The 117,363-nt window shown below is 50.4% G+C and overlaps 1 protein-coding gene across 3 annotated transcripts; it reads left to right on the top strand.

The window, feature by feature from the left end:
* The first annotated feature begins 22,907 nt into the window (after window positions 1-22,907).
* Window positions 22,908-111,162, top strand: Ltbp2 (latent transforming growth factor beta binding protein 2). Of its 3 annotated transcripts, none has more exons than XM_036206008.1 (36): window positions 22,908-23,719; window positions 29,825-29,895; window positions 42,073-42,325; window positions 63,894-64,084; window positions 65,037-65,207; window positions 65,663-65,869; window positions 66,574-66,860; window positions 67,463-67,565; window positions 79,880-79,954; window positions 82,357-82,479; window positions 85,517-85,681; window positions 85,896-86,111; window positions 86,818-86,837; window positions 88,015-88,054; window positions 88,817-88,930; window positions 90,702-90,830; window positions 91,500-91,628; window positions 95,712-95,831; window positions 99,042-99,161; window positions 100,151-100,273; window positions 100,492-100,617; window positions 101,160-101,285; window positions 102,407-102,529; window positions 102,633-102,761; window positions 103,192-103,314; window positions 103,935-104,066; window positions 104,378-104,503; window positions 105,226-105,369; window positions 106,184-106,375; window positions 106,633-106,716; window positions 107,518-107,646; window positions 107,893-108,030; window positions 108,108-108,275; window positions 108,512-108,793; window positions 109,398-109,526; window positions 109,878-111,162. In XM_036206008.1, exons 1-36 carry the CDS (start codon window positions 23,232-23,234, stop codon window positions 110,021-110,023), a joined length of 5,442 nt encoding a protein of 1,813 aa, XP_036061901.1. In that variant the 5' UTR covers window positions 22,908-23,231; the 3' UTR covers window positions 110,024-111,162. The 3 variants fall into 3 exon arrangements, with proteins under 3 accessions (XP_036061901.1, XP_036061899.1, XP_036061902.1); XM_036206006.1 differs by having other exon boundaries at window positions 109,377-109,526; XM_036206009.1 differs by lacking the exon at window positions 91,500-91,628 and having other exon boundaries at window positions 109,377-109,526.
* Window positions 111,163-117,363: the final 6,201 nt, after the last annotated feature.

The raw sequence follows: 117,363 nt of genomic DNA, 5'->3' as shown, positions 1-117,363 counted from the left end.
CGTTGAGAGAGATCAGCCACCCCACAACCAACACACACACACACACACCACACAGCACACACACATAACACACACACACACACCACACACACCACCACACATACACACACAGCACACACCATACCACCCACCACACAAAAACACAGCAACACACAACCACACAGCACACACACACACACACGCACCAAGCACAACACATCATAACACACCAACCAACACCACACACACACACCACACATAAACCTAACCACACACACACACAACCACACACCCACACCAGCACACAGCACACACACCACACAAGCACACACATAACACACCATACAACCACACAAACAACACACACACACCACACACATCAACACCACACACACACACACCACCACACACACCACACAGAGCACACACACACACATACACATACCACACACAGCACACACACACCACACACCCACACACACACACCACACAGAGCACACACACACACATACCACACACCGTACACCACACACATATACCCCCCCCACACACCACACACACACACCACACAGCACACACACATACCACACACACACACCACACAGCACACACACATACCACACACACACACACACACACACACACACACACTATAGTTCACAGCCCACCTTTGACTTCTCTCTGGCTTGCCTTGCACTTTCCCAAGCTGCTCTGCTCAAGCTACTTCCTCCCAGGCTAGTCAGAATGAATTCCCAGCCCCCAGTTTGGCCTCGGGTGGCCTTGCCTTCTTCAGAGACCATGCCTGCTCTCAATCAGCCAGCAGGAGAATGCTGCCCCCAACCACAGAAGGCTCCCATTCTAGAAGGTTCCTCTGTACTGTTACCTCATTTCCTGCCTCTGTAACCAGGCCTGAGCAGATTCAAGGATGTCTGAGCCCACCCCTAGGCCCAGTTAGAAAGCTATGTCCTAAGGGCAGGCCGGGGAACCCAAACTCCCTCATCCTTTGGGAATATTCCCACCTCCCTCTCCCGGGGCTAAAACATTTAGTGTCCAAATCACTTCCTCATACACTGGTTGTTGACATTTCTTGTGAAGTTTTCCAACTTCTTTTCTTGTAAGACTTGCCTCTTTGGACATGGTACCCAGTAAACAATGAGGAAATGATGGTTGAATACTGAATGGTTGGGTAAACAGTGAAGTGAGCAGATAAAGGAGCAGGATAAAGACGAAGGTAGTAACAGGACTCAGGTGGAACAGCCCAGGGGAGGAGCAGAGAAAGGAGATTGGAGGCAGGTTGGGGCAGCGATCCTGTCAGAATGCCAGGAGGACACAAGTATCCCAGGTCTCTCAACTTTGCGTTTCCATTAAAAACCAAAACAAGGGGCTGGGGATTTAGCTCAGTGGTAGAGCACTCGCCTAGCAAGCACAAGGCCCTGGGTTCGATCCTCAGCTCCACATACAAAACAAACAAAAAACCAAAAACAAACAAACAAACAAACAAACAACAACAACAAAAATCCACCGAGGCTAGCTCTGTACTCATTCCCTGTTTATAACACAAGTGTCATTTCACAGTGTCAACACTGTGCATCATGCTTTGACTAGTCATGGCAGATGAGGGTTCTGCTCTCTCTCATATCACACTCCCTAGATGGAGGACGGACAAGGCGGCTGAGTCACCAACATACTACATATAGCCTCTCAGGCAGGATCTGGGAGGTCCAGTGAACCTGAGGTGCCTCCCAGCAGGGGCTCCAAGGTCCCCACGGGCCAGGGCCACAGGGACACTGTCCCCCCACAAAGATTTTCCTTCCCTCTGTGCCACCGATTCCCATGCCTGGTTCTTCTACACTGGCACTGCCTGGAGCCGATGAGGTCTCAGACAACCCAAGAGAGCTTCGGGTGACTGCGTGGATTTGCAGCTACAAATGAAAAGCCACGTTTTGTTTTGAATGGATTATGCTCTGGCAGGAAGGCCTGGGATACAAATCCACCGAGAGAGGATGCAGATGGGAAGCAGATGTGGGGATGTTGCAAGGGCTGCTCCAGCGCCTTAGGCCCACCTTTTGGGATGCAGGCCTTCTGCTGTAGAATGCTGATGGGCATGACTGAGCCTAGACACTGTGGGAGCCCCAGCTGTCACCCTTGCCTTCTCACCCTCCCACTCAGGACGAGACATTCCTTTCCTTGTATCCTTAAAAGACGTGTCTGCTCTTCCTGCCCTCCCCTCTGCCCCCGCCCCCTTACCCTGTCTCTTTATGTCACTTGCCTCTTTTACTGTCTCTCTCTCAGACATTCTGTCTGTCCCCCAAGTCTTTGCCTCCCCCTCCTTGGTCCTGGCTGCTTCCCAAGGCTTCTTTCTGCCCCTACCCTCCATGCTTGGATAAATCTGCCAATCAGCTTGAATCCCTGGGGTGAGGAACAGGAAGAACCTGCCAAGGGCAGACAGCAACCCCAGTTCCCTGAAGGAAGGCTGTTCCAAGCCAGCTAGGCCTGGGCGGGCTGCGGCCAAGAATTTCTCACTTACCCTCAGGGCTGGATATTTAGTCTGAGTTGGGGAGGGCAGGTGGCAACCAGCCTGGAGCTCCTGAGCCTGCAGGAGGCCCTGTAGTGTCCCAGCTCTCCATTCTTAGGTTCCTGCTCCATGGGACACTGCTCTCCCGATCCTGGCTTAGGCCCAATCCTTTCCAGCATTCCTGAGAGGTAGTACAGCTGGGAATTGTGGTCACTATTTCCCAAGGACCCAGGTCCAGGTGAAGGGCAGGCAGGACAGGAAGAAGCATATTTTGTATATCCCACTGCACTGCTAAGCAATCCTTCCCTGCAAGGCCCCAGCCAGCCTCCAAAGGCCCGCGTGCTTGTTCCTTGGCGTGTATACAGCATACAAACTTTCTCCGATTGATACTGGGCTCCACATTCAGTTGTCTTGTTTTTCTTTATGTTCTGCAAGCCCTCTTGGGTTCTCAGACAAGACCTCAGGACCATTTCTAGCACATTCCAGGGGCCACCCGTCATCTCAAAATTTGAACTCTTGAGTGCTACTCAACTTTTGAGAAGAACTTGAGAGACATATTGAAAATCATCTAAAAATAGGATGCTGCCATTCCCAGAAGACTGAAACCATGTAGAGGGACATTTCACAGAGGCTTCTGTGGGTGTGAGTGAGGAGGCTGTCAGAACACAGCTGGGGCCTCTCCCTTGCACTCCCCAAGACTCTGCTCAAGAGTGTTCTTTTCTCCAGCAAGCATCTGCTCCAGGACCCATGGGCACTTCATGGTCCCCGGGGCTGGGCTATACTATATCATAAAAAGTAGTCTAAGGAGCTTGATCTCAGTGTGGCACCTAAGCCCGGCTCTGGAACCCTTCCTGCACTGAGCCTCCATTACACAGGTATCTCACACTATGCTAGGCCATGGTTTTGAGTGGCAAGTAAACTGGCAAGCACATTTCTCGGCTCATGAAGAAGATGGGCAGGTGCCGACACCTGGATCACAGTCAGGGGAGGTCTGGGAAGGCCCCTGCCGCTAAGGGGACCTCAGACAGGTCACAGCAGCCACCTCTGAGATTCAGTTTCTTCACCCAGGAGAGTGGGAGGTAGTCATAGGACTGTGATGGGGACCCACACAACTAAAACTATTAGTTCCTGCGACGGCAGATGGCAGGGGCCAAGTTCTTTGCTAACCTGTCCCCAGATCCCCGTGGTATTGCAGGATATGCAGTTCACTCCCAAGAGCCGGCATTGCGTCTTTGTCAGCCTTTGGCTGTTTCATTCTGTGACCTGCATAGAAGGCAGGCAGGTACCTGGGAGGTTTCTTCCCTGAGCCCCAACAGGTGGCCCCCAGGGACTCTGGGAGTAAGGGATCAATGCCTAGTCTCCACAACTCCCTGCAGACAGAGCCGTGTCCCCTCCACAGCTTGTTGGCTGACACTGTACCCTTGCTTGACCTTCTTCTCCTCCCACCCCACCCCTGGGAAGAGTCCTAAGAAACTATCACTTTCACTCAAACCCTTGTTGCTAATTCCTCCCCTGGGGAACACAATTCGGGACACTGGGAAATCCTAGGTAAACCTTAGGATGTGTTTCCTAAGCTAAGCGACCCCTTCTGTCTGTAGTGCTGTCCTGTGGCCGAGGCCAGTGTCTCCCAAGGCTGAATGGAATCAGTCACAATACACTGGCCATGTCACTTCATGGACATCTCTGCTTCCTGTGCAGGCGAAGGCCAGAGACAGTGACAGCATGGCCCTGGCAGATACCTCTCCGCCCTCAATTCAGGACACTGCCTGAGCTATTGGCCTCTGGGTTCTGTGTCCTCCCTCCAGGGACCGTCACAGGACACCAAAGGGTAGTATAACATTCATACTTGACAACTGCCACCTCCTTCTGGTGCCAGACACCTCAAGACCATGCTGAACTTAGTTCTCCTTTTCCACATGGGGCAGAAGCAGATGACAAGGGCCAGACCCAGAGGCTGGTCTAGATATTTTTTTTTTTTCTGGTCTTTGTGATGTTTATGGCATTTCCCAGCCTTTAAACTGTGACTTGTTGACGTTTTTCCTTGTTCCAAATTTTCTCTTTCTTACCTAATTTTTCTGATTCTCTCACCATAAAGATGACTTTCAAAATTATAGAAGCTTGAGGCAACCTAAAATCTTACTAAGTTTTGATCATCTGATGTTTGGAAGACTTTGTCAGACTTGATTCTACTTCCTTACATTTCAATCCTTGTTTCTCTTCTTGTTATTCCAGTGTTTGATATAACCAGATGGATACATTAGAGCGGGCCCATTTAAAAACATGCCTAATTCAGATTCCTTCAGTCTCCAAATGTCAGAGCCACCCATCACCACCTGACACAGAGGAAGGCATGACAGAGTAGAAATCAAAGTGGAATCTGAGAACTTCAATTCTTTTCCCAAATATTAGCAAACAATGTAAAATATATAACCTTGCTGAGCAGTGGTGGTGCATGCCTTTAATCCCAGCACCCGGGAGGCAGAGACAGGTGGATATGTGTGAGTTTGAGGCCAATCTGGTCTATACAGTGAGTTCTAGGACAGCCTGGAGCCACACAGAGAAACCTTCTTTCAAGAAAACCAAATTATATATGTATATAATGTATATATGACCTTGAAATTTTTCTGACTTTGGGAGCAGCTTACATGAGCACGGACGGAGTCCTGAACATAAGCCTCAAAAGCTTCCTAGGAAACTGGTCTCTGGTTGCCGGAGTTATTGTGCATTTTGGACACACAGTGTTTGAAGGTCTGAGGGTTTTAGGCCCATCCCAAATGTAAAGAAGAAGTATGGCTGTTCTGTTCAGGGATCCTCTTTCCTTGGTACTCTTCAGTTGTGGCAGGAGGACCCTACAGCTTATCCAGGTGAGGCTGAAGAGAACTGGAAATGGTCACCATGGTTACGGCTAACAGCGAACTGGGCTTCTGACACTGGTCTTAATGGCAGGAGGATATATAGGAAATGGCCACTCGCTTAAAGAACTAGAAAACAGGGGGGGGGCAGTTTGCTGAAGGAAAAGGAATATGGTTGTCTGAGAACAGAAGAGGGGTAGTGGAGAGACAGAGACAGCACAGCCCAAGGTGGTGTAGGCTAAGAGTCGCACCCCAGCCTGCTGACTACTTTAGTGCCTGGATGGGGCCATTCTCATAGCAACCACAGGCTGAACCAAGGGCTGTAAACACTGAAATCTGTGACTGCCAGAGGGCTAAGTCCCCTCATGTTACCGCTGGGTGGACTGAGGCCAGGCCTTTGTGTCTCTGGTCACAGCCTCTATTCTAACCTGCATCTGGCCTGAACGCTTCAGTATCCTGGTGCTGGACAGATGGTCAGATTGGATCTATGGGCTCTGCTTCCGGTAGAAATTTTCCATACCTACAAGAAAGTAGTGTGTGTGGGGGGGGTGAAAGTCCACATGGAAGCCATTGGGAGGGTCACCCCACGTGTGAGACCATAATGGGCATGCGCCGTAAATATTCATCGAACTGCCCTAGCTGCACCCTGGTGCTGGGAGGTAAAGCTGTCTCCCTTATATGTTTAAAGCACCCTGTCCAGGGTCCAACCAGAAGTGCTAGTCTGAGGCTTTGGACTTTGAGCTCCAAAGGGAGAGAACACCTGTAGGTGACCTGCTCCTACACAAACACATGCTCGTCCCAGGTCTTTATTTGGGGTGGCGTCCAGCTCTTGGCTCTGTGAGGTTTGCTGGATTGTCCCTGGGTCTCCCAAAGTTTCTCCCATGGTCTGGGGCAGTCATCACAGAGAATGCCAGGTTCTGGCTTCCTCCCCACCCTGGGCTCTTTTCCATCAGTCCTAGCCAGAGCCCTGTAGATCCAGACAAGCCCTGTCCTTCTTGGTGTTTACAGTCTGCAAATACTTGTAGCCATTTGTGCTGCCCTGGTGGGGCGGGGAGAACCCATCCCTTCTGCCTGTCATTAAGCCCAGCTTTGGCCTCTGTTCAGCATCTCTCCTCCTGGCCTGCCTGGGGCTGCAGCTGACAGCTTCCCGGGGGCTTCTCCTCTCCCTAAGGATACCCAGGACCACTACAACTCCTGGGCCCTTCTGGCTGTAACAGAGTCCCTTGACTTCTAATTCCTCCTTCAGGAGGTCTATCTCAGATTCCTCTGAGCAACCCTCGCCTCTTACATCCCAGCTTCTGCTGAGGATGCCGGGTCTGGGAGGCGATGGACCCTATTGCCAATCTATTGGTGAAATTATGAAGGTCACTCCATGTAGTTAAAAGGGAGTAGCTTTATTTTGTGGGGTAGCTTACAAATGAAGGGGTAGGTTGCAGGGTCTGGCAAAGGTATGGCGCAGTCCGGCGGTGTTCTCTGGAGAACTCTGCTCCGTCTACCTCCAGCATCCAGGGTCCCAGAACCAAGAGAGACCTCTCCTCTCCATCCTGCGTCTTCAGCTTCCTCCCTCAGCCCCGCCTTGTGGGCGTGACCATTACCGAAGCCTCAATGGGGGTTGGAACTTCCAGGCCAATGCTGGGATGGCTACCCACTACACCAATCTGCTTGCTTTCCCCGTCCCGCTGGTGCTGGGAAGAGCTTTCCTTTGCTGCCCTTCACATGCTGGGCAATTTCCACCTGCTTTCAGCACATTACTGCTGGTGTGACATGGGCTAGGCCTGCCTCCTTCCTGACTCTAAGTTCATGACTCTGCTCTCCTTGGGTTGGTCATTTACTGTGGCTTACCCAGCTTGGCACACAGATGTGGCCTCCTGACCTCCCTGACATCTCTCTCTCTCTCTCTCTCTCTCTCTCTCTCTCTCTCTCTCTCTCAGCCTTGCATACTCTGGCTCTCTGTCTGGGGTCTTTCTGCTTGGGCATTTTTAGCTTACGGGAGCCAGGCTGAAGGCAGACTTTGGACAGGGTGAACCCCGTCAAGCCATCATGCCTGCCCTTTGTCTTTTGAGGAAATATTAAAATCATCCTAGATTAATAAGAGTTCAACCAGGATTTTTAAATATATCTGCCTTCACCTCGCTTTGAACAAGGGGAAATATCACGAACCTTTTATTTATTTATTTTTATTTTTACCATGAACATCTCTTACTGCCCTCACGCCCTCACACGCTCAGCTGCTAATCCTCTATGAGCTGGAATCTTTCCTGCTCAGTTCCAGTCAACATGCCTCAGCACTAGCCTCAGTTACCACAAGAAGACCACATAGAGATGATGTCTTGGTAAGCATGGAAACCTGATAAAGTGCTCTATGCCTCCTTTTTCTCTGGGTTGAGGGGCTTCCAGGCCTTTTTTCTTGGGATCTATACATTGCCCATCCTGGCTACTGCTTCACACCTTGCCTTTGGGGTTGTCCCAAGTTTCCCAACTCCTGTCTGGAACTCCAGGGCTGAGCCGAGCATTGCAATCCCTCCGTGGGCTGCGGAATCACTGAAGCGAGTCACGACCAGCATTAAAATGCAGAACAGAAGAGAGGTAATAGAAAGCATGAGAATATGCCTCCCAGTGAACAAGGATGCCTCATTTCAGTTATTATGTGTCCCTGTGTATCCAGCCATGCCATAAGATGGGCTTCCTGCTGTGAGTTGTGGTTAGAAGTTTGACAAACACTGCTTCCAGCTGGCCTGTACTGCTGGTGCTGTTTGTGTATAGGATGGTGAGTGTTCACTATCAACCTGACGAGGTCTGGAATCAACCTTGGAGGGAAGCCTGCAGGCGCACCTCTTCTGGATTATTTGGATTAGTTTTGGTTTGGAGAACTCCTGCCATGGATTATCTTGATTAGGTTATTGGAGGTGGGAGGACCTGCCTTGAAGAAGGCCTGCATCATCCCCTGGGCTTGGTTCCCAGACTGCACAGAACCGGTGATAAGCAGAAGCACTCATCATGCCTTGCTTCCTGACTTCAGATGCAAAGTGACCAGCTGCCGCAAGCTCCTGCCTCCGTGACTCACCGGCCTTCAAACGAGGAGCCCAAACAGACCCTTTCTCCTGTAAGTTGCCTTTGCCTAAACATGTGGTCCCAGCAAAGGAAGAGTAGCTAGCCCATGTGGCAGTGGTGATGCCGCCATCTCCGACTCCTTGGGCCCTGGCACTCCTTTAGGACACAGCAGAGAAGGCAAAATGGAACAGCCCGTCCACTGGGAGCACTGTGAGGTGGCTGGTGGGGAAGGCTGCTGGTTCCACGGCTCCTGAAGTCTTTCTTCATTGTAAGGTTCTGCTGAGGCTCCACCTTTCCACTTACAGAGGAAGGACCTGTAAAATACTGGAACTCTGTAGATGGGAGGACTCAGCTTCCAGAAGCTCATAAGAACAAGAGCAAGAACAAACCTGTAAGGCTGGGGATTGAACCCTGGCCTCAAGCATGCTAGACAAGGGTTCCGCCGCTAAGCTGCACACCTAGCCCTGGTTTGTTTTTTGTTGTGTTTTATTTTATTTTGTTGTTTGTTTTTAGACAGGTCTCACTATAACCCTGGCTGGCTTGGAATTCACTATGTAGATTAGGCTAGCCTCAAACTCTCAAAGGTGCACCTTCCCCCACCTCTTGAGTGCTGGAAATAAAGGCATGCCACCACATTTGACCTTAGCTGTCAACCTGTTCTGACTAATGTAAACCCAGACAGAACAAGGGAGTTCCCCTCTTGCCCAACAGTCTACAAACACTTGCCTATAGTCAGAATCTGCTCACAAACAGTTTTCTTCTCTGGCCTCTCAGTCCTTCTTCTGGGTTGTATTTATCTCCATTTGGCCACCTCCCCTTAGACATGTCTCTTATAATATGCCATTATTGTAGTACAGTAGTATAAAACTTCCATTGCAAGCCGGGCGGTGGTGGCGCACCCCTGTAATCCCAGCACTTGGGAGGCAGAGGCAGGTGGATCTCTGTGAATTCAAGGCCAGCCTGGGCTAACAAGTGAGTTCCAGGAAAGGCGCAAAGCTCTACAGAGAAACCCTGTCTCAGAAAACAACAACAACAACAACAAAAACCCCACTTCCATTGCATCTGAATAGTTTGGAGAACACTGTCACGCTCTGTGTTCTGAGGCCTGAAGGCAATAAAAGAAGTACTAGATCCATTAGAAAGTGTCCTTGTTTTGTTTGTTTGTTTGTTTATTGGTTTTTCAAGACAAGAGTTTCTCTGTGTAACTCTGCCTGTCCTTGAACTCGCTCTGTAAACCAGGCTGGCCTTGAACTCAGAGATCCGCCTGCCTCTGCCTCTGGACTCCTGGGATTAAAGACCTGTGGCACCATACCCGGCTGCTAGTTTATTTTTAAACCGCTGGTTAACTAGGTTTTCTCTTCTCAACAGTTTCTGTAACCCCCACCATGACCCCCTCTCCCCTCCACCCATTTCAGGTCATTTCACATGACTGGCTAGCAAAGCCAACGTCTCCCACTCTTCACTTAATTACTGACCTCCTTGGACCAAGATGCAAGGCTTTTCACTCATCTCTATCGACTCTCAATTTATCTAGTTCAGATCAGATCTTATTTCTAGCATCCAATTTTATTATTTATTCCCATGCCATGTGAAAAGCCAAGAAAAATGCTTTTCCTGCTCCTCAACCGTGAGAAGTCTTATGCTGGCCCCCACCCCATCTCAAGCATGAGCACAGATCTCGGTGACCTCCATCCATCCCTTGCTGTGGGGGATAGGTAGCTGACAGCTATGCATCCTCTAACTGCCTTACTAAGGGCCTCACATCCCTTCAGACCATCCATGTCAAGTGCCATCTGAGTATCAGTAAACTGGCAACAATTTGCTGACCAGGAACCCTACTGAAAAAGGAAGTGATGGATCTGGGCAGATGACACAGTGGGTAAAATGCTTGCTTCACAGCCCAAGTTCCCAAGTTTGATCCCCAGCACCCATGTTAGAAAGCTAGGTGTGGTGGTACGTGCTGGCGATCCCAGTGTGGGAGAGGAGACAGGAGGACCCTCAGGCTTGCTGCTAGCCCATCTAGCCAAATGAAAATAAAAGAAACAGGGTAGGGTATGGTGTTGATTTTCACCAGCCTGGCTCTGGTGGTCACTGGATGCTTCCTCCTCATCCTTCCTCTCTTCCTTCTCCTGGCCAAGACCTCCCAGCCCAGCTTAGAGACTTCTCCAGAGTCTCCCCTGGCCAGTCATCCAATATTCTCAGCCACGGGTGAGCGCTCTGTCCTTGAACTCATGTACTAAGCAATTGTTGCCTTTCTTCTACCTTGTAAGCACATGGGGGAAGGGGGATGAAGGGAAGGATGTAGGGGAGTAGGGCTTATCCTCAAGAAACAATGTGCACATCGCCAAAGGCGTGACACAGTGTCAACAGGAGCAGGTGAGATTGTAGGGACCTGCAGCCAAGCAAGAGTGAGACTTGCTGGGCACAGGAGCCTGAGATTGAGTCCCCAGAAGGTCCAAGTGCAGAAGTGCTCAGGATGTGTGTCCATGGATGCAGGGTGTGGGCCCAAAGATGCAGAATCAGTGTCCAGGATGCTGGATAGGGGTGCAGTGTGCAGGATGTGGATTTAGACTGGGTTTACAAGGGAGAGGTATCTGGGAACAGGCTGAAGATGAAAGGGACACACACAGTCTGGGTGTTGGGTCACCACTGCAAGAACCAGAGGCCAGGCCACCTCACATCACTGGTAGCTCTCCCTGCTTCTGTAAAACTGGGGAGTCCTCTGTGGGGCAGGCTGGTTGGGAGCAGGATCAGGGTTGCTTGGAGTAGGGCAAGTTCCCTGGCTTTGTGTCCACTGATGTTTGTAAGGATGACTCTGAGTATGTTGCTGCAGATTAAGGACACCCAACTTCTTCCCCACTAGCACTGACTCCTTACTATTTTTTTTTTCTGGAGCTGAGGATCGAACCCAGGGCCTTGCTTGTGCTTGCTAGGCAAGCACTCCACCACTGAGCTAAATCCCCCCGCTCCGACTCCTTACTATTTACTGGAGACATCAAGAGACCGTAAGAGCCCAGATTAACGGTCTGTACACTTCATGGATGGCTTGTGACTGGGATGTGGAACAGGTCCCTTTTTCTGAAAGGAGATTATAGCAGGCTTTCTTTTGGGCCACCAACTAGCTCCCAAATCATGACACAGACTTAATATCAGTTACAAATGCTCAGCCTTATCTTATGCTCTTATAACTTCACCTGTTTCTCTTCATCTTCGTTTGCCTGGGGCTTCTTACCTTTCTTTCCTTCCGTATATCTGACTTGTACTGCTCCTCCCATCTGGCTGGTGACGTTTGGCTTCTGGCCAGGGTGTGTCCCTCTCTTTCCCCCTTGTTCTCTCCTCCTTCTTCTTTCTCCTTCTCCCGAACCTACATTCCTTCTACTTATTCTCTCTGCCTGCCAGCCCCACCTATCCCTCTTCTGCCTAGCTATTGGCCGTTCAGCTTTTTATTAGACCAATCAGGCAGGCAAGGTAAAACAAATGCAACACATCTTTACATCATTAACAAAGGCATCAGAAACAAATGCAACACACTTTTACACAGTTAAAGTAATAGTCCATACCATAAACAAATATAACGCATCTTTTCATAGTTAAATATTCCACAACAGGAGATTGCTAGAGTTAAGACCTCTATTTATTGACCTGAGCTTACCAGAAACACTCCCTCATCAACCCTAACCTTGGATGATTAGCAGTTTTCAGGAAACCTGGAAGAGTGTGTTAATTCCCCAGTTGGCATGCTCACCGTATGTCACTGTGACTAAAGCACCCAAGGGAAAAACTGCAAGGAGCGAAGGTTTATTTTGGTTCACAGTTTCAGATGGTTCTGTCAGGGCCACTTGGTCCCATGCACTTAAGTAGATCACTGTGGCAGCTGGAACATTGGACAGAAGAGGTTCATCACCTCATGGTAGGTGGGAAGCCAAGAGAAAGGAGTGGGATGAGAAGGGATGGGGGCAATAGATATAATCTTCAAAGGCATGCTTCTAGGAACCTCCTTCCAACTAACCACCTCCTTAAGTTTCCACAACCTTCCCAAATAGTACCACCGGCTGGGGACCAGGTGTCCAGCACATGAGCCTATGGGGAGAATCCATATTCAGATTAACACCATTCTACAGAGGGTGAAGGTGCCCTAGCTGTCTGTCCCCAGTGCCTGGCATGGTGCCTGGTCCTCAAAAACTCTGTGGAGTGACAGGGAGAGCATGTGAGCCTAGTCAAAAGGGTGGCGCGTCAGACAGAAGCAGGTATGTAGGGACATCTCAGCATGCCTAAGGGAACTACCACATTTTAGGAGATGTGGCCGTAGGCAGACATTTTCAGCAGCAAGACAGGAGTGGGCAGTGTCAGTGGGCGAGCTCTCCACCAAGAACCAGAAATGGGGCTGTTTCTCCTCTGTCATCACAGACCCTTCCCTGTCTCTTGAAGAGTGGGATGCTGACAGCTTATCTCCATGGTGTCCTCTCTGGCCCGTCACCCCTCTTCTCCTCCAGCAGCTCTGGCACATGTACTTCCTAGCAGAGAGATTCCCAGGCCCTGAGGCCCCTCTCTGACGTGCTCGGCGACTCCTGGCTTCCAGTGCCCAGACGGTCAAATTGCTCCCAGCTTTCCCTGGGAGTTGAAAGAGAAAGACCTGAAAGGTTTGGGAGTCAGGAGACCCTAATTCAAGGGCTGGGTGCTGCCAGAACCAGTCATGGGACCTTGGACAAGCTTGTCTCCGGCTTTTGGGCCTCAGTTTCCTGAACTGTAAGTTAACAGCCTTGGCTGCTTGGTTCCCTAAGGAGGTTCGCTCCCGCAGGCACGTTCTCTGAATCCTACAGTTCTTGGCTCCATAGTCCTTGTCTGTCTACTCCTGAACTATAAATTTTAGTGTTGACAGAGATTTGAATTTGTTTATATAGAGAAAAAGCTGAGTTCCAGGGAGTGGGGGAGGGGCAGGTCAGGGAGGCAGATGCAGGATCAGACCAAGGATGTTTGTTTCCTGGAACCATCTGACTTTGGCCTGAACTACCTGGAACCGAAGAGCCCTTTGCTCCCAAGCCGCCCAAGTGTTCTGCACGGTTGGGATGTGGTGGTCTTTAGAGCATCTCCAGAGCATCAGCTCAGGGCTGTGTACCTGTAGAGCCTACAGCAGGAGCCAACTAATCTAGACCAAGCCCAAGCCCAAGCCTGGAGACCCAGGCTCCAGCCTTTCTCTGTGTTAGTGACTAGCCAGTCATTATACTTCTCTGGTTTTATCGTTCTCTGGCTATATGACCATTGCTGGAATGTAACCTCTAGAGAACAGAGAGAGACTTGCCTGCTGTATTTCAGAGCCCTGACTCCTAAGTCAAATTCTCAGAGAGAATATATGATCCATCCATCCCACGATGTCTGTATTTGAGTCAGACTGAGCAGTCTTAGGTCGCCAGTCAATCAATGAAGACACTGCTTTCAGGGTGGTAGCTGGTCCAGTCACTGTGGTCTGGGCTGTTGTGTCACTGGCAATACAGAGTTGCCTTTTCTAGGAGCTGTGTATAGAAAGACATCCATTTAGTCTCTGGTTTATTGGGGAGGAAGCTGGTTCAAAGAGTCGCTTAGCTCATGCTGTGAGGCTGGTAAATGATTATGTTGAGGTTAGCTCGGTGTTCTTCCTCTCCTCCAGTGCCAGCAGCCATGGACTGGAATGCACAGGGCTTAGTGAAGAACTCTGAGAGCCATAGAGGCTTGTTGGAGGCAGCAAGCTTTCTGGATGGAAGGAGCAATCTAGGAAACGTTTGGAAGAGGTGGCCTTTGAGATAAAGAGCAGGGATGGTGAAGAACATTCCAGGTGAAGGAAATTGCGTGTGCTAAGGTATTTGGATGGTGGGGGGATGTGGAGGAGATTTTGAGCAAGTGGGGGCGCTGAGTTTCAGCATACATAGAAGAGAAGGGTCTGATATGAGACAAGCTTATGGGCCAGTCCCAGTAAAAGGTTTGGGCTTGATTAATGAAGTAGTGGGGAGCCCCTGAGGGTTGTTGAGCAAGGGGTGGGGTGACATAATCCGAACTATGCGTCCAGAAATGTATGGAGAGTTAATTACAAGTCTGTTTCTCTTGGAAGACACAGAGTATTGTCTTCAGGCAGAGGTGGGGAGGGTTGGGAAGGGGGAGCCTGAGGAAATACTGCTTGGCACTGCCACCTTCAGATTGAGACCCTAAGGGGACTGAGAAGGGAATGAGCAGCCCTCGGGGCTTCAGGGTTGGACTTGGGGGAGGAGGTGCAGAAGAGGGGGTGGAGCCAAAGGCTTTTCCCTCTTCCTTGGCAACCCACATTAGCTGGCCTGAAGTCTGGTCTCTGAGGCAGCACACTGAGCATGCCTCTGCTGTCTGTGTGAGTTCCTGAGGGGTGAGATCTTTAATTTTTGTCTGCTGAGCCCAGATGGGCAAGAGGCCAGCCTGTGTTACAACCTCCTCAAGGCCCCTTGGCCAAGGCGCTCAGACCAGAGTGGACAGAAACAGGGGATGAGTCATAGATGGGGACTGGCTGGGCCAGTGGACCCTGGCTGCACCTCTCCCCTCCCCCCAACAGCCCGGTGTCTGTGGTCTTTCCTGGGGACTTTCAGGATCCAGGTCTGTCCCTAAGGCCTTGAGGCCCTAGAGACAGAGCAAACATCATGCATGTCCCCACTCTTGACCTGTGTCTCACCTTGAGGGAGCAGGCAGCATTCTCTTCCTTGTACTAGAGAATAGATCGGTTGGCAAGGCCCCTGGCAGCCTCCACAGAGAAAGAGCCATCTCAGTCCCTTTTCTGTACTGACTAGCCTCACTCCTCAGGGTGTCACTGTCCCAGCAGGAGGCCAAGATGGGAATAGGCTGGGAGACCTTCATGACGGCCAAGGACAGCTGCTCCCAGTCAGTCTTGTCCTCAGATTCCTCCACAGCCACCTCAGAAGCCTGCATAGATCCGTCCCCCTCTGCCAGTTCTTATTTTCTCCCTAGAGTTTTCGACTCGTGTGTTCTGCCTCTCACCTCACCCTAGGGGAGCACAGAAACCCCCATGGCCTCATGGGACGGATGAAAGGAGGTCTCCAGATGCCCCTGTGATTCAGGGCTGTGGAGCCTCTGCCGAAGAAATAGTACTTCAGCAGGGTATGGTGGTGAGCCAGTTTAATCCCAGCACTCAAGAGGCAGAGGCAGGCAGAGCTCTGTGAATTCGAGGCCAGCCTGGTTTATACAGTGAGTTCTAGGCCAGCCAGGGGTACACAGTGAGACACTGTCTCAAACAAACAAACAACAATAACAAACAAAAACAAAAGCACTAAGAAAGAGGAGGAGGACATTGTTATGCTCCAGATCCCAGGAGTTCTAGAAGATTCTGCTCTAGTTCGAGACTGAAGGAAAATGGGCAAGTAAGTAGGAAATGACATCTTGGCTTTGGTACTAAACGCAGAGACTTCAGACCAGTTCGCCCTCATGCCAGAGCCTGGGGATGAAGGGAACAGAGTGGAGTCAGTTATTTTGAAGAGTGGCCCGTTTCACATCTTTGCAGGATACCCTGGATAGAGCACCGTGTGCTACAGTGGAAAAATTATGGACTTTGGAGCCATTCAGACTTCGTAGATGAATCCTGCCTGGACTCCTAGCATGTGAGACCTTGAACAAGATACTTCACCCCTCTGGGTTTGTGAGCTGGAGATTCCAATGCCTGCCTGGTAGCTGCACAGGCATTCCATTTGTAACTCTCCTGTCCCCTCCCCAAAGAGAAAAGCTAGAGGGTAAGATGAGCCTCGGCCATCGATGGCAAGCTCCTCCAAGGAAGCTGAACATGACCTCCTTCTTTCTCCTTGGTGGGTGGAATCAGGGTCTCTAAAACTCACCATGATGGCTTTGGTCTGCTTGGATACAAAGTGTCCTAGCTGATCAACAGGCCTGACAGGGGACCTTGCTTGGGACTGCCAGAGGTTCTGGGGCCGTCTGTATCCTTACTGTACCCCAGATGCAGAGGGCTGCTATCTCCCAGAGAATCGTGGCTGGAGGCGGTCTCCCTGCCCTTGGAAGCTGGTGTGGATTTCGTGTCTGTGGCCAGATAAGCCAGGAGGGAGTCACTATGTAGCTGCTTAGAGCTGTGACTGTGGATACGTTATTCTACCTCCCTGTGTCTCCACCTCACTTAGCACACGGTGAAGCATAACACTTCCTTCACAAAATGATTGTGAACGTCGAGTAAGAAAGTGAATGTGAGGCCTTTAGCACAGAGCCAGGTACTTTAGCACAGAGCAAGTGCATTTATGATATTACACGTGCTGGGGCAGAGCAGTTGTCAGTCCCCTCCCAGTGACAGAGCATAATTTGCCCTGAAGGAGGGACTAGCAGGCAAGGGCATCATTATCTCCCTTTTCAATTGAGAAAATAAGAGGCAAGGGAAGCCCTGCACTGAGCTCCATTCACAGAAGGCACCCATTCCAGAACATTCTACAGTGTAAGGCCAGATTGCATGGCCTCTGCATGGGCTCTCTGGCAGACACCACTAACTCGGCATACCATACTCACTGGGAGGGACAGGCATCGGCAGATCAGACCCAGTGGTTGTTAGTTTGTGGGGATGCCAGGCTGTGATCTATGAGTCATAGTGGCCCTGACAACCTACCTCTATGGGCAGAAAAGGCATCAATAAGAAGAGACACCAGGGCCGGGTGGTGGTGGCACACGCCTATAATCCCAGCACTCGGGAGGCAGAGGCAGGTGGATCTTTGTGAATTCGAGGCCAGCCTGGTCTATGGAGTGAGCTCCAGGAAAGGCACAAAGCTACACAGAGAAACCATCTCGAAAAACCAAAAAAGGGAGGAGGAGGAGGAGGAGGAGGAGGAGGAGGAGGAGGAGGAGGAGGAGGAGAAGAAGAAGAAGAAGAAGAAGAAGAAGAAGAAGAAGAAGAAGAAGAAGAAGAAGAAGAAGAAAAAGAAGAAGAAGAAGGGATGCCAGGTTATCCTGTGCCACCTCTGTCTTCAAAACTTGAGGTGGAGGCTGTGCCATGCAGGAGTCCCAGCTGCCTGGTGTCTGTAGAAGGACACTGAGCCCATGAGCTGACCTCTCTAGAAGGCTGGGGGTCCAATCACCCTTCTTCAAGCCCTCCTGACTTCCAATTAACCAGGAAATATGTTATTTGTTCTGAGCAGGGGAACAGGCTCTCCTGGGGAGAGGAATTCAGGGCTGGAGGTCCAGTGACTTCCAAGGAAGAAAAATCTTTGGAATTCTGTGGCGAGTCTGGGTCTCAAGCAAAGAAGCAGAAATGCGGTCCTTGGTTTTGGTCCTTATTTACCAAATTAGTTCGGGTTCTGGTAGCTCTCTGGCTGCCAGCACCAATCCAGCAAGACACAGGAAAGCAATTAGGTTGCCCTATATGTCCAGCATACCACCATCCCCTCAGTGGGGCAGGGTCCTGGTCAATGTCGACCCTTTAGAAGTAACTCTTCAGGGCTCTCCAGAGATGCTTTCCTGCCATAGATTCCACAGATGTGTGAGAAGCCTTAGCAGCATTCTCCTGCCTCATCAGTGACAGGGAAGTGACATTTGGTGAGTCAGGGGCCATGCTGGGAACAGTTAACCCCTTCTCTAACTGGGCAGACAGGGTTCAGGGGAGCAGAATGTCTGGTCACCCCAATTCTTTAGGGAATTAAATTGTAGTTGGCAGGCATGGGGGAGGCACATGAAACCATGCATTGAAGATCCTTTAGTGGTCACAACAGTGTGTGTGTGTGGGGGGGGTAGTTAGGAGGGTCCTGCTTAGTTGTGATGGGAGCTCTGGATGGAGGCAGGATGATATGGCCTGAAAAGCTTGAGCTTAGGTGAGCCAGGTTTGAATCTTGGATCTGCTGCTTATCAACAAGTTGCGTGGTCTTGTGGTCTTGGGCAGCCAGTAGCTGTCCCCAGCCTCAATGCTCTTCTTTGCATTTGTGGAAATCACAGTCACGATGCCCTATAGGTTGGCTGCGTGAGTCATCCACACAGCATGATTAACCCAGGGCCTGAGCCATACTACGGGTCACAGATGTTGACAGCTTGAAACAGCAAAATGAACTAAAACTCCAGTACTCAAGTGCTAACAGGAGAAGGGATCAGGTCTCAACAGTTACGGGGGGGGGGGGGGGGGGTTGAGGGTGGGAGTGGGGGTGTGGAGTGGGGGCGTAGGGGAAGAGGCACATGGAAGGCAATGGAGGTGGGACAGGAGGGTGGAGCTCAGATGGGCAGCAGATGCCAAGCTTTGGAGTAGATTATTGGGGCTGTGGGCCCCAGGAGAACAGGGTGGGGATGTCCAAGGACCACTTGTACTCACTGAGGAGTGGGAGGGGTGCCGGGCAGTGAGGGAAGCGTGTCTGCCGAGGCTTTTGGCTGAGGCGAGCAGTGAGAGGCTGAATGGGCGGCAGACTTCCAGAAATTCAGGCTGGGGAGACGGAGCAGTAATAATGACTTGGACACACAGGAGGAAAATATAGCTCAGGGACAAGATGACGCCAAGGTTTCTGGCCTTGAGAGGACTTGGGGATATGAGGTGAGCACCGGGGGATGCAGAGGAGGGCCCCTGAAGGCGCTGGACAGGTAGAAGGCATAGGACTGCAGAGATGGGCACCCATTCTAGCCAGGAAGAGTCAGCACGGGCCAAGGCTTGCATCACGGTGAAAGGATAGAATGAACATCCTGGAGATGGATCCATGGCACTCATCTCCATGGACAGCAAGCATGAGAGTGTGGACCAGGAGCCATCACCCAGAGCTCAAGTTTTTCCTCTCTTCAAATAGGCTTAGCGATATCAGTCCTCTTTGGTTGGTGGGGCATTCTGTCAATCATCCCGAGCCACCATCGAGGTGTATTTCTTGACTGCCCACCAGATTCTAACCCTGTTCTACAATCTGGGAAGACAGTGGACAACAGATCAGCTCATTTAGGGATGCAGTAGCTGGGGAAATGAGATGACAATTTTATATAGGCCAACGCAGCTTTATTTATCAACCAATCAGAGCAACACATATTCACGGCATTCAGAAAGACATCCCACAGCAGTAGCATGTGCTTGTTAATCCCAGTACTGGGAAGGCCAAGACAGACAGATCTCTGGGACTTGCTGGACAACCAGCCTAGCCAATCAGTAAGGAAACCTAGGCCAGTGAGAGGTTTTGTCTAAAAAAAAAAAAAAAAAACCAAAAAACCCAATAGGGATGGCTCCTGAGGAATGATACCCAAGGGTGACCTCTGGCCATTGTACATATGTGCATCCCCGCATGGACAGGTACACACACACACACACACACACACACACACACACACAGAGAGAGAGAATGTCCACTGAAATGGCATAGCCTAGAACAACAGGACATTCTGAAGAGACGTGCAGGATACATGTAAGTAGAACAGGTTTCTACAAACTGCCTTGGTTCTTATCTACAGTGAAAAGGATTCAGTTAGTCACTGGGGAGAGAACACACTGGCTACCTTAGTAGACAGGGCTGAGGTCTCCCTGAGGACACCCCAACGCAAGGTGAGTGAAGGGGGGATCACCTGCCAGAAGAGGAGACTGCTATGACTCCTCCCAGCTTTACCTGGACAATCACTGGTCGTTACAGATACCCCCATGTGCCATGGCACAGCCAAAAGGTTCTTGGGGGGTGGGAGTGGTGGGGGTCCCAACATCTTTAGGAACTGAGCAAGCACATATATAACGAGACTCTCGTGTAGTTCCTGATGGATAACTGTGACTGTGAGGCTAGGGTGGTCCACATGGTAGGGAAGTAAGTGGCCTGGCAAGCACTGGAATGTCTGTTGGGGCAAGGGATGCAGGGTCTTCAGGAGATTGGTTAGAGACTACTTTGCTATAACAGTTCAGGGTGGAAGCCCCCTCCCCCCAGCCCACAAATGCATATAAAAGAGATGACCGATGCTTGGCCACCTGCTACTCTCTCTGACACTCCCTGTGGCACCTTGGCCCAGCGGAGCCATAGTGTAGAAGGAGAATCTGAAGAACAGACCCCAGCCCCTCTCCCCACTATAGACCTGCAGCTATAGGTGAGGAAGCAGAGGGGAGAGGAAGAGGATTAAATTGGGTGGGCCTTTGACCTGAACAAGAGCAGGCTCTTTAGTGTCTAAAGGTTGATCTTAGTTCTTGTATCTGGTAGGAATAGGCAAGCCAAGGACCGTGCCTGAGGTGTATTAAGAGCAGAGAAGAACGGGGCTGGAGAGATGGCTCAGCGGTGAAGAGCACTTGCTGCTCTTCCAGAGGTCCTGAGTTCAGCCCCTAGAACCACATCAGGTGGCTCACAAACCACCAGTGACTCTGGCTCCAGGGAATCCTATACTGCTGGCCCCTAAGGGACGCCCCCCTGCACTCATGTGCACATGCCTGTATGTAGGCACACACACCTATACATAATTGAAAGTACTTTTTAAAATCTTTTCAAAAGAAGTAGGGAAGCCGGGCTGTGGTGGCGCACGCCTTTAATCCTAGCACTCGGGAGGCAGAGGCAGGCGGATCTCTGTGAGTTCCAGGACAGCCTGGGCTACAGAGTGAGTTCCAGGAAAGGCGCAAAGCTACACAGAGAAACCCTGTCTTGAAAAAACAAAAAGTAGGGGAGGAAGGCTCACTATTATGTTGTGGGAGACAGGAATACAGCTGACTGTCCCTCCTTCAGGTTCTGTCTCTCCACCCAACTGCACAGTCAAATGGTAAGATAATTTCAGCTCGGTAAAGCCATGAGGATAAAGCAGGGTGGTGTCGGGTTCTGTCTCTTGAGCCAACTGCACAGTCAACAAATGGTAAGATAATTTCAACTCGGTAAAGCCACGAGGATAAAGCAGGGTGGTGTGTGAGACTGTGTTGACTTGGAGGTACGAGGGCTGTTCTAGGCCAGTGGTTCAGGGCTGGTGTTATAGTTTGGTGCTGAAATCTCTCCCCAAAGGACACGTGTCAAAGGCTTGATGACTAGTTCGTAACACTCCTTAAGGAGGTGGAGATTAGGAGAAGCAAGTTAGATCACTGCGGATATGCTCTCCAAGGGACAGTTGGGACCGTGGCCCCTTATTTTCTCTTTGCCTCCAAGCTGCCATGAGGTTTCCAGCTTCCTCTGCCTTCCTTCAGCACAGGCCCCAAAGCAACAGAGCTAACCAGTGAGGGTGGAAACCGTAGAGCCAAAAGAACTGATTTCTCCTTGTAAGTGGGTAACCTCAGGTATTTCTTCACAGGCCTGGGAAGCTGAGTAGCCCTCGCGGCCACTCTAGGGGGTGATATTTGAAATGAAGAGCCCATCCTGAAGACCCCCTGGAGCTGAACACTCCCTCTAGGTGGTGGGAAATGGACACCACAGTGGACTGTTTGCAGAGTGGAAAGGGCCAGTGCAGATGCTGTCTAATGAATACTGAGCAAGAATAAGCTCAGATAGGCCAGAGAGCCAGCCGGGCATGGAGGATTTTGTAGGCCAATGTCAAGTATTCAGGCTTTCTTCTCCAATTAGATATTACTTAGGCTTCTGGGAGGGGAGAGGCTGGTATGGGAAGTTGTAAGTGGCACCCTCTACCCTCTCTTTCTTTCTGCCTCCCTAGGAGATAGTAGGCTCTGAAAACATTCCCGGGAAAGCCATATTTGCACCTGCCAAGGCTTTAGGCTTTGGGGCAGGGGACATGGGTGAGAAAGACTGGCAGATCTGAGAAGGTGCTTGCATGGGAGGTAACTGACATCGCTGTCCCCCTCAATACACGATGGTAAGAACCCAGCCCATCAGGGACCACTCAGAGGCTCATCCAGTCTCACTAGGAGAAATCCTCCAAGGAATGTAGGACTGTGACAAGAGTCCAGGGAGTAAGAGCCAAAGGTCACCGGCCTGTTTTTCATTTCCCTCATCGGCCATGCGCTTCTTTAGTCACCGTATTCAAGAGGCTCCATGTCTACCTTCGTGAAAAGAGACTACCTCTTCCAGTGGCAGCCATCACCACCACAAGCCAGGCCAAGCCTGGACGCCACAGGAAGCTGATTAAGATCAAGGAGCTGAGATGGCTGGCAGAGCTTGTCTCTCTACAAGGCAGGGTTGCCAAGGGTGCGGCCAGCTCCACTAGGGGGCGCGCGCCCCCCAGTTGATCTTCCCCATAGGCGTCCGGCTTCTGCCCCAGGGACACCTGTACTCTCGCCTAGCGCCCCCAGAGGCCAGGGGAGGAAGCGACGGGACCAGGCGCGTATGCCTCCGGCTCTGTCCCCATTGCTCTGGTCTGGGTACCTTCCCCAGCCTCCTTCAGGCCGGAGAAGCAGCCTTGTTCCAAATCTTGGTCCATGAGATCAGAAGCAGGAAATACATCCAGGACAAGTGGACAGTTTGAGCTTGCTCAGGACAGGAGAGCGGCGGCTCAGGTGCGCTTGCCCAGGCAAACGCCCATCTGTCCTTCCAGTCCCCGGGTCTGCCCTGCATCGCCCGCAGCTCCTCACGGGTTAATCCCCTCGCCGCCCGCTCGCTTCTCGGTGCCAAAGTGGGTGTTGCTGGAATTCCTGTCTCCCGTAATAAGGGGGCCGAGCTGTCCCTCCGAGGAGGGGGCATGGCGTGGATAAAAGGGACGAAAAAGCAGGGGGTGGTTTCCAAAAATAAAACCCTCCGGTTCCCCTTCAGACGGCTGCAGTGCGGGGAGCGGGCGCGAAGGTGCAGTGGACACGGGCTCGGTGCGCAGCCCAGGCGGCTCACGCCATACAGTCCTTGCCCAGGAACCCCCCGGGCCCCTAGACGGCTGCTTCAGAGCACCCCATAGACGGGTAGGGGCAAGCCTCCAGGCGGGTCCGTGGAGCCAACTGTGGAGAGCATCTCCCGCGAGGTCTCGGGTGCCCACAGCTCTGCAGCCACTCTGGCGCCATGAGAGCTCCGACCACCCCCACCGCCCGCTGCTCCGGACGCGTCCTGCGGATGTGTTGGAGGGGCTTTCTGCCACTTGCCCTGGCTCTTTTGATGGGGACGGGTCATGCCCAAAGGGACCCCGTGGGGAGATATGAACCAGCTAGCAGGGATGCGAATCGGTTGTGGCGCCCCGTGGGCAGTCACCCCGCAGCGGCTGCAGCCAAGGTGTACAGTCTATTCAGGGAGCCTGATGCGCCCGTCTCCGGTTTGTCGCCCTCGGAGTGGAACCAGCCGGGCCAGCGGAGCCCCAGGAGGCCCGCCGAGGCTGAGGCCGAGGCCAGGAGGCCATCCCGTGCCCAACAGCTGCGTCGAGTCCAGCCACCTGTCCAGACCCGAAGAAGCAGTCCCCGGGGCCAGCCGCATCCAGCAGCCCGGGCCGCGCCTTCTGTTGCGCGCCGGATGACCCCGCAGCGACCCGCGGCTGCACGGCAGGGGCGGCTCACCGGGTGAGCACTGGAAGGGGAATGGAGGGGAGGGCGGTCATGCCGTCACTGGCATGTGGGACAGAGGAGACTTGTGTACTGGAGAGAAACCGCTCCGAGGTTCCGAAGCCGGGGCTCGGAACCAGCTTTCAAAAAGTTTTGGGGGAAAGAATAAATCTACTATCCTTTCCCATGGACACCAGCTCACCCGGAACCCCGACGTTAAGTTCTCCGTGCGTTTCTAGCTCATTCTATGTTGGGCTAACTAGCTCAGCGACTGGCAGCTCTGCCAGGATCTGAGAGGCCGTGGGGAGCAGGCAGCTGGGTGGGTGCTCTGGGTTCTTGAGGCCCAGAGAAGGTTAAGCTGGCTCGGGGAGCCAGTAGGTGGAGGATCTGGGCGGGGTTGGGAGGACACCCCGGGCGCGAAGACAGATGCATCTCCAGGAAGGGGCTGGCAGCGAAGCCGGCGCGCCGAGACAAGTGTATGGTCCGGGCTCAGGGCTGCTGGAACAGGCAGAGGGCTTAGGCAAGGACTTAGGAGCTCTTTGGAGGGGAAGGCTGCCCCGACGCTGTGTGAGGGACTGGGTCTGTGTGTGCCAGTGAGTCTCTGTGTCAGCACTATTTGTACATTTTGTAAGGCCAACCCTCCTTCCAACTCAACTAATTATTTTACACCTCTCGCTGTGGCCCCTGGACTCTATTCTATTATCACAGAAGGAAGGCCCCCCTCCCCCGCCCAACAACACCCCACCTAGAATTACAATGGTTGGGAATCTTGCCTGAGTATCCAGGTGTCTCTGGAATGAGGGCACAGTAACCTGGCAGTGCCGGACTGGGCAGGGTAAGCCTAGGAGGGGCTTTGGCAGCCGTTGGCTTGAGCCTGATTTACCTGTTGGTTTTAGTCCCAGGTAGAGTCCCGATGCTTGTACCCTTAGTTCCACTACGGAGGATCTTCTGCTTCCCGGACCCTGTATACACTGTTCTTGGCTGCAGCGCTCTCCTGTATTTCAGCAGAATTCACGGTGTCTCATCCCTTCTTTGCCCCCGCCCCATTTTATGCTTCCTTATAGCACTCATTTAGATATTTCTATTTCTGCTTGTGTGCTCAGACTTATACGAGGTCTCCGAAAGCAGGGTTTTGTTCACTTCCGTGTTCCCATCAGATCAGCGCCTGCACATAGCTGGCCTTCCTGATTGTGAATGGACTCCCTGCTGCCCTTCAAAGGCCTAGCCCAAAGTCTGCAGGGCACAGATCCGCGTGCTGCTAAGTGGCTCCTACATGGGACCATTCAAGGAGAGTTAATGGGACACCTGCCTTGTTTCAGCTTTCCCCGGTTGCCTGACTTGTACGGGCAACTGCATGCTTACATATTGCTGAGCATGGTAAAGGAGGCGGGGAACCCACAGAACACAGTGTGGTTCCTGCTTGGAAGGGCAACTCAATTACTTAAAATCAAATTGGAGGCATGAGCAGTGCGTGCTGGTGAATGTGTTTCTAAAAGTATTGGAAGTGTCTGCTCAGTGCAATGGAGCAGTACAATGTAGTGGAGAGGCTCAGGGATGAGACACTGTGTGACCTGGGACTCCCGGGGCTCAGTAGAAAACAGATGAGGAAGGAGATGAGAAGGACCAGAGTGGCACCTGGAAATGACCATGTCAGGCTGGCTTAACACTGTCTCAAAACAAGGGCTTTTCACCGTTGGGCTTTGCCCAGGGGCAGGAATGAAACCCTGTTTATAGGGGAGCCAGGGGCTTAGGCTAGAGATGAAGTTTGGGCTGTCATAGGGGAGTTTATACTGCAGGCATTTAGGGGTGTGTGTGTGTGTGTGTGTGTGTGTGTGTGTGTGTGTGTGTGTGTGTGTGTGTGTGTGTTGGAAGGTGCTGTTAGGAGTCGTAAAGTGAAGCAAAGCAGACTGTCACCAAGACAAAGCTGGCGGATATGCACAGGTGTGTAAGCGGCTGGGTGCCACCCACAGGCACCTGCTGTATACACAGATACACACCTGTGCTGGTTGACTCCTCACTTTTGTCTCCTGCACAGTTGGTAGATAATGAGTTCTTTTGGCATACTATTCATCCCCTGGGGAGGGGCTGAATGGAAAATAATTTCTGAACTTCCTCCATCCATGTCCATTCTGGCCAGTGTGGAAGTCAGAGCTAGGGGCCAAGTGCCATCTGCTGGTAGGATGTATAACTGCACACCATTGCTAGTTGAAACCTTTTTTTCTTCTTAATTTTTTAACTTTTGAATTCCTTCAGTATGCACTATGCTGGACCCTGGGGGTATAGCAGTGGACAAGACAGATAAGTCCTGTACTTATGGAATTTTTGATGTAGTATTTTAAAAAAAAATACGTGCCAGGCACTGTGCTAAATGTCTGAGGTACAGAGGTGAGCAGTGTAGCTATATAACAGTCTACAGCGGACTCATTAAACCATTGTTTCCCAGCGCTCAGTGTCTTTTGAACCAGCCTGATAGCAGAGCATCTTTGTATTTTCTTCGTATTCTCTTATTTTCTCTCTTTCCACCAAGTGGGTTCCAGGGATTGAATTTAGGCTGTAAGGATTGGCGGCAAGTGCTTTTATCCAATGAGTCACCTTGCCAGCTTTCTTTTTCCTTCCTCAATACATTATTAAAGTAGCAGAAGTCCATGTCATATACTTTGAAGTAAATTATGAAACTTTAGATGGATACTAAAAGGTATTTGTAAGTAACAGAACTCACAAGTTATTTTATTTTCAGGTTTTTTCTGAGTTGAAATTTCTTCTATAAATTTGCCTCCCTCTTTCTGCAGTTAACCACTCTTTGGATTTAAATATTTCCATGGTGTGTTTTATACTATTACAACAGATGTGAATACCCGTAAAACACATAATATCGTACTCTGAAATTTTTGCATATTTTGGACTTAGATATTTGCACATTTTAAACATAGATATTTGTCTATTTTAAACATAGATATTTGCATATTTTAAACTCAGGTATTTGCATATTTTAAACTTAGACAAATGATAGCATATTGTATCCCCTACAATGTTCTTCCCTCCTCATTAGGCATTTGAGATTTAACTATGATAATATACAGCTCAAGTTTATTTGTTTTAACTGTCCTATATTGTTCCCCTGTCTAAATATACCACAGTTTATTTATCCATCCTCCTGTTTCTGGATGTTTAGATGAATTACATTTTTTTACCATTACAAACAGAGCCTGACTCATTTTTCTGCATAAATAAATCCACAACTAAAAGGAAACGTTGCATCATTATTGCAAGTTAAAAGTAGTCCTGTTTGTCAAAAAGAGAAAAGAAATGTAGGAGAATTTGAAATAAAATAAGAAGCTTTTCCGTTTTGGTCAGGCACCACCCATGGTTCTTGAAGCTGAATCCTGGGGCTTGTTCTTTCTATGGAGAAGTGGACTGGTTGTGTCCAGGGTCAAGATCCAGCATGAGGACATAGCCTCCGATAGAGACCTGCTCACCTGCCTAAGAAGGTTACAAAAATCATGGAACGGGAAATCACCTCTTTGCCATGAGTCGGTCTTGCTGAGTCTGCCTGTCATGTAAACCTACATCCCCTTTCCTACCCTTAGCATTGCTCAGCCTATCTCCGAGGGAGCCCTGGATTGGGTGGCTAAAAGGAACAGTTAATGGACACCATGTGTTAGGCACTGGGTCAGCCTACAGAGGCAGGGAGACAAAGGAACGAACCTTTGAGATACCCAAGACAGAAGTGGACCCCAGTGGCAGGAGCCACCACTACTAAATGAGGGTGGTGAGTGCAGGGGAAGCCAGACACTTGTCAGGGGAGCCTGACAGGAGGGAGCTAATGTCCAATTTGGAAGTCTGGCAAACATGAGACAGATGCAGTCACCTCCCAGCTGGTCTGGCTGGGCCTGCCGTATCCTCAGAGATGTCCACTGAGCATCCGAATCCAGCTCCACCCCGTCCCTTCTGCTGACAGCCTTTGATTCCGGCCAGTCTCTGCTCTGGCCCTGACATCCCTCTATAGGCAGGCAAGGCAGACCTGACCGAAGACCTCCTAACTCCTAGCTGTAAAGCCATCCTGAGGGCATCTGGGACCCTCTTTGGCAGGATTTCTGCTATGACTTCCAGGGCAAGTAGGCTCCTTGGTTTGTGCTGGGTTCCCACAGGCTCTGGTTTCCAGAAAACTCCCAGAGCGCACAGACTGTTTTCTCTCAAAGACCTTCCAGCTCACAGAGTGGCTTGTCCCTACCACAAGGGGTAGCGGCTTCCCCTTCTCCCCGGGTATATGCTTGAAAGCCCTGGGCCTGGGATGGGGGGGGGCAGCTCTCTCCTGGGGTCTGGTGACTCAGGCTTTGACTGGGAGAAGAACTTTATGGAACCAGGATGGTGCTTGAGGAGGTAGCCAGCAAGACAAAGCTCTTGGCCAGCGGGACATTCTGAAAGCTCCCTGGGAGGCCTTGCCCCACAACGTTGGGCCCAAGGGCCAGGAATGGGCCTCAGCCTTTGCAGGCTTTAGGAATTTATTCTGAATTCTTTTTATGACTCCCACAACCGCACAAGCTTTGGGGTCCACTCAAATGTCAAACAATTTCCTAAGCGGCACCAGATGCTCGTCATCTTGGCCCCAAGGATCCCAGGAACTGCCCCCCAACCTCTCTCTCCCACTTAACCCTGTTTCGTTTCTGTTTCCTATGACTGGGCACAGGGAGTCAGAGCCAGCCCCGCCTGTCTTATCTTCTCCGGAGTGCTCTTTCTTGGGGTGTTTCCCTTGTCTGGTTATCTGGGGTCTGCCGATGGAGAGCTTGGGCTAGAGAACCTTCGGGTGCTGGCGGTACTCTCTAGACTTTTTTGTTGTTGTTGTTGTTGTTTGTTATTTTGAGACAGGGTTTCCCTGTGTAGCTTTGCACCTTTCCTGGAACTCATTTGGTAGCCCAGGCTGGCCTTGAACTCACAGAGATCCACCTGGCTCTGCCTCCCAAGTGCTGGGATTAAAGGCGTGCGCCACTACCGCCCGGCTCTCTAGACTTCCGAGGATGACGTTTGGACAAGGGGAGTGAATGTTCCAACTTGAGCAAGAAAAGTCAAGGTCTCATGAAGGTGTCAGAGCCAGGAGCGCCCCGCCCCCATAACTCCATTCCATCGTCTTTCCCAAATGAAAAGTGTGCTTGCTGGACAGAGGTGACTTTGTTATGTCCCCTCTCCCTACCAGCTGCCACCCTGAGCCCTTGAACAGTGACCCAAGAGCCCTGTTTTTTAAGTCTCACACTTAGCACTCAGTCTGATCACATACGGACCTGGCCAAGTCTACTCCTCCTGGTTTGAATTCGTGGGACGGTGACTGGGATATATATCCTTAGGACTGTATTTATTTATACAGGACCTCCTTGCTGTCAGCATTTACTGGCAAGGAACACAGTGTGTGGCTTTTGGTGAGAGGCACTGTAGACTTGGAGCCTGGTGTAGAGTCCGACCAACTCAGAGGGGTTTTGGCGGGGTCCGGGGGGTGTGTGTGTGTGTTCTGGATAGCAACCAGGGCCTCCAATATGCTAGGCAGGCTCTCTCTCACTGAGCTACCCAGTCTAGCCTGCCAACCTAGATTTGAACTGGGCTCTGGTACTCGATGGTTATGTGGCTTTGACAAATGACTGAATCTCTCTGAACTTGCTTACCATCTTGTCCTTGTTACTTTTCGTGTGTGTGTGTGTGTGTGTGTGTGTGTGTGTGTGTGTGTGTGTGTGTGTAACTGTTTGAGATGAGGTCTTGCCCGGTTCTAGGCCGGCCTAGAACACTCCTCTCAGTAAGCCATCATGCTCTGCTCTGTATTGACTTCTGTGTACTGGGTGCAAGACACCTTATCCCACTCTTCACAGTCACTTGGTGAGGCAGGCATTATATCTCCCTTGTACAGATGGAGAGACTGAGGTCTCCCAGAGGTGTACAGGGAACAGCAGGGAGGGACAAGATTCAACTTTGGTCTTCATCACACCATAGTCCTCATTCTGGACCAAGCGGCCTCCCTGTGGGATGCGGGCAGTCTTCCCAGACTCTAAGTGTTCCCCCCAATCCCTGCCTAAAGGGGGCTGTATGAATAGTCCCAGTTCTGAGCATCCTTGTATTAACTTTGCTCTGGCGACTCCACAGGAGGAATGTCTGCGGAGGACAGTGCTGCCCAGGATGGACGACATCAAACAGCACCAGCCACTGTATCAAACGTGAGTGCCTCCTGTCCCATCCACCCCTCTTGCTCTTAGGGGAGACCTGGATGAGGATGCCAGGACCAGGAGCAGACGGGTCTTCCTTGGCCTGCTGAAGATGCAGCTGGTCTTCAGTGTAGAGGTGGTGTGTGGTAGAAGGGAGACTCCGAGATGCTTCCAAATGAAGACTGTTTCTCAAGGCAGATTCCTGCTTGTGTTTTAAACTTCTTACATTTCCTTCTCCTGGTTGGTACCCATGTTTGTGGTCTGCAGAACATACCTCTGGGGGCACCAGTCTTACTGTGGGCTGTGGGAATCCACCTCTGCACTGGCCCCTGGCTGATCAGGCAGACATGATCCTAGGATGATCAAATAAGGCTCTGAGTTGGTGTCTGGAACAGCCTTCTCTCAGACTACTCTGAAGGCTGCCTCACTGTCTTAAATGTTGGGAAAGAAAGAAATCCTCGTAGCTATGTGGAGACCAAGGATGGAGACAGGAAGAGCCGTGACCTGTAGGCTGAGAGCCATGACCCATGCCTCCATTAATGTCAGAGGCAGAGTCAAGAGCCAATACTTACATGGTATCCACTTTACACTAACTGTGCTGAACCTTCCCCCTTGGTGGATGAGAAAGTAAGTCAGGCAATGGCGGAAAGTAGAATGGAATCAGACAGCCTGACTCCGGGATGCTACTTACACCCTGCTGCCAGGTACCTGATCCTTTCTTCTGGGCCTCACTCTGCATCGGAACTCTGGGGAGGGTAGTGTAATTCCTGGGGCTGCTACTAGCTAAGAATTGGATGTTAGGATTGCCTGATACCTTGCCAGACTCTCCATAGATGTCACAGTTAAGCTCCTCCACCTACAAGGACACTAAGGCTTTGGTTAGGAGATATGCCCAAGGATAGAGTGTTGTACATGCTGGGGGTATTGATGCTGCAGGACCAGGGACCACACTTTGAGAGTCCATGGGGACTCTGGAGATGCCTGAAATTCAAGGTTGGGGAAGGAGATTGGTGTGTTCCAGAGAGCTCAGCCTTTGCAGGGAGCCTTTGGCTGGTAGAGTGTTGCTTGAGTTGATGGAACAGGCAGCCTCACAGGGGGTGGGCCTCCACCCAGATGCCTGAGGGGTCTGGGCCTGGCCACACTCAGCCCTGCAGGCCTGTAGCCTGTTTCCTAACTCGCTTGTGACTTTCCAGTATTCCTCTTTGCCAAACTGTAATTTTAACACTGGAAACTTGAGGCTGGGTAAGAACAGAGTGTCTCAGACCAAGCGTGGGTACACCCTCATGTCTCAAAAGGTGCTGCTGGAGGATGTGAGGTTGTGTACCCACAACCCCATTATTTCCCTGTCCAGCATTAACAGTTATGCTGCACCACCCCCAAACCTGTCCCCTTACCCTCGGACCAGGCTGTGGGCTGGCAGCTCTCTGGAGGACTGGCCTTCCCTACTTGAAGTGGGCTGCCCACTGAAGGACTGTGTGGTATTTAGTTGGTCCCTATGCTGTTTGCTTGTTGCTATTTTGCTGGTAATGAGCCTAATGAGAACCACGTGAGCAATGGGGTGTTGGCCCTGGATAACTGGGCCCAGGGCTGTGTAGAATGTGGTGCTCTTGGCTCCCTACCCTGACAGCTGGCTCTGTGCTTCTCCAGTGGCTTTTCATTACCCTCTCCTCTCTACACAGCTGCCCTGAGGGATGGGGAGATGCCACGCCAGAGAATGTTCAGGATTCTGTCCTAGCAATATCATACATATGGAGTGCCTTCCAGGCAGGTGGGAGATGAGAGCAGATAAGGAAGAGCGTATGACGTACCCCCATTTCAGTCTTGGCCCCCAAACCATGTGGAGACTTAGTTCCTCTTCTGTCTCCTCACGTATGGGGACTTGATAATTTATCCATGTGAAGAAGTGCTGGTCCTGGCTCAGATGCCCCTTATTCCTGGCCTCTCTCTTCTCTCATGGAAGCAAGCAATCCTAAGTCCTCACACTCTCCCACCTCCCCAGCTAGTCTGCTCTCTTCTCCCAAAGCCATTGGAACCTGGGGAACCGCTTCTGTGTCTCTGGCTGCCACATTGCTGTATCCCCATTTCCTCCCTCTACCTTGGTGGAGTCTGGAATCAGGCCACCCTTTTCTCCCTTGGTCTTGGTATCTGCCTTTTTTCATGATCTTGCCAGCTCATCTGCATGATTCATGTGTTTATGTATTTGTGGAGGCAGCTGACTGAGGGGAAGGGCCGTAGGAAGTGAGATGGCTGCCCTGTTTATAGCTGCTGCTTTGGGAGATTCTTCAGTTTCCTCACGTGAGCTCGCCCGTCTCCACACATCTAGGGGAAGGGGCTGTAGAACCTCCCCCAGACTTCTTATCTTGACTTGAGGACACAGGGTCTGGGGCTCTCTGGGGAGGACAGTTCCCTGCATGGCTGAGGAGGGGCTGTCTCAAGATCCCAACTCTTGCAGTAAGGTTTGAGGTTAAGAGTCTATGCTTTAGGGCTGGAGAGATGGCTCAGTGGTTAAGAGCACTGACTGCTCTTCCAGAGGTCCTGAACTCTAGAGTTCTCTTCTGGCATTCAGACAGAACACTGTATACATAATAAATAAATAAATCTTTTTTTTTTTTTTTTAAAGAGTCTATGCTTTAGATTCTGGTTTCAGTTCTAAGGAGATGGATGGTTAAACCCCAGGTTTAGATCCTTGGGCAAGTAACTTTTTCTCTTTTTAGCTCAGTCTTAGCCATACACTGTGTGACAACTTATACAGGCTTGTCTTTAGGATTAACAACAATACAATCTATACCTCTTACAGTGTGTCAGGTTATCATAAGCCCTTTATATTACTGATTTTATCTATCTATCATCTATCTATCTATCTATCTATCTATCTATCTATCTATCTATTTGTTTATTTATTTATTTTGGTTTTTCCAGACAGAGTTTCTCTGTGTAGCCTTAGCTGTTCTGGAACTCACTCTACAGACCAGGCTGGCCTCAAACTCATAGAAATTCATATATTACTGAATTTTAATACAATGACTCTTGAGGCTAGATTTGATCCCCCCCTCCACCATTTGCAGATGAACCTGGATAGTCATCCAAGCCAGGAAGTGGGGGTTCAGCAGTCTGTGTATGAAACCAGTCTCCAACTCCCGAGGGCCAGCCCTTACCCCCGTTCTCTCTGCTAAATGATACAGACAGCCTGGCACATGGTTAGGCATATGGTGTTTGGAGTACAGTCGCCAAAGCCTGTGCTGGAGACCCACTTGGTGGGTGTGTGGCCATGGACAAGCTGCTGGAGCTCTCTGTGTCTGCGTGTCCTCTTCTGTGCCCTGTGATTAATAATTGCTTCCTTCCAGAGTTACAAGGAACAGATGGGGTGATTTAGATCAAACGTTTCATTCCTGGTCTGCCGTGTTCTCCGGGTTCTTTAAACAGAGCCTGTACTGTTGGCTTTGATTTCTAAGGTCAGAGGTTATCTCACTGGCCCCAGCATGTAGCACCTCTGTGTGGCATAGTGCCTTCCCTGGGCTACAGACTCCTGTCAGCTTTTCCCTGCTGTTCAAGGGACCTGGTGATGGAGTCCTGGGTGTGCATTTGCTCTTGACTTCTTGGTCCAGAGCCTGTGCCTTGAGTGGTAGGCATTGGGACAATATTCCTTCTGGTTCTTGTCTCAGTCCTACAAGGACCCTGCTTCTCTTTTTTCTGGGCCCCACTTGGCTTCCCTCTGGGTGCTTGCCTGATCCCACCCATATTGTACCTGTAGAAGACTCCCACGTGGGAAGGACAGTTATGCTGAAGTTGTTAGGGGATGGTAGAGAGGGAGCTAGGGGGAGGCAAAAGAAATCATGTGAGCTCAACGGAGACCCAACTAACACAGCCCCCAGATGTAGGGTACCGTAGCTCTTCCTGGTGGGTATGTATTTCCCCGTGAGGCTTTTTGCATCATGAGATGTCCTGAGGCAGGAGCTTCCTGAAGCCAGGTGCTGGTCCCCTCTACACACACCTCTGCATACATGCCCCTGACTATCTTCTATCCCTGCTACTAACCAACAGTTTCCCAGGACGTTCCCAGCCCTCTTTTTCTGGCTGCACTTCCCCTGGAGCGGCCTGCTTTCTCATAGATGTAGACACTGTCTTGGGGCCACTAGCCCGTGTTTACAGACACCCCCAGCCAGACTTCTCCCTTGACCTCAGGCTCCTGAGTCTGCTGCCTACTCAGGATCTCTTGCGATGGCCTCCCTGACTGTCCGACCCCAGCTTGTGCAAATGAGTGCACGCTTTCTCCCCAGCAGGCAGTTTTTCTCCTAGTGTGAAATGGCATCCCCGGATAGTTTGGGGCACATGGGACACCTCCTTCTTCCTCATGCTTTGTCATCATTCCTTGCCAAGCCCTGCTTGTTTGCACTTCTCAAGTCCCGTGAGGACTGTCTGTGGCTCACGATGCCTCTCTGGTCTCGGGTGTCCATGGCGATCTACTCTGGATATCTGCAGGAGTCTACTGGCCGTTCTTTCTGTTACCCCTTAATGCACCAGCTTGCCTTTGGCTTGGGGGGTCCCCAAACCAGTGTCCCTTCCAGCCTGGCTCTTAGCCCTTACCCTGACTCACAAAATCTAGCCTGGCTGCTGGGAATGTGCCTCCTCTAGTCTAGTCCGGCTCTGCCTCCATTCACTGCCTGTGTGCCTGGCCTCTCTCGTTATCTTCCTAGTCTCCGCAGCGTGCTCTCCTCCTCAGAGAGGCAGCCTCCCACCACTCTGCTTATACTTGCTCCTCATCAGTCTTGTTTTCTCTGGATCTTGGTCCCCCTAACTGTTGCCTCCATATCTTCATGTCCCGACTTCTGGCCTTCTGTTCCATTGTTGTGTGTTTTCTGATACCCTTCTGGTTAATTTGGAAGTTCCATGAAGGAATGGACAGAGTTTATCTGCTTTACCATTCTAGGCAGCAGTAAATGGTGGATGCACATCCATGTTCTAGCCAGCGGTCATGGCTCCTGCATTCACATGGTTAGGATTCAGTCTATGATGGCAAGGTAACACTTTCCTCTGCTCTGCCGTGAGCTGGGGGTACCAGGAGCAGATGGCTACATGTCAACCATGGAACTGTCTTTTATACCCTTGCTGCTGCTTTCCAGAAAGAGGCTCATCACAGGCTCCTCTCTGATGGTGCTTGTCCTGTTCCTCATCCCCTGGGGCCCCTGCTGGGACCAAAACCACCAAGGCTTCTCACAGCTAAGTCAAGGTTGCAGGGTGGATATACCTTGGAATCTCCTTCCGTGTGCCTGCTGTGGCCGGTGGGAATTGGGGTTGCTTTCTGCCCCAGTCCCTGGCCCTCAGCCTCCAAGTGGCCCAGTATCTCAGCATTTGTTAAAGCAATTAACAGGGCAGTCCAGGCCTAGAGGCTGGGGCCAAAGTCTGACTCACACCTTCCCTTCCTCCCCTCAGACTGCCAAACAGTAGAGGCCCACTTGGCCTGCCAGACAGCGTCTGCAGAGCGTGTGCAAGGGGCCAAAAATGGCATCTTTCTCTCATTAGAGGCTTTTATGTGAATACAACTGCTATTTCGGAGCCCGGCACTTGGCGGGCCTCTGAGCCCCAGTACTGTTTGCAGAAGTCCCAAGAGCAGTGGCCCAGCACAGCTGTGGTGGGAGTAGAGGGAAGCCATGGGTCCTGGGGCCCTGACTTCTCCATAGCCTGGAGGCCCAAGCCCAAGGTTCTGGCAAGTAATGCTCTCCTCATGGGCTTTCAGTGGAAAGGATGATACCACAGAGGGTTCTGGGGTGTGTGAGCCAGAGATTCTAAGGGTCTCTGCCTTTAGGGCCAAGGTGCTGCCCCCCATAAACATATTCTAAAGGTGAGGTGCCCAGGGAGAGCCTGGGGCAAGTGTTGTGGATGGTTGGAAACTGTCAGTACTGTAAAGGCTTTGGGGTCAGAGAGAGATCCCTAGCACAGGGGACATGTTGTTTGGTCCCTGGAGGCAGAATATAGAAGAAGCAGAGCGTGTGTGCTGTGAGGGGTGTGTGTGTCTTAAAGCCAGGGTCTCAGCTCACAGGTCATAGAGAGACAGGAAGGTGTCTCTGGGACCCAGAAGAAAGAAGTGATGACAGATCTTATCTGGAGAGACAGAAGGGGCCGTCTGTCTGTCCTGTTGTACTTCTTTCTGTACATTAGCCTAGGCCTGGCTACGGGAAATCGGCCGTGGCTAAGACTTTCAAAAGCCTTCTTATCCCTACCCATTGCTGACTTTTAGCTTGGTGTGTTAACTACTAGAATGTTCGGTATGATGGAAATGTTCTATATTTTCCTGTCCAACGTGGTCACCACAAGCCACATGTGACTAGTAAACACTTGAGCTGTGGCTAATGAAAATGAGGAACTGTGTTTTAAAATTGTATGACATCTCAATCCAACCCATTTACACTTCAATAACCACATACAACTTTCGGCTACAGTGCTGAATCGTGTTGGATGGGCAGTTTCAGAACGCGCAGAAGGTGTCCTCTGCCAGGATCTGTGGAGAGGGGAATCAGCAGCCTGTTTCCTGAGCAAGACTAAGTGTGGAGTGAGGCATCTCAGAGAGGCGAGAAGCAGCAAGGTCACACACACGGTCAGGGGTGGCCGAGCTGGCTCAGACCATATCCTTCTGACCCCTCACCTCCTGACCTCTCTGCCAACAAGTAGTTGATCATCATGGATCTGAACAGGGAGGGTAGCATCCGTTTACACAGTGGGCGCTGTTTCTAGAACCTTCCCCCAGGCCTGAGTTTGGTCTCCTCCCAAAAGTAGGTGTTCTGTGTGGAAAGTCGGAGTATACCTTCGCTCAACTTTTGGAGCTGAGTGGAGGTAGTGGGGGCACAGCCAAAAAGGTGAGGGTGTCTGGGAACAGTGTTTCCACCCATTTCCTGCTTTCAAAGCAGTTTCGGGAGTTTGTGTTTCTTCCCCTCCTTTGGCATATCTTGCTAACTCTGTGGAGCCGAACTCTCCACATATCTAATTTTGGGTGAAGAAGAGTGCCAGGGGAGGGTGGAAAAGCCAGGGTTCCAGAAGAGTCCAAATTGTGAATGGCTGGAGAACAGCACAGCCTCTGGCTGCACAGGGTGCCGCCCGCCGAGAAGGAGAGGCTTGGTGTGCACCTTCTAGTGAATCAACCTGCTGAGGGCTGGCGAGACAGTGCTGAGAATTCTCCACCACTGACCGAAGACCCGTCAGAACCTTAGAACGCCCGAGGAGTTGATTTCTTCAATGCAGAGTGTGATCTCTCCTCAATAAGAAAAATAGCGTGTTTGAGGTGGGTATAAAAGTCCACCTGCCAGGCAGTGGTGGCACACGCCTGTAATCCCAGCACTCGGGAGGCAGAGGCAGAGGCAGAGGCAGAGGCAGGTGGATCTCTGTGAGTTTGAGGCCAGCCTGGGCTACTAAGAGAGTTCCAGGAAAGGCGCAAAGCTACACAGAGAAACCCTGTCTCGAAAAACCAAAAAAAAAAAAAAAAAAAAAAAAGGTCCACCGCTAGACAGTGGTGGTGCATGCACTTGAGAGGCAGAAGTAGACAGATCTCTGTGAGTTCGAGGCCAGCCTGGTCCACAGAGTGAGTTCCAGGACAGCCAGGGCTGTTACACAGAGAAACCTCTGAGGGGAAAACCAAAAGTTCACCAAGGTTGGAATTTTCTCTCTTTAGATGTCACAGCCCTGCCTGGAGCTGCTTCTCCTCAGGTGCACTATTTCGCTGCTTGTAGAAAGCCCCTGCCACCAGCAATTCTGAGACGGCCAGTTTGCTTTTGATCTGTTTTGAGATCTGGGCTCACTTGTTTCCATAAGTCTTCTTCAAGCACAATCGTTCTTGCCCCAGCTCTCACAGTGTCTCTAGATTTTATGCATCAGTAGGATACCAAAAAACCCCTGAGAGACGGCTCCGAGGCTGGTCAAGGCACTTGCCGCCCAAGCCTGATGACCTGTTGATCCCCAGAACCCAAGAAAACGTAGAAGGAACTCTGCAAAGCTGTCCTTTGACCTCCATGCTTGCATCCCATCCATACCACAGACATACACACTGAACATAAATCAAAATAAAAACTGCCAGAATTTTCCTTTTCTTAGACAGCCGATTGGAGCCACCAATGTGAGCCATTGAGGGGTGGTGCCTTTGTAGGGAAGAAAAGAGTTCATGATCCAGTCTCATAATACATGTGATTGGCTTCAGAACAAACCAGACACTGTAGCATGTCACGTGACGAAGGGAAACCAGACAAGACAAGCTGCTGGGAAGCTGGTGAGAGCTGGTTCAAAACCTCCGACCCTCCAAACATGGACGGTCTGCCTCAGCAAACTGGGAAAGGTCACCTTCCCAGGAGGGTGTTTATCTGTCAACACAGCTGGGCTGGAAGTCTCAAGACTTTTATTTATGATGAGATAATAGACAGAGAAAATGATAGATCCAGTTTCCCCCCTGACCACTCATTCCCTGTGAGCCAACCAAAGTCCTCCACAGAATGGGATTCCTGGTTGACTAAAGACCTTCCAGAAAAGTCAGGACCCCACCAGGTGGGGTTTCTTCTGGGTGTAGAGGCTCTCACCAATCTCTGGACCCTCAGTGCTGGTCAAGAGAGTGTTTACAGGAGTGGGCAGCCTCGTGGAAGAAGGCAGAACCAGAGGCAAGCGGTGGGAAAAGACGCAGGGGCTTAGCTTGCAGGGCTGGGAGTCTCAGGTTTCCAGAGAGTGAAAGATGTTATTGTTAACATCAAGGATGGGTCGTCCTTGAGGCTTCGGAGGGGAGGGGGAGAATCGAGGCCATCTTACATCAAAAGCCACCTTTGGGGGGCTGGAGAGATGGCTCAGCAGTCAAGAGCACTGACTGCTCTTCCAGAGAACCCAGGATCAATTTCCCAACACCCACATCGTGGCTCACAGCTGTCTGTAACTCCAGTTCCAAGGGATCTGATAACCTCACCCAGACATACATGAAGGCAAAACACCAATGCACATTTAAAAAAAAAAAAAAAAAGAACAACAATAAGAATCCAGCCCACCTTTGAGGCAAGTATCATTTGCTCAGCGATGGGAGCTGTATGACCCTCCTTTCATGCATGCTAGATTTGGGGGGGGGGGTCACCGCTGGATGAGAGGGGTGGCCCCACATGGCTTCTCCATTCCTAAAAGAAAACCAGGTTCAAGATATACCCAGGGCATATCTGCCTTCCTCAGCGTTTGCCTGCTAAGCTGTCCTTAGCATCCAGGGGCCTGGGCAAGTGGTCAGGTGGTAGCTAGTTATATTTAGGCAGATGGAATGATGTCTAGGCATTGGCTAAAATCTTGGTGTGGCAGTTTGTGTTTGGAGAAGGGTTTGACTTACAATTCTCTGGAATGGCCTGCTTACATGGGGACCAGGGACCTGTTAGAAAGCAGCACCAAGGCACCAAAGAAGATACCTTGAATCTAGTTCATGGTTAAAGTCCTTCAGCTGTCCTCCCGTTACTCCCCTACCTACCTGTTGATTGGGTACCTGGCCCTTGAATACCTTGGTGGGCAGGCTTTTCCAATCACCTCATCCTTTGAATGTTTGGTCAGCATCACTTACTCTAGGAAACTTTCCCTAACCATCACTATAACCAGCCCAAGTTAGAGGCTCTGGCCAACATAACACTTGCGCCGTGGACCCGTGTGTCCTTTCTGTATGAGTGTAGCTGACCTTGTGAGTACACTGAAAAGAATACTTATCAATGCAGACGCATGAGCTGGCACACATCTTCCCTCATAATTTGAAATTTATCGTGTGGCTTTCTTTAGAAGGGCAAACGGGCCTGGAGCTCCATTACCTACCAGGGCCAACCTGGGATGTGCATCTTCCCTGGGGCTGGGCTTCCTTCCACTGGCCTCCTTGGTGCATAATTTGAAGCCAATACATCCTTTTTGTCTCATCATGTTCCAAGCCAGGGCTCAGAGGTTGTAGGGAAAAGAGCCATGCAGGTCATACTGGGAGTTGGTGGGTAAGAGTAAGGATGGGCTATTTAGTCAAAGATTGAATGCTGGCTCCATTACCTAGCTCGGTGACCTTAGGCAAGTCTCTTAACCTCCTTGACTTTCAGAGCCATTATGGGTGAAATAGAAATTGTAATCATACCTGCTGCAGAAGATTATAGAGAGGATTAAATGAGATTCTATGCGCAGGGTATATGGTCTGCACCCACTGGAGAGTAACTGCCAGAGTGAAGAAGATGGTTGTGCTATCTTAGGCTAGGAGCTAAAGATCACTGCCTTCCCAAGGGCTAACTGTATAGATGGGGATACTGAGACACAACACGAGAAACCCATCTATGGATGAGCTCCATCAGTGGCACGCCCAGGAAGTGCTTTTGCTTTTTGTTCAAAAGAGGAGGGAGGCAGCCACTGAAAGACTTCCCATCAGGGATGGGGAGGTGACTTTGAGGGAATGGTAACTCTTAGGCAAGTGGTCAGGTTAGGAAGCCAGAAAGCAAGTTCAGCCAGAGTGCGTTGACTTCGAGTATTGTTCTAGAGGTCAGAGTTAGGAGGTCCTCAGTGGATGATAAAGAAGCTGAAGGTTCCCAAAGGGAGATGGCATGGACGAGAAATTTGGATTATATTAGTATATTAGCCAGGGATCTCAGGGAGAACAGAACCAATAGAATGAACATATATTAAAAGGATTTATTAAATTAGCTTGCATGATACTGTCAGGGTAGTCTAACAACTACTTCTCTCCTGCCCATCAAGGTATTCAAGGGCCAGGTACCCAATCAATAGGTAGGTAGGGGAGTAATGGGAGGACAGCTGAAGGACTTTAACCATGAACTAGATTCCAGTGAAGTGTTGGGTTGTTTCATCTGAATGGCCTGGAACACCACGTCACCCTTCTGTCTGCTACGTCCGTCCTGTTGTTCTCTTGCTTCCGGCTTCTCCCTCACTGGAGTGCAAACACCATGTGAAAGATGACTTAGTCTTCATGATGGAGCCCTCAGTGGGGTTTCACAGCTACTTACTGAGTGAATGGAAGGCAGGGGATGAGACATTGTTTTAGAGGGCCCAGAATGACCTAGACCACAGGCTCACACCTGCTCTCCAGGGAGGTCCTGGGAGAAAGTGGCTTGGCTTTACATCCCAATGGGGGCCTCTGTAGAGGATTCCAGGTGGCTGCTGTAAGGTGGGAAAGGTCAGTGAAGAGAAAAGTCATGCCCTAAAGGGCTTGCAGCGGCTCATAGTGAAGGCTTAGAGCAGGGTTCTCAACCTTCCTAACCTTTCAACCCTTTATGTTGTAGTGACCTCCAACCACAAACCATAAAATTATTTTCTTTGCTACTTCATAACTATAATCTCGCTACTGTTATGAATCATAATGTAAGTATCTGATATGCAGGACGGTGTTAGGTGACCCCTGTGAAAGGGTCATTTGACCCCCAGGTTGAGAACCAGCTTATAGGAAACCACCTAGTTTCAGCCTCCACCCTGTCTCTAGGCTGGATTAGGACCCACTGGGCAGAATCATCCCAATGCCCGAGCCAGAATTCTTTCTACCTTACTGAGTTGGAGATAAAGAGCGGGGGTTATCAGAGGATACAGACAGATTGGGGGTGACATCTTAGAGGCCCTTAGATTCTCCTAGCCTCCTCAGCCCACCCTGGTGATTCTCCAGGAAATAGGCTCAGTGAGGTCTAGGTTGTGTAGCTTGTAACAAACAGGCAAACAACAAACAATTGGCTTTTAGGCCAATGTCAAACCTTTCCCATAAAGACATTCATTCATTCATTCATTCATTCATTCATTCAATATTTATCGATAATTTACTCAGTAACAATCTTTATTTTTAAGTTCTGAAGCTACTAGGAGACAAGAAAAAAATATCTGTACTTGGTGTTTCTGTAGCCCAATAGAGGGGGTTATCTAATCATAAACAGGATGCCAGGTGGTCCTTCTCCCTTCAGAGGGCCCTTCTGGTGGTGTGCTGAGGGCCCACTCCACAACTAACTCTTGTTCAAAACTCAAAGCCATACTCATCCTGGAGACCTGTGGGTAGCAGGGAGAGAAATGGCCCCAGAAGCCTTCTAAGACTAGGTGTTGGTCTTCCCATGTCCGTGAGGGGCCAGGCCAGGTCCTCTCCCTGGGACAGAAGCCCCTAGGATGTAAGATTGGTGGGTGGCCCATGGCCCTGTGGTGCCTGGCCCTGCTGTCATCGGGGCTCTCTTCCTGTTTCCTCAGCTGTGTGCCAGCCGCCCTGTCAGAACCGGGGCTCCTGCAGCAGGCCCCAGCTCTGTGTCTGCCGTTCCGGCTTCCGTGGAGCACGCTGTGAAGAAGTCATCCCTGAGGAGGAATTTGACCCCCAGAATGCCAGGCCTGTGCCGAGACGCTCAGTGGAGGGGGCACCCAGCCCTCACAGGAACAGCGAAGCCAGAGGAAGTCTTGTGACCAGAATACAGCTGCCGGCGCCACCACCACCAGCAGCAGTAGCCAGGCAAGTCTCCTTCTGGGGGTGGGTGGGAGTGGGGGACTGTGGGACAGTCGCTCATCAGTAAGGAGGCAACAAACCTAACAATTATGTCACGGATTTGTGAGGATTAAATTAGGGACTGTATGTGCTCAGAACAGCACTGAGCTCATGTATCAGCTCTTTACAAATCCCCCCTTTATCCTTGCCCCATCCCGTCCTCCATCCCTCTCACTTCCCCCCATTCCAGGGTTCTCCATGGTGTTGATATGTTCCTTTCACCTAGAATAAAGAGACCCCATTCTGTTCACTCACCACCAAACTTCTCCTCTTAGGGGGAGGAGGACGCACATGTGGGGAAAGTGAATAGGCTAAAATAAGCAAGGGAGGTCGACGGGCAGCAACCCCTGCCCTGCTTACCCTCTCCCCCACCCCAAATCTGGCTAGACCTTTTTCTCGCTTAGGTCGGGAAATCTGAACTTTGTAAACTGGTCCCTTTCTAGGAGGCTGTTTGCGTTGAGCTGTCTAGGTTGGTTTTTCCATTCGCATCTACTTAGGGAGGAGTTCTTTCGGAAATGTTGCAGTCCAGACGGTCTTGCTGAACTAAGGGGAAAACAGATTTGCCCTCTCAGAGCCAAGAGAACCAGGAGGAGGGGAAGGCTGACCGCTGAGGTCAGGTCCTTAGCTGGAAAGGTCGAGAGAGACCTGCTGAGTAGCAGGAAGAGGAGGAAGGAGAGGCCACAGGCAGGCTACTCTGAGGTAGCAAGGCATGCTCAGGAGAGTTGGGGGGCTGAGCACCCAGATATGTGCTTTCCAAGGGCAGCCAGAAACAGGGAGAAAGGATAGGTGAGCTCAGGTTGAGGCTTAGGGAGCTCCAAGATCACAACCCAATAGTCATCTATGGCCAAGGCCTACAGATGTTAGGGCAGAGCCAAGGGTCTGGGTGCACAACCCAGAGGGCCTGGGATTGGCTGTGAGCTGGTGGGCGGGGCCTGGTCCTTGCACTGGTTGGTATAGGTTGTGAGCCCCAAGCAGATAGGCCTATGTGAGGGCACATGGCAGATGCCAGCTTGAGGACCATGTTTCCCTCAATATTACTTTCATACTTCCTCCAGTTCACTGTTCCTTGAAGCGGGACTACTCAGAGAGTACAGATACTTGTTCCTGCCTGTTCATGAATGTGTTGTCCCTGACATCTAACACCATGCCTGACACAGTATAGGTGCTCAATCGATTTGTAAATGAATGGCTGCAAGATGAGAAGTCTAGGTTGTGTGTGTTTTGTATCCTAGGGATGTTGTCCTTGGTGTAGGATCCATCAGAAGCTAAAGGCTGAATGAAGTCTTTGGCCCATGTGGGGCCATCCTCAACTTCCACAGGCTTTCAGGCCAGACGATACTGTAGTGTCCTTAATGCACTGCATCCTCTCGGCCAGCCCCATCCCTTTCTGCCCTGCGGCTTCCATGCATGAAATCTGGGCATGTCTAAGCACCCCACTGTCGGCTGCTGTCCACCCAGCTGTGTTTTGCTTTGAGAGGCCAAATCCCGCATGCCTGGTAGTGCTAAACATTTCCTGTGAGCCGGGCCAGGTTTCTCAAGCAGCTGCTGGCCTGTGTCCTGATAGCAGTTTGGACAGGCTATGCCTGTCCAGACAAAGAAGTGACATGACCCAAAGGGCATTCTAGGAGTGGGAGGGAGGGTGAGATGTCTGGGGAGGGACAACACTTCAGGAACTGTGACGGCCAAAGCCCGTTCAGAAGAGCACTAGGCAGAGGCTAGGACATGTGCACCATTTAGATGCACGCTTAAAGGTGGATAAGAGGGAGGGTCCTGCAAAGTCACAGCAGCACCAGGATGTCCATGGAGACCAAGGTGCCTTGCTGTCCCTGGCTGGGCAGAGGGCCCGCCCGCCTACGCACCAACGGAGCAAGGGCTTCAGGAGACACGTGGGCTATGGGAAACTGCTTTAGACAAGGATCTAACCTCAAAGCTGACCTCTGGGAACTTGTCAATACACAGCTTTTGATCCCACAATCTGCAGCGAGTGTCTCTTACGTGGTCCCAGGTGATGTTAGCTGATGTGCTGGTCTATAGACCACATTTCAGTATGATGGGTGCTAGCGCCTGGATTTTGGATTCAGATAAGTCTTGACTCTTGTTCTGAGTTTATACTTACCATCTGTGTGGCATTAGGTACATACACATCCTAATCTCTCGGAGCCATAGTCTCCATCTGATAGGATTGCCAGGAGGGTGAAATGAGACCAGCTGAGAAGGGAGCTTTGTGTGCTATCTGACTCTAGTGTTTAGTGTGGTAGCCATGAGCCACAAGGACTTGAGTAGAGAAGAGAAAAACGTTGGGAGAGAGAGACAGACAGACAGAGAGACAGAGACAAAGAGACAGAGAGAGACACACACACACACACACATGAGAGAAGTTAAGTCAGTAGAAAGAGTTTATTTTCCCAGGTACAATGACTTACTGCTCTGGAAAATCTCTCTCTCTCTCTCTCTCTCTCTCTCTCTCTCTCTCTCTCTCTTTCTCTCTCTCTTAAATCTCAGCTGAGAACTTCCCTTTACCTCCTACATTCTCATCCTTGCTGTTAGCAGAGGCAGTTAGCAAGTGTAGAAAGGCCACTGAAGGTTTACAGGGGGTCCTTTGACCCTCCACCCCGACCTTAGCACGTCTCTGGAGTGACCAGGCGGTTGGAAACACTGCTCTAGCCTGGCACAGTTGTACAGCCTATGGCCCAGTGCAACCGATGTGTGATTCTAGTTTCTGCTTCTTCCCAGGAGAGGTGAGAAAGGAAGCCACTGTCTCCCATTTTCCCCCACAAAGCATGCTGCTTCAATCTAGTCTTCTCCAGGTGGACTTGACCCCTGAGTTTCTGTCTAGGCTCCCTGAACGGTGGACGGATTTCTGGGCCTCTGTCATGTCAGCATCAACCGGCAAACAGAGATATCTGAGACATAGAGTCCAGCCCTGGGCAGGGCAGAGCTGGCCTGGGGTAAAATATAAACAGACGGGGCTTGTCAGGTGATACACACCTTCAATCCCAGCACTCGGGAGGCAGGGGCAGGTGGATCTCTGTGAGTTCCAGGCCAACTTGGTCTACATAGAGAGTTCCAGATCAGCCAGAATTACACAGTGAAACCCAGATGTAGCCCAGGGCATGTGATCCAGCTTTGACTGGGTTGGGGTTCAGGGGAGCAGTTTTGAGAACGATGGAAGGATCTCTTCCTGACATGCTTGACCCAGAGCAGACATGTCTAAGTTGCTGAGGCAAGCCTCAGCTTGCTCAGAAGAGCAGGGACCAGGAGTCTCCCAGAATCCATCTGCTACCCTGAGGGAGCAGACAGTCAAATTATACTTCCCATAATCCCCTCTTCCTTTTCCCACCCGTAAATCCAAATGAGGACATCTAGTCCAAGGAGACTCCCAAATCCCTGATGAAATCTGGGTGTTATTTCTCCTTCCTAAGACCTCTCAGAGCTGAGGACTACCAGGTCCTGCCACAGCTTTGGTTTTAGCTCTCCATCACTATAACAAAATACCCGAGGTGGTTAACATATAAGAAGAAATGGTTTATTTTTGACTCATAGTTTTGTAAGTTCTAGTCCAAGATGGAGCAGATCCATTGCTTCAGACCTCTGGCTGCCAAGCCAGAGAGAGTGTGGTGAAGCATGATGGTCATTTCATGGCTAGGAAGCAGAAGAAGAAGAGGAAGATACCGGGTCCAAATCCCCCTTGATGCTGTATCCCTTCCCACCCGTGACTGAAGGGCCCCCCACTAGTCCCTCACCACTACCCCTTCCTAAAAATCCTACCAACCCCAAATAGCACCACCCTGAGGATCAAGCCTCTAACACACGGACTGTAGAGGGACAGTCTAGTCGCAAACTACAGCAAGGATTCTGCAAGGCCCAGTTCCAGTCCTTTACAAATGCTGAGAGTCAAGCTATTGGCCTGCAAGTCAGTGGTGAAGGCTACAGATCACCATCACCACCACCATCACCATGCTGCTGCTGCCACCACTGCTGCCACCACCTCTGCCTCCACCTCCACCACCTCTGCCTCCACCTCCACCACCTCTGCCTCCACCTCCACCACCACCACCACCACCACCACCACCTCCTCCTCCTCCTCCTCCTCCACCACCACCACCACCACCACCACCACCACCTCCTCCTCCTCCTCCTCCTCCTCCTCCTCCTCCACCACCACCACCACCACCACCACCACCTCCACCACCACCACCACCACCTCCACCACCTCCTCCTCCACCACCACCACCACCACCTCCACCACCACCACCACCACCACCTCCACCACCTCCTCCTCCACCACCACCACCACCAAGACTCACCCCCATTGTTGATCCTCCTTGTGATTCCTGCATGAAAGTCTCCAGCTTAGTGTTAGGTAGGAAGTGGATGTTGTACAAATGTTGTTTAATCAATTGTGACCTTGAAGTAGAAATGAGAGCAAGGTAGGCAACTCCTGGGAGCAAAGAATAGAAGGGTCCCCAGAGTTCCTTGCACTTTAATAGAGGGTCTAGGTTTCCAGCTGAAGTGGGGGATGTTCAGGCTAAGATTAGGAGGACTAGGGTTGTGGTTAGGGTGATGTTATTTCAGTTTAACAGTAGTGTGCTGGTTACAGTGAGCTTGGCATTATGCCTTCAGTGTGGTATTATGATAAGGGTTGAACCTTAGGGTTGTGGTAATGCAGAATTTAGATTGTGGGTCTTTTGAGTGTAATATGGTTGTTGTTTTAATCTACCCTCCGTTGGAGTCTAAATGAGGAAGCTGGGGTGATTTACGGGTTCCACCTAACCCAAAACTGGGGACGAGAAGGCACAGGGGTTGAGAGTGCAGCTCCTAAGTCAGACAGCCCACAGTTTCATATGGTTCTGCTCGCCAGCTGTGGGATGTGGTAGGTATTTTTTCGCTTCTGGGAGGCTCATGCTCGACTGCACAGCGCTATGGATTGAATGATGACAGACCCAGGAGAAAGTGCTGTGTCACACAGTTCAGGGTGCAGTACTCCACAGTGAGGAGTGTTTCTTGTTTGGATGTGGAGCTCCAGCGGGGAGAGCCGAGGGAGCTCTGTGGGGACTGTTTAATAAAGGGTCTGTTTAACAAGGTGTGGGTGGGGGAGGGGAAACGGGAGGGCGTGGAACTGAGTAGCAACATCAGGTCTCCTTTTAAGGGACGAGAAGCCATTGCTAGGACCCAGAGTAGCACAGCTGCAGGACCAGGCTGTCTCAGAGGCCAGCCTACAGTGCTTGTCTAGAGGCTGTGAGAGGATGGGACCTCTGTACCCTTTTCTCCTCTGATCTCTTCCTGAAATTCCCCAGTGGGCAGCATACAGAGTGAGGAAGCCTCCCAGGGCCGTCGGGGGCCACCCAGGCAGGTAGAAGAACCACAAACCCATGAGGCCGCCTCACAGTGTCCTGTGAGCAGGCTGTTCAGCCACTGCCTCTCCACAGTGAGGAAACTGAGGGCAACCCGTGTTAATTGGAAACACACTTGTACTTGGTGGACTTAAGGCCTCGAGGATTTTCATTTGGAAGGAAGAGGCTAAGTAAGGATCAAAGAGGCAACAGGAGAGGAAACGTAGGCAAAGCTCTTGGGGAGCACACGGGCGCCCGTGTGTGTGTGTGTGTGTGTGTGTGTGTGTGTGTGTGTGTGTGTGTGTGTGAGAGAGAGAGAGAGAGAGAGAGAGAGAGAGAGAGAGAGAGAGAGACCAGGGCCTGGGTGGGGAGCCGCAGGGGGTTGTTGCCTCCATAGTCCTAGTGGTTTCCCAGGCTCCAAGACTTCTCCTTTGGAGCTCAAGGCTTTCACATCTATATCAGGTTTCACCCCTTGCCAGGCATGTGGAGGAAGTTTCTGATTTATGGGCCCAGTAGTTTTTCCAGCTACTCAATCTGTAAATCTGCCATCAGTTAGTTCACTGGGCACTGCCAGAAAAACCAGTGAGCGCTTCCCAGGTGAAAATCGCTTCAGCAAAGTCCAGTGGTGGTAGAATAACAGACAGAGGGGAAAAAAGATTCTAAAATATATACTTGTTTCTATGTGTGGTATTCATGGGGTCAGCTTTCCCATCTGATGTGTGTGTGTATACACACACACACACACACACACACACACACGTGAACTCCACTCAGGGAGTGCCTAAGGGAGAGACCTAAGCCGAACTGGGTAATTTCTTAGAAATAGATTAGAAAGAGAGAAGGGGAGGTACACAAACCCAGGACTCTTGCCTTCAAGACCTAGAGGGATGTCCGTGTGTGTGTGTGTGTGTGTGTGTGTGTGTGTGTGTGTGTGTCCACCTGTCTGTCTGCAGATGACACTGACCATTGCTAAATGATTCCCAGTAATGAACTGTGAAAATGCGTAGTTCCCCTGTGAGCCACAGAGCTGTGGTTTCGTGTTTCTGGTTCATGGTGGAAGTGAGTAGCTGCAGCAGGCATTTGGTGGCCTTTCTTCTTCTCGTTTCTCCTAGAAAAATATTTGTGAAAGGTCTAAAATTCAAGGAAGTTGAGTGCTTCTTGAAGGGAAAAAATCCCCGAGCCTTGCAAAACAAAGATTATAAATCAGAACCTCTGGAGCTCCCAGCCGATTGCCCACACAGAGCTTTCACCCTGGCGCCTCGGCTCTGACCACTGTCTCCCTTGTCCACCCATGTGTGCTGGGTTACATCAGAACTACTTGTAGGAATCTGGATCCGAGTCACCAGTGAGGCTGCACCCTTCCAGGGCCCCTTCCTTGGAGAAAGATGGCTATGCCTTTTGCAGTCTGAGATACAACAACAACAAAAAAAAAATAGTGCTAATATTTTTTCCCTCTTTGTAATCTCATGGATAGATGCCTTGTAGCAACTATTAAATCAAGAATGTTCACGTTTCACTCAGCAGCATCTATGGATTCTCCCTTCTGTATTGTGTGTGTGTGTGTGTGTGTGTGTGTGTGTGTGTGTGTGTGTGTACGTGTATACATATGTTCTTATATTTGTGGAGACCAGAGGACAACCTTGACTGTCACATCTCAGGAGCTATCCTCCTTGTTCTTTGAAACAGAGTCTCTCACTGGGACACAGGGCTCACCCATTTGACCAGGCTGGCTGCCCAGTAGGCCCCAGTGACCTTCCTGTCTGTCTCTGCACCCTCAGTATTGGGATTCCAAGTGCACAGAACTTGCCTGGCTTTTTTTTACATGGGATCTTATGGGGCAAGCATTTTACTGTCTGAGACTTCTCCCTGTCCTTATTACGGCTTCTCTGTGGCATATAGGTGTTGCCAGCACATACCCTTATACTCCATGGCCAGGATAACATAAAACAAGGGTCATTTAAACACAAACACTGTGACACCATGATGGGAAACCCAGCAACTGAAACAGCTACTAAATGGCTTACTGGAAGGTAGCATATAGAGTGTGTATACACTGCACAGAAGGACAGCTCACATTCTGGCAAAGTACAAAACAGGTGATGAAAGGTTCATGGGATTTAAAACTTAGGCGTTATCTCTGGAATTTACCACTTAATATTTCCAGACTATGGCTGATCTTTGTAGTTGCAGTTGACTGTCAATGAAACTGCAGCAATCAAAACCGAGTTAAAGGAGAACTGCTGTATGTGATCAAAATGGAGTCTGGAGGGAGAATTGTGGCTCTCACAGAGGACCATGGCTTACCTCAGCCACCCAGGCTGGGACAGCAGACAGCCAGAGAAGGAAATGCTCTCAGGCGGATCTCATTATAGTCTGACCTCAGCTCATCGGTTTCCTGTCCCGGGATCCGAGAGCAGTGACCTTCCTACTGCGTAAGCAGATGGCCTGTGCCAGCAGCCAAGGGGGGCCCAGGCCTTGAGCAGGTCTCCAGCAACATGTCTGCCCACACCTTTGATCCTTGAGTTGAGCATTCCCACTTGTCTGCTCTCTAACAGCCCATCTTAAGAAAGAGTTGCTGTGTAATTAGCTCCCACGGCCTCATCTCCCCAAAGATAGTCAAAACTAAATCAGCTCCAGTGTGAATCCACTCTCTGGTCACCCCCGTGCCATGCATTCTGTGTGTCCTGAGTGGATTTTTCCACTCTTGCAGTAACAAGAGTGCTGGGATGACTTGGCCTCATGCCTTGCTTCTAAGAGTTCCTGGCAATCTGGAAGAGCAGCCAGTGGGAAGGAGAAGAAGGGAGCATCCATGGGCAGTGTGGACAATAGGGGCAGCTAAGGGACCTATCTTCCTATTAGTTCCTGGGGTGTATGTGTGTGTGTGTGGGGGAGTTGGCACAACACCTCTTCAAGGCTTGTCTTTTATGCTGAGTTCTATAAGATGAGGTCCAGGCCAGGTCTTCTATACCTCAGATGCAAAATAGATTCACACAGCATTACATGTCAGTGTCTACGTGTCTCGGTTTCTCATTGGCTGTGTGACCTTAGACAACTTGCCTAGCTTCTCGTGCCGTATCTATAAACTAGGCAGAAGATCAATGTCCTGACTTTAATGTTGATTAAATGAATTAACATATGGGAAATGCTCAGCACAGCTTGGCAGAGCCCAGAAGAAGGCCATTTTTTTTTTTTCTTTCTAGTAGAGGATAGTCTTCCAGCTAGCTATGTGCATGATTCCTCCCGTTTCCCCTTGACCAGATAGTTCTTGTTCCCACTGATCATCACCACCTGCACATTCTGCATCTGTCCCTCGGTGTTCACTCTTTTCTCTGCCCTTCCCACTCCCTATTCCAGCTCACATTCCTGCAACTCTGCAAAGCTCCAGCCTCAGGACCACATCTGCTTAGGAGGCCTGGGGCACTTGGGTTGGACAGCGTACTTAGCCATGAGTTTCCTGACCCCCGTGACATCCTCCTTTCTTTCTCTTAGATTCTTCTGACAGCCTCACATGCAGGACCTTGTCACTGGGCTACTGTGCCTTGATGTTTGTGTGGTTCCCTGCATCAAAAGTAACAGGATGACCAGGGCTAAAGTCTAGCCTGTCTTCTGGTCATCATACCCTGGAACTGTGCTGCAGCCTCCGGAGGGAAGTGAGGCAGCTTCAGTTGTGGCAACAGGTTTACTAAGTCTCCTGCCTCCTGCCTCCCTGTCTCCTTAGGCAAGGTGCCCTTCCCATAGTGCCCAATGGGATTGTGCCCTTTCAAGGACATCATAAGCACACCTTGGCCGGGTTGAATTATGAATTCATGAAATCACGGTTCCCTATGAGCTGACAAGTCTTCTGGATGACACTGGCCCTGCCTAGGACACAAAGATGGCTCCAGGGGGGAGAGAGCTAGGGGGACCATGAAGAAATTTGAAGTTCAATGTGATCAATATTTGGGGGCAGCAGCTGGGTTCCCAGTTATGTGTTGAGTCTGCATAGGATATAGAGGGTAAGATTCAGTCCCTACTCTCCTGGAGAGTCTGTGTCCCTGGCTCAGCTCCAGGGTGGTCCTGCTGGGCCCAGAAGGAGGCTGAAAGCTCTTGGAGGAGATTGGAATGCCCACTGCCTGAAAAGTTTGCCACTTGGGCACTCTGGGTAGAAAGTGAAGGACATTTCCTGGGCACTGGACAGTCCCTCGGGCTGCTTTTTCCTTCCACCTCTGCCCTGAGGCACCCCAAGGGTAAGCCTGGTTTCCAGGCAGCAGAAGAGTAAAGATGGTCAGCATGCTGAGGGCTTGACCTACAAGATAGACTGCTTGCCTTAAAAATACTCTGCTGTGGCACACGCCTTTAATCCCAGCACTCGGGAGGCAGAGGCAGGCGGATCTCTGTGAGTTCGAGGCCAGCCTGGGCTACCAAGTGAGTTCCAGGAAAGGCGCAAAGCAACACAGGGAAACCCTGACTCAGAAAAAAAAAAAAAAAAAAAAAAAAAGCTCTGCTGTCAGCAGAGGAGAGGGATAAGGATCTTCAGCATTTGGAACCCCCCTGAAACTGAGGCAATACCTGCTTCAGGGCTGTCCTTGGGGTAGGGATGTGACCTCAGCCGGGGTTAGGTGTCCCCTTCCCCAACATCCCATAGGACACACAGAACTGCTCCCTCCCTTTGGTACTTATGTGCCTTTCTGGAAATGCTGTGTTCTCCCCCAGCTGCTGGGGAGGCAGGAGAGGCTCTGGACAGGAAGGACTCCTCCCCATGGGGCACCTCTAACTCAAATCTTGGCGGGGCATCCTCTGGGGTCTGAGAGCCAGACCTACAGTCCTCTCAGTCCTGGGCGTGGCCATGGAAACAACTAGAGGCCCAGAGCCTCAGGGCAGGGAGTGTGACTCGCAGGCAGCCAAGGTGGGCTGAGAGGGGCTGACCAGTGAGGCCGAAGGCTTGGATGAATGGATACATCGTGCAGCAACAGGTGTGACCTTGAGATACCTGGGGGACACCTGTGGAGGATGGGCTCTCAGCCTTTCAGGAGAGGCGACAGAAATGACAACCTCAGTGTACACCATGCAGCAGCAGGGGTTGGTTCCCACCTAGGAACTGCCCACTGAGAAAACCGCCCCGAGTGTCTATCATAGGTTCCTAGGCATGGCCGTCTGATCCTGGTGTGGGTGTGAGGCCTGCCTGGCCAGCCAGGAGGGTCAGGACAGTGATCTGCCAGACTTCCCCTTGGGGCCTTTCGTGGGCCCAGATCCTCCGGAAGCCAGAGTCACTGGGGAGGATCCAGGACATGTTAACCTGCAAGGAACTGGGTCTGCAGTCATGATGCAGAAGAATATTGCAACCACCTCCTTTCTGCTGCTTTCTCCTTGTCCCCTTCCTTCTCTGGATGTCACCTTCAGGTCACGTGCATAGCTCTTCCCCCTCATTTGCCTCAAAGCGAGGCCATGTTCCCTGCCTACCTTTGTTTTTTTTTTTGCTTTTTTTTTTTTTTTTGAGCCGAGGATCGAACCCCAGGCCTTGAGCTTGCTAGGCAAGTGCTCTACCACTGAGCTAATCCCCAACCCCCCCCCACTTCCTTTTTTTATTCTCTCCTCACTCTTACGTTTCTCAACCACGTGGACGTCTCAAGGAATACCATGAGCCATCGATACAGTTAATCTCATGGTTGGAATTAGCTGGAAACAGTTTTATTAGCAGAAACTAAGATGCTCGCCTGTGTGTCTGTGGAAAAAAAAAAAAAAAAAAAACAACTAAAAAGCCCAAACCCACCCAGCTATAGGCGCGTGCGCGCGCGCGCACACACACACACACACACACACACACACACACACACACACACACACGCCATGGAAAGAGTGAACTGAACTATTGAGTGAAGTGTGATGATCTGTTGCCACATTTTCCATGAATATTAGTTTCTTGCCTGTTCATTTGTTCAATCGTGTACTATCAAAAACAAGCAGTAACAGGCGCCGAAGGCTGGAGGATTTATGGAATGCAACTTAAAGCTGAGACCGTGCTGTTCATTAGCAGATGTTTCCCCTTACAGTGGGAGGTGTTAGCAGAGTTGGGCCTGAGCTCAGCAGGGGCCCCTGGTCGGCATTCTCTCCCCTGGCGTGATCAGCTTCCCCCGCCTGCACAGGACACCCTTCTGGCCTCTTGGGGTTCTGCCTTGAGATTCAGCTTGAGGCACTAAGCACATCACGTGGCAAGCGGAGCCCTGCTACCCGTTTCTCTTGGGTTGCCATCTGGGTTCCTAGTCTGAGAGCTGGAGCCTGGAGAGTCATAAGTTCAAGATCATCCTCAGCAGCACAACAAATCCAAGGGCAGCCTAGGACACGTGAGTGTCTGCTTCCAAAAACAGGTCAACAGAAGGAATCTGGGTCCCGACATTTCCATCCCAGACCCCCGTAGGTAGCCCAGACCACAGTTAAAGTCTATGTGGCCACCAGCCCTCCCCTCCCCTCTACTTCCAATAGAGCCTAGAGACTAATGTCGGCTCCTGCTGAGCCTCCTCACCTTTGCTGGGTGCTGGTCACTTTGCCCAGCTTCCAGTGGATCTGAGAGGGAAAGAATGTTTGCCATCCTAGGGACCCAGTGCCCAACCAGTAATCGCCGTGTATAAGTGCTTGTGTGTGTGTGTGTGTGTGTGTGTGTGTGTGTGTGTGTGTGTGCACATGTATCCAGGTGCCCAAAGAGGACAGAAGAGTGTGTGGGATTCCCTGGAGCTAGAGTTCCATGTGACCTTGAGTCACCTGGTATGGATGTTAGGACAGGGCTCGAGTCCTCTGGATAAGCAGCGTGCGTGACTTTTGACTACTGAACCATGTCTCCAGCCCCATAAGTGCTTCCTGGAGGCCTATAGGAGGGTGTAAGAGGGCCCAAGAATATAGATCCAAACCTGTTCTTTATCTCTCAAAGCTTCAGTGTCCTCATCTGTAAAGTGGTAATAATTAGCAAAGGAGAGGGGATTTAGGATGAAGTAACCTGGCTTCTGTGCATCATGAATCCTGCAACCTTCTGTTTGTTTGTTTTCAGTCACAAAGTAGGGAGCATGTGCATAAATTGGGGACCAGGTTATAGAGAGGCCTACATGAGAGGATGCACATGATGTGTATTACTGGTACAGAGCCCTGCACAGAGTGAAGTGTTCATGAAACCTTCATATGGAGGCTGGAGAGACGGCTCAGGGCTTAAGAGCACTGGCTCCTCTTCCAGAGGACCTAGGTTCAATTCCCAGAACCCACATGGCAGCTCACAACTGTCTGTAACTCCAGTTCCAGGGGATCTGACACTTTCACACCAATGCACATTAAAAAAAAAAAAAAGAAGAAGAAGAAGAAGAAGCAGCATTGCTACCAGGTAACCTGAGTTCCCACTTCCTGCCCCTCCCTCATAAGCAGCCACTATTATTAATTCCCCAGGGTTTCCTTCTAAGGTTGCTTTATAAATATGCACAACATGCATCTGTATTTTCAGTAATTTTTTAAAACAACTTTACATGCCCCCCCCCCCGCTCCCACACACACACCAGGAGTCAGCAAACTTCTTCCATAAAAGGCCACATGGTAAATATTTTCAGCTTCCTGTGACATATGGCTTCTGCAACCACTCAACCGGGCTGCTGAAGAGCAAAACCAGCCATAGACAGTGTGAGTGGCCATGCTCCAGGGAGGCTTTATTTATGGAAACTTACATTTGAATTTTATATCATTTTCTCATGTCAAGAAACAGTCTTTTAACTAATTTTCCAGCCGTTTAAAAATGTAAAGACCATTGTTAGGACACAGCCTGTATAAAAACAGCCAGGAGGTGGGATTTGGGCCGTTACGTTTCCACATTTCAATATGTCTTGGAGAGTGTTCCTTCCTGATATGAAAGAGCTGTAAAGACACCTGGCTCCATCCTGCGGCCATCTCTAGTTTAACCGCTCCTCTACTGGAGGTCACTCAATTACCTCTATTCCGTACAAACTATTTTGCTAATTCAGAACAGTGCTGCTCTGAAAAGCCTTGTATTTGCATCCTTTTGGACATGAACGCATGTTTTGGGACTGGTCCTTTAAAGGGGAAGAAGTGCTACAAGGCGAGAGGGAGCCCAGCAAGACAATAAAGACAGCCAATCAGGGACAGGAGTCCCCAGGAAACCAAGCTTTGGGTTGATCGAGGATGGAGCGTTCCAAATTGTTCTACCTTGAGAGAAGGGGGCTGTGGCCTCCCGTGGGGGGCAGCCATCAGCTGTGGAGTCATGGTGAGGAGACCCTCTCAGGTAGTTCCCATTAGCCAAAAATGGGACTCGGAAGTCACAGGTTTAAGGGATTGGCCACCACCCTTGCAGCTATGAAGCAGCAGGCTCCATAGGGTCAGGAGGGCAGTAGCATCACCAAAGCAGGTTTACCTGCAGACCAGTCTCAGAGGTGGACCGTCATCAATCAGGCCTAGAGCCTTTCCGCCCTGTGCCAAGAGTGGGCATGGTCAGGTGGCTCTCCGAGGTCTCTCTCCGCTCAGCTCCTTCCAGCAGCGACAGCTGAGAATGCTTGTTTTTGCAGTCTCAACACATGTCGTTAAACTTTGGGAGCTTGGCTAGTCTGGTGGATTAAAACATGCTGTCTCAGGGTAATTTTTCATTTGTACATCTCCTAAGCAGAGAGGCCGAGCACTTTGGAACTTCCTCCTCTGAGCTTTTTATTCCTCTCTTTTGTGGATTTTCTTTCAGAGCCTGCCCTCTCTTTAGATACTGTGATAATTTCTCTTTTGTCTGTGGCATGATTGTGCGCGGGCACACACACATACACACACACACACACACACACACACATGCTTGCTCATCTGTTGTTTCACTTTTTTTAAGGTGGTTTGGGCCAAGCAGAGGGTTTTTTTTTTTTATCACAGTTGTTTGAGTGAGTGAGTAATGAATGGTGTTAAACACTTAGCATGATGCGGCCACCTGCCAGGCACTAAATGGCCATCGCTTCCTTTTCCCCTGGTCCTCTGCGTTCTGCACTTTCAGAACTGTACTCACTAAAGGCGAGTCCCACCTCCATGCGTTTCTTACATTATTTTCCTAATCAGGAACTCAAGGCAGGAACCTGGGGGTGGGAACTGAAGCACAGCCCGTGGGGAACGCTGCTTACTGGCTTGCTCTCTATGGCTTCTCAGCCTGCCTTCTTATACAACCTGGGATCCCAAGGGTGGCACCATCTACTGTGAGCCAGGCCCTCCCACACCAACAATCATTAATCAAGAAAATACCCCACAGACTTGCCTACAGGCCAATCTGATGGAGGTTTCCTCTTCCCAGATGGCTCTAGCTTGTGTAGGCTGACAGAAAGCCAATCGGCAACATCCATCGTTATATTTTGTCCTTCTTGGCCCCGCCTTGCCCTTCCCACCACGGCTGCCCTTCAGTCTCTCCTGCTTCTTTGTATTACCGTGTGTTTCCCCTCCCCTTCCCTCGGCCCCTCTGCCTTTCCTCTCATACCCTTTCTATGTTCAGGACGCAGCTCTAGATCCCGCACCCCCATCCATCCTCTCCGCACAAGTTCGGATGTCGCTCTCCGACCCCTGAGGCTTCCTGGAGTCTCTCTACTAGATAAGGTCTTTTATGCATCTGAAGCCCTGAGACTCTGTCATCCTCATAGTCCATCTTGGGTTCTAGACATTTCCACACATTTACCACACCTTTGCTGAGCCTTGATTGCCTTATTTAGGAAATGGAGTTTCTGGAAAGAATAAGGATTTAGTTTTATTAAAAATAAATATACTGCCGGGCGGTGGTGGTGGCGGTGTACACCTTTAATCCCAGCACTTGGAAGGCAGAGGCAGGTGGGTCTCTGTGAGTTCGAGGCCCATCTGGGCTACAGCTTGACACAAAGCTACACAGAGAAACCCTGTCTCGAAAAACCAAACAAATAAATAAAAATAAAAATAAATAAATATACTGCCTGATGCATAATGCATTTTCTAAGAATTCAATATATATGTATCTATATATATTATTAAATTATATATCTATACATTAAAAATTTAAAAGCATAGTTACACATACACAGAACTCTCATGCCCACTGTTTACAGTTCCTTCCAGACCAGCAGGAAGAAGAAATTTTTTTGAGGCTTACTGTAAAGCCTTGGCTAGCTTAAAACTCACAGAGATCCACTGCCTCTGCCCCCCAAATTCTGGGATTCAAGGTGTGCACTATCATGCCCAACAAGAGCTTATTCTCAATGGAAGTATAGTACCCGAGTTATTCTTCAACTTACTGTCCTCATTCTAAAGTAACAAGGATAGGGTGTGGTACTTAAAGCACCTGGCTCAGTGCTGAGTACTTATCAACAGCACCAGAGCTATATTCTGTGTACCATGTGTTGATGTTTAAATGTTTTCTTTCAGCATCAAAGACCCCAGGAGCCTTAAGTATGTGTGTATACATACATACATACATACATACATACATACATACATACATACATACATATATATAAACTAGACAGAGTAGCGCTTCCAGAGGAAAGTGAATGTAGATGGAGTGGAATGTGGGGCCACTAGCATGTGTCTCCACATCATTGAAAGCCTTAGTGTGGGAAGCAGGGTGTAGAGATACCCTGCACATTTGATTGAATGGCCTCATTATAAGCCTGCAGGTCCCAACTATCTGATATGGGAATTTTTTTCTCACTAAACTTGTTGAAAGAGTTCCTGTTGTAGAATATTATTTTAAGATGTGTTACATTTGTTTATGCTGTGGGACATTCATTTAATGATGCAAAGGTATGTTGCATTCCTTTATGTTGCATTTGTATAACTCTGTGAAGCTATGTTACTGTGCCTGTGTAAACACCTGATGGTCTAATAAAGAGCTGAATGGCCAATAGCGAAGCATGAGAAAGGATAGGCAGGGCTGGCAGGCAGGGAGAATAAATAGAAGGAGAAAACTGGGAGGAGGAAAAAAGAGCAAGAGAAAAGGAGATGAGGATGCCAGGGGCTAGCCACACAGACACACAGCCACCCAGCCAGCCAACCACCCAGCCACCCAGCCACCCAGCCTCACAGCCACACAGCCACACAGCCACACAGCCACACAGCCACACAGCCACACAGCCACACAGCCAGCCATCCACCCAGCCACACAGCCACACAGCCACATAGCCACACAGCCACCCAGCCACCCAGCCACCCAGCCTCACAGCCACACAGCCAGCCAACCACCCAGCCACCCAGCCACCCAGCCACCCAGCCTCACAGCCACACAGCCACACAGCCACACAGCCTCACAGCCACACAGCCAGCCAACCACCCAGCCACCCAGCCACCCAGCCTCACAGCCACACAGCCACACAGCCACACAGCCACACAGCCACACAGCCACACAGCCACACAGCCACACAGCCAGCCACGGAGTAAGAGTGAAAGTAAGATTACAGAAGTAAGAAAAGGAGAAAGTCCAGAGGCAAAAGCTAGACGGGATAATTTAAAGTTAAGGAAAGCTGGCTAGAAACAAGCCAAGCTAAGGCTGGGCATTTATAATTAAGAATAAGCCTCCGTGTGCGATTTATTTTGGATCTGGGTGATGGGCACCCCAAAAGAGCAAAAACAACCAACAACAGTGTTAGAAGTTAGTAGTTTCTCTTAGCAGATCCAGTGGCTCCCCCGGTACTGGCTTGTGGCAGATTTTCCATTGTCTGTGAAATGATAAAGAAAATAAAGTATATGTGATGAGATTTTCAAAAAGTTAAGCCTATTCAAATATTTATTTTTGGCATTGCAAGTCTTTTCTCTTTGAAGCTATGGTGGTAATGATCAGTATGCATTTCTGTGTGTGTTAGCATCCTAGCTGCCCATGCTAGTTGATTTTGTTGTTGCTGCTGCTGTTCAAAATACATATAGGAGGAATTATTTATTTCGGCTCATGGTTTCAGAGAACTCATCCTCAGTTACTGGTCTTTTTGTTTCTGGGCTGATTGTTGGGCAGAATGTTACAGCAGCAGCTTCTTTATGGTGGACAGGAAGCAGAGAAAAGAGAGTCAAGGGAAAGAATCCATGACAAGACATAGCCCATGGAGATCTACTCCTACCGGCTTACTCCCCTAGCTAGCCCCTGCCCCCACCTTTCCCCACCTCCCAGAAAGCTATCACCTTAGGAGCCCATGATTAAGTCAGAGCACTCATGATCTAATTATCTCTGGAAACAACCCTCGTAGACACACCCAGAGGCATGTCTCATTGATTTTCTAGGTGTGTTTAATTTAATCAGTGGACAATAAGGATTAACCATCCCAGGGACTGGAGAGATGGCTCAGTGGTTAAGAGCACTGGCTGCTTTCCCAGAGGTCCTGAGTTCAATTACCAGCAACCATATGGTGGCTTACAACTATCTATAGTGGGATCTGATGCCCTCTTCTTGCATAAAGGTGTACATGCAGATAGAGCACCATATACATTAAATAAATAAATAAATCCTATAAAAAAAATTAACCCTCCCTGAGGCTAGAGAGATTGCCTAGAAGCTAAGAACACTTACTGCTCTGGGATCAATTCCCAGAACCCCCATTAGGTAGCTAATAGCCACCTATAACTCCAGTTCTAGATGATCCAACACCCTCTGGCCTTTGCAGGCAGGCACCTGCATACACACGGTTCACATAAACTCACACAAGCTTACATACATACACATAAATAAAATAAAAATTAAAAAATAAATTGGTCACTACACCACTTGAATAAAAAGTTGTAAACTTTATGAGGGTCTCCCAAATTCATTCAAACTATGGCCCATCCATGAAATCCTGAAGTCTAGAGAGAGCTGTTTTGGTTCATTGTGTCAGCATTGCAGAGACTTCCTTGGAACAACCCCAAGGAGATAGCAAATACCACCCTTGTGTCTAAGAAGTTTAGGAACTGCAGTTCTTGGTTGACACAGACCTGCCTCTTCCCAGGGGCTATTATCCGTGACAATCACCTTCTTGTAGAAGCTCTGCTTGCCTTTGTAGCCACCATTCAGTTATCCGTGAGGGTGACACTGGGTCAAACATGGTGCTAGGCCTTGTCTTAATGTCCCACATCCTGAGATCAAGGCAAGACACACAACCAGGACTCAAGTTGTGGTGTGTTTAAGGACAAACACACAGATGATACCAAGGTTGGGTGGCTGGGACAAACTCCCAGCTCCCAGCTCCCAGCTCCATCTCAACCCAGTTGCCTGTGGTCATGGCAGTCCCAGCCAGGAGGCCAGAGGTAAGTCTAGAGACTGCAGCCCTCCATGATGTCTTCTCTCTCTGTAACCTCTAAGGACTAGTTAAGAGGAGGGCGTAGCAGCTTATGCCTGCGCTCTCCCTGTTGGACTGGGGCTTCGTTGTTTACTTTGCTGTAAGCCTCAATCAGCCGACCTTTTGGATTTTTGTCATTTAACTCTCCCTGTCACATCAGTGGATGACAATGGATTGGGTTCAGAAGGGGTCCCTGATCATTTTAAAAAATGTGTTAGAACAGATCACAGATTAGACACTTAGCCCTTTATGTGAAAGGATGCTTGGACTTTTTTCTTCTTCCCTTTAAATGGAGAAGAATTTTAAATGTGCCTGGGTCACATTTCCTCACTGGGGTGGGGCTGAGGGTGGGGTGCTGTTCAGTCTGAATGGTAGCTAACTCTTCTGTCCCTTTGAAAATCCTGTCGTGCTTTTCCTCTTATGAACACTCACTTGTATTAGTAAGGTGATTGCATGGCCTCCCTAGTCTCTTGGTCCTCTCCACAGCCCCGTGAAGTAGGTATTCCTAACCTTGCTGCTGCTGCTGCTGCTGCTGCTGCTGCTGCTGCTGCTGCTGCTGCTGCTGCTGCTGCTGTGGACCATGGGTTCAGAGGAGCCAAGCAATGTGCCCAAGGCTACACTGCTGGAAGAGGCCATATTGGTCCTTCTGTCCCAAACCCTTCCTTTCTCTTCTAAGCATCCAGGTCCTCTCTACGACTAGGGAAGTCAGGCTTGCTTGCCCAGTGCTCTGTTCTGAGAAGCAATTCAGCTGGCCCTGAAGATCTTTGAAGCGTCTACTGATGCACCAGCTCTCTTGGGCAGTCTCTCGGAAACACTGGAAGGATTTTGCTTTTGATGTGTTGGATGGTGCTGACCTTCTCCTGAGGGGAGTGGGCCTGAGGTTTGGGTCTCAGTTCCAGGCCATTATCACTCTTAGAACTTCCGCATGGCTAACAGGACCTCTCCTACTCTAATCCCCAAACTCTGGAAGCAGGAAGAGAATTTGCTGCTGAAGGTTCTAGAAAGAGCAGCATTGAGGTTCCCAGGAGCCAAGGACTGTGTGTGCCACAGGGCCTGGGGCAGGGCCTGGGATAGATTAGGTAACTAGGCTCTGATAGTGACCAAGTCTAGCTTCTATCAGCAGAGTGCTCATGGCTTGAGCACATGGAACCAACTGCACTGGAGTAAAAGGGAGCAAGGGTCCCAGATTGTATCCTATTAGGACACAGGATCCAATGGGGAGAAATGGGGTAGGTCCTGACAAGTGCAGATCACCCCTCAGTCGGGCTGACTTCCACTGGGGTCTGGGCTGACACAGAACACAGGCTCTGGAGTCAGGGTGGTCTATCTGGAATCCCAGTGTGTTGGTTTAGCTGTTTTATAATGTTGAGTGAGTCTTTGGCCCCTCTCAGCTTCCATGTTCACATGTCCTCACACCCACCATGGTCCAGATGTTGTTCTGTATACAGTGGCTCTCATACCGCTGTCAGAATGCTAGGGTATTTACAGTAGAGGCCGTCCAATAACAAACATGTGGAAGATCTGTTCAAGTTTATGAACTAAACAATTCAAAGGGCTGTCAAAGAACAAGCAATAAATATATTCACAAACAAAATTTCAACCTCAGAAGTATCTATGAAGGGAGGGTTGGGGAAATGGCTCAGCTGTTAAGAGCACATGCTCTTCTTACAGAGAACCCAAGATCAGTTCCCAGTACCCGCAGGTAGCTCACAATCACCTATAACGGCAGCTCTAGGGGATATGATGGCCTCAGCAGAAAACTATCCTCACATGGATATACCCACACATAGCCACACACATATACACACAAAAATATAATTTTTTGCTCTGATTGTTTTTTTTTTCCTTTTGTTTTTCAAGACAGGGTTTCTCTGTATAGCCCTGGCCATCCTAGAAAGAGTTTTGTAGACTGGGCTGGCCTTGAACTCCTGCCTCTGCCTCCCGAGTGCTGGGATTACAGTTGTGCACCACCACCGCCCGGCTTAAAGAGGGCACAACTAGACTTTTTTTTTTTTTTTTTAAGCTGAGGATCGAACCCAGGGCCTTGCACTTGCTAGGCAAGCATTCTACCACTGAGCTAAATCCCCAACCCACAAGTAGGGTGTACTGTTAAGTAAAAAAATTTAAATTGTATCTACAGCTGATGATACTCTTATAAAAATCATATATGTGAGCAAAGGTTGAAAAATAGACAAAAGTGTCTGCTGTGTTGGGATGGGAGACGGTGGACTCTTTTTTTCTCTTTGAATATGGTCATTGCATTATTTTCCTATTAATTAACTGGGAGATAGGTCCTAGGCTCTGCCCCTGAATGATCTATGCATGTATATTTGCTGTTCACCCATTCCACATGATTTACATAGAGGCTCATATTGCGAAGTGGCAGGGCCAGGTCTGGTGAGGCACACCTGTAATCCCAGCACTGGGAAGGCAGAGGCAAGAGGACAGTGAATTTGAGGCCAGCCTGGACCAAGCTTCAAAATGAAAAAATTTAAATGGAATTGGGGATGTAGCGGTGATAGAGTGCTTGCCTAGCATGTGCACATTCCTGGGATTTATCCCCAGCACTGGGGATAAAAATAGCAGGGTTTGGGCACAGACCGTGGTTTCAGTCCTGGGCTCGCCCATGAGTGGGCTCTCCAAGACTCCCAGAATGCCAGAACTACACAGGAAAGTCTGATGCTTCATGTTGTAGTCAGAGGTCCTGAGGCCCAGAGAGGCTGGGTTTCCTAAATAGTCCAATAGGGGTAGGTCCTCTCCCTTAGAAGACTGGCCACCCTTGGTCCTTTTATCTGGGTTCTTATCCATCTAGAGTCAGCCATGTCTGGGTGGGGAGAAGGCATCTTAATGGAGAGCATTCTTCTAGTGCAAGTGCCGGGTTGAGGGCAGCCAGCTGATGGAGGGCCGTGAGATGCTGTTCCTGGGATGCAAACCGCCAGGTCATGGTCATCTCCACAGGACCCTGAATGGCCTCAGCCTGTCCAGCACCTTGCAGCAGTACACAGGACTGTCCAGGACTGTTCGTCGTTACCCAGTCGCTGGTGCCAATGGCCAGCTGACTTCCAACGCCTTGCCTTCAGGACCAGGACTTGAGCTGAGAGATGGCACCCAGCCAGCGTCACATGTGAACCACCTCTCACCCCCTTGGGGTAAGGTTGTATCTGGACCTAGGAGAGCAGAGGATCTAAATCCAACCCATCCTTGCCCTACCTCTGCTTCCCCCTCCACTCTCAGAGGACAGAGCCGTCACCTTGTCCTTCACTGTTTCAGCCAGCCAACAAACAGTATTGCACTTGCTTTGTGCCAAGTTCCAGAGCGTCAAACTAATCCATCTGGACCCTAGGACTTTGACGGCAGTCTGCGGTCTCCTGCTCTGTCATCTCTGCCTGCCTTTGCTTCCTCCATGTCCAGCTGGGGCCTCAATTCCCTGACTCATGCACTTCCACATTATCCTTTCTGCAAACTCCAATCCTGGACCAGTGCAGCCAGCTGCTGCTTCTAGGAAACCCCCAGCGTTTCCAGAACCTATCACCATACATACCGCCATTGCCTGCAGCCCTTGCTTCCTCCTTGGTGTTTTCCTGGCTTCACCACACCCTGCTAAATGAAGCTGGTAACCAGATCCCCCCACCTGCCCCCAAAACCTGATTCTCTCCATTCCTCAGGCCTTATCTTCCTCTATTTCCCCTGGGAATCCCCCCCTCCCCGCCTCTGCCAGCCAGAACTATGTTCCACTCTCTGCCCTTGTGCTCAAAGCCTAAGTCTGCACTCTTTGGCTGTGTAATGAAGGGCACCCTGGATATCGCTCTGCCTCAGTCCAGCTGTAAAATGAAATATTCTGTTAGACAGTTGAAAATGACCAGTGCAGTTTTGAATGGCTCCTTTCACAGCAGTACATATCAGTGTGCACAAAGCATGAGCTTAAGGAGACATATCTGGGCACTTCTTGAAAACATTGCCCTACCTTGACCATAGATCTGGTGTCCAGGTCTTAGCAGGTGCTGTAAGATGTACCTCGCATCCTAAGAGCCTTTTGCACCAGGCTCTGGAGATCAAGGTTATGCTTTGGCTCTGTCCAGGACCCAAGCCCTCTCTCTGCAGGGCTGAACCTCACCGAGAAAATCAAGAAGATCAAGGTCGTCTTCACTCCCACCATATGCAAGCAGACCTGTGCCCGTGGGCGCTGTACCAACAGCTGCGAAAAGGGTGACACCACCACCCTGTACAGCCAGGGTGGCCATGGGCATGACCCCAAGTCTGGCTTCCGTATCTGTGAGTCCCCTTCCCGCAGACGGTCTTGGCGTGGGTGGTGGTGGTGGTGTGCTGCCTCTCAGGGACTCCCTGGCGTGGAGCCTCCTGTCCTACACTTCTGTCAGTAATCATAAATCACAGCAGGGAGTGAATCTTATCCCAGCTCTGTCCCAGCCAGGCTGTGTGACTCCAGGCAAGTCACACAACCTCTCTGAGTCCAAGTTGCTTTGATAAAGAAGAAGCACGCCCCTGCCTGTGCCCTAGGTTATTGTGGTGGGCAGGAGAGACGTGGGGAGGCTTCTCTGAAAGGCAAGTTATCTGCTTGTCTTCACTCCAAGGGCTTCAAGAAGAGGTCCTACATCTCAAGGGGCTCCACCTCCTCCAAGCTCCCCCACCCCCAGATTTGGTATCCCACCTCCCTGCTTGCTTGTCACCAACTGGAGGTCAGCTGCCAATCACTTGGAGTGTTGTTGTAGATTTCTGCCAGATCCCCTGCCTGAATGGAGGGCGCTGCATTGGCCGGGATGAGTGCTGGTGTCCAGTCAACTCCACAGGGAAGTTCTGCCATCTGCCTGTCCCACAGCCAGACAGGGAGCCTCCAGGGAGAGGTCCCCACCACAGAGCCCTGCTGGAAGGGCCCTTGAAGCAATCCACCTTCATGCTGCCTCTCTCCAACCAGCTTGGTGAGTGCCAGCAATTTGGGGCAGCTAGCCTGTGAGGGGCACCAAGTAGGTGTGCCATTGCTGTGCCAGGTCAGGGCAGGTCTCCATGCCATTCCCTATACTTCTGCCTTCCATGGGAGTTCCTGTGTGTGTGTGTGTGTGTGTGTGTGTGTGTGTGTGTGTGTGTGTGTGTGTCATGCACCCTTCACCTGTGCTGGGGAAGACAATGCAGCTTATGGAGCCCCCAGCATCCCCCCTAGGCCTGGGCAATAGGGAGGGAATGGGTGGGGGGAGAATTCAGCATGCATTTCATTTCCCCACCTTCTGTTAATAGATGACAAAGTAGAGGTACAAATATACAGGGAGGGTTCTATAGGAGTTGGGATGGCTGAGTAGTGGGATGACCCTCAGGTATCCCTTGACTATGGCTTGCATGTGGTTCAATGGATCTCGGGGCTCATACTGTCACAGAGGAGGCAGAATCAGAAAGAACTTCGCAGCTTCCTATGCAGAGCCTTGCATGGAGGAGTTACCACTTCTTCCTGTCTGGGGGCTGGGGAGGGGCATTGTTCTGCTTCCACATAACAGGCAAAGAAATGGAAGGAGGCATTTGGAGAGACACACAGTCCGGAGCCTGCCTGACCTAGGGTGGTGGGCACTTCTTCATAGGGCAGAAAAATGAGGTGGAAGCCCTTCTTGGCTCTGACCCCAGCCCTTCTGCCTAGCCTCTGTGAACCCCTCGTTGGTGAAGGTGCATATTCACCACCCGCCTGAGGCCTCTGTGCAGATCCACCAGGTGGCACGGGTCCGGGGTGAGGTGGATCCCGTGCTGGGCGAGAACAGTGTGGAGACCAGAGCTTCTCATCGGCCCCCTGGCAGCCCAAGCCACAACCTCTGGGCCAGTAACAGCATACCTGCTCAGGCTGGAGAGGCCCCTCAGCCACCACCCCTAGTGCTGTCCAGGCATCAGGGACTTCTGGGCCGGTGTTACCTGAGCACAGTGAATGGACAGGTGAGAGAACAAAGCTCCCGCCTCAGCTCTTCGGGTGTCTAGGATGGCTATGGTGTCCCCAGTCTATAGTTCTCTCTCTTCCTCGTTCTTGTGGAACGCCCTTCCATTTCCCATATGGGCAAATCCACAGCACAAAGGCACCCGAGTGGGTTGGAGAGGCAGTTCAGCTGGTAGGATGCTTGCTTCATGTGCAGAAGGCCCCCAGTGTGACCCCTAGCACCACATAAACCAGGCATCATTGTGCACTCCTGTAATCCCAGCACTTAGGAGTCAGAGGCAGAAGGATCAAAAACTTAAGGTAATCCTTGGCTACATAGTGAATTCAAGGCCAGCCTGAGCTACAGAGACTGTCTAAAAGGGGGAGGGATGCTGAATGTGGAGAGGCCGCATCTTCTCCCTGAGCTGCGTGTAGTGCCTGTCAGTGTCAAGCACACAGAAGGGGACCACGGAACTCCTCTTGTAGCAGAGCCCTCCCTGGTACCTGCAGTCTAAGACAACCTAGAGTTTGGACTCAGAAAAACACTGGCTTTCTGTGAATTGAGCTAGGACCCTTGGTGCATGGACAGTCATAGGTGTCTATGGTCTTTTTTTTTTTTTCCCAGTGTGCTAACCCCCTGGTGGATCTGACTTCTCAGGAAGACTGCTGTGGCAGTGTGGGGACCTTCTGGGGGGTGGCCTCATGTGCTCCATGCCCACCCAGACCAGGTGAGTACTGATGTCAAGATGGAGGGCTAGGGGGAAGCACTCCACCCCCATCCCTCACCACCAGGGGTTTCCAAGGCCCAGTAGTATTTCCAGATGTGTCTCAAGGAGCCAGCTCAGCCCTTCTGCCCAGCAGCTAGGTCTCCGCTCAGCCTGGTAGTCTGTGTGGGGATCCCACTTTTGCAGTAGATTGTAGGGATGTCAGCCAGTGATGGACCCCTTCCACCCTCTCACATATACCTGTACCTAGGCCCCAGGATCCTAGAATGTCTCCTTCTTTTCTCTGAGAGCCTTGGGCCTCCTTCTCCCCTCCTGGACAAAGGTGGGTGCCTGTCTGAAAATGCTCTCAACCTCAGTTGAGAGTGAGAGCCCCAGTCCCTTGCCCCCTTTTGGATGATTGGGTAAATCTCAACACACATTCGTTCATTCATTTGTTCACTCAGCAGATATTGGCTGGATGCCTCTTATGTGCCAGGCACGGAGGATTCAGCGAGCAAAACCCCATTTACACCTCTCCCAGAGGTCTTATCCTGACGTCTGGAAGGGGTGACCAAATGCCTGTGCCTGAGTATGGCTTCTGCCTACTTAGTCTGTCTCCCTGTCCTCAACCCCCACCCCCAGGCCTCATTCCTGGGCCTGGACCTGGCATGTATTCTTCTTGCCTGTCAGCAGTCAGCTCTGTGAGCTGGTTTTGTGGGGGGCCTGGAACACAGCCCAAAGGTGGGAGGAGCGGGGCTGTTCCCAGCATCAGACTCAACAGTACAGCCGTGACTACATTTTCCACACTAAAAGTAAGTGCAGATGGTTTCACAGGACGGTGTGTTTCTGTGAAACAGCAAAGGGATGTATTCAGCTCAGAGGCTTTCGCATCCAACACGTGTGTCAGGAGCCAGTCTCTGCTCTGCCTCCTTACCACTCTCTGCCTTGGCCCTCTCTCTTGTGAAGTCTGGCAGAAGGGTAATAGTGTCAGCCCTAGAGGGTTGCTATGGTTAGTACATGAGAGGGACTACATGGTACATGTTATAGATGACCCTCCGTATCTCCAATTCTGTAACTGCAGATTCAACCAATCTCAGGTCAAAAAGATTAGAAAGACACGGCCTTTCTTTCTAAGTTCACTTCATCTAAGTGAGATGGCTTAGCACCTGCCACTAAGCCTGACAACCTGAGTTCAATCCCTGGGACCCACATGGTGGAAGAGCTGCCTTCATGCATTGTCCTGTGACCTCCACATGCCCTGCGTGAGATTCTCACACTCACATACATGCACATGCCCACACACAAAAATAAATAAAAAGGTAATTAATTAAAAAAATATTTGAAGGACAATTCAAGTTCCAAAAAGTAAAACTTGAATTTGCTTTTCACCGAACCTGATGCCGAACCCACACAAAATGAAGTACTTTCTAGGTGATCACATGCTGTTATAGCTTCCTCCCCTCCTCTCCGGTCTGGGATCCTGTGTCTACAGCAGTCACATGAGCCTTGTTCGCCTAACCCCTAACACCTTGTTTACCATACAGTTGGGTCTCTACACACAAGACTTTTTTTCTTGTCATAGTCCCTAAAAACTATATCGTGCTAATTTGCACATAATTTACATATGATTAAAATATTATAATCAATTTAGAAGTGACTTAAAGTTGTATGAGAGGATTGACATAGGTTATATACTATGCCACTTTGTATAAGAGACTTGAGTAGCCACAGGTTTTGATAGCTGTGGGGGTTCTGGAGTCAATCTCTCATGGATACTGAGGGGAGGCTGTGTATTGAGGATGAGGATGAGGATGATGATGATGATGATGTCTCCCCAAGAAATAGAGAAGGGACAAACTGACCTTGGGAGAAACTTATCAGTCTACTCAGGGACTCTGCAAAAAGCTAGGGACATTTTGTATGCATATGCCACTTTTCTTGTTTTGCCTCCTCAAGCCAAGTCTTGGGACTTCTTTGATTTAGTCCACAAGTATTATCACTAATGAAGACACATTTGGTGTGAAGGCTCTGAGTGGACCATGGAGAATGGGGTAGAAGCAATGCCTCCCTTCTCCAAACTTGTAGCCTCATGGGCTGTAGGTTGGCTTTAGAAATAGCCTAGTGTAGCATCTGGACCAGTACTGTGTGCTGTGGGGAACAGACAGTGCAGCTGGGCTACTGGTGAGTCCTGGGGCACTTTTGTACAAATTAGGAAAGGGAATCCTTCCCTATGACCAGAGCCATCTTCATAAATGTGCAAATCTACAGTGTCGGTGACAGCATTAGATGCGGTGCTTTTGTACTGTATACAACTTGCCTATCTGTACACTGAGGGGTCAGGAGCACTGGCTGAAGCTGTGAATCAGGGATATAGCTTCTTAGAGGAGGTGACACACAGGATGGGGAAGAATTTAGCCATCCTAGGGAATTGTATTTGTAGGTGAGACTAAGAAGCTCGGAGCAATGGTTCCCGGAGTGAGGCATGCAGGGATTCTCAGTGCATTGTATAGGCTGGCTCCTGCACACAGGTCATCGGGCTTGGCGGCAATCATCTATGGTTGAGCCCGCTCTCTGGGCCCCAGACATCTACTGGTTATGGGATTTAAGCAGGAGCATAGGACCCTGCTTGTTCAGGATGCAGAGATGCAGGCTGTAGGTAGGGATTGCTGTGGTGGTCAGTGAGAGATCCTTGGCCTGCTCCTCTTAGCAGGAGCTGGTGTTCACAGTGACCATAATACCAGTTCTAAAGGACATCCTCACTTGGAAGGTGGGGATGAGTGAGAAGACCAACATTTGTACTTTGGGGGCTGTTTGCCTGCCTTCCTACCCCACTCACGGTCTGTGTGCCAGTCTTATAAGATTGACTCAATGGTTAACCAAGGACCTGGATCCTAGTAGAGCTGGCCATCTTTGACCATTCAGGGCCTGGACGTCAGCCGCAGTGGGCATGGGAGAAGATCTTTGGATCAGTTGTACTACATGTATGTGACAGTGCAAAGCACAGACTGAACCTCCATAGGCACACTCAAAACTCAGCTCCTTCTCTGCATCTCTCAGGTGGTGCCCCAACCTTCTCCTCTCCCCACCAAGTGCTTGACACAGCTCAGCGAGCTGGGCAGCAGGGTACAGACCCTGGAATGGCAAGCATCTGGCATACCGAGCAAGAAATAACAAAGACCAGGGCAACATAAACATTTCAAGCACACGACAGTGCAGCAGAGCACTGTATGGGGAAGGGGCAAGGCATTCAGGAACCTTGTTTGTGTTGACCGTTGGCCAAGACATCTAGCGCCACACCTTACCCCAGGGCTCGCAGGAGTGTTTCTTTAAGTGGCCTGACAAACAAGCTACTGTGCAAGCGTCGGAGGACAAAAGACGCTGCTGAATGAGTTTGGGGGATGTTTGGCAAGAAAAGCAGAACTTCTGGATTCTAGAACATTCTCATCTTTGGTGGCTTTCCTTTTCTTTCGCCTCTGATAAAATGGGACTGTGTCCCCTAGGGAAAGCTTTGTCTTCCCCGACGGCAGCATCGAGTCATGATGTCAGCGAGAGGATGGGCAACCGAGGACCCACATGACTCCATGGCTTTCCCCCAGGTCCTATTGGTCTTTCGAGGCTCCGTGCCGGACTGTTGAAGATAGTCACTATAGAATGCTACTCTTTCTAATATACGAAAGGACTGCCTTAAATTCTCAGTTCCAACAACACAGACGATTCCCTCTTCTTCCAGAGGAATTTCAGAGCCCCATTCCTCAAGGAGATGGCTCTAAGAGCCGGTCTAGACCTACTATGAACCTTTCCTTTCTCCTCCCACTGAGTGAGTGGTGCAGCATGTCCCCCAGTGACCTCTGGGATTTAGCCCAATCCCTGCCTTCCTGACCCCTTGGGAGTTAGTAAAAAGTCCCAGCCCAGAGACTCTTCAGTGTCCTGCCAGAGTCTGGGAACACACTGCTTTCGAGAGCCACTTTGATTAAGGCCATATTTTTGAGTTTCCATATAAGACAGACATCTGTGTTAACTGGAAAGTTGGCAGCTGCCTCATCAGGCTTGGCACTGGCTGTGTCAACCCCAAGGCCCCTTTGCTGGCACGGGTGGGGCTGGCACTTGGCTCCAGACCGGCAGTGGTGGGCTTCAGCTGTTTGCCAGGAGAAAGTCTTTCCATCTGCCTGGCCTGGGATGAGTTGACCTTCGAATCCAGGCCCCCTCCCTGGCTCTCCAGGCACTGCAGACTCTGTCCCTCTGTCCTTCCAGAAAGACAGCATCTTGTGAACATTAGTGCCTGCCACTTGCTGAACTGTCACTGTCCCTACATTGTCTCATTTAATTTGTACAAGCTGGGGGTCTTGAAGCCCATTTACCAGATGGGGAAACACAGCCCCAAGGAGGCTGAAGAACCCATCTAAGATTGCAGAGTGAGGACAAGTAAATTTAGCACTCAAAACACTCAAAAGCTAGCAGATCTGGACCTGCTTACGAGAGACACAACCTAGGGCACTGGACTGGGAGGCATCCCGGGAGTGTGCACACCAGCCTCGTATTTCATGAGTGACTTGTGCATGAAGGATCATGCCCATCCATCCAAATTGGCAGGCAGGCAAGTTGGCAGAGTGTAACCCAGGCCTAAGTGTTAATGGAGGCATGCTCAAATAATTGCCCTGTATAGAAGGAGGGAGGCTGTTTCTGAGGGATCCTAAGGAGAACAAAGTAAGAGGGTAGATGTTTCTGGAAAGCAGAGCTCAACTTGAAGCTGAGAAAAGGATGCAACTTACCAGAGACTGCAAATGCCCAGCAATAGAACGCCCTGTGCCTGGAGGTACCAAGATCCTTCCTGCAAGAGTCCTACCTGTCAAGAACAGGTGTTTTGGAGGTGGGGAAGTAGCTTGACTTGAGAGGATGAGGGCCTATGTGCGTGGTTAAGATTTATCGGTAGTTCACAGGACGAAAGCTTTATCCCATAAGGAGTGTTATGGGGGTAGTTCTGTGATATCAGTCCTGGGGAAAGTTGGGTCTGTGAGGGTTTGGGGAGATTGGGGCAGAGAGCCTTAGGGCAAGTCCCAGCAGCAATGATAGTATTGTCAACATCACCCCTGGCAACTGTTTCTTTAGAGATCTAGAAGGCCTTCAGATTGCAGTGAATCCTAATAATGCCTCCCGGTGTCATGGAATACCATATCCATCGTTCAGAAGGATCTGGGGCCTAGGTCTGTCTTTTCTTGACTCTTGCTTCTGGTGCTCTGTAATTCATTGTCTGTAGGTGGATTTCTAGAGCTCTGGCTCGGGCATTTAAAAGCTGGAGGACCTCAGCTTGGGGAACAACTGTACTGGGGTAGCGTCTTTTCTCTTCTCCAGAACCCGAGTTGAGACACCAGTCCCCCATCCTAGGGAAATGGGATTTCCTGAATTCCAGTCAAGCTGAGAAAGTATTATCTGTGGCTGGGCGGTGTTCTGAGAACTTCTTCCAAAGGATTTGAAGCCTCCTGGGGATTGTGTCCCAGGCTTAGTGAGCAGCCTCCCTGCTTTGCAGGGACAGGACTGTGACATGTGGCATCTCTGACCTACTCCAGGAAGGGCTGGAGCAAGGGTGACTGGGTAGACTCTGCGTGAGCCACAGTCAGCCCAGAGCCTTCTCCACCTTGCTATCTGTAATGACATTGGCCCTCTTGCCTCTCTGAGGAAATAGATGGGGACCATCTTTGAGGGAAATGTGCATTCTCATTGAGGGGAGCCACGGCACTTCGTGGACAGTATGGTCATTGCTAAGATGTATTGTTCATAGACTCACATGCTCATTTAGAGTTTGCCACAGCTCCATGAGGAAGAGCTTGCCATCTTCCATATCAGTTACTTTTCTGTTGCCATGGTAAAGCACCATGATGAAAAGCAACTAAAGGGGAAAGGAAGGAAGAAGAGAAGGAAGCAAGGAAGAAGGGCAGCACAGGGGAAGGACGGGGCAGGGGAGGGAAGGGGAACTAACTCCCGGGACTGAGCCAGTTTTGAAGTTCCGTCCGACATTCATTGTTTCAGCAAAGTGAATCATCACAGCATCCCTACAAACTAAATTTTCACCCCCACTTCTATAGCTGAACTACAGGCTGAAAGAGAGTAAGAAATATGCTCCAAATTGGGGTGAAGCCAGGAATTAGTTGTGTGTCTGGCTGCCGTGGGCTCCCATACCATTTCTACCAGAGGAGTACAGTTACACTCCAGCACACCCCCCTGCTTGAGGTGTGCAAATCCGGGGCAAGCCTCCAGCCAGTTCAGAAGCCCAAGCTTGGCCTCCCGGGCCAGATGTGAGTCTATTCTCTGGGGAAGTGATGCATCAGGCACCCTCCATATTTCCCCACTATGCGTACCTGTCATCGCTGGCTGACATTGGCATAGTGTAAATAGCCCGATGGCCAGACATGCCTCTTCTGCCTCCTCCCAGCTCTGCTTGGGGAATCGGGGCCAAAGTTGTCTCTGCAATTAGTTTGTTTTTGTTGAGGACTCCTTGGGAGTCCCAGAAGCTAAGGGATGGAATTAGCAGGGCAAGGCAGACTACAGTCCTGGGTTCTCTGTTCTTTTGCCCCACCTGTGAGCAAGAGGAAGCATCAGGGGATGGGCAAAGGCAAAGGCAAAGGCATTGAACTGAAATGCCCAGAGCCACACAGTCCTTTTTCTATAGCAGAAAAGTTACCCACATCTGCCTTACCTGGTTCAGATGTTTAGAGTTCAGGTTGATCCTGACTGGGCCCTTAAGAGATATTTTGGTCAGGTGTCAGAATACCAACTGTAAGGGCACTGAAGCTCCCCATGTCCTTGACATGTCCACTGGAGTCACATTGTAGCCACCTTCTCTGTTCATTTATTTGTATGCGTGTGTGTGTTTTATCTGCTTGTATGTCTGAACATGTCTGTGCACCACATGCATGCAGTACCAGGGGAGGCCAGAAGAGGGTGTTAGATCCCCAGGGCGGGAGTTACAGACGGTTGTAAACCTTCTTGTTGGTGCTGGGAATCGAACCTGGGTCTTCTGCCAAAGCAGCAAACGTTCTTAACCTCTGAGCCATCTCTCTAGCCAGTGTAGCCACCTTCTCTTTCCAGATAGATCTCTCGATCACAAATCCTCTCCTCTGAGCTGTTGTTACATTCTTGACCCGGTGTGGCTCTTCACGTTTCCCTCTGATGACTCTGAGTGGTGATTCAGTATGCCACGCACTTGTCAATCATCCAATGAGATCTTCTGGCCTCCTGACCATCCTGACGCTTTTGTGGGGGAAGGTCCCTGGGAATGGTGGCAGCCTTCCTTCCTGCCGGCCTGATATCTTCCTATACCCTCATTAGACCCCAGAGTTCTCTGTGTACAGTCCCTGAGGCTTGCCATGGATTCATGCATTTGTTTATCTGAAGCAGTAGGTGATGGCTCTGAATTTCAGCTCTGTAGCCAGCCTTCCGGCATTCATAATGCCAGCTCCATCCTCCCACTGGCTGACCTTAAGCTACTTCTAGCTTCTGCCTGCTTCTGTTCACTCTATGAAATGGGGGCAAGACTACGAAGCACCCCCAAGGGCTATTATAAAGATTAAAGACATCGCTATGTAAAGCCCTACAATAGGGCCTTGTCTGCAGCAAGTCTGTTTCGGGATTTGCTATGATTATTTGTTTCTATTTGATCTGAATCTCCAGACCGCTACGGGTACTGGGCACTAGAGATGGGGTCCCTGTCCTCACAGAGCTTATGCTCTGGAAGGGAGACAGACAGGCAGGCTAATGGCCACAACACACGTTCAATGTTATGATCAGGGAAGACTGGTACCCTGGGGACATTTGGAAGGGACACCTGCCTCCCTCACCCCTGCGAGTCACACAGTGTGGTGGCTGCTGAATTCTCACCCCAGGCCTTGTGGCTGTTTGCACGTCTGCTCCTTCTCCCAAGGAGATTGAAGCTGGTTTTTCTTTTCAGGACTGATGCTAGACTTGTTTTCACAGAAGCTGGGAACTAGCCCTTATGGGTCATTCTGGAAGGTTGAGGAAAGATATGGAAATATATGGAAACACCTCGTTTGATGTGGAGGCTATTGGCCAAAATTGGGAGATCCACTGGAGATAGAGGTTGGCAGTTATTTCTCTCTAGAAGCTTGCCTCAGGAAGCACTGCCAATCCACTGTTTCCTCCTCAACCCAGTGAGAGGAGAGTCTCCTTCTAGAGCAGGATCTCCATCGTAGAGGCAGCCTGCACATCTGTGTGACTGTGCAGGATCTCCATTGCAGAGGCAGCCTGCCCATCTGTGTGACTGTGCAGGATCTCCATTGCAGAGGCAGCCTGCACATCTGTGTGACTGTGCAGGATCTCCATTGCAGAGGCAGCCTGCACATCTGTGTGACTGTGCAGGATCTCCATTGTAGAGACAGTCTGCACTTCTGTGTGACAGAAGCCGGGTCCTCTCAGCATACATGGCCTGGGCTCCCACAGCTTTCCTCAGAATCCAGCAGCTGGTGCTTCTCTCTCTCTCTCTCTCTCTCTCTCTCTCTCTCTCTCTCTCTCTCTCTCTCTCTCTCTCTCTTTTTTTTTTTTTTGGTTTTTCGAGACAGAGTTTCTCTGTGTAGCTTTGCGCCTTTCCTGGCTCTCGCTCTGTAGACCAGGCTGGCCTCGAACTCACAGAGATCCGCCTGGCTCTGCCTCCCGAGTGCTTGGATTCTGGGATTACAGGCGTGCGCCACCACCGCCCGGCTTGGTGCTCCTCTTGTTCACAGCTCTAACCTAGCTCTCCCAACTCCTCTCCCAATTGCCCAGAAAGCATAGCTCTGCCTGACTTCTCTTCTGCTCCCTCTTGGCATCTAGGAGGCGATACTGCCCTGGCCTCTGGCATATTGAAACCTGTGTTCCCCTTCTCGCCTCCTCTTCCTCCTCCTCTTGCTTTCCTCTCCTTTCTCTGTCTGTCGTCTGTCTGTCTCTCTGGCCTTTGTGGCAGAAATCTGCCTTCAACCCTGACTCAGTCCCCGCCAGCCTTCTTACCTCCCTGGGCTGTGCTTTTCTACTCTGGAAAATGGGGATAAAAGCCTTCCTGACATTTACTGTTGTGATAACCAGACAGGACAGTGTGGCCATTGTCCTCGCTAACTGGGCATCACTCCTCAGCCCCTGGCACGTACTCTGTGTTATTCTTTCCTACCTTCTGCTCTTCGTAACGTCTGCTGCCTGCGTTTAGTCTGCCAGCCTTGCTTCTTTCTCCCGACAGTGTCCTCTCATTCCCCTTCCCTTCTGTCCTCAGCACATACCATCAGGCCCCTGTCTAGGGACGTGTATGTCCCCAGCTTCACTCCCAGCCTTCTGTCTCCCTCTCAGTGTTCCAGAAGCCACACTTAGCAGTCCAAGAGAAGTCCTAGTCCAGACCTTCAGCCCCACATGAAACTTCAGAGAAGATGGGTCTTGTCATTCAATATTAGAACCTCAACTTATATTTTTAGTAGTGAAGAAAACATTAAGCTTTACTGGTTAGTGTTTGTCCACACTTGATCTGTCCCGATGTCAGACTGTCACATGTCATGCTTGGCATACAACATGTCCTGGGGTCGGGTGCCCAGGCAACTGGCACCTCCAACTTAGTCATGTTGTGATTACTGTGGTTCCTATTGCTCTGCTTCCTGGACTTATATATTGCCTGGCATGAACTAAATCAGTCCTGACAGAGCAGAGGAATGGACTCCAGAAAACCCCTGCTAAGACCCTGTGGTCCCAAGAAACTGCTAATGATGTAATCATAAGCAGTCACGAGAGGCACAGCATCAACACTTCTTATAATGACCTGTCATCAGCCAGAGCACGAAGTGGAAAAAATGGCCTACCGCATATGACCTGACATGTACAGCAAAAGCCAACTGGCTGAAGAGACTATGTGAGATGCAAAATTCTATCTGCTGCCATTGATAACAAACCTTACCCTAAATGCCCCCAAGAAGTGGCTAATAAGTAAAAGCTGTGTGCTTAGAAAAACATGTGTAGGCCAGGCATGGTAGCACACACTTAGATTCCTAACATTTGGGAGACTGAAGCAGGTGGAGGTAGAGAGTTTGTGTCTGTCCTGCACCACACGGTGAGACCCAGTCTTAAAAAAAAAAAAAAAAAAACAAAGGGTTGGGGTAAGAGGAATTGGAATTTAGTTTAGTGGAAATACAAGGCCCTGAGTTCTGTCTTCAGTACTAAGAACAAAACATATGTGAGCACCAAGTCTCTCAAACTTGGCTGGACAATTGAAATTATCAATCTTCTTCCTCTTCCTCCTCCTTGGGGGTGGGGGGCAGTCTCACTGTGTAGACCAGAGTGGTCTTGAAATCACAGCGATCTGCCTGCCTCTGTCTCCTGATTAAGGTGTGAACCACCATGCCCAGCAAAATTGCATTTTGTTTGTTTGTTTGTTTGTTTGTTTGTTTTCGAGACAAGGTTTCCCTGTGTAGCTTTGTGCCTTTCCTGGAACTCACTTGGCAGCCCAGGCTAGCCTCGAACTCACAGAGATCCCCCTGCCTCTGCCTCCCGAGTGCTGGGATTAAAGGTGTGCGCCACCAACGCCCAGCGCATATTTTTAAATATGTCATTTTATTTTCAATTGTGTCTCTGTGCCTCTATGTGTTGGTATGTGCTCCTGGGTGACCTGTAGAGGCCACTAGAGGGCGTTGGATCCCCTGGAGCGAGAGTATCAGTACTCTCTTTCCATCATGTGGCTCCTCAGGATTGAATTGAGGTTGTCAGGCTTGGTGGTAAGTGTGCAGAGCCACTGAGCCAGCTCATCGTCTCTCTTCTTAGCTTAGGAATTATGAACTCAGGCTCTCCCTTTCTCTCTTCCCTCCCCCTCCCTCCCCCTCCCCCTTCCTCCCTCCCTCATCAACGCGGGCACGCTCACTGGACCGCCACTCTAAAACAATGTAGATGTTTTCCCTTTTCCTATTTGGTATCAATAGGGGCTTTTTGTCTCTGTGACACAAGAGGGATGTTGTGGGACCAGCAGGATGTGTGTTAGCATCAAAATACTGATATCATTTCCTGTTGGCCATTCTGCATTCAGATGCCTCCTGTGTATCTATGATTATTTCCAAACAGAAAAATTAATAAAACCAACAAAGCATGTCTGACCATGTTATATTGCAAAATGTGGTAGAATATATACTGTCTACAATAATATAGCTATATAGGTGGTATAAACTCAGATGAGAAATGATTTTTTTCAGTATTTAAAAAAACAAATTACTTTTGTTGTATGAGATGGGCAGGGTCTTAGGTTCTGTCTCAGGCTGGCCTTGAACTTGAGGTGATCCTGTTGCTTCAGCCTTCTGGGTGCTGGAATTGTGGGTAAAAAGCATCACTTCAGTTTCTAAAAATATTTTCTTACTGCAATATATATATATATATATATATATATATATATATATACACATATATATTACACATGATAGTTTGAAATGAGAATACAGTATACAGTAGTTAATATTTAAAGAAAATAGTCAGCATGGACTTCTGTCCTATGCATGCACCTACATGGACACACACCTCCGTGCATCACACCCACACCCCGGAACATATACAAACATATACATATGCCACACATACATATGCACAGACACAAAATACGTGTGTTGCTTTGCATTGATATGCATGCCAATTGGCTCAATTATTTTTGTGTTTATTTGAGGGAAGGGTGAGACTGTTTAAAATCTCTCAGTCATTTTCAAGTATGTAATGCCTTATTATAGTTGCCATATTGCATAGTAGGTCGCTTGAACTTAGTCCTCCCTTCTGAAATTTATAACTTTAGTTTTTTTTTCATGTATTTGTTTGTTTGTTTTGTCTGTGTTCATGCTCATGTATGATGCGTATGCCACGGCATGCGATGTGGAGGTCAGAGGACTACTGTGGGAGTTGCTTCTCTCCTTCCAACACGTGGGTCCCGGGGCTTGAACTCAGGTCATCAGGCTTGGCAGCAGGCGCTTTTGCTTGCTGAGTCATCTGACCTGTCCTGAAATTCACAGTCTTAGACTACCAACTCCCAAACCACTCCCGACTCCTCCACAGCTCCCAATAACCACCATATCCCACTTTGGTTCTGTGGCTTTGCCTTCTCTCATATTCCACAGAGATATGAGATCAGGCTGTGTTTGTCTTTCTGTGCCTCATTCATTTCACTCAATATGGTCTTCAAGAAAGCATGACAAGCCAGGAGGATCCCAGCGAAAGCAAGGCACAACAGCTGCCCAGGGAGATGTTTGGAGGAACTCAGGCTACTTAGCTCATGGGACAGCCAGACTGACCACTAGGTAGATGAGCTCAAAGGCCCTCCCATGACATCTATCTGTATCTTCATCCCTCAGCCTTCCCGGTAATAGAAAATGGCCAGCTGGAGTGTCCCCAAGGGTATAAGAGACTGAACCTCAGCCACTGCCAAGGTAAGGATGACCCCAGGGCTGGGTGAAGCAGGGGCAGTGGAGGGGGCGTGATTTCATCCGCTAATGCTGGGACAACATGCACCCCAGAAAGGATGAGCACTTGTACCTGCCTAGGAGGCCTCTATTGTACACCTTTAAGCCCCAGTTTCGGGGAGCTTTGGGAGGGGCTGGTCCTGAGGATTTTAGAACATCAGGACTAACGTGAGGGTGCTGAGAGATCCACGGTGCTGGGGCCACCCATCCTTACCCACTTCCATTTGAACCATGGCCAGAAACCCTACACATCCACTCTCAGGCTGGTCTCCCGGGAACAGGAGACATTTCCACCTAAGTGGAGCTAAAATCGCAATGAAGTGATGGAGAACAAGAGAATGGGGCCAGGGTGTGTATTTGTGTACACAAGCTGGGTGCCACACCCAGTCTGAGCTAGCTGTTAAGTACACCGGATGGGGAAGACCCAGTTCCATGACCAGGAGAACACAGACACCTAGTTAAATCCAACCAGAGAAGGTTTTTGATGGGTGGCATGGTACCCTCTGGTAGAATCCAATCTAGGCTGGACCAGGGAAGGCTTCCTAGAAGAGGTAGTATTAGGTTTGTGTTCACTAGAGGTGAACATAAATTGCCCAGCTGAAGCAGGCACAGATCCCTCAGGGAGAAAGATAAGCAAATTTTGGGCTGACTGGGGCATCTGAGGGACACTGGGCAAACAGCATATATGCACACAGGAGGTGACAATGTCTCGTGAGAACCACCTGCTCACTGATGGGCTCGGGGAGGGCCTTGGATACCATGTCATGCTTTAGGGCTCCCTGGAGGAGGTGATAAGGAACCCTGAAACTTCTGAAGCACAGGGGAGGCAAATCAGCTTGTGTTCAGCTATGTCTGGCCACTATCTGGAGGTATATGGGCCGGCTCCCTCCCCTGTAACTCTCCATGGCATCACTCAAGTGCCCATGCTGCATGGGGCATTCTACCAAGGATGTCCTCTTGGTGGCCATCTTTTGTGGCCTCATCTCGTGCTAATTTCCTCAAGGTCTGAGGATGAGCAGGTAGTTCTGATGGCATTGGGCTACCTAAATTACATCCTGCTCTGGAAACGGGGGCTTTTCCCAAGCGCTTCATGTTCAACATCAATGTAACCATTACGGTCACCAACAGAAGAACCGTCACTAAGATCAGCCCCCAACTTGAGCTCAGAGTATGAGGGTTTGAGCACCCATTTTGTAACATAAGAAGTTTAGAGGTTGGGGATTTAGCTCCTTGGTAGAGCGCTTGTCTAGCAAGCCCAAGGCCCTGGGTTCAGTACTCAGCTCCGGGGGAGTGGGGGGGGGGGGGGGGGGGGATAGGAGTAGGGTTTAAACACCAGGACGAAGCTTTTGTCCTTTCTTATCTGAGTGGCAGGAGCCTCTGATGGTTTGGGGGGTTCATGCAGCCTGTTTGGGGCTGGGGAATACCAGACACATGCCTTCCTACCCTCCTGCTGACCACTGCCCCTTCTTCCCCAGCCCTTCAGCACTGCCCCGCCCCCAGCCTCCTGCTTCCAGCTTCCTGCAGACAAACCCTACAGAACTGCTCAGGAGCTCTGGAAGAACGCTAACCAGAAGGGACTTAGCTGCCCATTTGCCCCCTCCAATCTGGACAGTATTGTCTGCCTGTTTCCTCAGTCCCCATGCCACTTACCAGAGTCACCAAGAGCTGAGTCACTCTGGGCAAGTTACTTCTAGAGCGTATCTTCTATAAAATGAGAACATAAGAACCAGATAAAATTGTCTCTAAGGTTAAATGGGGTATCATATTCAAATACCATAGGAGTATGAAGCACACAGTAGGCACTCCATAAGTGCCAGCTTTCAAACTAAGGTGGTTACTATATGCCAGTTAGTGAAGCGATTTGCAATTTTTCTATTTAATTATACTATCAGCATTGTTGGGTGGTTACTATCATGATCCATGTTTTGTGAGTGAGAAAACTAAGGCACACAGGGAGATCCCACACTGAGCATGGGATGGCAGCCCCCTCCCAAGCATCTGGCCTCAGTTGGATGGATGCTCCTCCACCCCTGCAGATATCAATGAGTGCCTGACCTTCCTCCACCCCTGCAGATATCAATGAGTGCCTGACCTTCCTCCACCCCTGCAGATATCAATGAGTGCCTGACCTTCCTCCACCCCTGCAGATATCAATGAGTGCCTGACCTTCCTCCACCCCTGCAGATATCAATGAGTGCCTGACCTTCCTCCACCCCTGCAGATATCAATGAGTGCCTGACCTTCCTCCACCCCTGCAGATATCAATGAGTGCCTGACCTTCCTCCACCCCTGCAGATATCAATGAGTGCCTGACCTTCCTCCACCCCTGCAGATATCAATGAGTGCCTGACCTTCCTCCACCCCTGCAGATATCAATGAGTGCCTGACCCTGGGTCTATGCAAGGACTCTGAGTGTATCAACACCAGAGGCAGCTACCTGTGTACCTGCAGGCCTGGCCTGATGCTGGATCCATCGAGGAGCCGCTGTGTGTGTGAGTGATGGTGGGACCAGCGGGGAGAGACACCCTCCAGGGCACAGTCCAGACCCAGAGTGGCAAATATCTCAAAACCTCCTGGCCTCATGCCCAGAGCCAGTGTCTGCTCTCAGCTTGGAGTAGGGCCAGTATACAAAACTGATGTGTGTTCTGTTGGCACTGGGGGTTACTGCCTCACTTCCTACTCCTGGCTTTTCTTCTAGAACTTTTTCAGGATTCATGTTTTGGTTTTCTCTCTAGTCATTTCATCCTTTTTGCTGTCCCATTGTCTTTGAAGGTGTGTGTTGCGGCTTTGAAGTCTCTGACTAAGCCATGGCTGCTATTGATCTATTATCCAAGCTTAGCAACATAGCTGGTCACATGGCTGCCAAGTGATTTTTCTTTTTAATGTGTATGGGTGTTTTGCTTGCACGTATGTCTGTATACTATGTGTATGCACCTGGTGTCTGCAGAGGCATTTGGTCCCCTGAAACTGGAGTTACAGATGGCTGTGAGCTGCCATGTGGGTGCAGGGATTCAAACCCCGGTCCTCTGGAAGAGCAGCCCGTGCTCTTAACCACTGAGCCATCTCTCCAGCCCCTAAGTGATATTTTTATGTCCATGCTAGAGTAGTGTTACTGCTGTATTCCAGCATCCTTACATTACTCCATGGTCCTTTTTGCCCGCATCTCCATAACCAAGAACATATACATGAGTTGTGACCTCGCCTTGTGGATGGATGTGTGTATATTCCCACATAAACCCTGGCGGCTCTGTTTCCAGCAACCTCTGTAGTTTCTAGCTGAGAGAGGCCCAGGCTGGCAGGCCCTTCTTCACCTCCAAGACAGTAGAGATGACACCACAGCTCATATGAGGCTTTTCTTGGGAAGGAAGGCCTGAGCACCCTAAAGGCCTCAGGAACAAGGCCACCTCTAGCTCACAGAGCTCTCTGGCTGGCCAAGTGTCTGCTACTGGGTCTGGGAAGAGGCCATGGGAGGAACAAAACACTGCTGCCACCCAGAGGAAGTTGCCTGTAGAAAGGGTGCTGGACCTGACGTCTCTAGGGACAGGAGACAGTGAGAGAGAGCCCAGGAAGGAAGGGAACCAGAATAGGAGAACACGGCGGTCTGCTTGTGGTGGCAATAATATGTCATCAAAACCCCAAGGACCTTATAGTCTTTCCTTTTTCAGGTCACTTAAGGTTTCTTTATCAGGCTGGGCATGGTAGTGCATGCCTTTATCCCCAGCATTCTGGAGGCAGAGATCTAAGGCCCCATAGCAAAACTCTGTCTTGAAACAAAAACAAAAACATAACGTAACAAAACAAAGCATTCTTTATCAGGGTGCTTAACACCCAACATGTCTGAATGCCAGGAAGCCACCCCAATACAGCAGTATAGAGAAGTAGGGGGACCCTGTCTTTATTTTCTCTCCCTCCAGCTTCCTCCAAGGAGTCATCCTCCCCACCCCGCAGGTGGAGAAGGCAAGCTGGTGACTTCCTGCCACCTGAGTAGGGCAGTGAAGCCATCTCAGGCCTCTAGCCCAGCTTCCTTATATTCCACCTTGGGATTCAGAGGGATAGAGCCTGTCCCCACAGGAGCCCAAGGGAAGGGGCCACTGTAGGCAGAGACTGCACCTGAGGATGCAAGGCTCAGAGACTGATGGATGCATGTGCATACCTGACCTTTGCCAGGGTGTGCTTGTGGGCCTTGCTGTGTTTCATCTCCACGACCCTGTGAAGAAGGCTTCTTTAGTCAGGGGTCACAGAAGCCCAACTCACACTGCTTTAACTGGGAAGCAAGAGAGGGGACAAATATGACCTTGTTGGTTGGACCCAGGTCCCCACGATGCCCTCAGGAGTCTTGCCTCGATGTTTCCTGTGTTGGTTTCCTTTAGAGGTAGCCTCCACATGCTCTAGGCTCTCGGCCCTAGACTCTTGGTCTGAACACGGGCACCTGTTTTCTAATAACCCAAGAAAAGCCCCAGGCTGAGCAGTAGGGGGCCTACTTTCTCAAGTGCCTGTCCCTGTCCCAATCACTGTAACCAGTGATATGAACCTCAGTCCTTCAATCAGGAAGCAGCCAAAGGAGAGGGATGAAGGGCACCTGTGGAGAACAAGTCCTTTTCTATAGCGTTGGCACACATGCCAGGTAAGCCCGAGTGCTTACAGTCCATGGCACACTCTCTACACATCCTTACTCTACACATTAAGAAGCTGAGGCCCAGGGTGATGTGCAGCTCAGCAGGTAGCAGATAATGGAACTGACCAGGATGCATCAGAATCATTAATTCTCAACTTTGGCTGTTGGTCTCCTCACTCCTCTGTCCTCTGACAGTCTGGTTTGCCCTCTACAGATTTAAATCCCTTTCAGTCTGGTTGGCCATATCTTTTCCTACTGAGATAATAAGCAGGAGGCTGTTTTTTAATACCCACTTGCTTTTAGCTCCACACGATGCATGGCTTCAGTGGTTGTTTTGTTTTGTTTTGTTTTGTTTTGTTTTGTTTTGTTTTGGTCTTGTGTATATGTGTGTATGTGTAGTGCTGGCCCTGAAATCCAGGGCTTTAGACATGCTAAGCAAGGGCTCTCACACTGAGCTACACACCCGGATTCAGTACTCCGTTGTTTAAGTAAATAAGCCATCCATGCATCCATTCAACGTGCATTATTAAGCAGCCATATACATCAGACACAGGGATGGCTCCGAGTGACAAAGACGACCCAGGCAAGGTCCCTGTTCTCGAAGCTCTCTGGCAAGCCTTTGGTACTCAATTCGTCCCGTCTTCCCAGCAAGGCTCTCTGTGGACCTCAGGGTGGAGACAAACAACCCTGTCCCCAGATCCTGCACTCACATAAGTGTGGGAACCTAGGGCCTAATCAGGCAGACACCACAAGGAGATATGGGAGCAGTCCACTGCGGCCATTCCTCCCAAAGCTCTAGTGAGCATCGGAACTTCCAGAGTGAGACATGAGCCAGGCTAGTCTCAGTGCCTGTGGCTGACCACACTTCTGCCCACTGGCCACCTGCCTGTTCCCACATGCCCTGTCTGTTGCAGCGGACAAGGCAGTCTCCATGCAACAGGGACTATGCTACCGGTCACTGGGGTCTGGCACCTGCACCCTGCCTTTGATACAACGGATCACCAAGCAGATATGTTGCTGTAGCCGTGTGGGCAAAGCCTGGGGCAGCAAGTGTGAAAAGTGTCCCCTGCCTGGCACAGGTAACCCCATCCTCACCCCAGTCCTGGTCACCAGGATACTTCTTTAAAGCCAGTGGCCATTTCCCCAGCCTGGATAGACCCCTTCAAGACAGAAGGCTCTGGGACTCTCCTTGCAGCCACAACTGTCTTGTCCCCTTGAGGGAAGGAGGGGGTAGGGGGCCCTGGCTTCTTGCAGGAATGGCATGGCTAGGTTCATCCTTTGTCGGTTTTTCAGAGGCCTTCAGGGAGATCTGCCCTGCTGGCCATGGTTATACCTACTCAAACTCAGACATCCGCCTGTCCATGAGGAAAGCCGAGGAAGAGGAACTGGCTAGCCCCTTAAGGGAACAGACACAGGAGATCAGTGGACCTCTGCCTGGGGCAGCAGAGAGGCAACAACTCCGGGCAGTCACCGACACCTGGATTGAGGCTGAGACCCTCCCTGACAAAGGTATCTGAGCTGGGGGAGACACCTCAGGATCCTCCTTACAGTTCCCTGCCTGGGCCTTAAACTCAGAACAGTAACTTCAGCACAGATGCCTAGGGCTCAGGATGTGTCAGCCAGGAAGAGCTTGAGTTCTCCAGCTAGTGCTCTGGAAACCACAGGGTCATGCCCGGGTCACGCAGTACAGGAGGCCAGGAAGCTGTTAGGACCAGAATTACTCCAAGAATCTGGGACAGAGAAGCAAGGACAGAACTCAGTGGCCATAGACGTGGGACACTAGCCCTAACAGAGGCAGCTCATTCCCTTCCTGGAAGTTCTCCCTTAGTTCATGGCCCAGAGCAGGGAAGATGGAGAGTAACCCGCGTGATCAGGACCACAGGCAGAAGGAGGTCTGTTATAGGTCTAATGAGGTTGGCTGAGGGGGACTTCTGTCCCTGGAGACCTGGAAGGAATGCAGGAGATTTCCTTTCTCCAACTGACAGGTGAGCTAGGCTACCTGTATGCTCTCCAGCCTTGGATTTCCCGGGTGGCCAGCCCCAAAAGAGAGTTGAAAGGCTGAGGCAGATAAAAAAGAGTTGCGCTCTCTGTGTTGTTCATCTTGCTGGGGATTGCAGGGTGGAGTGTAGATTGTGAGACAGTCATGCCCTGAGTGGAAGGGCAGAAGGTCACTGCCTCTCCTCCTGGAGTTCACGCTATTATCTTCTTTTCCCAGGTGACTCTCGGGCTATTCAGGTGAGTGAGTCTTCCTGCCAGGGAATTGGATTAGGGTGACATAGAGAATGACATAGACCCCGGGGAATAGTCTCAGGAGAGCAGAAAAGAAGGATGGAGTAAATATCAGAGTTCACTTGGAGAGATCACAAAGTTGAGTCAAGGACCCATTCGACTGTGGAGTTAGTCTTGACGGCCACCCAAGCTTGAGGCTGTGCGTGACACTTAGAACTGGTCCTGAGTCTGGCATGTTCTCTGAGATTGTTTAATATATACCCTCTGTGAGGAGCTCATGGGAAAGCAGAAGCTTGACTGAATACCTCAAACCATTTCACTGAGGAAAGGGCGTTTGGCCCCCTTCCCTGGGCCCAGAATCCCCCTGTGCATCCAAGACTGAGCATCTCTGAAGCCTCTAGAGGAGTGAATATGCTTTATGCTTCTCCAGTCCTTGACCAGTCTGTTGGTTCCTGCTCATCTCCTGATGATGATGAGCTAACCTGTCTCCATGCCCCATTTCTCATGCAGCCTTGATTTCCAGCTTAAGAACCATGTGCTGAAGCCAGGCATGGTGGTGCACACCTTTAATCCCAGCACTTGGGAGGCAGAGGCAGGTGGATTTCTGAGTTCGAGGCCAGCCTGGTCTACAGAGCAAGTTCCAGGACAGCCAGGGTTACACAGAGAAACCCCGTCTCAAAAACAAAACAAAAAACCACATGCTGTCCTCTCAAATCAAATCTTCCCATCTGTGTCTTCACAGTCCCAGCAATGTCCCAATGCCTTTCTGTCCTCTGTCCTGTGCTTCCCTGTGCCCCATCTGTCTCTGTCCATAGCTGTGGTGAGAGACACCAAGTGTCCTGGCTCCTGGCTTTGCCACACTGGCCTTGTGGCCCTGGATGATCTAATTAATCTGTTACTCCATCTATGACATGAGGATCGTAGCTCTGATAAATGCTATTGTTCCGCTGTGTGGCTAACACTGAGCTAGTAGAGGACATACATTTAACAGCTACAACATACAAGGAAGTGGAGCTGGTCAGTGAAGATTGTGGGTCGAAAATGCCTAGAGAATACACGCCAGCAGTAGAAACTCACTTAACTGAGAGAGCTGGACAGGAAGGAGGTGGGTTAAGTGAGGGAGAAAGAAACATGTCCTAGGTGTAAAGGATGCACCCCCTAAATAACCTCCCTTTCTGCACAGATCACAACCAGTGTTCCCCGTCTACCTGCCCGGATACCAGGTGAGTTCCTCCTGGAAGCTCCCAGGGAGAAGAAAAGGGAGAGAGGGAGAGACCTTAGTTTCAGTTGTGGAATGACTACCTGTGAACTGACCCGTGGGGTTCAGATCAGAGGTGGTGAGTGATACGGCATGTGAACACTCTTTCAAGGAACTCTGAGTCCCTGAGGGGACTGTGCGGTTAGTAAGAGATCCCAGGATGCTTTGCAAATCTTTCCCTACCCACCAAACTCTCTTAATCTCATGATGCCACTCAGCACGGAAATCAGGCCAAAGAGGAGGCCCTAGCTGAAGTAGCAGCCTGGTGGGGTCCCAAGCTCTTTCCTCCAGCGACCTTAGCTTACTTCCTGACCCTGAGCTGACCTCTCACCAGAGCTGGCCTCGGGGCCAAGGATGCTGAGTTCTCCCTGCCACGATGTGGACATGACACCGGCTGCCTCCCATGGCAACTGGGTGTTCTTGTACTTGCAGCACCATTTTGTAAACTGCAAGACGCATTACAAGTGAAAACCGAGTGTTAAATTGAGCATCGGGAGATGGGATGGCAGTTCTGCCTCCCGCAAGCTGGCCAGCCTCAGACAAGTAGCCATTTCTGCACTCCTCAGGTTTTTTGGCTACAAGGAGGGGGACCAGACATGCCAAAAGAGAGGGTAGATGGTGGAAGCCCTAGGTGCCACTTTTGGTTCTTGGGAGTCTGAACATCAGAGAACATAGAAAGGCCACTGCTAGCCAATGGGCTTGACTTCCTCCCCTCTGTCCTCTCCAGGGGAGGCCACCAGAAGACCGACACCATCGTTGCCTGGACAGGGCATTCCAGAGAGTCCAGAGGAAGAGAAAGTGACTCCCTCCAGTCATGTCCTGGTGACACAGAGTCCCCCAGGTAGCCGCAGTAGCCCTTGGAGGCTCTTTACCCCCACCTGTGGGAGGTGTAGTTGCCCAGAGCCAAACTGCAAGGCAGGACTCTGAATGGAGTTTCTCTTTTGCCTCTTCAACCACATGAATAGTCTCCAGCAACTCCAGCCTAGCTGTGGTCCTGGCCTGATCCTACAGAGGGCCACAAAGCCCACCTAGAAAAGACAGGAGACCTGCCTGGGCACTAACGTCCCATTGGAGGGATGGTCCTACTCAGAGGCCCCCAGGGAAGCTGTGGATGTTCCTGGAGCATTGTGGGGGGGGGGGCTTCTTGAAGAATGGGAGCTCATAGAGTAGGAGGCAAGGTGAGAGGGCACAGAGCCAGTGAGAGCCTTGGCAGTGACAGTCACCTGCCCACAGAATGGGTGTAACATAGTTACATTGCACTGTACTGAATCTGTATCTGGCTCCCTCTGACCAGCCATAGTGATGAGGGGTGGTGTGGGGCAGATTCCTGGCCTACCCACGGGGCTGTGGAATGTGCCTTCTACAAAGGCTCGTTGTCTGGGGACTTGGTTCAAGAGAAGCAAGGTTAACACTGTGGTATTGTCACGCTGTTTCCTATGCACCTGTGTGCCCCCTTGCCTGACCTCTCTAGGGGCTAGCTGTGCTCTCAGCTAGAGGGTCACCTTGAGTAGGAGTCAAGGTGACTAGAGCTCTGGGTTTCCTCCAGGGAAAGGGGAATGCCTGCAGCCTGGTGCAGAGAAAGTCACACGTGGGATGGGGGCTTGGCTTTCCTGAGAGTTCTCAGCTGGCCTCTCCCAGGACTCAGAGGAAATCTCCAGGGAGCATCCCCTTCCAAGCAGGCAGGAAGGGCCGAGTGCGTGGGGCTCAACTGGGGAGTGCTGAGATTGATAACTGAAATATTCCTGGAGGAAGGGCCATGGTACAGTGCAGCCAGGCTGGGCCCGGCAGTGGCCCTCAACCATGCAGGTGAAAAAGCCACCAGCAGCAGCTTCGATCTTGCGTCCGATCCAGCTGCTGGCCTGCCATCTTCCAACCTCACATTCGGAGCGGACATTTTGGAATCTGGCTGGGGACTGCTAGTATACAGGTTAAAGAGAAGATACCTGGCACACAGGCTGCTGTAGGCATTCAGTTCAGTGCACATTAGCAATGTGCCCCTCTGTGGACCAACCTGGGCCACTTCTGACCTACCCTGCTGAGCCTTCTGGGTTCTCTCAGAGTGATGGGGAAAGGAAGGGAGGCCTAGGCATATGGGTTATAGGATAAGACAACAAGGTGGACACAGTTGAAAACAGTGTTCCCTTATTGGTTCGTTCATTCATTCATAAGTGTTAGGTACTTCTCTAATATTAGAGATACAAGAAAAATAATCTAATTTCTTCAGTCTATGTAACCTATTCACTAGATCTGTCTGCCAGTCTGTGTGAAGACAGGTAAGAGTTTCTGGGGTGGGTGGCACTGGTCCTTTGGGCTGTGCCCAAATTGAGGGTAAGGGTGAGAGTAAGGAGGTCATTTGTACAGAGTATGGGTTGTTAGAAGCCATTAGGTCTCTGTCAGGAGGATGTACCCAGGTGGCTCAGAGACCAGGCACAGGTCCCATGAGTCTTCCGAAGCCACGTTATGCATTGGTACGAGAGGATATACTAAAGGTAGGTAGACTTCTAGTGGTTTTCTGAGGTCCCTGGACCTGTCCCTGCTCTCTCCCCACCCTGCTCTAGTGCCTTTGTGCACCCTTCCCTCAGGCATCACCTCTGCTCGCTCCGTCTCCACAGGCTTTGATCCATGTTTTGCTGGGGCCTCCAACATCTGTGGTCCTGGGACCTGTGTGAACCTGCCGGATGGATACAGATGTCTCTGCAACCCTGGCTACCGGCTCCACCCCAGCCAGGACTACTGCACCGGTATTTACAGGGTGACCTGTGTCTGCTGAGTGGTGGGGGCAAATAGGAACAGAGTGTGGAGACTGAGTCAAGAGGCCAGGCTGCATAAGATCCAAGTAAGGTACCGTGGTCCATGAGCTTAGAAAAGTAGTCCCTGTGGACACAGCTAACTAGATATTAATTTAGGCTAGGGCCAGGCTGTGAGGGCCATCAGACTCCAGGAGAAAGGTTCCCCAGCCAGAACTAGCATCCCACCCACCCCTCTGGAAGTGGCCATGTTTCTGCCTGCAGAGCTGATCAAGGCCTCACCAGGGCTGCCCCTTGGGGACATGTTTGAAACCAAGATAAGCCATCAGGTGCATCATTCCTGTCTGTTCGGTATTTTTGTGCAAAGGAGAAACCTTCACTGTGGGCTGGAGGGAGAGAGCAAATGACTGTGGAGCCACTGAGGAAGGGGAAAATGGGCAGGGAGGGGAACACTGACCGTCACCCAAGGACTCCTAAGAGGCCCTGGCAGGTTGGCCTGTGACTTGGGCCTTGGAGGCTTTCATCTCCACCTCTGCCTCCTCTGCTCCCTTGTCCCTCCCATGCCACACAGCACCATCCGCTAGTGTGGGCAGTTTGCTGGCGGATGCCCAGAGAAAGGCACTCTGGCCTCCGTGACCTCCTTCCCTGCCTCCTTCCGGTCAGATGACAACGAGTGTCTGAGGAACCCCTGCGCAGGAAGAGGGCGCTGTGTCAACAGTGTAGGTTCCTACTCCTGTCTTTGCTACCCCGGCTACTCACTAGCCAGCCTGGGAGACACACAGGAGTGCCAAGGTAAGCCAGACCTGCCTTAGGCCTGGGATGGGCATAGGACACCACCTCTTGGCTAGGCCCGACAGTGGGGTGGAGGAGGAGGCAGGCATGCAGAGTGTGACCAGAGGGGAGTGCCAGAGCCACCGGAAAGCAGGCAGTACTCTGGCCTTGATCTGGGAGCAAGCTGAGCTTATACTGGGATCACAAGGAGGAAGAGGAATCCAAGAAATGGCAATATTTGCAAGGCTTCAAGGAATTGTGTGGTTGGGGCCAAGAAGAGGCCAGAGACTTGGCTGGTGATGGGGACCAAAAGCCAGGTCTCAAGTGACAGGGAAGCTTTCCTTTGGGCGGATGAGGGTGACCCATGAGGATTGGAGCTTGGACTTTCAGCAGACTGGGAGACATTTGGGAGAAGAGTTCTGGTCCCCAGCAGTGGGGACACCTGCAGCAGGCTTCCTGTATGCCTTAGTTAGGGTGACTGTTGCCGTGACAAAACACCATGGCCAAAAGCAACTTGGGAGGAAAGGGTTTATTTGGTTTACGTATCCTGAATCACAGTCTGTTGAGAAAGTCAAGGCAGAAACTCAAACAGGGGAGGAACCCGAGGCAGGATAAGGAGGGTTTCTTACTGGCTTCTTCATGGCTTGCTCAGCTACCTTTCTTATAGAGCCCAGAGCCACTGGCCCAGGGTCACCCCACTCACAACGGGCGGTGCTCTCCTGTATCAATCACCAATTAAAAAAATGCCTTACAGGCTTGCCGACGGTCTGATCCTGTGGAAGCATTTTCTCAACTCCAGCCCCTTCCTCTCTGATGACTCTAGCTTATCAAGTTGATGTAACACTAGCCAGCACACCGTGCAAACCCTTTTATGACATAGCACGCGCCCGTACATTTTTATGCATAAGTTCATGAAGAAATAAGGACGTATTTTCCACACAGGGCCTGGGGACCCAGAAGTAGTTGGGAAACTTTCGCCTGGAGAATGGCACTGTCTGTTCTTGGGGCTCACATTTCCAGCACCAGTCAGAGGCTTGGCCATGATCACAGCCCCCCGCCCTCCACCCCTCGGCATGGCCATGGAGTAATGAGTCCTTCCATTGGCAGAGATCTCCTCAGTGTCTGATTCCAAGGATCTGGCCTTGAGAATCCAAGTCCTCACTTCATGTTGTGAGGGAAAGCAGACAGAGAAGCCAACTTAATGGGAGTGTGAGGGAACCAGGTCAGTGAGTACTCAGTGAGTACTCCAGCTCGGACTGAGTGGCCAGGTACCAGGCCCTGTGCTAAAGGTCTGCAGACAATCAATGCATGAGCAAGAACAATGACAGTGTCAAGTTAGATGAGCAAGGAACTGGCCATAACAGAGAATTTGGGAAGGTTTCCATGATGGGGTACTTGAACTGGCGTAGACTAACAACAGCTCCCGTTTAATGAGCACTTACTATACCCAGAACCATCCTAAGCACTTTATTATATAAAGCCCATCATTCCAACCCTTGCAGGCCTTACTCACACTTTATACCTTAGCAAAGGAAGCTTTGAAAGGTGAGCTGAAACACCCACAGACGTTACACCTAGGTCTAGCCGCATTGGACATAGATTCAAAGTCACACCATCTCCAAAGCAACCATTTCTGCATAGGCCAGCAGGGGGGCAGGCCTGGCATGTCCTGGGAATTACAGTGAAGTCAGGGTGACTAAAGTGTGTTAGCAGAAGTGGCGGCAGGTGAGGCCAATCTGTGAAGTGACTCCGGTGCTGGGCTGGAGTACTTGGCCATTGTCCTGTGGGCAGTGGCTGCCAGGAGGGTTGTTTAGGGTAGATGGTTCTGACATCTGGCTGTTGGGAAGGAGGTGACGAGTATTACAGTACTCGGAGCAGCGTGGCAGAGCCAGGGGAAAGGCAGGGAACACGGGCTTTCCAGGCTTCCTGCAGCCTGGGTGGGTGCTGTGGCCAGAGGGAGTCTGGGAGTCTGGGAGCTGGCCATAGGCAAATTATGACTACAGGGAACGGTATTGCCAAGACTGGCCCAGACAAGAGGCTCTGTCCTGTGCCAGCCTGGTGTCCGGATGTCTCTGCCAGCTGTAGAAATGGGAGGAACCTGAGGTCAGCCTAAGTCCTTCGACTGCTGGGACTTGGCTGCCACTTGAAGGCCCTAATCCAGCTTAGCATCCACTTTCTAAATTTTGCCTGTCTCTCAGTGTTTCATTATTTTAATCTAGCATTGATTCATATGTATAAATTAATCACTCTAAACCATTACAAGTTTTAACTGAATTTAAGTAGAAATAAATGTAAGTCATTTAAATATTAAGGATTTATTTAAGAGTTTGCATATAACATGCCTTGGAATAAGTGTGCATCTTTGCACTCTGGCCTTTGGGTCACCTCATCTGTGAACTGCTTACTCCTCTCTTTTGCTTGTTTCCCCAAGTGTGGTTGTGGTTTTTTTCCTCGTGGCTTTTTGGGTGTCCCTTGTGTTTTCTATTACATCTTATTGGTTTTATGTATGTCAGGGTGTTCATGTGGAGGTCAGAAGACAGCGTTCATGTGGAGTTGGTTCTCTCCATCTTCATGTGGGTTCTGGGGATAGAACTCAGGTTTCCGTGCTTGGTGGCTAACTCTTGCCCACTGAGCCATTGCTGGCCCCCTTTATTTGCATTATTTTGATGCGTTGTGGTTTTGTTACGTCACAAAGATATTGTGCACTTTACTTACCTTTTCCAGGATGCTTTCCCCCACCAGGGCTCGTCTTTGCGTGGCTACCAGGAACCCACTTCTCCATTTCCATTTTTCTCTGCAAACCTGCACTATGTGTTTATTAAGCAGTGCTTCTGGCTTCCCCATTTTTTCCACCAGGTTTCCACTTTTTGCTCTGCCTTCCAGTTCCTTCTCTTTTCTTCGGCTGTTGGCAGTAGAGCTTCCGGGAGTTCGGACAGCTGTTTCTGAATTCCCTGGAGAGTTGAGGCCTGGAAGGTTCCTGGGTCTGCCCTACACCAAAGGCCAGCATCTCTGTGGGAGCCGAGGAGGGTGCATGTGGCGGGCCTGCCAGAGGCTCCTCTGTGAACTGGAGTGATAGGAAGCATGGCTGTGGTGGAAGCTCCCTGGTTTCTAGGGGTCGGTTGATGCCTGAGTGACGCTAACAAACAAAATTCCTCTGTGTTTCCTGCCAGCCAGACACTTCTCTCAGCTCTTTGCCTCTCATTCAGTCTGTACAAGGACTCTGTGAAGTATCTGAACCAGAGCTAGAGGGGGGAAAAGATGAGGCCCTGATGGGTGTGGGGGTGGAGCCAGGGAGTGGTCACAGGACAGAGCGGGTATACTGAGCCACTGTGTGAAATGGGAATAGGAATCCGCTGGTCATCAGGAGGGGAAAGACACTCCCAGCAGAGGCATGTGTGTGAACAGAGATTTGAAGACTGGACTCATGGGAATCTGCCATAGCTAAGATTGTACCAGAGAGCATGTGTGAATACAGCAGGGCTGGGGCCAGGTCCTAACTGCAAATGGGGTTGGAGGTAGCAAGGTGTGACTCAGGGGAGTGGCCTGACCCAGATCGGGCTCTAGAGTGGGAGCTGTCAGCTTTCCTGTTTGCCCTGCATATGAGCTCCTTCCCTTTTCTCCTTTATTGGCAGTAGAGCTTCTCAGAGGAGGGGGTCAGTGTGCTTTGGATGATGATATAAGCCATGCGTTACAGACCCTTGGCTGCCTGCAATGCTCTCTGTCCTTCTAAGAAGGTCTATCCTTAAGAAGACTCCAAGTGGTAGTAGACCCTGTGTCTACTGTCCTAGTGCTGGAGCAGGCAGAACCCCTCGGATCATACTATGTGGACTGATACCTGACCCCAAACCCAGGCCTTACATCAGGAGGAGAAAGTTACAAGGGCTCCCATGGGCCCTAGAAGTAGCTATCCCTGGGAGAAAAGAACTCAAGGGGCTGTGGGGGTCTGACCAGCCTGACAGCTGACCTAAGAATCCCTCCATCAATCCTACTGCAGCGAACATGGCTTCCTTACCTAGCAGCCTCGTTTGTCGCCTCTGGAAAGGATGCCTCAGGACCCCCTCCCCAGGGCTGGCTTTGACTCGGGACCATCCTGTGTGTTTGCAGACATAGATGAGTGTGAGCAGCCCGGGGTGTGCAGTGGTGGGCAATGCAGCAACACGGAGGGTTCATACCACTGTGAATGTGATCGGGGCTACATCATGGTCAGAAAAGGACACTGCCAAGGTAAGGCGTGAGAATAACGGGTCAGCCACTGCCCTCCACACGACGCACCATCAGCTCACCCTCTAGCTCCCCTCCACAGAGTCCCTTGACACTAAGCCAATTCCCACTGGTCTATGAATCCCTGAGCCCTCCTGTCTTTGGGGTGATACATCAGCATCCTGTATGCCCCCAGTTGCAGGGAAGTACAAATCTATGTGACACCACAGGAATGAACATCTTCATCCACCTCTGCCTCACCACCTTGGAAAATGTGTTCTCTTTGTATATAGCAGAGGAAGAGCTGATCTCTCTGGCCCCTTTAGTCTCCTTACTAAAGCTTGTTAATATATAAACTCCCAGAGGATGGACCATGTCTCTAGACAACCTGTGCATGGGCACCCAACAAATGCTGGTTGATGAATGAATTCAATAGATCTCCCCTTTCCCACGTACAGCTAAAAGATGGTCTCGGACATTGCTAACTAGTCTCCTTGTAGACAGGTTCGGACCTGCCACTATCACTAACCAGGTAAGACATTATCCTGTCTTACCTGGTTCCAGAGAGTCCTGGAGTAAGGAGTGAGCTTGTGGACCTTGTGAAGGGGAGACCTTTCCCCAGTCCGTTTACCAGGGAAGCAAAGTCCTGGGATAACTAAGCAAAGAGGGACCTTAGCTATAGATATAGAACAAACTGTCTTCACCCCCAGTGCCTCACCTTCACTCAGGGCTCCCTTCTTAGTGCCTTTCCACCTAAAATTCAGGCCTGGGCATGATCCAAGCTGGAACCCACTCCCTTGTCCTTATTAGGTCAATAGAAACAAGACAACTTGGCATTTACAGGAGAATGCAGAGTGAATACAGTACTTGATAGGTCTCTTCTATGTGCCAGCTGTCATTAGGCATCACAGTACTGTGCATCTAACATCAGGACTTACTAAACAGAAAAGTAAAACTGGAGGAAATGAACCAGGAAATGCCAGAGCATTGAAAAGATCAGGTTTAGACTAACCGTCTGCATTCAGGGCACAGGCTCCAGAGCAGACAGGTCTGGGTTGTATTAATGTTTCATGTTTGCAAATGGGAATTGCCACACTCATCTCAGAGGACTGGTCAGCTAACATACACAAGATGCGCAGAACCACCTCCAGCACACTGTAAGACCCTCTCTCTATCATGTCCCGACTCCCCCACAACCATGCCCAACTCTGGATGGCTCTGTCCCATCAGGAGGAAAGATTCTAGACAGACACCTCATCTGGGAGGTCAGGCTGAGTTCTTGGCCCTGGGCAGACACTCTGGGGCTGTTGAAAGAATGATGTAGTTTGTACACTTCTCTGGGTTTCCATCAGTAACCACAGACTCTGCCCATCACCCCAGGAGCCCAGTCAATTTCCCTCTCTCTTTCTTCTGTCTCCAACGAAGAAACTACTCTGTCCACGGAAACCTGAAGTCTCTGGTGAGAGACTGTGAGGTCTGGACAGTGGCCTGTGCAGCAGTCTCAATGACATTTCCATCATACCCAGGACCCTGGGTTCCCATGGACAGAGAGCAGACTCTCCTTTACAATGCCATGGCCTTAGCTGTCCCCCACTCTCACCCAGGGACCCCTGAACTTCTGGCTCCCGCCTACCACTCCCACTTCATACTCTCACCAGGAACACAGGTGAGTACCCTCACCGTTCCCCACACAGAGACTGGTCCCTGGGAAGATGCCCAGGCATCCTCCCAGAGTATGGCTGGCAGACTCACAAATTAGTCCCTGTGTGGCCATTCCTTGGATCCCTTTAGCTGTCTCCTTAGCAGCCTTTTACTAAGAGGATAATGTGTATTATTTTAGGCACACTGTTTCATCTTTTGGTCAGCAAACATTTGTTGAGTGCCAGCTGTGTGTTAGCCACAGGCTGGGAATACAGCAATAAATGGTTCCCCAAACAAACCAGAATATTGGAATCTACCAAGGCATTCCATAACCTTAGATTGAAAGTCCAACTCTTGACTAGGCAGAAGAGTCTCTACGGGTGACAGGCTTCACTTTAGCTACTGTTGAGTTCTATGGAACAGTCTCAGGTTGTCCGCCGATGAAGTCCACTCCATCCAGAATTTTCCTCTGCCTCCCTTGATCAGCTTGTCCAACGGCCCAGTTCTGTGCTCTCCCATTCAGGAGAGGCTTCCCTGGCTCAGGTGGAGACTAAGGCTTCCCTGGCTCAGGTGGAGACTAAGGCTGCTCTGGTCTTCCGACCTCTCTCTCTTTCTCCCTAAAAGACTTCTCACATTTTAACAACACTGCGATTCCCTGGGGCTCTGCTCTAAGAAGAAACCCCCGGAAGGAGCAGAGCAGCTTGCGTTAGGTTCTGCTTCACTGACAACAAGCCCCAAAGTCAGTCACAGAGGACACAGTCCATCTCATCGGCGTCTGGTGTCTACCAAGAATCGGTTGAGAACTCTGATCCAGGCTTCCTTACTCTGGCACTAGACTGAAAGAATAGCCGGGGTCTGGAATATGCCCAGTCCCCATGAAAGAAAGAGAGAAAGAGAGAAAGAGAGAAAGGAAGGAAGGAAGGAAGGAAGGAAGGAAGGAAGGAAGGGAGGGAGGGAGGAAGAAGACACTCAAGAGTTGCATGCAGTGAAATGCTTTGGTTCACAAGCTACCTACGTCATATCCACTCATACCTCATGGGCTAGCACTAATCTTTTGGTGCCACCCAACCACAAGGGACCCGGAAGCAAAATCATACCATGACCCAAAAATGAAGATATAGGCTATGTTTTGAAGATTAGTAAATTCCATATCTCCTAAATGCCCAGCATCTAACACCTTCCACGGATGTACCTGACACTGCAGGTAGGGCAGACTCTGGGCCCTTTCCTCTTGGCAAATGCAATCTTCCTACCTTGCCTGATGTCACCACGGGTGGTATGAAGGACTGTCCCAAACAATCCAGGCTGAAACATGCAGCTCTCTGACTTCCTACAGCTAACAGTACCCACAGCCTACTGCAGTGACCTGGGGAGCCTTTCCATTTTTAAATTCTTTCGTTTACCTCTGCTCTAGGATTGTGAGTGGGAGGTGGGGTTGGGAACACAGGGCAACTCATGTTTTCCTAGTGTTCACCTATATGGAAGTTGACATTCTATTTCTCCATACAGGGTAGGGTCAAAGATTTGCAGACATGAAATACCCATGGGTTGTGGTTCTCGGAGATGACCAAGGGAGGGACTGTTGTTTTGTAGATATCAATGAATGCCGTCACCCTGGTACCTGCCCTGATGGGAGATGCGTCAACTCCCCTGGCTCCTACGCTTGTCTGGCCTGTGAGGAGGGCTACATAGGCCAGAGTGGGAGCTGTGTAGGTAAGCGCTGATTGCCAAGGCACTGAGAGGCTATTTGGGTTTGGGATGGCTGGTTGAGCACACTCACACAGAGGGGAAGAGGTGGGCAGACAGAAATGGCTTAGAGGGTATTGTCCCCATCATCCGGTTGCATTCTCGGATGATGCTGAGCATGGCGTGGGTGTGCTTCTGTTACGGGACTCTGCCCTCTGAATCAGCTAGGGTGGGGCCCTTCACTGCTGCTTAGCCACATCCGTTCTGAGGCTCTATCCCAAAGTTCCAGAAGCTTCTGTGGACCAGGATGGAAAGCTTCAGGGTCTTGGGCTGGATGGTGGCGAGAGCCAGCCACCAGGCCCTCTGCTTTCACTACATCAGGAAGCTACACGCTAAATAGCAGTGGTGCTTCTTGTTCCCAAAACAACTCTGTGTCAGTGGGAAGAGGAGTATTCTTTCCCTCAGCCCCCGCAGGGAAAAAGGCCCAAGGTTCTGATGCCAGGAGGGGCCATGTTTTGAATAGAGCTTTGAGATTTTTGAGAGGGCAGATGGTTCCCAGGCCCTTAAGACAGCCACAGCCACCCAAGCATGGCCTGGCCTCTCTCCACACTGCCCACCCATGTACTGAAACTGTTTTTTTGAGTGTGGAACATGGTTTGTTGGTAGCAGGTAAGAGACTAGAGAGTCAGACTCACAATGGAGTGAATCAAGGGTCTCGGGCACCTTATTTCTAGTGTTCTAGGTGGCTTTGTTTTTCCAGGGCTAGGCAGGGTGTTCTATATTACTGAGGAGCTGAGGGGCTGAGGGGGCTGAGGATCACTCAGAAGGGTATGACCCTGCTTTGCCTAGATGGAATGAAGGAGCATGACTTTGCAGCTCTCCAAGGTTGGCCTACAGTCCCTCTGAAGGCTGTTTCCATGGACTCATAATGGAGATGGTCTAGGCTTGCTAGAGTAGGGAGGGAGCAGTACAGGAAGAGAGGAGGCCAATGCCCCCATCTTGGACTTTATCCACAGATGTGAATGAGTGTCTGACTCCCGGGATCTGTGCCCATGGAAGCTGCATCAACGTGGAAGGCTCCTTTAGATGCTCTTGTGACCCGGGCTATGAGGTCACCCCAGACAAAAAGGGCTGCCAAGGTACAAAGATGTAGCACCATTCTCACACTGGCAGACCAGCCTGTAGCATCTTTCCCTCTGCATGCCAACCCCTGAAGCCACTTCTGAATTAGCCCACCAGGCCCAAGACCTACCCTGCTCTTGCCAAAACCTGTCCTTTCGACCCTCCCTGACCACCTATGGGTCTCTGGCATGTCTGCTCTGCCGAATCCCATACAGCACTCAATGGCCTGTTTCAGATGTGGATGAGTGCACCAGCCGAGCCTCGTGCCCCACGGGCCTCTGCCTCAACACTGAGGGCTCCTTCACCTGTTCAGCCTGTCAGAGTGGGTACTGGGTGAACGAAGATGGTACTGCCTGTGAAGGTAATACAAGACAGACAGGGACAGTATAAGCCTTCCTCCCTCTTAAAGAATATCTCTCGGTCTTCTAGCCTTGGGTTGATCCCGGGGTCTCCAGATGAGGTCAGAGGGAACTTTGGGGGACTTGACCCCAAGACAGCTCCTACTGTCATAACTTCCAAATTCAGAGATGAGACAGATGGTCAGACTAGAGAGAGGCTAAAGCTACATATAACGGTGCACACCTATAACCCCAGCACTGGGGGGTAGAAACGGAGATCAGGAGTTCGAGGCCAGTCTCAGCTACATAGTGAGTTTGAGGCCAGCCTGAGCTATATGACACCCTATCTCAAAAGAGGTAATCTGGGGGTAGGGTTACCCATGGAGCTTTCTAGGAAGGAAGGGTGGGGTTGTATGTCATAGAATATGGCCAGGGTTTGCCCTTGTCTAGAGGCCCAGAGTAGTCTTCAAACTCAGAGATTGGCAGGAGGTGATAGGAGGGAAGGCTTCAGGGGCGGGCGGGACTGCCCTCCTGGGTCCGTGGCCACAGTCCTCTGTCTGCCTAGACCTGGATGAATGTGCCTTCCCTGGAGTCTGCCCCACAGGAGTCTGCACCAACACTGTGGGCTCCTTCTCGTGCAAGGGCTGTGATAAAGGCTACCGGCCCAGTCCCCTGGGCAACACCTGTGAAGGTAAGAGACCCCTCCCTCCCTGGGAGGAGAACACAGACGGGACACCGTAGACTAACCGAGCTCCCCCTTAAACCTAGGATAGTGGGCTGGGGGACACCTATTCCTACCTTCTCCCCGAAAGCAGTCAGGAAAATGGCTAGAAAGAAACCCGGGTCTCACTGCCGTGAAGGCGCTGGTGCACAGGCCACAGGGTCCCAGCAGCAACAAGGGACAAGAGACCCATGGGGTTTCTTGGGCCTTGGCCTAGACCCTTGAGACTCTCTGTCACGACAAGATTCTAGAGCAGTGGTTCTCAACTGGGGGGGGGGGGTCAAAGGACCCTTTCACAGGAACCACGTAAGACCATCAGAAAACAGATACTTATGTTATGATTCATAACAGTAGCAAAATGACAGTTATGAAGTAGCAATGAAAATAATTTTATGGTTGGGGTCATCACAACCTGCAGGACTGTATTAAAGGGTCACAGCATTAGGAAGGTTGAGAACCACGGCTCTAGAGTGTCCGCTGTGCTTTGCAATAGTGTTGATAATGCCTATAATCCCAACACTTGGGAAGCCTTGTCAGGAAGATGAAAAGTCCAAGGCCAGCCAGGCTACAGAAGGAGGGGGGAGGGGGGAAACGGGGAGGGGCAGGCCAGGTGTGATGCACATAGGAGATAGAAACAGGAGAATCAGGAGTTCAAGGTCATCTTTGGCTATCTAGCAAGTTAGAGGCCAGACCAGTGTTAACTACAGGAGATCCTATCTCAAAACCAACTCACAATCAAGCAAAAGAGAGTTTCTGTTACCTTCTCAGGTTCCTGGTATCTGTTTCTTTGGTTTAACTCCCATTGCTTCTCAGTCAAGACAGGGGATGGAGGCTTTGGTTACCCTAGGCCAGGACTATCGGCGTGAGGAAGCCCAACCAGAGCCGGGTCAAATGGAAACATCTGTTGTCATCCTCTCCCATGGCTCTTTCCTTAGCTTCTCCGGGAATAGAGATGAACATTGCAAGCCCCTTCCCCTCATCACAGATCCCCTCCCCTCAGGCAGGTGGTAGGGCCTCTAGAGATATTTCCCTTGAGCCTGTCCTTGGAAGGTGCCACCACCAGCTGCCTCCTCCCCTGTGTGGCCCCACAGATGTGGACGAGTGTGAAGGTCCCCAGAACAGCTGCCTTGGAGGCGAGTGCAAGAACACAGAAGGTTCCTACCGATGCCTCTGTCCCCAGGGCTTCCAGCTGGCCAATGGCACCATGTGTGAGGGTGAGTACCCCAAGTCTCCCCATCAAGAAGGATGGGCACAGTGAGTATCTGCAGAGGTGAGGACACCCCTAGAGAGACCCACTTCTCCTCTTTGTCCCGGCAGACATGGACGAGTGTGCTGGGGAGGAGGAACACTGTGCTCCTCATGGCGAGTGCCTGAACAGCCAGGGGTCCTTCTTCTGCCTCTGTGCACCTGGCTTTGTCAGTGCTGAGGGGGGCACCAGATGCCAGGGTAAGACATCAGTGTGGCCATGTCTAAGGTCCGCCAGCATGGGTATTAGAGGCTGTGTCTAGAATCCCACCTGAATGCCATTACTGAAGTGAATAGTTCGCTCACAGCCTACCCACGGAGGAGAAAATGGGAAGGCTGGGGAGATGTGAAAGATCCAGGGTTGTAAGGAAGGACTCAGGGTCTATAGGGGGACGTCCCTGTGATGTGGCAGACACGCATGCTCTCCAGTCTTAGTGTCACCCTTCTGCTAACAGAGCCCCAGCCCTAAAGCCTCCCCACAGCATGGCCTGGACAGTCCTCCATTTTCCTCCCCTGAGCTTCTCCTTGACTCTCGTACGGGTTCCTCGAGGTCCAAAGGAAGCAGCTCAGGGCTCTAACAAGCTCTAAAGACAGCCATGGCTGCATTGGCTAACTGCTGTCTCTGTCCTAGATGTTGATGAGTGTGCAGCCTCAGACCCATGTCTGCGAGGGCATTGTGTCAACACAGAGGGCTCCTTCAACTGTCTGTGTGAGCCTGGCTTCCAGCCCTCCCCAGACAGTGGAGAGTGTGTGGGTAAGGACTCTAGGGATCGGATGGGACCCTGCCTCACCTCTGTCCACCTCTGTCCCTGTGTGGTCCTTAGCTCCCTGGAACATGGAACACAGCTTCCTAGGAAATACAGCATTTTCTACAGGATCCAAAGTTCAATGCATTTATTGAGATTCTGATGACCCAAGGCTGGCATAATAAAGACAATCATAGTCTTTGTGCCAGCAGAGGACACAATGTAGTTTTAAAAGCCAAATACATTCAGCAGATATTCAACAATGGCTATGCTCAATGTCTTTTGGTAGGACCAATGGTTATAGATGATCTTGAAATTGAATACGGGAGATAAATGTTGAAGAAAGCTCCTTGAACCCCACTGTGGTGAAAATGGCAGGGTGCTCTGCTGGGGATCAGAAGGGAGGAGGCTGGGTGCTCAGAGCTTCCCCAATGGGCTGTAGTGCTCTTCCTAAGTGCTCAGCCGCACTGGGTTGGGGAAACTATCCTGAATTAATCTGCTGGGAGTGAGATGAGCATAATAATTTGAAACGGACCAAGGACCTCAAAAGTTGTGGGATATTGAGCTTGTAATGTCAGCAAGGTGGGGTGAGAACAGTAACCTAGCCACACATCTGCTCTGGGGACAGATATTGATGAGTGTGAGGATGAGGAAGACCCAGTGTGTGGAGCCTGGAGGTGTAAGAACAGCCCTGGTTCCTACCGCTGTGTCCTGGGCTGCCAGCCTGGCTTCTACATGGCCCCGACTGGAGACTGCATTGGTGAGTAGGAACAGGGAGGGAGAGGAGGGAGGGCCAAGGAAAGCTGTGGACATCTGGTTTTCCTTGCATTGAACTAGAAACAATTTCTCCCGAGGATACTGTTTGAGCAGTTGTTTGGAATTTGTGTAGTTTCCATACAGAGAAGCTTACAAAGAAATTAAGAGGAATGTTACAGTTATAGCTTTCTTGTGCTGGGTCCAGGGGTTGTTTGTTTGCAAATCTTGGTGTTAATAGACCAGATAAATAAGTACTCCCAGCAAACAGAGAGAGCATGCATACCCTCCTCTACCCTAGTCTCCATTATCCCACAGACATAGACGAATGTGCCAACGACACTCTGTGTGGGAGCCACGGCTTCTGTGATAATACAGACGGTTCCTTCCGTTGCCTGTGTGACCAGGGCTTCGAGACCTCACCCTCAGGCTGGGAATGTGTTGGTGAGAAGCCTGCGGGCTACCCAAGGTCTGGGCTAGGAAAGGCCCTTGGGCCCTTCTCATTTCTACCAATTTTTGTCTTTCTTGAAAGGACATGGTACCCTCTCCCAAAACATTCATGTTTACATGGCTCCATGACAGGACCCCAAAGGGTGGGCAAGGGAAAGAGGATTCCCCTCCAGCTAGCATTGCTGCTGGGCTGGTAGGAGAATGTCAATCCTGCCCCAGAAGGGGCGAGCACAAAAGGGAAGAGACCTCGAGCAGTGGTGGCGCACGCCTTTAATCCCAGCACTCGGGAGGCAGAGGCAGGTGGATCTCTGTGAGTTCGAGGCCAGCCTGGTCTACAAAGCGAGTTCCGGGAAAGGCGCAAAGCTACACAGAGAAACCCTGTCTCGAAAAACAAACAAACAAACAAAAGGGAAGAGACCTCCTGCCCCACTCACTTCCCTGGAGAACTTGGGGGCTCAAGAGATGCCCAGAGGAGGGAACTGTCCTCTTTGCTCACTCTTATAACCATTTTCAGCAACTCTTCCCCTCTTTTCCCTCCCGCCCCCTCTGCCCACTGGTCCCCCTCTCTGCTAATTCAAATCCATTTTTGCTTCTTCCAAGTACAGTTCTCTTGGGGCTGGGGGTGGGGTAAGAACCTGCCTAGCCGGGCTGGAATCGGGGGCAGGGTGCGTTCGATACCTCTTCTCTGGACACTACTCTGTCCTTGTGCCTGGCAGACGTGAATGAGTGTGAGCTCATGTTGGCAGTGTGTGGGGCTGCACTCTGTGAGAACGTGGAAGGCTCCTTCCTGTGCCTGTGCGCCAGTGACCTCGAGGAGTATGACGCACAAGAAGGACACTGCCGTCCTCGGGTGGCTGGAGGTGAGATTGGGAGACTCAGCCTTCTTCCTTTCCTGTCACTTTCCACAAGGATTCTGCCTCACAAACACCGTCCGCTGATCTAGCTCCTGCCATGAGTGGGGTTCATTGGGCCGGTGTTGGGGGTATGGGTTAGGAATGGATTATGGAGGGGACAGGACTCTGAGTACCACACATGCCAGCGTCTGCCAGACAACATTTCCACTGAAGGTCTAGGATGACCTAGAGAAATTCAGGGTGCTATGGGGCACTTACAGTAGCCCCCAGGGACCTCAGATTGAGTTTATTAAAGACTCTGAATTCAACCAATCCTTGGATGGGTCTTTTGGATGAAGGAAGCCTTGAAGCTGGGCTAAGCTAGACCCTCTCCATTGCCATTTTATCCCAGGCTGGACCAGAACTCAGCTGGCTTCAATGACTTGTAAAAGATCAAGGGGAACTTTGTAAGAGAAAATGGAGGGGAGATGGGTTTGGGGTCCCTGAGAAACGGAAGGGACCAGAAGGATGCTCAGATGGTATGTCAGGATGGGTACTACCCATGGGGGTTGTGAGAAAATAGTACACTAGAAACATCAGGGGCTTGGGCATCAGAGCCCCATTTCACCCCTTAATAACTTCTTAATTGTAACTTCTTAGGTGCAGTTTTCTTGTAGTAGGGGAATAACAGTAGCCTCGCCTAGTGATGCTAAGGGTACGACATGAGATAATGTACACCATAAGGTTCTATACAGACATTCTATTTAACAGATCAACTTGATGGCAGTGATGCCTCAGGGGGTCTTGAACGGGCAGTGATGGGGGCTTCTGTCACCCACAGCTCAGAGGATCCCAGAGGTCCCAACAGGGGACCCGGCTCCAGGCCTCACCCGCATGGAATGCTACTCTGAGCACGGGGGTGGTCCTCCGTGCTCTAGCATCCTGGGCCAGAACTCCACCCAGGCTGAATGCTGCTGCACTCAGGGTGCCAGATGGGGAAAAGCCTGTGACCCTTGCCCATCCGAGGACTCAGGTAAGGCCTCAAGGGCTACAAACACTCTCAGGGGCAGTTTGCTGTGTGGCACTTATGGAGAAAGGAGCCAGGGGCGGTGACACATGGCTGTAACTCTGGTGCTCAGGAAGCTGAAACAGAAAGATCCTGAGTTGGAGGCAAATCTGAGCCACATAGCAAAGTTCCGGGCCAGCCTCTATTATATAACTAGACCTTTAAACAGTGGAGGTGGGGAGACTAACATTCCCTCTCTGAGCTTGGGATGCCTTCCTCCACAGTTGAATTTGGTGAGCTCTGCCCCAGTGGTCAAGGCTACATCCCTGTGGAAGGAGCCTGGACATTTGGACAAACCATGTACACAGGTAATCATCCTCAGACTCCACTTGCCCGAGTAAAGCCTGGCCTAATCCTCTATGATGTCCCAGAAGGTCTACACCCAGCCCTGGCTTACAGGTAGTTTCTGTCTTTTGGGCTCTAGGGCTTTTCTATCCCTGATATTTTTAGCAGGGAAGTTTTAACTAAGATCCTCCTGGAGTGTTCCCATGACCCCTGAGCTCAGTTTCCCTTGTGCCCTCAAGTCTAGAGGGTGCACTCTGGTATTTAACCTCACCTCCTCCATACTGGACACAGGGACAGGTTGAGAGTGTTGCACTGCCACACAGGTGAGGGCAGTAGCTATCTCTCTGGTTTCACCCAACAAAGCAGAAACGTTAGGGAACTAATAGTCTCAGTGGAGAGCTTCCGGCACTGGGCTCCTTGGTGCGTGCCTTATTCCAAAGGCTAGTCCTGAGGAAATAATGCAAACAGAAAGTGTGTGTGTGTGTGTGTGTGTGTGTGTGTGTGTGTGTGTGTGTGTGTGTTGCTGGGAACAGAACCAATAGCTTTATGCGTACAAGGCAGACACTGTACCACTGAACACCCCAGCCCCCGAAGTAGTTTTTCTTGAGTGTTTTTCTTGAGTAGTTTTCTTAAGAACTATGTACCAAGAACTTTATGGGTATTAGCATTTCTTAATCCTCATTACAAGAGGCTAGGTAGTATTTTAGAGGAGAAACTGAGTCAAGAAGAACCTAAGCAACTTGCCCAACTCACTCCAAGAGCTGGAGGTAGAGCGTCTGACTCTGTTTCCCTTCTTTCTCCTGCCTCACTCTGCCCCCCTTCAGATGCCGATGAGTGCGTCCTGTTCGGACCTGCTCTCTGCCAGAATGGCCGCTGCCTCAACACAGTGCCTGGCTACATTTGCCTGTGCAATCCTGGCTACCACTACGACGCCGCCAGCAGGAAGTGCCAGGGTGAGGACTCACATGGGCCTGCTAACCCCCAATCCCACTCTTGCTGGGAGTCCCCCTTCCTGGGAAAGACGCCCACTGCAGCAGGCGGGTCTGAGGTGAGGGGAGCTCTATGCTGTCAGATATTGTCTCTAGAGAGAGCCCTTCGAGTATGGGCACCTTCACCGGCCTCCCTAGGCAAATCCATCTGTGAGCATTGTCTGTCAAAAGGCCACTGTGACCCTGTTCCACCTTTTCCTGACGCCACAGATCACAATGAATGCCAGGACTTGGCCTGTGAGAATGGAGAGTGCATGAACACAGACGGCTCCTTCCTCTGTTTCTGCAGTCCCCCCCTCATCCTCGACCTTAGTGGGCAACGCTGTGTGAACAGTACCAGCAGCACAGGTGAGGAGATGGGGGCGTGGACCATAGCGGGCACAGGCCTGGCCTGGGACTCATTCTTCTGGGGTCTGTGCCACCAGAGGACTTCCCTGACCATGACATCCACATGGACATCTGCTGGAAAAAAGTCACCAATGACATATGCAGCCAACCTTTGCGCGGGCACCATACTACCTATACAGAATGCTGCTGCCAGGATGGCGAGGCATGGAGCCAGCAGTGTGCTTTGTGCCCCCCTAAGAGCTCTGGTAAGAGGGTGCCTGCAGGTCCGGGCATAGCTCTGGGAAGGGGGTACTGTCAACTTGGAAGGAGGAGGAGAGCAGTTTGAGCAGGGGCTTCATCCTCCACCCCAGTCGTTCAGGACAAGCATGGTCAGGAATCCCCACATGTTCTCTTCTTGGGTGAAGAGCCCGATGAACCAGCTCACCAAGCTTTAGCTGGCTGGAGCTAAAGTCCAGCTCCCTTTCTCCTTCCTCCCCAACAGAAGTCTATGCTCAACTGTGCAACGTGGCTCGGATTGAGGCAGAGCGGGAAGCAGGGATCCACTTCCGGCCAGGCTATGAGTATGGCCCTGGTCCAGACGATCTGCCCTACAATCTCTATGGCCCAGATGGGGCCCCTTTCTACAACTACCTGGGCCCAGAGGACACTGTTCCCGAGCCTCCCTTCTCCAACATGGCCAGTCAGCTGGGAGATAACACGCCAGTCCTTGAACCTCCTTTGCAGCCGTCTGAACTTGAACCCCGTTATGTGGCCAGCCATTCAGGTATGAGTAGCAAAATTGGAGAAGAGTTAGGCACTCTATTCCCTTCGTCCCCTCCATCAGCCTGCCAGTTATATTGCTGGTGGGCTGAAGACAGGGAAGGGGGAAGACACTGACTGGTCATGGTCAGTCAAGACATAACTCCGAAAGGCTTGGCTTTAGATTGACTTGTGGCTGTCACTCTACACCTTCAGGAGAGTATGGCTTTTAGTCTCAGTGTCTTCCTGTCCCTGTTCAGATCCACCAACACAGGGGCTGGAGAGATGGCTCAGCGGTTAAAAAGCACTGGCTGCTCTTCCAGAGGTCCTGAGTTCAATTCCCAGCAAGCACGTGGTGGCTCACAACCATCTACGGTGGAATCTGGCGCCCTCTTCTGGTGTGCTGGCATTCATGCAGGCAGAATACTGTATACATAAATAAATCTAAAAAAAAAAAAAAAAAAAAAAAAAGTCCACCAACCAATACAACCAGCACACCCCACCCTTGGCACTCAACAATGAAAACCTTTGTAGTGGAGGGTGTAGGTCCTAGTGAGAGACGGGTCTAAACACAGGCCTCAGTATTGTTCCTTCTGACCCTCTCTTAGAACCACTGGCCTCTTTTGAAGGACTTCAGGCTGAGGAATGTGGCATCCTGAATGGCTGTGAGAATGGCCGCTGTGTGCGTGTGCAGGAGGGCTACACTTGTGACTGCTTTGAAGGCTTTCAACTGGATGCAGCCCATATGGCCTGTGTGGGTAAGTTTGGAGCTTTGAGAATGAGCCCTATCAATGGACCGAGTTTAGGGAAGCTGGGAAGTACGCTGCTGCCCCCTAGTGGGCATGTGTCAAGCTGGTGATTGCGGAGGCATCAAAGGAGGGTTTAATGCTCCCTGGGAAGGTCCTTCGATGGATGGTCCCAACAGAAGAGAAACAGGGATAAAGAGGCCCGGTCCTGGGCATGCTAAGAGACCACTGCTTCTTGGTTTTTGCCCTTAAGTTGTGTGGTTTGGAGAGGCGAGGCAGCCTTTGGGTGGCATATCCAGGGTAAGGGAGTAGGGGGCTGGAGGCACAGAGAGCGCCCTACAGCTCTTCTTTTGGCTTCTACAGATGTGAACGAGTGTGAGGACTTGAACGGGCCTGCAGCGCTCTGTGCACACGGTCACTGTGAGAACACAGAGGGGTCCTATCGCTGCCTCTGCTCCCCAGGTTACGTGGCAGAGCCAGGCCCCCCACACTGTGCGGCCAAGGAGTAGAAGTGAGGAATCACTGTGGGCAGTTCTCTGGAAACGGTTTCAGCCATAGGCTGGGAACTACAGACTGCTTCCCTGGCTGGGCAAACATCATGGCTGGGAAGACTGCAGGATGACATCAAGCCAGGGCTCTGCAGTCAGGTTGTCTCAGCCTTGCCTGCTTTTTTGGGTTTTGTTTTGTTTTTAAATCTCTTCCAGCTTAGCTCTGGCTGTGGGTCCATCACTGCCTCTATGCCGTTGCCTGGCTCAGACACCACAAATATTTTAATGCTTCAGCCACTGGCCATGAGACACAGCCTATGCCATCTGTCCTCGGGACCTCACTGTAGGACGCCCTTCAGAAGAGCCCTCATCCACTCCGCTTAGGCCGTGCAGAAAATGCAGGCACCTCTCTCCAGCTGTTATCCACACATCATCCTGATGACTCCATAACTGGGACAGCGGTGGCTACCTTTGCCCTGGGATGGCCCTTCACTATCTGTGCAGCAAGATGGGGTTTGGAAAAGTTTGGAGGATAGCTCCACTGCCATCTCTCCAAACTGCAACTGCCCAGCCAATCTAGTGTGAGCTCTTTCTGCCACATCTCCGCCCTGTAGACAGTCTGTGGCCCCAGGAAGGGGACAGGTTTCCCTCAGGTTTCCCTCATCTCAGAGGGTGAAGACTAATACTAACTGCTGAGTGTAAAGAACACAAAAGAAGAGGAAACATGAGCCTGAGAAGCAGCAAGAGAGAAAAAGCCATGGGGAGCTGATATGAAAGGAGGAGCCAGGATTTATACAGATCGAAAAACACTGAGTAGCTTTGGGCAAATTACTCAAAGCCACCTTATAGCCTCTATGCATCAGTAGTCAGGGTTGCTGCAAGACATGGCACCCAAATCTCCAAAGACCTTCATTAGCAACGCACGTTCCCTTCAGGAACCAAATCTCTTCTGGGCTTTTTGTGAAACCCAAATTGATGATGGGCTTGGTCTTGACAGAGGAAGCTGCATTTTCAATGTTGTTGATCTCCTCTACTCAGAAAGTCTTGCCCTTGTTCCCTTCAGAAAAATGAGTGTCTGGAATCCCTCTAGGAGTGTCTGGAATCATGCAAGCTAGCTGGGAGTTCAGGAGCATGATGGAATAAAGAAATGTTCATCTGGACTCTTCTGTGCTTGTGTTTCTTTCCTGTTATGCCAACCTTACCACGCTGGTTCAGTCTAAAGGTGAGATTAGAAACGAACCTGCATGTGCTCTCCATGTCCAGTTCCACCAGTCCCGGGTGCCTGGGCTCCAGTGTGGGAGGTCTGATACTATCCTAAGACAAGGCAGACTCACTGCATTTCACTGACTGGCAGCGATGTAACAAGGCTGCATGTGACAGAAGACATGGAGGTGACTGCTGCTTCCTCAATCTAATCTGCCCTGCCTGCTGCTCTGATTGCCAGCCACCATGTAACTTATTGAATGCCTGTTCTATCTGAGCACTGTAACGAGCGTTGTGCATAGATTCCATTTAATCATACAACAATCCCATTTATTACTTTATTCCTATGTACAGGCAAGAAAACTGAGACCCAGGAAGCTTAAATAATTTTCTTTAGGCCATTATCCAGTTGAAGTATCCTCAGCAGACAAAAGCCAATGGAAAATATTCCCTTTGTTCCTAACAGAAATGCTACTTACATTGCAGTGAGAGTTGGGGATTTAGCTAGTTGATAGAGTGCTCACCTGGGGTGCATAAGATCCTGGGGTTCCCTTCCTAACACAGCAGGGGAGAATAGTGAAGATACTTTTTAAAGGTTGACTAAGATCAAGGTTTGCTCAAACTGCTGGTGGCAAGTCTTTGCCGAGACAGATACACTCATGATAACTGTTGGAAGCGGATGTTGGCACAACATCCGCAGAGCACATTGTGGCAATGTCTTTCCCAGGTATAACAGGCACAAAGCTAACCCTTTGACCCGGAAATTCCACTTCTAGGACTTGAACGTTCAGGTATATTCTCACCAAATACAAAATCACATCCGTGAGAGGTTATTTATTGAAGCACTGTCTGTACTAGCAGAAGATTAGAAACAACTTCTATGGGATGCTCAAGGAAGATGATGGCAGTCTAAACACCCTGTCGAGAAGGGTACCCTGACAGCCTGGGGAAGGGGCTGTAGAACAGAGCGGGAGCCGTGCTGCCACTGTCTAAAGAGGAGTGGACCCTACCAACCTCATCCCCACCACTCTGCCTCACACCCATCCTTCAGAGGACGCCCTGCCATGGCCCAGGCATGCCCTGACGGCACTGGGCACTTGCCCTCAGAGCCCCCCACCCCTTGTATTTCTGTTCAGCCTTTAGACATGCTGCGTGCACATACAAATATTGCCTTGTATCACAAACAGACATAATACACGGTGCATGCTGTTCTACAGAGTGCCCCCCCACGCCTCTTTTTCTTTTTTCTTCCTTTGGAACAGTTTTACAAAGTAGGCCAGGCTAGCCTAGAACCAATGACCCTCTGCTTCTTCTGTGCTGGAACTACAGGTGCGTACCACCACATCCAGCTACATTTTTTTCCCTCTACTTGCTCATACAGAATTATCTCACGCTGCCTAGCATTGTAGCACACACCTAAATGCCTACATTCAGAAGGCCGAGCGAGGCAAGAGGACTGTGAGACTTAGGACAGCCTGAGCTACAAAACAGTAATCAATGGTCTCATTCCGTTTTATAGCTGCATACTATTCTATGGAATGGATAAACCATAACTTACTCAACCAGTCCCTCGCTGACAGACAATCGCGTTGCCTGCCTTTGCTCATAATACTGTAAGGAGTACTGCTGTTCATGTGTTATTTCATATCTATGGGATTAAACTCTTGAAAACAATATGGTTTATGGGAAAGTGACAGGGTGGATAAATAAAACACTGAGATTTTTTTTTCTCATTGTATCGCCCCCTTTTTAAATTTGTGGATGTATTACCCACTCAAGAAAAATAAAGTATTTTTAAATACAGCTACTGGCTAACCATTGCTTCGGTCCCTTCTCCCCTTATATATTTACCTGTTGTTTATAATTAGTGATCATTTTTAAATTTCTTAAGCAAATTTCCATCAAGCAGCTCTGTGGTGCTTTCACAGGGGAAGAACTCTGGGAGAGCAACTTCTGCAGACTTCAATCCTAGAGGGCAAGAAAAGCAAAGGAAATCTCTGCCTTTCAGACAAACACACAAACTGTAATGACTCACTGGGCAATACTGGGCCTTCCAGAAGGCCACATCTGTAACATCAGCTCAGAAACACTGGGAGGGCTAGCCTATTCCTTCTATCTGATTGCACCTGCTAGGTGTTCAGCCCTCCTCTGAGGCATTGTAACCAAAGACCAAAGGTCAGAGGTCAGTTCTCATAAAGCAGACATCACCCAAGCACCTTCTTCAACAGTCCCTTTCTCCCCAGCCCCACATCAAAATGAGCAACTTTAATGAACTGCAAAGCACATTTATGGAAAGATGCGATTACTAAAGGAAATCGCACTTGACATCATCTAACGTGGCTGTCCTATCTTGTTCCTTGGAAAACAGATATTTAAGGTAAGGAATTAAACCTTCATCCTGTCTTCCCAGCACGGGGAAGGGCTGGCTTGGAAGGGTATTTCTTTTCCTCATATATTATCCTTTCAGCTAGTTGGGCATGTTTTCTCAGTTTTGACATGTACCCCAGAAAAGCCACATGTGCAAAGCTCCCCTGCATCACATCCCTGTACAGGGTCTTCTGATCGAGCATGCTTAGTGAAGTAAGTGCATGGCCACATCTTCAAAAATCATTGACTTCCAAGGCTCGGCTGTTGGGAGTCAGCTGCGGTCACCAGATCTGTTATTGCTGTCCTGCACAAAGGCAGAGATTTCAGTGCAAGGGTTCTAAATGGCCAGTGGAAGACGACCCCACACAGCAACCGACCCCAAACAAAGTCTCAGGCATTAGCGCTCCTTGTTAATCCTTTCTGAACAGATTTCCTCCTAATCTCTAGAAATCAGTAGCAGTCCCATCACACAGAGAGGCCAATACATACAGTTTACACACACTTGTCACTGTCATCAGACACCTGAAAAGTATAATTGCACAGTAAAATTGGCCAGGATATATCAACCCAAAGTAGGCTCATAGATCTTTTGTCTTCTTTGTTTATTGCATTAATATGATTTTGACTGAAGATGAAATACACTGTATCCTGGATGGTTTTCTGTCAACTTGACACAAGCTAAAGTCATCTCAGAGGAGGGAACCTCTACTGAGAAAATGCATCCACAAGATGGGCTGTAGGCAAGCCTGCAGGGTATTTTCTTAATTAGTGATTGATGGAGGAGAGTCCTGCCTACTGTGGGTGGTGCCATCCTTGGGCTGGCGGTCCTGGGTTCTATAAGAAAGCAGACTAAGCAAGCCACGGTGAACAAGACAGTCAGCAGCTCCCCTCCATGGCCTCTGCATCAGCTCCTGTCTTCAGGTTCCTGCCCTGCTTCCTTTGATGATGGACTATGAGTAAGCCAAATAAACCCTTTCCTCCCGACTTGCTTTTTGGCCATGGTGTTTCATTGCAGCAATAGAAACCCCGACTAAGTCATACTGTCTAGCCTGTATGAACCCCTTGCTCATTACTCCATCCCAACAGAGAGAAAAAGAGAGGAGGTGCTCAGGCACAGACTTGCATAGAAGTCAATTCTGCAACAACTGAGGCCTTGACAAATCCTCTTTAAAACAATGGGAAGAGCTGGCTGCAGAAACAGGTGCTCGTAATTCTCAGCACCCAGGAGGCTGTGGTAGGAGGATCAGAACTTTGAGGCCAGTGTGAACTGACTCGGTGTAACAAGATCAGCCTGGGCTACATAGTAAAATGCTGGCCTCAAAAAGACCAAAAGGAACAATAGGGGTCTAGTGGAATTGGGATGATGGTTGAGTGGTTAAGACACTTCCCTGCTCTTCCAGAGAACTGGAGCTTGGTTCTTAGCACCCATGTTGGGTAACTCTACAAATGTCTTTAACTCAAGCTCCAGGAGATCCAGCATCCTCTGCTGCCCCCACAGGTATCCTCACATGCATGACATACATTGACACAGATAGACACAAATAATAAAATAAAAATCTTAAAGGGGGGGGGGCTGGAGAGATAGCTCAGAGGTTAAGAGCACTGTCTGCTCTTCCAGAGGTCCTGAGTTCAATTCCCAGCAACCACATGGTGGCTCACAACCATCTATAATGAGATCTGATGCCCTCTTCTGGCATAGGGAACACTGTTTACATAATAAATAAAATAAATCTTTAAAAAGCAAAAACAAAAACAAAAAACCTAGCCAGGCAGTGGTGGCTCACATCTTTAATCCCAGCACTCGGGAGGCAGAATCAGGCGGATCTCTGTGAGTTCGAGGCCAGCCTGGGCTACAGAGTAAGTTCCAGGATAGGCTCCAAAGCTACACAAAGAAACCCTGTCTCAAAAAACAAACAAAACAAAAAGCCACAATAGTAAATTGGACGTGGTGGTACACAGCTGTAACCCCACCTACTCCTAATAGGACTGCAAAATCAAGTCTTGCTGGAGCTATAGAATGAGTTCTAGGCCAGCCTGGGTGATCCACCAGGACTCTGTCTCAAGAAATGAAAGAAAAAGAAAATGGGCCTAGGGGTGGATTGTGAATGAAAGATTTTTCCATTGATATGTATTAACAGTGAGTAAAACTTGAAAGCTTTTATGGCTTGCCAGGAAGAGAACCTTTGGTCAGAAAGGGCTTGTAAAAAATGCTAATGTTGTTAGTCCAACTAAATAGCTCTGTCCCTTGCTACTATCATCCCTTCATGCCATGGGTGTAAATCACTCAAGAGACTTCTTGACACTTTAGCTGCCTCATGAAGTATCCCTGATAAGTTTTAGGCCTCCTGAAGGCCTCTCTGCCTACGCAGCAAACCGAATCAGACCAAATTGGAAAAGCCCAGGTTTAATGGGTAAAGCCCTCCCAGATGATTCCCGGCACTTCAGAGAGAGAGGAGACAGGCCGAGAGACCAGAAGAACGTGTCTGTTTTCAGGGGTGCTGCTTATACACCCTGTGGGAGTGGTCTTGAGCCTCTCTGGGGGAGGAACTGTGTTTGGCTGGCTTTGAAGGTGCAGGTTTAGGGGAAGAGATGGGGAAGGGAGTTGAGGTAGCTCTTCCACCAGACTCCTTCCAAACATTCCAGACTCTTTGGGTATAGGAATGCCAGGGTGCCAGGGGTTGGGGTGGAGCACCCACCCAAACAATCCCCACCTCCAGGATCAAATCCTCTGAAAGACATCCTTCCATAAATAAGATCCATGCATAAAAGAAGTGCTGTTCTTGTTTTCTCCCAACCTGCCCTTTTCTAAACACGGAATTCATTTCTTCCATTACCAGATGGCAACTGACACAGGCTTCTGCATTCTAAGGGACCTTGTTTCTGCCTGCTTGGCCACTGCAGTTTAGTGGAGAATATATTTAGCAACAAGAGCTATTCTGCTTGTGCTTGGGAATTTTAAAACCACTACATCAATAACCCATAAAAGGTATTCTGAAGAGTGGACTCTTAGGGGCTGGAGAGAGGCTCATTGGTTAAAAGCACTCATTGCTGCTCTTCCAGAGGACCTGGGTTTGATTCCAGAGCCCCTGTTGGTGTGTGGCAGGGTCCTGTGCTGTTGTACCTTTTGGGGGGGAGGGAGCTAAGTAGGCACAGAGTCAATGACACAGACTCTGGGAGAATGTTGACACAACAAGCCCAGTTTATTCAGGAAGAGTAATACCCTTATGTACCCTCCACCCCACCCTAGGGGAAGGTCTGATGAATATGCATCTGCCGGTGTGACATGACTGCCCCTCATTGGTCCAGGTCATCTCCAGATCATGTCTCAGCTGCTGTTGCTAAGACCATCAGGCAGACCCAGGTTGGCTCTCAGAAAGTATCTTTTTTAATGGTTTGGGCCAGCTGGCCCTCAAGCTTGTTAAGGATAAGTTATCCCACAGTGGGGCTCACAACTGTTTGTAACTTCAGTCTCAAGACATGATACCTTCTTCTGGCCTCCACTGGCACTACTACACACATGTGGTACACAGACACATACAAACACCCATACACATAATTTTTAAAATTTTTATTTGTTTTTTTGAGTCAGGGTTTCTCTGTGTAGTCCTGGCTGTTCTGAAACTCACTCTGTAGACCATGCTGGCCTCAAAATCACAGGCCCCCTTGCCTCTGCCTCCTGAGTGCTGGGAATAAAGGTGTGCACCACCATCGCCACCAGGCAACAGTAGGAGGTTATAACATTTAAAATGTAGTAAAACTCTTTTAATAACAAAAGGCTGTTAGTAGTCTGA

Source organism: Onychomys torridus, chromosome 14 (assembly GCF_903995425.1).
Source record: "Onychomys torridus chromosome 14, mOncTor1.1, whole genome shotgun sequence".
NCBI classification, from domain to species: Eukaryota; Metazoa; Chordata; class Mammalia; order Rodentia; family Cricetidae; genus Onychomys; species Onychomys torridus.
Note: the sequence above shows the minus strand (reverse complement) of the source record. Positions and strands in the feature narration are given on the sequence as shown.

Excerpts from the sequence above, each read along its gene's own strand:
- Ltbp2 (XM_036206006.1), top strand. The coding sequence starts at position 23,232 with ATGAGAGCTCCGACCACCCCCACCGCCCGCTGCTCCGGACGCGTCCTG. Across the intron at positions 65,208-65,662 it reads CAAGTCTGGCTTCCGTATCT|ATTTCTGCCAGATCCCCTGC; the intron begins GTGAGTCCCCTT and ends GTGTTGTTGTAG. Across the intron at positions 88,931-90,701 it reads GGTGACACAGAGTCCCCCAG|GCTTTGATCCATGTTTTGCT; the intron begins GTAGCCGCAGTA and ends CCGTCTCCACAG.